At 57.9% G+C, this 134,556-nt stretch overlaps 11 protein-coding genes and 2 non-coding genes across 28 annotated transcripts; 9 read left to right on the top strand and 4 right to left on the bottom strand.

The window, feature by feature from the left end:
* Positions 1–27,643: 27,643 nt before the first annotated feature.
* Positions 27,644–51,067, bottom strand: BET1L (Bet1 golgi vesicular membrane trafficking protein like). 9 transcript variants are annotated; one of them, XR_006736567.1, is made up of 6 exons: positions 49,759–49,854; positions 48,341–48,432; positions 48,001–48,057; positions 33,414–33,676; positions 29,002–29,882; positions 27,644–28,180 (listed from the first exon to the last, which is right to left on the bottom strand). XR_006736567.1 is itself a non-coding variant. In XM_045558601.1 (4 exons), exons 1-4 carry the CDS (start codon positions 49,775–49,777, stop codon positions 47,701–47,703), a joined length of 336 nt encoding a protein of 111 aa, XP_045414557.1. In that variant the 5' UTR covers positions 49,778–49,854; the 3' UTR covers positions 47,597–47,700. The 9 variants fall into 9 exon arrangements, 5 of the variants coding, with proteins under 5 accessions (XP_045414553.1, XP_045414557.1, XP_045414554.1 ...); XR_006736566.1 differs by lacking the exon at positions 27,644–28,180 and adding an exon at positions 28,466–28,782; XR_006736568.1 differs by lacking the exons at positions 27,644–28,180; positions 29,002–29,882 and adding an exon at positions 31,606–31,780.
* On the top strand, positions 37,597–38,954 carry SCGB1C1 (secretoglobin family 1C member 1). The gene is made up of 3 exons (XM_045558602.1): positions 37,597–37,697; positions 38,098–38,297; positions 38,814–38,954. Exons 1-3 carry the CDS (start codon positions 37,649–37,651, stop codon positions 38,844–38,846), a joined length of 282 nt encoding a protein of 93 aa, XP_045414558.1. The 5' UTR covers positions 37,597–37,648; the 3' UTR covers positions 38,847–38,954.
* Positions 41,393–44,227, top strand: ODF3 (outer dense fiber of sperm tails 3). 2 transcript variants are annotated; one of them, XM_045558595.1, is made up of 6 exons: positions 41,393–41,504; positions 41,641–41,841; positions 42,293–42,394; positions 42,536–42,657; positions 43,325–43,465; positions 44,089–44,227. In XM_045558595.1, the coding sequence occupies exons 1-6, from the start codon at positions 41,396–41,398 to the stop codon at positions 44,182–44,184; spliced, it is 771 nt and encodes a 256-aa protein (XP_045414551.1). In that variant the 5' UTR covers positions 41,393–41,395; the 3' UTR covers positions 44,185–44,227. The 2 variants fall into 2 exon arrangements, with proteins under 2 accessions (XP_045414551.1, XP_045414552.1); XM_045558596.1 differs by lacking the exon at positions 43,325–43,465.
* Positions 51,068–51,141: 74 nt separating the features above from the next.
* Positions 51,142–56,963, top strand: RIC8A (RIC8 guanine nucleotide exchange factor A). 2 transcript variants are annotated; one of them, XM_045558590.1, is made up of 10 exons: positions 51,142–51,323; positions 51,547–51,594; positions 51,754–52,272; positions 52,834–52,925; positions 53,424–53,574; positions 54,620–54,715; positions 54,797–54,941; positions 55,017–55,161; positions 55,558–55,677; positions 56,078–56,963. In XM_045558590.1, the coding sequence occupies exons 1-10, from the start codon at positions 51,240–51,242 to the stop codon at positions 56,196–56,198; spliced, it is 1,521 nt and encodes a 506-aa protein (XP_045414546.1). In that variant the 5' UTR covers positions 51,142–51,239; the 3' UTR covers positions 56,199–56,963. The 2 variants fall into 2 exon arrangements, with proteins under 2 accessions (XP_045414546.1, XP_045414545.1); XM_045558589.1 differs by having other exon boundaries at positions 51,682–52,272.
* A 49-nt stretch (positions 56,964–57,012) lies between these two features.
* On the bottom strand, positions 57,013–72,833 carry SIRT3 (sirtuin 3). 3 transcript variants are annotated; one of them, XM_045558593.1, is made up of 7 exons: positions 72,492–72,831; positions 68,903–69,094; positions 68,579–68,811; positions 67,174–67,274; positions 62,618–62,779; positions 59,382–59,591; positions 57,013–58,170 (listed from the first exon to the last, which is right to left on the bottom strand). In XM_045558593.1, exons 2-7 carry the CDS (start codon positions 68,947–68,949, stop codon positions 58,150–58,152), a joined length of 774 nt encoding a protein of 257 aa, XP_045414549.1. In that variant the 5' UTR covers positions 68,950–69,094; positions 72,492–72,831; the 3' UTR covers positions 57,013–58,149. The 3 variants fall into 3 exon arrangements, with proteins under 3 accessions (XP_045414549.1, XP_045414548.1, XP_045414550.1); XM_045558592.1 differs by lacking the exon at positions 57,013–58,170 and having other exon boundaries at positions 58,501–59,591; positions 72,492–72,833; XM_045558594.1 differs by lacking the exons at positions 57,013–58,170; positions 72,492–72,831 and adding an exon at positions 71,964–72,067 and having other exon boundaries at positions 58,501–59,591.
* Positions 72,834–72,888: 55 nt separating this feature from the next.
* Positions 72,889–86,699, top strand: PSMD13 (proteasome 26S subunit, non-ATPase 13). Its single transcript, XM_045558591.1, has 13 exons — positions 72,889–73,071; positions 74,692–74,770; positions 77,950–77,984; positions 78,070–78,125; positions 79,033–79,076; positions 79,268–79,354; positions 81,663–81,834; positions 82,812–82,891; positions 82,969–83,094; positions 84,662–84,724; positions 85,372–85,452; positions 85,639–85,755; positions 86,282–86,699. Exons 1-13 carry the CDS (start codon positions 72,977–72,979, stop codon positions 86,375–86,377), a joined length of 1,131 nt encoding a protein of 376 aa, XP_045414547.1. The 5' UTR covers positions 72,889–72,976; the 3' UTR covers positions 86,378–86,699.
* A 6,040-nt stretch (positions 86,700–92,739) lies between these two features.
* Positions 92,740–96,278, bottom strand: LOC123642189 (translation initiation factor IF-2-like). The gene is made up of 4 exons (XM_045557091.1): positions 96,238–96,278; positions 95,620–95,767; positions 95,266–95,562; positions 92,740–93,947 (listed from the first exon to the last, which is right to left on the bottom strand). The coding sequence occupies exons 1-4, from the start codon at positions 96,276–96,278 to the stop codon at positions 93,408–93,410; spliced, it is 1,026 nt and encodes a 341-aa protein (XP_045413047.1). The 3' UTR covers positions 92,740–93,407.
* On the top strand, positions 95,230–101,875 carry PGGHG (protein-glucosylgalactosylhydroxylysine glucosidase). 4 transcript variants are annotated; one of them, XM_045558586.1, is made up of 15 exons: positions 95,230–95,379; positions 96,261–96,535; positions 96,931–97,141; positions 97,219–97,654; positions 98,581–98,700; positions 99,029–99,160; positions 99,281–99,392; positions 99,475–99,547; positions 99,649–99,785; positions 99,880–100,013; positions 100,110–100,205; positions 100,298–100,395; positions 100,469–100,680; positions 100,784–100,844; positions 101,231–101,875. In XM_045558586.1, the coding sequence occupies exons 2-15, from the start codon at positions 96,277–96,279 to the stop codon at positions 101,292–101,294; spliced, it is 2,145 nt and encodes a 714-aa protein (XP_045414542.1). In that variant the 5' UTR covers positions 95,230–95,379; positions 96,261–96,276; the 3' UTR covers positions 101,295–101,875. The 4 variants fall into 4 exon arrangements, with proteins under 4 accessions (XP_045414542.1, XP_045414541.1, XP_045414543.1 ...); XM_045558585.1 differs by having other exon boundaries at positions 95,230–95,399; XM_045558587.1 differs by lacking the exon at positions 95,230–95,379 and adding an exon at positions 95,671–95,783.
* Positions 101,876–103,884: 2,009 nt separating this feature from the next.
* Positions 103,885–105,094, bottom strand: IFITM5 (interferon induced transmembrane protein 5). Its single transcript, XM_045558584.1, has 2 exons — positions 104,715–105,094; positions 103,885–104,347 (listed from the first exon to the last, which is right to left on the bottom strand). Exons 1-2 carry the CDS (start codon positions 104,904–104,906, stop codon positions 104,135–104,137), a joined length of 405 nt encoding a protein of 134 aa, XP_045414540.1. The 5' UTR covers positions 104,907–105,094; the 3' UTR covers positions 103,885–104,134.
* Positions 105,095–108,680: 3,586 nt separating this feature from the next.
* LOC123642982 (interferon-induced transmembrane protein 3-like) lies at positions 108,681–132,394 on the top strand. Its single transcript, XM_045558582.1, has 3 exons — positions 108,681–108,861; positions 130,571–130,858; positions 132,078–132,394. The coding sequence occupies exons 1-3, from the start codon at positions 108,730–108,732 to the stop codon at positions 132,231–132,233; spliced, it is 576 nt and encodes a 191-aa protein (XP_045414538.1). The 5' UTR covers positions 108,681–108,729; the 3' UTR covers positions 132,234–132,394.
* Positions 108,859–109,914, top strand: LOC123642983 (interferon-induced transmembrane protein 3-like). Its single transcript, XM_045558583.1, has 2 exons — positions 108,859–109,127; positions 109,598–109,914. The coding sequence occupies exons 1-2, from the start codon at positions 108,879–108,881 to the stop codon at positions 109,751–109,753; spliced, it is 405 nt and encodes a 134-aa protein (XP_045414539.1). The 5' UTR covers positions 108,859–108,878; the 3' UTR covers positions 109,754–109,914.
* On the top strand, positions 119,459–119,647 carry LOC123643177. The gene has a single exon (XR_006736724.1). It is a non-coding gene; the product is annotated as a U2 spliceosomal RNA (small nuclear RNA).
* Positions 123,017–123,125, top strand: LOC123643056. The gene has a single exon (XR_006736632.1). It is a non-coding gene; the product is annotated as a U6 spliceosomal RNA (small nuclear RNA).
* Positions 132,395–134,556: the final 2,162 nt, after the last annotated feature.

Raw genomic sequence — 134,556 nt, 5'->3', positions numbered from 1 at the left:
AGCCCCTGTTGGTCTCCTGCACAGAGGTGCAAAGTCTCCGGGCCCCAAGCAGCCCGGGGAAGGAAATCCCTGCACCTCCTCTGCAGCCAGGCCTCTGGCCCAGGGGGTGTGGCCCTCAGTTCTCTTAGGCAAGGGACCTCCAGCCAACCTGGGGCAGGGATCAGGCCAAAGCTCTGCCCACCCCGCTCCCCGCAAGGACTTATTTGGCCTCTGTCGCCTCACCGAACGCTGCAGATGGAGCAGCCTCTGCCAACCAGGGAGGGCTGCATGTTCCCGGGAGGGGAGGGCACTGTCCCAGGCCAGTGCCTGCCTCCCCACCTGAAGGACCGCAGGGCCAGCACGGATCCCATCCCCAGGGTACAGGGGTACCAACCTGGCCCTGACTCCGGCCCTGCAACGGGCACACACGTGGGCATTTAGGGCTGCACTGGCTCTTGTCCCCAGCAGCGACAGAAGCTGTGATCGAAGCTCTCGCCAGACCCCTCCAAGGCACCCAAAGCCCGGGCTCAGTCTCAAGCTCTGGGTGGACTTGGCTGACCCTGAGCAGGCCGAGCCCCCGTCACTAGGAAATTTACCTAAAATCAGGAACTTGCTCACCACTTTGAGTCCCCTCGACGTTGGCTAAACTAATAGTAATTGCATTGAAAAACGTGTCTGCCTTTACTCTTACCTGAGACTTTGACATTCAAAGCGTCTGTCAGTTCAGTCGTCAAGAGTAGTTACTGCTGTGTCACATTTAGGTGGGTCTAAGCTGACATTCAGGCCAGACGAGGGTCTGGCGAGGGCTGGGTGAGGACTCAGGCCCAGCTCTGGCTTGTGCTGTCCAGGGTTTGAGTCCCAGGCCCGCTTTGGCCTTTTCACTGGTTTGTGTGTCTCAGTTTCCCCACGAGGACGACCAGAATAGCTAGTGCGTGTTAGCGCTGTCCCCGCGGACCACGAGCACGCTCTGCACGATCTGATTCCGCCAGCCACGTTCAGCGACTCATTACAACGACCGTCACGATGCTGCTCGCGGGGAGTGTCAGGCTTGGCCCGCCCGGGACCGCGGGGTGCCCCGGCCCCGACCCCACTCCTCTCCCCTGTCCGCCCCGGCCCCGCCCCTCCCGTCCGCGCCGCGGCCCCGCTCGTCCCCCCGCGGCCACACGGGGGCGCAGCCGGACAGCGGGCCAGGGCGGGGCGGGAGGACCGGGAGGGGGAGAGGACGGAGAGGGGCGGGGAAGGGGGCGCCGGGGAGGCGGGGGTCTGGCGTGTGGCGGCGCAGGTGGGGGATGGGAGGGGTGGGGGGTGGACGGGCAGGTGGAGGATGGGGCGGGAGGCGGGCCCAGGAGGTCGGGCCTCGGGCGAAACATGGGGAGAAGGCCTGAGGGGTCACCGGGAGCGGAGCCTTCAGCCCCGCGGCGTTTCCCGGCCAGGGCTCGGGGTGCGCTGGGCCCCACGGCCCCCGGGAAGGGGTGCGGGCTCTCGGGAGCTCCTGTCAAGGCGGCCCCGCCCCGGGCCGCGGGCAGAGGGTCCCAGAGCCGGCCGTGCAGCTGGGGGCGCCGGGCCCACCTGGGAAAGCCCAGGCAGCGCCGGAGAGTGGGAGGCGGGACCTTTCCCTCCTCCGCGTTTAAGGCTTCAGGTGGCCCTGTGGCCTGGCGGGCCGTGGAAGGCGGAGGAGGTGGCTGTGGTGGCCCCTGCCGGGCACCAGGTGCTCCTCCCAGGCCCAGCGCGCGCCAGGCCCCACCCCAGCGCCTGGCCGGGTGCAGACGGGTGCGCTGCTGTCTGCCCAGCCCCCACCCCGCTAGGTCCGTGGCTCAGGGCAGATTCCCAAACCTACTCCAGGATGAGGGCAGCTGCTGCCACACTGCACTGGCTGGTGAGAGGGCGGGGACGTAGGCTCCTTCCTGGGGACCGTCTCCAGCCTGTCTGCCCAGTGCACGCCCGGTGAGGGATGCAACCCGGTGTCTCCCCCAGTGCCCCGTAAGCAGGGTGGGCCCCGTCGGGCTGGCACGGCGTCTCCATCTGAGCCAACCCCGCAACGGCAGGAGCAGCCCCCTCCCCGCTATGACTCAGCACACACACCTGTGCGGTTCAGGCCAGCCCAACAGGTAGAATCTTCTCTTCTCTCGACAAAGGATGAAGGTTTCCCTCTGCAGAGCGAGGCTTCCCAAGTCCCTCAGCAGACCTCAGGGTCACCCACATCTCGGGCCCGCGGTCTGAGCCTTGGGGCAGGCCCTGCCCCGGGAGAGAAGGGACAGGATGGCAGGACACGCCTGTGGCTCTGGTCAGGTCCCTGCCTGGCTGGGACAGTATCTTTCCCCAGCTGCACTGACCAATCAGAACTCAGCCGCACTGACCAATGAGGACACCACCCCACGGACCAATCAGGACTCAGCTGCACTGACCAATCAGACTCAACCGCGTTGACCAATCAGGACGCAGCAGCACTGACCAATCAGAACTCAGCCACACTGACCAATCAGGACTCCCCTGCACTGACCAATCAGAACTCAGCCTCACAGACCAATCAGGACACAACTGCAGTGACCAATCACGACTTAGCTGCGCTGACCAATCAGAACTCAGCTGCACTGACCAATCAGACTCAACCGTATTGACCAATCAGGACGCAGCAGCACTGACCAATCAGAACTCAGCCTTACTGACCAATCAGGATTCACCTCCACTGACCAATCAGAACTCAGCCTCACTGACCAATCAGGACACAACTGCACTGACCAATCGGAATTCAGTCACACTGACCAATCAGGACGCAGCACCACTGACCAATCAGAACTCAGCCTTACTGACCAATCAGGACTCAGCTGCACTGACCAATCGGAACTCAGCCTCACTGACCAATCAGGACACAACGGCACTGACCAATCAGGACTCAGCTGCACTGACAAATCAGAATCCAGTCACACTGACCAATCAGGACACAACTGCACTGACCAATCAGGACTCAGCTGCACTGACCAATCAGACTCCACCGTATTGCCCAATCAGGACTCAGCAGCACTGACCAATCAGAACTCAGCCTTACTCACCAATCAGGACTCACCTGCACTGACCAATCAGAACTCAGCCTCACTGACCAATCCGGACACAACTGCACTGACCAATCAGGACTCAGCTGCACTGACCAATCAGAATTCAGTCACACTGACCAATCAGGACACAACTGCACTAACCAATCAGGACTCAGCTGCACTGACCAATCAGAACTCAGCCGCACTGACTAATCAGGACACAACTGCACTGACCAATCAGGACTCAGCTGCACTGTCCAGGTGCTCTGTCCAGCCCTCGCTCCCGTCTGCCCGGACCCCCATCATGGTGTGGAGGGCGCCCCCCTGCCCCCCGGGAGGGGAAGGGACCCGCAGTGCCGCCGGCCAGGGTGGCCTCTGCGCACCTGGCTGAGGCGTCAGCACCCAGGCGGGCCCTGGGGACGCCTCGGGAGGGTCCTCCCATACCCTGACCTTCGTTCCTATGTCACCGAGGCTGCACAGGAAAGGAGCAGACACATGACGCCAGAGGTGATCAGGCGAGTCATCCTTCCAATGTCACAGAGCACATGTTGGGGACTCCTGGGACTGCAGGACACGGTCTGCCATAAGTGTCCAGGGTGACAGGGTCTGACAATCGGGGGAAGGCATCTTATTTCCAAACTCCTTTTACTTGGGGGACCAGAGAGCAGGCGGTCAACACCCCGATACATTATTAAGAATGTGTCACCCCCACCAGGAGGCTGCCAGGGCATCCAGAAGGGGTGGCAGGTCCTTCAGGCGTGGGGAGGCGGCGTGGGTGCCCGTGCTCATGGCCCATTTGCTATTTTAAAAACTACCCGTGAGAGGAGCCCCCACAGCAGAGCTGCACCCCTCCCACCGCTCTCCTGCAGAGAGACTCGCCCAGGGCCCACGGGGCTCCGCAAGTGAGCCAGGGGCCGGGTCTGCCAGTCACCCCGCACTCTCCTTGCCGAAACTGCTGCGGGACCCTGGTCCCCCTTCCCTGGGTGAGCTCTGGGTCTGGAAACCAGCTTGGGTGAGAACTGGGCGTGAAAAAGTCATTTTCCACTTGCCCCCACCAAGGCCACCTCGGGCAGAAGAGCGGTGACGTCCTTTTGTTGTCAGATGTGGGCCCCAGGGTGCCCTCACTCTCCCCAGCTCTGCACCACCTTTTCTTCCTTGTCTACGGCGGTACCACCCTGAACGCGCCCGGTCTTGGCTGATCTCGGACGCTAAGCAGGATCAGGCCTGGTTAGTACACGGTGACCCCACCGACCCCAGCCTCCTGGAAAGGCTGCAGTTGCCCCGCCCTGTGGGCGGAAGTCCTGTGCCAACCCCACATCCACAGCCCTCGCTGCGCTCCCTCACTGCACCTGGACAGACCCAGGGCCGGTCCTGGGGCAGGACCCCAGGCACAGGCTCTCTGAATCATCTCTGGGTGTCTGGAATAGGTTCTCTGCTCCGACCTGCAGGGCATTCACACCCTGCTTCCCGAGGTCCTGGGTGCTCCTTGCCCACAGGACTGGCAAATAGTGGCAAAATACTGAAATTGTCACCTACAGGTAACATCTGTAGTCAAGTGTGGGAGGCGAGTAAGTAGCTGCTTCTAAGCGTGTTGCAGAACTTGGGGGAAAAGGGGAAAGCCCCCAGTTTAGCACCAAAGGTCCCGGGCAAACTGGGACAGTTGCCATACCAGATGGAGACACTGCTCCAAGACCAGGGAAGCAGGCTGGGAGCGCCCGAGTCCCAGCCCCTGTTGGTCTCCTGCACAGAGGTGCAAAGTCTCCGGGCCCCAAGCAGCCCGGGGAAGGAAATCCCTGCACCTCCTCTGCAGCCAGGCCTCTGGCCCAGGGGGTGTGGCCCTCAGTTCTCTTAGGCAAGGGACCTCCAGCCAGCCTGGGGCAGGGATCAGGCCAAAGCTCTGCCCACCCCGCTCCCCGCAAGGACTTCTTTGGCCTCTGTCGCCTCACCGAACGCTGCAGATGGAGCAGCCTCTGCCAACCAGGGAGGGCTGCATGTTCCCGGGAGGGGAGGGCACTGTCCCAGGCCAGTGCCTGCCTCCCCACCTGAAGGACCGCAGGGCCAGCACGGATCCCATCCCCAGGGTACAGGGGTACCAACCTGGCCCTGACTCCGGCCCTGCAATGGGCACACACGTGGGCATTTAGGGCTGCACTGGCTCTTGTCCCCAGCAGCGACAGAAGCTGTGATCGAAGCTCTCACCAGACCCCTCCAAGGCACCCAAAGCCCGGGCTCAGTCTCAAGCTCTGGGTGGACTTGGCTGACCCTGAGCAGGCCGAGCCCCCGTCACTAGGAAATTTACCTAAAATCAGGAACTTGCTCACCACTTTGAGTCCCCTCGACGTTGGCTAAACTAATAGTAATTGCATTGAAAAACGTGTCTGCCTTTACTCTTACCTGAGACTTTGACATTCAAAGCGTCTGTCAGTTCAGTCGTCAAGAGTAGTTACTGCTGTGTCACATTTAGGTGGGTCTAAGCTGACATTCAGGCCAGACGAGGGTCTGGCGAGGGCTGGGTGAGGACTCAGGCCCAGCTCTGGCTTGTGCTGTCCAGGGTTTGAGTCCCAGGCCCGCTTTGGCCTTTTCACTGGTTTGTGTGTCTCAGTTTCCCCACGAGGACGACCAGAATAGCTAGTGCGTGTTAGCGCTGTCCCCGCGGACCACGAGCACGCTCTGCACGATCTGATTCCGCCAGCCACGTTCAGCGACTCATTACAACGACCGTCACGATGCTGCTCGCGGGGAGTGTCAGGCTTGGCCCGCCCGGGACCGCGGGGTGCCCCGGCCCCGACCCCACTCCTCTCCCCTGTCCGCCCCGGCCCCGCCCCTCCCGTCCGCGCCGCGGCCCCGCTCGTCCCCCCGCGGCCACACGGGGGCGCAGCCGGACAGCGGGCCAGGGCGGGGCGGGAGGACCGGGAGGGGGAGAGGACGGAGAGGGGCGGGGAAGGGGGCGCCGGGGAGGCGGGGGTCTGGCGTGTGGCGGCGCAGGTGGGGGATGGGAGGGGTGGGGGGTGGACGGGCAGGTGGAGGATGGGGCGGGAGGCGGGCCCAGGAGGTCGGGCCTCGGGCGAAACATGGGGAGAAGGCCTGAGGGGTCACCGGGAGCGGAGCCTTCAGCCCCGCGGCGTTTCCCGGCCAGGGCTCGGGGTGCGCTGGGCCCCACGGCCCCCGGGAAGGGGTGCGGGCTCTCGGGAGCTCCTGTCAAGGCGGCCCCGCCCCGGGCCGCGGGCAGAGGGTCCCAGAGCCGGCCGTGCAGCTGGGGGCGCCGGGCCCACCTGGGAAAGCCCAGGCAGCGCCGGAGAGTGGGAGGCGGGACCTTTCCCTCCTCCGCGTTTAAGGCTTCAGGTGGCCCTGTGGCCTGGCGGGCCGTGGAAGGCGGAGGAGGTGGCTGTGGTGGCCCCTGCCGGGCACCAGGTGCTCCTCCCAGGCCCAGCGCGCGCCAGGCCCCACCCCAGCGCCTGGCCGGGTGCAGACGGGTGCGCTGCTGTCTGCCCAGCCCCCACCCCGCTAGGTCCGTGGCTCAGGGCAGATTCCCAAACCTACTCCAGGATGAGGGCAGCTGCTGCCACACTGCACTGGCTGGTGAGAGGGCGGGGACGTAGGCTCCTTCCTGGGGACCGTCTCCAGCCTGTCTGCCCAGTGCACGCCCGGTGAGGGATGCAACCCGGTGTCTCCCCCAGTGCCCCGTAAGCAGGGTGGGCCCCGTCGGGCTGGCACGGCGTCTCCATCTGAGCCAACCCCGCAACGGCAGGAGCAGCCCCCTCCCCGCTATGACTCAGCACACACACCTGTGCGGTTCAGGCCAGCCCAACAGGTAGAATCTTCTCTTCTCTCGACAAAGGATGAAGGTTTCCCTCTGCAGAGCGAGGCTTCCCAAGTCCCTCAGCAGACCTCAGGGTCACCCACATCTCGGGCCCGCGGTCTGAGCCTTGGGGCAGGCCCTGCCCCGGGAGAGAAGGGACAGGATGGCAGGACACGCCTGTGGCTCTGGTCAGGTCCCTGCCTGGCTGGGACAGTATCTTTCCCCAGCTGCACTGACCAATCAGAACTCAGCCGCACTGACCAATGAGGACACCACCCCACGGACCAATCAGGACTCAGCTGCACTGACCAATCAGACTCAACCGCGTTGACCAATCAGGACGCAGCAGCACTGACCAATCAGAACTCAGCCACACTGACCAATCAGGACTCCCCTGCACTGACCAATCAGAACTCAGCCTCACAGACCAATCAGGACACAACTGCAGTGACCAATCACGACTTAGCTGCGCTGACCAATCAGAACTCAGCTGCACTGACCAATCAGACTCAACCGTATTGACCAATCAGGACGCAGCAGCACTGACCAATCAGAACTCAGCCTTACTGACCAATCAGGATTCACCTCCACTGACCAATCAGAACTCAGCCTCACTGACCAATCAGGACACAACTGCACTGACCAATCGGAATTCAGTCACACTGACCAATCAGGACGCAGCACCACTGACCAATCAGAACTCAGCCTTACTGACCAATCAGGACTCAGCTGCACTGACCAATCGGAACTCAGCCTCACTGACCAATCAGGACACAACGGCACTGACCAATCAGGACTCAGCTGCACTGACAAATCAGAATCTAGTCACACTGACCAATCAGGACACAACTGCACTGACCAATCAGGACTCAGCTGCACTGACCAATCAGAACTCAGCCTTACTCACCAATCAGGACTCACCTGCACTGACCAATCAGAACTCAGCCTCACTGACCAATCCGGACACAACTGCACTGACCAATCAGGACTCAGCTGCACTGACCAATCAGAATTCAGTCACACTGACCAATCAGGACACAACTGCACTAACCAATCAGGACTCAGCTGCACTGACCAATCAGAACTCAGCCGCACTGACTAATCAGGACACAACTGCACTGACCAATCAGGACTCAGCTGCACTGTCCAGGTGCTCTGTCCAGCCCTCGCTCCCGTCTGCCCGGACCCCCATCATGGTGTGGAGGGCGCCCCCCTGCCCCCCGGGAGGGGAAGGGACCCGCAGTGCCGCCGGCCAGGGTGGCCTCTGCGCACCTGGCTGAGGCGTCAGCACCCAGGCGGGCCCTGGGGACGCCTCGGGAGGGTCCTCCCATACCCTGACCTTCGTTCCTATGTCACCGAGGCTGCACAGGAAAGGAGCAGACACATGACGCCAGAGGTGATCAGGCGAGTCATCCTTCCAATGTCACAGAGCACATGTTGGGGACTCCTGGGACTGCAGGACACGGTCTGCCATAAGTGTCCAGGGTGACAGGGTCTGACAATCGGGGGAAGGCATCTTATTTCCAAACTCCTTTTACTTGGGGGACCAGAGAGCAGGCGGTCAACACCCCGATACATTATTAAGAATGTGTCACCCCCACCAGGAGGCTGCCAGGGCATCCAGAAGGGGTGGCAGGTCCTTCAGGCGTGGGGAGGCGGCGTGGGTGCCCGTGCTCATGGCCCATTTGCTATTTTAAAAACTACCCGTGAGAGGAGCCCCCACAGCAGAGCTGCACCCCTCCCACCGCTCTCCTGCAGAGAGACTCGCCCAGGGCCCACGGGGCTCCGCAGGTGAGCCAGGGGCCGGGTCTGCCAGTCACCCCGCACTCTCCTTGCCGAAACCGCTGCGGGACCCTGGTCCCCCTTCCCTGGGTGAGCTCTGGGTCTGGAAACCAGCTTGGGTGAGAACTGGGCGTGAAAAAGTCATTTTCCACTTGCCCCCACCAAGGCCACCTCGGGCAGAAGAGCGGTGACGTCCTTTTGTTGTCAGATGTGGGCCCCAGGGTGCCCTCACTCTCCCCAGCTCTGCACCACCTTTTCTTCCTTGTCTACGGCGGTACCACCCTGAACGCGCCCGGTCTTGGCTGATCTCGGACGCTAAGCAGGATCAGGCCTGGTTAGTACACGGTGACCCCACCGACCCCAGCCTCCTGGAAAGGCTGCAGTTGCCCCGCCCTGTGGGCGGAAGTCCTGTGCCAACCCCACATCCACAGCCCTCGCTGCGCTCCCTCACTGCACCTGGACAGACCCAGGGCCGGTCCTGGGGCAGGACCCCAGGCACAGGCTCTCTGAATCATCTCTGGGTGTCTGGAATAGGTTCTCTGCTCCGACCTGCAGGGCATTCACACCCTGCTTCCCGAGGTCCTGGGTGCTCCTTGCCCACAGGACTGGCAAATAGTGGCAAAATACTGAAATTGTCACCTACAGGTAACATCTGTAGTCAAGTGTGGGAGGCGAGTAAGTAGCTGCTTCTAAGCGTGTTGCAGAACTTGGGGGAAAAGGGGAAAGCCCCCAGTTTAGCACCAAAGGTCCCGGGCAAACTGGGACAGTTGCCATACCAGATGGAGACACTGCTCCAAGACCAGGGAAGCAGGCTGGGAGCGCCCGAGTCCCAGCCCCTGTTGGTCTCCTGCACAGAGGTGCAAAGTCTCCGGGCCCCAAGCAGCCCGGGGAAGGAAATCCCTGCACCTCCTCTGCAGCCAGGCCTCTGGCCCAGGGGGTGTGGCCCTCAGTTCTCTTAGGCAAGGGACCTCCAGCCAGCCTGGGGCAGGGATCAGGCCAAAGCTCTGCCCACCCCGCTCCCCGCAAGGACTTCTTTGGCCTCTGTCGCCTCACCGAACGCTGCAGATGGAGCAGCCTCTGCCAACCAGGGAGGGCTGCATGTTCCCGGGAGGGGAGGGCACTGTCCCAGGCCAGTGCCTGCCTCCCCACCTGAAGGACCGCAGGGCCAGCACGGATCCCATCCCCAGGGTACAGGGGTACCAACCTGGCCCTGACTCCGGCCCTGCAACGGGCACACACGTGGGCATTTAGGGCTGCACTGGCTCTTGTCCCCAGCAGCGACAGAAGCTGTGATCGAAGCTCTCGCCAGACCCCTCCAAGGCACCCAAAGCCCGGGCTCAGTCTCAAGCTCTGGGTGGACTTGGCTGACCCTGAGCAGGCCGAGCCCCCGTCACTAGGAAATTTACCTAAAATCAGGAACTTGCTCACCACTTTGAGTCCCCTCGACGTTGGCTAAACTAATAGTAATTGCATTGAAAAACGTGTCTGCCTTTACTCTTACCTGAGACTTTGACATTCAAAGCGTCTGTCAGTTCAGTCGTCAAGAGTAGTTACTGCTGTGTCACATTTAGGTGGGTCTAAGCTGACATTCAGGCCAGACGAGGGTCTGGCGAGGGCTGGGTGAGGACTCAGGCCCAGCTCTGGCTTGTGCTGTCCAGGGTTTGAGTCCCAGGCCCGCTTTGGCCTTTTCACTGGTTTGTGTGTCTCAGTTTCCCCACGAGGACGACCAGAATAGCTAGTGCGTGTTAGCGCTGTCCCCGCGGACCACGAGCACGCTCTGCACGATCTGATTCCGCCAGCCACGTTCAGCGACTCATTACAACGACCGTCACGATGCTGCTCGCGGGGAGTGTCAGGCTTGGCCCGCCCGGGACCGCGGGGTGCCCCGGCCCCGACCCCACTCCTCTCCCCTGTCCGCCCCGGCCCCGCCCCTCCCGTCCGCGCCGCGGCCCCGCTCGTCCCCCCGCGGCCACACGGGGGCGCAGCCGGACAGCGGGCCAGGGCGGGGCGGGAGGACCGGGAGGGGGAGAGGACGGAGAGGGGCGGGGAAGGGGGCGCCGGGGAGGCGGGGGTCTGGCGTGTGGCGGCGCAGGTGGGGGATGGGAGGGGTGGGGGGTGGACGGGCAGGTGGAGGATGGGGCGGGAGGCGGGCCCAGGAGGTCGGGCCTCGGGCGAAACATGGGGAGAAGGCCTGAGGGGTCACCGGGAGCGGAGCCTTCAGCCCCGCGGCGTTTCCCGGCCAGGGCTCGGGGTGCGCTGGGCCCCACGGCCCCCGGGAAGGGGTGCGGGCTCTCGGGAGCTCCTGTCAAGGCGGCCCCGCCCCGGGCCGCGGGCAGAGGGTCCCAGAGCCGGCCGTGCAGCTGGGGGCGCCGGGCCCACCTGGGAAAGCCCAGGCAGCGCCGGAGAGTGGGAGGCGGGACCTTTCCCTCCTCCGCGTTTAAGGCTTCAGGTGGCCCTGTGGCCTGGCGGGCCGTGGAAGGCGGAGGAGGTGGCTGTGGTGGCCCCTGCCGGGCACCAGGTGCTCCTCCCAGGCCCAGCGCGCGCCAGGCCCCACCCCAGCGCCTGGCCGGGTGCAGACGGGTGCGCTGCTGTCTGCCCAGCCCCCACCCCGCTAGGTCCGTGGCTCAGGGCAGATTCCCAAACCTACTCCAGGATGAGGGCAGCTGCTGCCACACTGCACTGGCTGGTGAGAGGGCGGGGACGTAGGCTCCTTCCTGGGGACCGTCTCCAGCCTGTCTGCCCAGTGCACGCCCGGTGAGGGATGCAACCCGGTGTCTCCCCCAGTGCCCCGTAAGCAGGGTGGGCCCCGTCGGGCTGGCACGGCGTCTCCATCTGAGCCAACCCCGCAACGGCAGGAGCAGCCCCCTCCCCGCTATGACTCAGCACACACACCTGTGCGGTTCAGGCCAGCCCAACAGGTAGAATCTTCTCTTCTCTCGACAAAGGATGAAGGTTTCCCTCTGCAGAGCGAGGCTTCCCAAGTCCCTCAGCAGACCTCAGGGTCACCCACATCTCGGGCCCGCGGTCTGAGCCTTGGGGCAGGCCCTGCCCCGGGAGAGAAGGGACAGGATGGCAGGACACGCCTGTGGCTCTGGTCAGGTCCCTGCCTGGCTGGGACAGTATCTTTCCCCAGCTGCACTGACCAATCAGAACTCAGCCGCACTGACCAATGAGGACACCACCCCACGGACCAATCAGGACTCAGCTGCACTGACCAATCAGACTCAACCGCGTTGACCAATCAGGACGCAGCAGCACTGACCAATCAGAACTCAGCCACACTGACCAATCAGGACTCCCCTGCACTGACCAATCAGAACTCAGCCTCACAGACCAATCAGGACACAACTGCAGTGACCAATCACGACTTAGCTGCGCTGACCAATCAGAACTCAGCTGCACTGACCAATCAGACTCAACCGTATTGACCAATCAGGACGCAGCAGCACTGACCAATCAGAACTCAGCCTTACTGACCAATCAGGATTCACCTCCACTGACCAATCAGAACTCAGCCTCACTGACCAATCAGGACACAACTGCACTGACCAATCGGAATTCTGTCACACTGACCAATCAGGACGCAGCACCACTGACCAATCAGAACTCAGCCTTACTGACCAATCAGGACTCAGCTGCACTGACCAATCGGAACTCAGCCTCACTGACCAATCAGGACACAACGGCACTGACCAATCAGGACTCAGCTGCACTGACAAATCAGAATCCAGTCACACTGACCAATCAGGACACAACTGCACTGACCAATCAGGACTCAGCTGCACTGACCAATCAGACTCCACCGTATTGCCCAATCAGGACTCAGCAGCACTGACCAATCAGAACTCAGCCTTACTCACCAATCAGGACTCACCTGCACTGACCAATCAGAACTCAGCCTCACTGACCAATCCGGACACAACTGCACTGACCAATCAGGACTCAGCTGCACTGACCAATCAGAATTCAGTCACACTGACCAATCAGGACACAACTGCACTAACCAATCAGGACTCAGCTGCACTGACCAATCAGAACTCAGCCGCACTGACTAATCAGGACACAACTGCACTGACCAATCAGGACTCAGCTGCACTGTCCAGGTGCTCTGTCCAGCCCTCGCTCCCGTCTGCCCGGACCCCCATCATGGTGTGGAGGGCGCCCCCCTGCCCCCCGGGAGGGGAAGGGACCCGCAGTGCCGCCGGCCAGGGTGGCCTCTGCGCACCTGGCTGAGGCGTCAGCACCCAGGCGGGCCCTGGGGACGCCTCGGGAGGGTCCTCCCATACCCTGACCTTCGTTCCTATGTCACCGAGGCTGCACAGGAAAGGAGCAGACACATGACGCCAGAGGTGATCAGGCGAGTCATCCTTCCAATGTCACAGAGCACATGTTGGGGACTCCTGGGACTGCAGGACACGGTCTGCCATAAGTGTCCAGGGTGACAGGGTCTGACAATCGGGGGAAGGCATCTTATTTCCAAACTCCTTTTACTTGGGGGACCAGAGAGCAGGCGGTCAACACCCCGATACATTATTAAGAATGTGTCACCCCCACCAGGAGGCTGCCAGGGCATCCAGAAGGGGTGGCAGGTCCTTCAGGCGTGGGGAGGCGGCGTGGGTGCCCGTGCTCATGGCCCATTTGCTATTTTAAAAACTACCCGTGAGAGGAGCCCCCACAGCAGAGCTGCACCCCTCCCACCGCTCTCCTGCAGAGAGACTCGCCCAGGGCCCACGGGGCTCCGCAGGTGAGCCAGGGGCCGGGTCTGCCAGTCACCCCGCACTCTCCTTGCCGAAACTGCTGCGGGACCCTGGTCCCCCTTCCCTGGGTGAGCTCTGGGTCTGGAAACCAGCTTGGGTGAGAACTGGGCGTGAAAAAGTCATTTTCCACTTGCCCCCACCAAGGCCACCTCGGGCAGAAGAGCGGTGACGTCCTTTTGTTGTCAGATGTGGGCCCCAGGGTGCCCTCACTCTCCCCAGCTCTGCACCACCTTTTCTTCCTTGTCTACGGCGGTACCACCCTGAACGCGCCCGGTCTTGGCTGATCTCGGACGCTAAGCAGGATCAGGCCTGGTTAGTACACGGTGACCCCACCGACCCCAGCCTCCTGGAAAGGCTGCAGTTGCCCCGCCCTGTGGGCGGAAGTCCTGTGCCAACCCCACATCCACAGCCCTCGCTGCGCTCCCTCACTGCACCTGGACAGACCCAGGGCCGGTCCTGGGGCAGGACCCCAGGCACAGGCTCTCTGAATCATCTCTGGGTGTCTGGAATAGGTTCTCTGCTCCGACCTGCAGGGCATTCACACCCTGCTTCCCGAGGTCCTGGGTGCTCCTTGCCCACAGGACTGGCAAATAGTGGCAAAATACTGAAATTGTCACCTACAGGTAACATCTGTAGTCAAGTGTGGGAGGCGAGTAAGTAGCTGCTTCTAAGCGTGTTGCAGAACTTGGGGGAAAAGGGGAAAGCCCCCAGTTTAGCACCAAAGGTCCCGGGCAAACTGGGACAGTTGCCATACCAGATGGAGACACTGCTCCAAGACCAGGGAAGCAGGCTGGGAGCGCCCGAGTCCCAGCCCCTGTTGGTCTCCTGCACAGAGGTGCAAAGTCTCCGGGCCCCAAGCAGCCCGGGGAAGGAAATCCCTGCACCTCCTCTGCAGCCAGGCCTCTGGCCCAGGGGGTGTGGCCCTCAGTTCTCTTAGGCAAGGGACCTCCAGCCAGCCTGGGGCAGGGATCAGGCCAAAGCTCTGCCCACCCCGCTCCCCGCAAGGACTTCTTTGGCCTCTGTCGCCTCACCGAACGCTGCAGATGGAGCAGCCTCTGCCAACCAGGGAGGGCTGCATGTTCCCGGGAGGGGAGGGCACTGTCCCAGGCCAGTGCCTGCCTCCCCACCTGAAGGACCGCAGGGCCAGCACGGATCCCATCCCCAGGGTACAGGGGTACCAACCTGGCCCTGACTCCGGCCCTGCAACGGGCACACACGTGGGCATTTAGGGCTGCACTGGCTCTTGTCCCCAGCAGCGACAGAAGCTGTGATCGAAGCTCTCGCCAGACCCCTCCAAGGCACCCAAAGCCCGGGCTCAGTCTCAAGCTCTGGGTGGACTTGGCTGACCCTGAGCAGGCCGAGCCCCCGTCACTAGGAAATTTACCTAAAATCAGGAACTTGCTCACCACTTTGAGTCCCCTCGACGTTGGCTAAACTAATAGTAATTGCATTGAAAAACGTGTCTGCCTTTACTCTTACCTGAGACTTTGACATTCAAAGCGTCTGTCAGTTCAGTCGTCAAGAGTAGTTACTGCTGTGTCACATTTAGGTGGGTCTAAGCTGACATTCAGGCCAGACGAGGGTCTGGCGAGGGCTGGGTGAGGACTCAGGCCCAGCTCTGGCTTGTGCTGTCCAGGGTTTGAGTCCCAGGCCCGCTTTGGCCTTTTCACTGGTTTGTGTGTCTCAGTTTCCCCACGAGGACGACCAGAATAGCTAGTGCGTGTTAGCGCTGTCCCCGCGGACCACGAGCACGCTCTGCACGATCTGATTCCGCCAGCCACGTTCAGCGACTCATTACAACGACCGTCACGATGCTGCTCGCGGGGAGTGTCAGGCTTGGCCCGCCCGGGACCGCGGGGTGCCCCGGCCCCGACCCCACTCCTCTCCCCTGTCCGCCCCGGCCCCGCCCCTCCCGTCCGCGCCGCGGCCCCGCTCGTCCCCCCGCGGCCACACGGGGGCGCAGCCGGACAGCGGGCCAGGGCGGGGCGGGAGGACCGGGAGGGGGAGAGGACGGAGAGGGGCGGGGAAGGGGGCGCCGGGGAGGCGGGGGTCTGGCGTGTGGCGGCGCAGGTGGGGGATGGGAGGGGTGGGGGGTGGACGGGCAGGTGGAGGATGGGGCGGGAGGCGGGCCCAGGAGGTCGGGCCTCGGGCGAAACATGGGGAGAAGGCCTGAGGGGTCACCGGGAGCGGAGCCTTCAGCCCCGCGGCGTTTCCCGGCCAGGGCTCGGGGTGCGCTGGGCCCCACGGCCCCCGGGAAGGGGTGCGGGCTCTCGGGAGCTCCTGTCAAGGCGGCCCCGCCCCGGGCCGCGGGCAGAGGGTCCCAGAGCCGGCCGTGCAGCTGGGGGCGCCGGGCCCACCTGGGAAAGCCCAGGCAGCGCCGGAGAGTGGGAGGCGGGACCTTTCCCTCCTCCGCGTTTAAGGCTTCAGGTGGCCCTGTGGCCTGGCGGGCCGTGGAAGGCGGAGGAGGTGGCTGTGGTGGCCCCTGCCGCGCACCAGGTGCTCCTCCCAGGCCCAGCGCGCGCCAGGCCCCACCCCAGCGCCTGGCCGGGTGCAGACGGGTGCGCTGCCGTCTGCCCAGCCCCCACCCCGCTAGGTCCGTGGCTCAGGGCAGATTCCCAAACCTACTCCAGGATGAGGGCAGCTGCTGCCACACTGCACTGGCTGGTGAGAGGGCGGGGACGTAGGCTCCTTCCTGGGGACCGTCTCCAGCCTGTCTGCCCAGTGCACGCCCGGTGAGGGATGCAACCCGGTGTCTCCCCCAGTGCCCCGTAAGCAGGGTGGGCCCCGTCGGGCTGGCACGGCGTCTCCATCTGAGCCAACCCCGCAACGGCAGGAGCAGCCCCCTCCCCGCTATGACTCAGCACACACACCTGTGCGGTTCAGGCCAGCCCAACAGGTAGAATCTTCTCTTCTCTCGACAAAGGATGAAGGCTTCCCTCTGCAGAGCGAGGCTTCCCAAGTCCCTCAGCAGAACTCAGGGTCACCCACATCTCGGGCCCGCGGTCTGAGCCTTGGGGCAGGCCCTGCCCCGGGAGAGAAGGGACAGGATGGCAGGACACGCCTGTGGCCCTGGTCAGGTCCCTGCCTGGCTGGGACAGTATCTTTCCCCAGCTGCACTGACCAATCAGAACTCAGCCGCACTGACCAATGAGGACACCACCCCACGGACCAATCAGGATTCAGCTGCACTGACCAATCAGACTCAACCGCGTTGACCAATCAGGACGCAGCAGCACTGACCAATCAGAACTCAGCCACACTGACCAATCAGGACTCCCCTGCACTGACCAATCAGAACTCAGCCTCACAGACCAATCAGGACACAACTGCAGTGACCAATCACGACTTAGCTGCGCTGACCAATCAGAACTCAGCTGCACTGACCAATCAGACTCAACCGTATTGACCAATCAGGACGCAGCAGCACTGACCAATCAGAACTCAGCCTTACTGACCAATCAGGACTCACCTCCACTGACCAATCAGAACTCAGCCTCACTGACCAATCAGGACACAACTGCACTGACCAATCGGAACTCAGCCTCACTGACCAATCAGGACGCAGCAGCACTGACCAATCAGAACTCAGCCACACTGACCAATCAGGACTCCCCTGCACTGACCAATCAGAACTCAGCCTCACTGACCAATCAGGACACAACTGCACTGACCAATCAGGACTCAGCTGCACTGACCAATCAGAACTCAGCTGCACTGACCAATCAGACTCAACCGTATTGACCAATCAGGACGCAGCAGCACTGACCAATCAGAACTCAGCCACACTGACCAATCAGGACTCACCTCCACTGACCAATGAGAACTCAGCCTCACTGACCAATCAGGACACAACTGCACTGACCAATCGGAACTCAGCCTCACTGACCAATCAGGACACAACTGCACTGACCAATCAGGACTCAGCCGCACTGACCAATCAGAACTCAGCTGCACTGACCAATCAGACTCAAGCGTATTGACCAATCAGGAAGCAGCACCACTGACCAATCAGAACTCAGCCTTACTGACCAATGAGGACTCAGCTGCACTGACCAATCGGAACTCACCCTCACTGACCAATCAGGACACAATGGCACTGACCAATCAGGACTCAGCTGCACTGACCAATCAGAATCCAGTCACACTGGCCAATCCTGACACAGCTGCACTGACCAATCAGGACTCAGCTGCACTGACCAATCAGAATTCAGTCACACTGACCAATCAGGACACAACTGCAGTAACCAATCAGGACTCAGCTGCACTGACCAATCAGAACTCAGCCGCACTGACCAATGAGGACACAACCCCACGGACCAATCAGGACTCAGCTGCACTGACCACTCAGACTCAACCGTGTTGACCAATCAGGACGCAGCAGCACTGACCAATCAGAACTCAGCCACACTGACCAATCAGGACTCCCCTGCACTGACCAATCAGAACTCAGCCTCACTGACCACTCAGGACACAACTGCACTGACCAATCAGGACTCAGCTGCACTGACCAATCAGAACTGAGCTGCAATGACCAATCAGACTCTACCGTATTGACCAATCAGGACGCAGCAGCACTGTCCAATCAGAACTCAGCCTTACTGACCAATCAGGACTCACCTCCACTGACCAATGAGAACTCAGCCTCACTGACCAATCAGGACACAACTGCACTGACCAGTCGGAATTCAGTCACACTGACCAATCAGGACACAACTGCACTGACCAATCAGGACTCAGGCGCACTGACCAATCAGAACTCAGCTGCACTGACCAATCAGACTGAACCGTATTGACCAATCAGGACGCAGAACCACTGACCAATCAGAACTCAGCCTTACTGACCAATGAGGACTCAGCTGCACTGACCAATCGGAACTCAGCCTCACTGACCAATCAGGACACAACGGCACTGACCAATCAGGACTCAGCTGCACTGAACAATCAGAATCCAATCACACTGACCAATCAGGACACAACTGCACTGACCAATCAGGACTCAGCTGCACTGACCCATCAGACTCAACCGTATTGCCCAATCAGGACGCAGCAGTACTGACCAATCAGAACTCAGCCACACTGACCAATCAGGACTCACCTGCACTGACCAATCAGAACTCACCCTCACTGACCAATCAGGGCACAACTGCACGGACCAATCAGGACTCAGCTGCACTGACCAATCAGAATTCAGTCACACTGACCAATCAGGACACAACTGCACTAACCAATCAGGACTCAGCTGCACTGACCAATCAGAACTCAGCCGCACTGACTAATCAGGACACAACTGCACTGACCAATCAGGACTCAGCTGCACTGTCCAGGTGCTCTGTCCAGCCCTCGCTCCCGTCTGCCCGGACCCCCTTCATGGTGTGGAGGGCGCCCCCCTGCCCCCCGGGAGGAGAACGGACCCGCAGTGCCGCCGGCCAGGGTGGCCTCTGCGCACCTGGCTCAGGCATCAGCACCCAGGCGGGCCCTGGGGACGCCTCGGGAGGGTCCTGCCATACCCTGACCTTCGTTCCTATGTCACCGAGGCTGCACAGGAAAGGAGCAGACACATGACGCCAGAGGTGATCAGGCGAGTCATCCTTCCAATGTCACAGAGCACATGATGGGGACTCCTGGGACTGCAGGACACGGTCTGCCATAAGTGTCCAGTGTGACAGGGTCTGACAGTCGGGGGAAGGCATCTTATTTCCAAACTCCTTTTACTTGGGGGACCAGAGAGCAGGCTGTCAACACCCCGATACATTATTAAGAATGTGTCACCCCCACCAGGAGGCTGCCAGGGCATCCAGAAGGGGTGGCAGGTCCTTCAGGCGTGGGGAGGCGGCGTGGGTGCCCGTGCTCATGGCCCATTTGCTCTTTTAAAAACTACCCGTGAGAGGAGCCCCCACAGCAGAGCTGCACCCCTCCCACCGCTCTCCTGCAGAGAGACTCGCCCAGGGCCCACGGGGGTCCGCAGGTGATCCAGGGGCCGGGTCTGCCAGTCACCCCGCGCTCTCCTTGCTGAAACTGCTGCGGGACCCTGGTCCCCCTTCCCTGGGTGAGCTCCGGGTCTGGAAACCAGCTTGGGTTAGAACTGGGCGTGAAAAAGTCATTTTCCACTTGCCCCCACCAAGGCCACCTCGGGCAGAAGAGCGGTGACGTCCTTTTCTTCTCAGATGTGGGCCCCAGGGTGCCCTCACTCTCCCCAGCTCTGCACCATCTTTTCTTCCTTGTCTACGGCGGTACCACCCTGATTGCGCCCGGTCTTGGCTGATCTCGGACGCTAAGCAGGATCAGGCCTGGTTAGTACACGGTGACCCCACCGACCCCAGCCTCCTGGAAAGGCTGCAGTTGCCCCGCCCTGTGGGCGGAAGTCCTGTGCCAACCCCACATCCACAGCCCTCGCTGCGCTCCCTGACAGACCCTGGACAGACCCAGGGCCGGTCCTGGGGCAGGACCCCAGGCACAGGCTCTCTGAATCATCTCTGGGTGTCTGGAATAGGTTCTCTGCTCCGACCTGCAGGGCATTCACACCCTGCTTCCCGAGGTCCTGGGTGCTCCTTGCCCACAGGACTGGCAAATAGTGGCAAAATACTGAAATTGTCACCTACAGGGACATCTGTAGTCAAGTGTGGGAGGCGAGTAAGTAGCTGCTTCTAAGCGTGTTGCAGAACTTGGGGGAAAAGGGGAAAGCCCCCAGTTTAGCACCAAAGGTCCCGGGCAAACTGGGACAGTTGCCATACCAGATGGAGACACTGCTCCAAGACCAGGGAAGCAGGCTGGGAGCGCCCGAGTCCCAGCCCCTGTTGGTCTCCTGCACAGAGGTGCAAAGTCTCCGGGCCCCAAGCAGCCCGGGGAAGGAAATCCCTGCACCTCCTCTGCAGCCAGGCCTCTGGCCCAGGGGGTGTGGCCCTCAGTTCTCTTAGGCAAGGGACCTCCAGCCAGCCTGGGGCAGGGATCAGGCCAAAGCTCTGCCCACCCCGCTCCCCGCAAGGACTTTATTTGGCCTCTGTCGCCTCAGCGAACGCTGCAGATGGAACAGCCTCTGCCAACCAGGGAGGGCTGCATGTTCCCGGGAGGGGAGGGCACTGTCCCAGGCCAGTGCCTGCCTCCCCACCTGAAGGACCGCAGGGCCAGCACGGATCCCATCCCCAGGGTACAGGGGTACCAACCTGGCCTTGACTCCGGCCCTGCAACGGGCACACACGTGGGCATTTAGGGCTGCACTGGCTCTTGTCCCCAGCAGCGACAGAAGCTGTGATCGAAGCTCTCGCCAGACCCCTCCAAGGCACCCAAAGCCCGGGCTCAGTCTCAAGCTCTGGGTGGACTTGGCTGACCCTGAGCAGGCCGAGCCCCCGTCACTAGGAAATTTACCTAAAATCAGGAACTTGCTCACCACTTTGAGTCCCCTCGACGTTGGCTGAACTACTAGTAATTGCATTTAAAAACGTGTCTGCCTTTACTCTTACCTGAGACTTTGACATTCAAAGCGTCTGTCAGCTCAGTCGTCAAGAGTAGTTACTGCTGTGTCACATTTAGGTGGGTCTAAGCTGACATTCAGGCCAGACAGGGGTCTGGCGAGGGCTGGGTGAGGGCTCAGGCCCAGCTCTGGTTTGTGCTGTCCAGGGTTTGAGTCCCAGGCCCGCTTTGGCCTTTTCACTGGTTTGTGTGTCTCAGTTTCCCCACGAGGACGCCCAGAATAGCTAGTGCGTGTTAGCGCTGTCCCCGCGGACCACGAGCACGCGCTGCACGATCTGTTTCCGCCAGCCACGTTCAGCGACTCATTACAACGACCGTCACGATGCTGTTCGCGGGGAGTGTCAGGCTTGGCCCGCCCGGGACCGCGGGGTGCCCCGGCCCCGACCCCACTCCTCTCCCCTGTCCGCCCCGGCCCCGCCCCTCCCATCCGCGCCCACCCCCCAGTCCCGCGCCGCGGCTCCGCTCGTCCCCCCGCGGCCACACGGGGGCGCAGCCGGACAGCGGGCGAGGGCGGGGCGGGGCGGGAGGACCGGGATGGGGAGAGGACGGAGAGGGGCGGGGAAGGGGGCGCCGGGGAGGCGGGGGTCTGGCGTGTGGCGGCGCAGGTGGGGGATGGGAGGGGTTGGGGGTGGACGGGCAGGTGGAGGATGGGGCGGGAGGCGGGCCCAGGAGGTCGGGCCTCGGGCGAAACATGGGGAGAAGGCCTGAGGGGTCACCGGGAGCGGAGCCTTCAGCCCCGCGGCGTTTCCCTGCCAGGGCTGGGGGTGCGCTGGGCCCCACGGCCCCCTGGAAGGGGTGCGGGCTCTCGCGAGCTCCTGCCAAGGCTGCCCCGCCCCGGGCCGCGGGCAGAGGGTCCCAGAGCCGGGCGTGCAGCTGGGGGCGCCGGGCCCACCTGGGAAAGCCCAGGCAGCGCCGGAAAGTGGGAGGCGGGGCCTTTCCCTCCTCCGCGTTTAAGGCTTCAGGTGGCCCTGTGGCCTGGCGGGCCGTGCAAGGCGGAGGAGGTGGCTGTGGTGGCCCCTGCCGGGCACCAGGTGCTCCTCCCAGGCCCAGCGCGCGCCAGGCCCCACCCCAGCGCCTGGCCGGGTGCAGACGGGTGCGCTGCTGTCTGCCCAGCCCCCACCCCGCTAGGTCCGTGGCTCAGGGCAGATTCCCAAACCTACCCCAGGATGAGGGCAGCTGCTGCCACACTGCACTGGCTGGTGAGAGGGCGGGGACGTGGGCTCCTTCCTGGGGACCGTCTCCAGCCTGTCTGCCCAGCGCACGCCCGGTCAGGGATGCAACCCGGTGTCTCCCCCAGTGCCCCGTAAGCAGGGTGGGCCCCGTCGGGCTGGCACGGCGTCTCCATCTGAGCCAACCCCGCAACGGCAGGAGCAGCCCCCTCCCCGCTATGACTTAGCACACACACCTGTGCGGTTCAGGCCAGCCCAACAGGTAGAATCTTCTCTTCTCTCGACAAAGGATGAAGGTTTCCCTCTGCAGAGCGAGGCTTCCCAAGTCCCTCAGCAGAACTCAGGGTCACCCACATCTCGGGCCCGCGGTCTGAGCCTTGGGGCAGGCCCTGCCCCGGGAGAGAAGGGACAGGATGGCAGGACACGGCTGTGGCTCTGGTCAGGTCCCTGCCTGGCTGGGACAGTATCTTTCCCCAGCTGCACTGACCAATCAGAACTCAGCCGCACTGACCAATGAGGACACAACCCCACGGACCAATCAGGACTCAGCTGCACTGACCAATCAGACTCAACCGTGTTTACCAATCAGGACGCAGCAGCACTGACCAATCAGAACTCAGCCACACTGACCAATCAGGACTCCCCTGCACTGACCAATCAGAACTCAGCCTCACTGACCAATCAGGACACAACTGCACTGACCAATCAGACTCAGGTGCACTGACCAATCAGGACTCACCCCCACTGACCAATCAGACTCAGTCACAGTGACCAATCAGGACTCAACTGCACTGACCAATGAGACACAGCTGAATTGACCAATCAGACTCACCTTCATTGACCAATCAGGACTCAGCTGCACTGACCAATCAGAACTCAGTGGCACTGACCAGTCAGGACAGAACTGCACTGACCAATCAGACGCAGCTGCACTGACCAATCAGAACTCAGCCGCACTGACCATTCAGGACGCAACTCCACTGACCAATCAGGACTCAGCTGCACTTACCAATCAGAACTCAGCCCCACTGACCAATCAGGACACAACACCATTGACCAATCAGCACTCAGCTGCACTGACCAATCAGGACTCAGCCATATTGACCAATCAGGACTCAGCTGCACTGATCAGTCAGACTCAGCCGTATAGACCAATTAGAACTCAGCCACACTCACCAATCAGTACACAACTGCACTAACCACTCAGGACTCAGCTGCACTGACCAATCAGACTCAGCCGTATTGACCAATACTGATCCGTATTGACCAATCAGGACTCAGCTGCCCTTACCAATCTGAACTCTTCCTTATTGACCAGTCATGACTCAGCTGCACTAACCAATCAGACTCAGCCGTATTGACCTGTGAGGTCTCTGCCTCACTAACCATCAGAACTCAGCCGCACTTACCAATCAGAACTCAGCCACACTGACCAATCAGAACTCAGATGCACTGACCAATCAGAACTCAGCCGCACTGACCAATCAGGACACAACTGCACTGACCAATCAGGACTCAGCTGCACTGACAAATCAGGAGTCAGCCACACCAATCAAACTCAGCTTCACTGACCAATCAGGATTCAGCTGTACTGTCCTATCAGACTCAGCTGCACTTGCCTATCGGGACTCAGCCTCACTATCCAATCAGACTCAGTTCCATTGACCAATCAGACTCAGCCAACTGACCAATCAGGACTCAGTCTCGCTGACCAATCAGACTCAGCCACACTGACCTATCAGGACTCAGCTGCACTGACCAATCAGGAAGAGCCACGTGGGAGCCTGGGCACAATCCAACACTGACAATTACCCTCAGGTTGTGAAGATGACAGTTGTGTACACTCCTGAGGACGCGATTCACCCCAGGAGTCGACCCCAGTGAAGGAGCGAGATGGGGAAGGTTTCTGCCATCCTCCGTTGGACGAGGTTCTGCTTGGGATGACCGTGTGGTCAGAAACCTTTCCCATGCCGTGAACAGAGCTGCCGAAGCCACCGGGGCGCAGCGGCCGTCCCCAGATGCCCTCACAGGTCGTCGCAGCCCAGCCTCTGCGTGCGTCAGACCAGCCCCGCCCCGCCCCGCCGGTGGCGTCGCTGCCGCTGCCCGCACTCCCACCGCACCTGGGTCGCGTGAGAAACCTAAGATCTTGCAGCGGTGACGCTCTGACAGATGCGTCTTCAGAAAGCCTCCCAGCCCGGCCCGACGTACTGGACTCAATTTCCCGTTCTCAGCTGTTTCCAGGTCCTATCCGCGCCCCACCCCTCGGGCCCTAATGAGCCTCCTCACATCCGAGCTGGGTTCGGCGTCCTCCCCATCTTGCCTCAGCTGTTCTCACAGGCGTCTGCGGGAGGCCCCGGACCGCGCCGGCCGACTCTCCGCAGCCAGACCCGCAGCCGACGCGACCCAGAACCGATCCGTATTTCACAGGCGCTTGGGCACTTCCCAGGCACACGGCTCGTGGTGCTGCCCGGCCCCTGCGCTGCCACTGGGGTCCCGCGTGGACTAGGGGCACCAGGTCGGCTGCAGCCAGTGCCCCAGACGGGTCCGGCTCAGAGGCAGAATGCAGACAAATGTGTACCTGAAAGCCCATCCTTCAAGACAGATCCCGAGCAGTCGCCGGGTCTGAATTTATCATGAAGCCCGAGGCCATTTGATGACCAGAGGCTGAGCCACACCGCACTGGGAGTTTCCCAGAAACCTGAGCCTCGGATCAGCTTTAGGAGGTCTGTATCTCAGCTGCATTAACTAATCAGACTCAACTGCATTGACCAAACAGGACTCAGTCACACTGACCAATCAGATTCAGCTGCATTGACCAATCAGGACTCAGCTGCATTGACCAATCAAACTCAGCTTTATTGACCAATCAGAACTCAGCTGCACTGAGAAATCAGGACTCAGCCACACCAATCAAACTCAACTGCACTAACCAATCAGGATTCAGCTGCACTGACCAATCAGACTCAGCTGCATTGACCAATCAGACTCAGCCACACTGACCAATCAGGACTCAGCTTCTCTGACCAATCACATTCAGCCATTGACCAATCAGGACTCAGTCGCACTGACCAATCAGATTCAGCCAAATTGACAAATCAGGACTCAGCTGCACTAACCAATCAGACTCAGCTGCAGTTACCAATCAGGACTCAGCCACACTGACCAATCAGGAGTTAGCTGCACTGACCAATCAGGATTCAGCCACACTGACCAATCCGATTCAGCCACACTGAGCAATCAGGAGTGAGCTGCACTGACCAATCAGGCTCAGCTGCACTGACCAATCCGGACTCAGCAACACTGACCAATCACATTCAGCCAAATTGACCAATCAGACTCAGCCTCACTGACCAATGAGGACTCAGCCTCACTGTCCAATCCGACTCAGCTGCATTGACCAATCAGACTCAGCTTCATTGACCCATCAGACTCAGCTGCATTGACCAATCAGGACTCAGGCACGCTAACCAATCAGAGTCATCTGTATTGATCAATCAGACTCAGCTGTTTTGGGCAATTAGAAGTAAGCCACAGTGACTAATCTGACTCAACTTCATTGACCAATCAGACTCATATGTATTGATCAATCAGGACTCAGCCTCACTGACCAATCAGACTCAGCTGCATTGACCTTCAGGACTAAGCCGCACTGACCAATCAGACTCCGAGGCATTGACCAATCAAGACTCAGCCACACTCCAATCAGACTCAGCCGCATTGACCAATCAGGCCTCACTCCCACTGACCAATCAGACTCAGCCATACTGACCAATCAAGACTCAGCCTCACTGTCCAATCAGACTCAGCTGCATTGACGAATCAGGACTCAGCCACACTAACCAATCAGACTCAGCTGCATTGAGCAATTAGACCTAAGCCACAGTGACCAATCAGACTCATCTGTATTGACCAATCAAGACTCAGCCACACTGACCAATCAGACCAAGCCAGTGAATCCCTCATTTGTATAATGAACGTGACCGGAGCCTGGGCGAGAACTTCCGCTGTGTGACCTGAGCCTTCCCTGTGCTCTCTGGAACGGCCACCCTATCACACGGAAGGTGGGGTCTCTGGAACGAGTCTCTTTCCTTCAGACTCCTTTTTAGAGAACTTCTGTTCCTGGCATGCACGCGTCCAGCAGACCTTCCCCCAGCTGTCCATACCCGCGGGCCCGCACAGCCCCACCCTGCACCCTCCCCAGACCTCCCGCTCAGGCTGCAGCTCATCCCTGCCCGGGCTGCACGGGAGCTACTGGAGGCCCCGAGGGCACGGACCTCGCTTGCTCGGCAGTGGGCTGCGTGGTCGTGGTGCCCGGCAGAGGCTGCCCGGCTCCCGCGCATCAAAGGGCCCATCCTCCGGCCGCCTGGGACACCGGGGAGCCACCGCTGAGAATCCTTGCTCAAGGCCAGGGACCCTGACTCCCCACTGGGACCGCTGCTGGTGGCCTTTTGCGATGCAGCTTGAAAGCTGCCAGCTGTGCCAGCTTCCTCTGCCACGTGGCACCTCTGCCTGCAACCCGCACAGCTCCCCACTGCCTCCTGCCGGTGTCCTTGGCTGGACTTTGGAACGTCCCAGTGGCCACTTCCCCTTGCTCCCCAACACCTCTGCTGCTTCCCGCCAGGACCCTGCTTGGCCAGGCCGGCGCCCTAGCATAGGTACCTTCCTCTCCAGGGGCCTGGGCATCTTGAGGCTGGCAGGGGTCAGGCCAGCTCGCAGGCCAGGCACGTGGGGGACTGTTGGCCTGCTGTGAGCCCGCTGCTTGTACTCAGCGCCTTCTGATGTCGAGGGTCAGCTGTCTGCCCTGCGGCCAGCCAATTCCCACGAAGTCCCCGTCTGCCAGGGTCAGAGGCCCCCACGTGTGTCTCAAGTGCCTCCTGAGTTTGGCTTTTGTGTCCCTGGTGGATTTTGAGGTGCTTCGCAAGGTGCTCACAAGCAGGAGCTGTTGATCGCTGCCATATTGCCTCAGCCCCCCGACCCCCAGCAGCTGCCCACTCCAAACAAAATGATGGGGCACGTTGGGGAGGCCCAGGAACACACACAGGGCTGGGACCAGGCAGGTGAGGCGCTGAGCTGGGTGGTTCTGTGCCCAAAATAGGAACCAGGTCAAGAGGCCCCTGTTCTGGCATCCGGCTGCTCGATCCCCACGTGGCTCCAGTGAGAGGGCCCCGGCACTGCCGCTTGAGGACAGAGCCTGCCCTGGGCCAGGTCCTGGGAGGGGCCCAGCAGGCCCGAGGCTGCGGGCAGCCAAACCCCAGGGCCAGGGGCCAGGTGTGCTGTGGGCTGGGTGGCGTCTGACGGGGCTGGTCCTGTCTTGGCTCTGCGGAGGGGGAGGGTGTGAACGGTGCTGCCTCTCCAGGGAGACGCTGAACAGACATCCAGGAGTTGCTGTGGCCGAGCATGACCGACCGCCCACTGCCAGCAGCCCCAGGCCACCTTGAATGAAACGCCAAGCCCCGGAGCCCCCCGGTGGGCGAGGGAGGTGAACGCTGAGGGAGGAGTCAGACCATGCAGGAGGGACAGAGAGGGGCCTGCAAGACCCGGGGGTGGGCAGAAGCCCCTTAGCCCCTGCACAGTCCCTACCTGTGGATTGGGCACAGGGAGCTGCCCAGGAGCCCTGTGTCCCCGAGACTTCCGCACCCCACAGCCACACCCCACCCCGCTGCCAAGTCAGCGTCCTGACACCCTCCTGGCCCAAAGCAGTAGCCCAGGGCCTGGTCAGCCAGAGAGGCTTCCAGGAGGGAGAGCTGCCCCCCTCCCCACCCCACTGCTGCAGAGGACAGAGGGGTAGGACAGGTGTGGACACAGGTCCCCCAGCTCCCCTCTCTGGGCTTCCCTGGGAGGCTTGGTCCCACCAGGGCCTGCCCCACACCTGGCTGTGTAGATCCCGCTGGTTCAGGAAGGCCCTGGGACTTTCTACCAGGTTCACATGGTTGGGGAGGACAGTGGGGCTCCGTGACCATCCTTTGGTAAAACTGAGTCAGTTCCATCCACAGAGCTCCAGGGCAGGTGGCACTCCCAAGATGTTACGTGGTGTCGCTGTGCCGCCCAGGTGGCCACACCTCCTACTTGCCCCCTCCCTCCTCTGCATGTGTGTCCATCTCCGCCTCTTTGTCTCCCCTGCTCTCTGTCTCTGTCTCCCTCACTCTCTTGTCTCTCTCTCTCAGGAGGTGCAAGGCCAGCCGCAGAGTCCAGAACCTGACAGGCAGGGAGGGGGCACGGCCCAGCCAGCTCAGGCGTGAGCAGAGGGCAGGGGAATGGGCACCCTCGAGAGCTGGCCTCCTGCGGGGACCTCTGAGCTCCCAGCTGTGCACAGGATCCCTGGGCAGGGTCTGAGCAGGTCCACTGGGGACCTGGCCCTCCGGTGAACACCCCTGGCAACTGCTCGTGCCGGTGGTAGAGCTGCTGTGATAGCGCCCCCCAAATTCGCGTCTACCAGGAACCTCAGAATAGGAACTTATTTTAAAATAGGGTCTTTGTAAAAGTAATTAAGTTAAGGATCTTGAGATGGGGGCCCCTAAATCCAGTGACAAGTGTCCTTACAACAGACACCCCAGGAGGAGGCCCCATGAGGACAGAGCAGAGGAGGAGCTGGCGGCCACAAGCCCAGGGTGCAGGGAGCCACCAGACGCTGGAGACAAGGAAGGGTCCTTCCCTGGAGCCTCCAGGGGGCACACGGCCCTGGACGTCTGGCCTGCTGGCCGGAAGACAGGAAGCTCCTGTTGTTTAAGCCGCCCGGTTTTCCAAACACAACTTCTGTGAAGAAGTTCGTTCACTGATGGTGAATCGGTCCTTAAAAACTGGAAGGTAAATCCGTGGAAGTTGTCCAGGTCTTGTCAATGGACCAAGAGCCCAGAGCAGGGTCAAAGGGCACACTGGTCAGGTGGCCATGGCTGGTGAAGGGCCACTAATTCCCAAACCAGGATCTAATTTTCCTAGCTGAGCAAGACCCTATGCCACTATTTTCAGTGATTTTCTAAGTGCAGACTGAGCTGACTGCCTGCTAGGAAATGACTCACCTGCCATCTAAAATCAACTCCATTCACAGACAGTCAGGAATGGTCTTCATGAGCTGGCTGGCTCCTGGTGTGGCACTGGGGCCCTGTCCGGGAGCGGGGCCAGGCTTCCCGGTGGTGCTGCACAGCAGGCCTGGTGCTCCTCTGGGCAGGGGACTCGCTTAGCTCCCTGGACGGCGACTGCCTGCCTGCCTGTCCTGGAATAATTCTGCTCCCGAAGCCGAGGCCACCTCTAGCTGTGACTCTATTGATAAAATCACTGAATTTATGTCAAGAGCATTTGTACTCGTTTTGAAAAATGGACTAGTCGACCTTTTGACTAAAATGGTAAGAGGAACACAACCAGGGTGATCTTTCCACTACCTAGTTTACCAGAAGGCAAGTGCCCAGGGCTCCGTGGGCCACAAAGAAAGCGCAGCCAGCCACAACAGACGTAAAAAGAAACTGAGTCACAGGACTGGCCCGGTGTGACCCCACCCGCGTGCTCCCCTGCTCTGTGCCTTGCCTGCGCTCTGGAGGGGACTTCTCAGAACAGCAAGAGTTAGAGTCAGTCTGGGCGGCTGCTGCAGAAGCGACCCCGGAGGGGCTGAGAGGAAGCCGAGGCCCGGCCTCTGTGGGGGCCCCGCTGCCCCCGGGTTCCCGAGGCGTCAGTGCTGGTCCTCACAGGCGGCAGGACCTGTTGGGCGCCAGCACCTCACCCCTTCTCCGGTTCAGCATCCGATGTCCCCTGCTGCCTTTGTGGGGCTCTGAGCGCGGGGCCTGGGGCCGCGGTGCCACCTGCCGACAGGTCTTCGCGCTCTCTCGCTGCTCGGTCCCGTCTCTGTGGCCGCCTGGTGATGTTAACTGGTGCTCCTGGGCGTCCCGGGTGCCCGGGCATCTGTGGGCTGGATAACAGGCCAGTGAGGACAACCTTGGCGGGTGACTCGAGTGCTGGAATGTTCCAGCTTCCCATCCTGATGCTCCCATGCAGGGACAGGGCATTGCCATGTGACCTGGCAGGGTCTCCTCTCGGCCCCCACAACCTGAGAAGGAGCGGCTGTCCTTGCTTTCTCACCTTAGGTCTGGGCGCAGGTGGCTCCAGCGGTCACCCCTGACGTGAGCCTGTTCTCAGCCCCAAGTGCGGTCCGTGGAGACTGAGAGCGCCAGGCGACTGGGTGCCGGGAGGCCTCTGTGGGCCAGGGAAGCCCTGCGCATCCATATCTCCTTCCCAGGGGCTGGGGGTGGAAGATGCCCACCAGCTGCCCCTGCCGCAGGCCCTGCCTTCCTGCCTTTCTCAGTTTCCCTTACTGGAAGGCTCCTTGCCCGGACTCCCCTCTCCCGCCTGTCCTGTCCCGTCCACTGCCCACCCCTGGTCTCCAAGCGGATCCGAAGCCACACCCGGTTCTGGCGAGCAGTGGGGTCGCGGGGTGTGCTCCCTGGCGAGGGCTGTCATTGGGTGTGTGCAGATGTCCTGGGGACACCTGCTCCGGACACCAGCTCCGCCCTTTTCCTCTCACTTCCTCGGGAACAGTGAAGGAGACCTGCGGGGCTTCGTCCTTTCCAGCCTCCAGGTTGCCCGAAGGAAGGGCAGGCACACCCGGCACCCTCGCAGGGCTGGGGCCTCACTGGGGTCAGAGACCTCGTCCCAGTGACCTTCTGGGCCAGCGAGCAGCCTGAGGCCGGGCCCCTGGGCTGGGCTAGAGCTCAGCAGCCCGGCCGTGCCTGGCCCCTGGGTGGCCTCTGCCCACAGGGTGCGGGGACAGCGCTGTGGCTCACAGCGGCTCGAGCTTCCGTGGCTCCTGCTGGGTGTGCGGGGGAGGCACAGACAGCCAGTGCCGCTCTGTGCCGCCCCGGGAAGCTCTCCCTGTCTGGGGCAGCGGCCGCAGCCACTAGTGGCCACTCACATGGAGTGTCCCGAAGAGAGGCAGAGGATTGCCCTGCTGTGACTGGAAACACGGACAACCGCCCCAGGGCCCCTGCGCTTGACTGGACTCTGACAGAAGAGCTGAGAACGCCCAGTGTGGGAGCTTGGTGCCACCCGGGGCGTCCACAGCCTCTGAACGGCCTTTGTCCCCCTGGGCCTGTTCACTCGGGCCCTGGGGACCCGGGAAGCGCTGGGCTCAGGGACGCAGCATGGGGAGGTGAGTTCTTCAGGGGTGCCGGCCACTTGGGAGCCTCCCTCCCCCGACTCCAGACTGCTGTGGTCTTTCCATTTCACTGTCCCCAGGCCTCACTGTGACCACCAGGGTCTCGAGAGCCCCGGGTAGCCGTGGCCCAAGCGTGGCAGGCAGGCGCCTCGGTGAGCAGAAGGCCCTCCCCTTGCCCCAGGGCCCGGCCTCCCTCTTGGGAGCTGCAGCTGGCTTTGGATGTAGCTGGGGGCTGTTCCCCTCCTGTCCCCATCTCCTGTCCCCTGCCCCCTGTCAGCTTCCAGGGACCAGGCCATCATGGAGCCCAGGGAATGTTCTGGAGAGGCTGTCTGGGGCCCTGGCAGGACTTGCCTCCGTGGAGACCCAGAGGAGCCGGAGCTCCTTCCCTTTCCTCCTTTTCCTTCTGCCCACTCTGGGCTGGGCAGGCTGCCTCTGAGGGTCCAGTCGCGTCCTCCTGCCAGGCGCAGGGCCTCCACAGGCATGTCCTTCACTCGGCTCTGAGTCCGAGGGCGATGGCTGGAGGGGCCCTGTCCCCAGGGCCTGGCCGAACCCACGGTCTGTGCAGACCCAGGCCTCGTCCGATCCTCGGGACGCCTCCGTCTCCAGGACGCACGAGCCGTCCCTGCCTGCAGCGGCGGCAAGACGCCCGGTGTTGCCTGCCCAGGAGTGGGGTCTGTCTCAGCAGGTGCTCCCTCCGTCTGCAGCCACACCTGGTCATGGTGAGCAGCACGGGCTCAAGGTGTGCTCCGAGGTGAGGACACGATGTGAGGTGGCCCAGGAAGGGTCCAGGGACTCCGGGAGGGCCGCAGGCCGCTGCCCCTCCGGGTGGAGGGCACTACCCTGGACAAGGCTTGGGGTAGAGATTGGAAGGGTCCCGGCGGCACCACAGCCCCCAAGCCAGCCCTGCGGAGGCTGGAGCATTGCACGGAGAACCACGGATGGGCGCAGGAGCCGGCAACCCCCGGGGGCCCCCAGCAGTGGCTCAGGAAGACCCGCTTTAGGAAGCCCTGCCCACCTGCAGGGCCTGGGGCTGTCACCAGCCGAGAGACACAGCTCCTGCCAAGCACAGCAGCCGCCCAGCCGTTTCTCAATGGTCTGGCAACACAGCTCGGCCCGCACAGCTCCCTGGGCTACGGTGCACGTGAGGTGCTTGACGCTTTGCCCGTAGACGGAAGAGGTCGGTGAGAGGGGCCCAGGCCAGGGCACCCACACACAGGGTGCTGGTTGCTGCCAGGCAGAGACACGCAGGGCGAGCCGAGAACCTGAGTTATGAAGATTTAGGGGTAAAGGTCATGACGCCAAGGTCACAGAGTGTCTTCATCCGCAGGGATGGGTTATCCCCATGGGACAACCTTGTCCTAGTGACAGGCCCCTGGTCATAGTGACAAGACTTTGTCCTGGTGACAGGAACCTGGTCCTAGGGACAGGAACACAGCCCTAGGGACAGAAACATGGTCCTAGTGACAGGGACCTGGTCCTAGTGACAAGACTTTGTCCTAGTGACAGGAACCCGGACCTAATGACAGGAACCTGGTCCTAGTGACAGGTCCCTCAACCTAGTGAAAGGCCCCTGGTCATGGTGACAGACCCTGGTCCTCGTGACAGGCCCCTGGACGTGTCCTAGGGACAGGGACCTGGTCCTAGGGACAGGGACGTGATCCTAGTGACAGAGACCTGGTCCTAGTGACAAGACTTTGTCCTAGTGACAGGAACTCAGATCTAATGACAGGAACCTGGTCCTAGTGACAGGTCCCCGGTCCTAGTGAAAGGTCCCTCGTCATAGTGACAGGCCCTTCGTGCTGGTGACAGGAATGTGCTCCTAGGGACAGGAACCTGGTCCTAGGGACAGGAACGTGGTCCTAGTGACAGGGACGTGGTCCTAGTGACAGGCCCCTGGTCCTAGTGACAGGGACCTGGTCCAAGTGACAGGACCTGACCCTGCTCACAGGCTCCTTGCCCAGGTTGCTGTCACCTCACTGGCACCCCAATTTCCAGTCCTTCTGTTGGTGTCTCTGCTCTGATGCTGCCGTGGCAGCTGTCCCTCTGCCTGTGACGTCTTGGATCACATTTCTACAGGTTTTGTTTCAGGCAGGTGAGTGCCCAGGAAGGTCCAGGGAGATTCATTTTGGGAAGTGGGTTCCATGGGGCCTCTTCTGAGCAGGGAAGGCCCGTGAGCTGGTGGGCAAGGCCGGTTCAGGTGTCTGAGCCCAGTGGGGACGAGGGCAGCAGTGTCCAGGCCTGTGGCACTGCGGGAGGGCACTTGCTCCCCCAGGGCGTGACATCGCTTACCTGTGTGTTCGCACCTGTGCTCCCGCCAGAAGGCCATCCTCACGAGGGCAGGACTTGCACCTGCGCTGGGTCCTCACGCCTCACTTTGCCCCGAAGGCCAATCTCCACGCGGGCTCAGGCATCCTGGGTGAATGCCCAGGGCCGGCTCGAGAGGTTGCTGCAGACCCCCGGCCCCCTTCTCCATTCCCTCCCGGGTTCTGCTGTGGTGTCCGGGTGTCAGTGCGCGATGGGTTCTGACCTCCACCACGGCCCTCGGAGGACATCTGTGATATGGAGGAATGCTCTGGAGAAATGGCGCCATCCCAGCAGCAGGGACGGCGCATCTCAAATCCCTCACGGACATTTTCTTCCAGCCCATTTTCTCCTGATAGGGTGTTTCTTGGACCATAGAACTCGCACCAACTCTGCAGCATCGTAAAAGGTTTCTTTCTCTTTGACCAAGTGTCACACACCCACAAGAAGGCATCCATACGTGAAAGAGAAGTAAATCTATTCACAGATTCCAAATCACATCACCTTAAATATAGAAAATCCCAAAGAATTCAAAAAATTTACTTGAACCAGCAAACAAAAAGGGATAAGTAACAGAACATTTTAAGTACACAGAAATCCACTTTATTTCTGTACTCTGGTAATCAAGAACATGGAAATAAAATTAAGACAAAAATTCCATTTGAATTATATCAACAAAAATAACCCACTCGGGAAAAAAATTAACAAAGGTGCAAAAGACCTGCATGTGGAAAATTACAAAACATTACTGAAAAAAGCTAAAGAAAATCTAAACAAATGTCAAGACACTCCACGTTCATCGACTGGAGACTTAATAGGTTTCAAGATGGCCACACTACACAGGTGATCTCAAACCGAATGCAATCCCTACAAAAATCCTAAAAGGCCTCTCGGCAGAAATGGGCAAACTGATCCTAACATTCAAATGGAATTTTAAGGGAACACAAATAACCAAAACCTTCTTGAAAAAGAAAGACAAACTTGGAGGTTCACACTTCCCAATTTTAAATCTTAAGTTTTACTGCAAAGCAACAACAATCAAAACAGGATGATACTGGCATGAAGGTGCGCATATAGATCAATGAGATTGAACTGAGGGTCCAGATATAAATTCATACCTCTACGGTCAATTGATTGTGCACAAGCCCTGAGGTCCCTAAATTCCACAAGTGATGTCAGACAACTATCCACGTGCTTCAGGTTGCTAAGACCAAAAACCGTACGCAATCACTGGCACATTTGTGGAAGATTGTGGCAAAGCCCCGAAGCATCAAAATCACTGCTTGAAAATGCTGGGTAAATCGGTGGTACAGAAAGTAGCTCAGGCACCACCTTCCAAAGACACCACAGCTCAATGTATCAAGACACTGGCTAACGAAACAGAAGACCAACCTACAAAACAAATAGAAGTAGCAAAACATTTTCCACTGCAACTTGATGAATGTGCAGTTGCTGATAACATGGCAATTCTCTCGGCAGGCATGTGGTTTGAAATGGCGGTGATGCAAGGGAAGTTTGTTTGGGGCTTCGTTGCCAGTGAAGCTACTGGCTCTGAACCCAACGAAGCTCTGCAGGTTTACACGTCTACGCGTGCACAAGATCCACACAAAGAAAGTTAACGGATCCAAAATCCATTTGTCCCTCCCTCTGATGTCCTGCTGCTACTCCCCATTCGCCAAGCTCAGCCTGCAGACAGACGGCCCCAGGGCTCCTGGGCCACAGACCAAGACGGGAAGGTGGGCATGGAAGACCCAGAGGAGATGGCAGCACCTGTGTCGAGGGAGGGGCTTCGGTTTTGCTTGAGGTGGGTGATGCTGTAGCACTAAGGGCATGCTGGTCAGAAAGATCCAGTACAGATGGAAAAGTTGGTATTGCAGAAGGATGAGCGAAGAACTCATTCTGGGAGAAGTGATAAAATGTACTGACAAGAGAATTGGCCGTTGACGTGCATGGAGACAGTTCATCTCTTATAGCACGAGGAAACAGGCAGCAGATGCCCAACAAGGAAGGCAGGTTGGCAGGCTTCGTGACGGGTGTGTAGTCTTTCCTCTGGTTACTTCGGTTTCTCAGTGACATCAGAGCAGAGGCACAGAGAGTGAGATGGGAGGGACAGCGTGAGAAGGAGCCACCTGCGCAGATGTGGGCACATACCACGGGGGTCTGGCAGAAGTCATGGCATCCATGACTTCACCTAAGGACCCGCGCAAGGCAGTGGTCTTGAAGGGAGGTCTGCCCCGTGGCTCCCCAGCTGCACTCTGCCCCGCAGGGCAGAGGTGGATTTATCCAGTGCTGGGGTTTTGTCAGGGGAAGTGGAGGTCAGGGCAGGAGGTCGGGGCTGAGAGTGCCAGCTAGGGTGTGACTGTGAGGATGGCCCTAGAAATGCAAGCTGGCCTGGCGTGAATGTGTCAGGAACAACGCGGGCTGCTCAGAGCTGGTCTCCCTGAATAACTGCCGGACTCTGGCACCGCGATGGCCAGAGGGAGGGGTACTTGAAATGGAACTTAGAAGAGAGGGCACTCGTTGGTACTGCCAGTGACTAGAGAACAAGCTCGAGGGGGCTGGCGGAGCAGGTGGAGGCAGGATCACAGGAGGTGCGGGGCAGGGAGTGGAGACTTGGGGCGTGGGGACCGGCTGTGTGAGCAGCAAAGTCGCCAAGAGCGAAGCCGTGGGGGGCAGAGGAAGACAGAGTCCCCCGCGTTGTGGGAGGTTGGCGGAGACCGCGCCGGCAGTGCCCAGGAGGGGCTGCAGGGGCAGCATCAGAGGGGCTGGGTGGGGAAGAAGAGGCCCCCGGTTTACCTCGGCCTCAGAGGAGGAAACAGGGAGGAAGGGGAATGGACCCTGGGCAAGATCATCTCCGTTAGAGCCAGCTCAACACCTCGGAATCCTCTGGAAGTTTCTGAACCGCAGCTGCCCAGGCCCCACCCCCAGGGCCCCTGCCTCGGTGGGTCTAGGACAGGGCAAAGCCCAGGGCCTGCACTTAGAAACCCCCCGGCAGGGGAGGAGGCTGCGGAAACCGGAGCTGCTGGGCCGTGAGCGGAGTCTGCCCTGGGCGCCGCACGCTGACCGCCCACTACACGCTGCTGCTCCGGCACTTGCAGCTGTGTCTGTGGGCAGGTAATGCCACCTGTGGGCCTAATTTCACGTTACCAAAGGGGGTCACAGAAGATCCAAGTGCGCGAGAACTACTGGCGTTGGCGGCCACGGAGCCAGAGTCTGGGGTCTGCATCGGCACAGCAGGGGACGCTCGGGGCGCGGGGCCCAGGGGCCCGTGGCAACCAGCCCGGACGAGGACGCGGCGGGATGCGGTTCGATCTGCCCGCCTGTGCGGGGTGGAAGTCGGTTCCCTCTGAGGGAACCAGGGCCTCGGAGACACGCAGGTGAGCGGCCCGGGGGCCGCAGGACCATCCGCCACCAGGTGGCAGCAGGGGACAGGCAGAGCCGGCCAGGCCGCCCGGGGAGCGGGATTCCAACACCCTCAGGAAGGCTCTTTTGGGACGCTTTGGTTTGGGGGCCTCTGGCCTCCCCGCCTACCTGGCACTGTCCCCCCCAGGGTCGTGGGCCTTGCCTGGTGGGCCTGGACACAGAGACTGCGGCCCCTCCCTCACTTCCTGCTGTGACCAGGCCCCCGTGGCAGCCCAGCTCCACCCCCAGACCCTCTAAGGCCATCTCCCACCCCTGCCCCTGCCTCTGACTTCAGGCCTCCTGTGGCTCTCAGCCTCCCTCTCAATGCCCGGATTCACAGCCCCCAGGAAGACCCCCACTGCTCTGCCACTTCCCGGCCCCCGCCCCACGGGAGACCCCCAGACACAGAGCCACGCCATGCAGCACATTGAGCAGAGGGGGTCCCAGCCCAAAAGACAGTCCTGGGCACAACCCCAGAGCCCACCACCCTCAGCCGCAAGGCCAGGAACAGCCGGAGCCCTGGGCAGCCGGCCCCCTGCCCCCTTCACCGGCCAGCTTGCGCGGCCTCCCCTGTGTCCACTCACCCCACACTGTCCTCACTCCCATGCACCCCAGAGCCGCTTGCCAACACCCCACACGCAGCCACCCCCAGCTGCTGCTGCTTGGCACCCACTGGGCGGTCCAGGGGCGAGGACACGCCTCCCCTGAGCTTGCGCCAGGTCCAGGCAGGCAGTTCCGGCCCGCCCACCCGGGCAGGTGCCGCCTGCGGAGGCATAAAACCCCGGGATCCCAGCCAGAGGCAGCTCCTGCACCTGCTGGCCATGAAGGGAAGCAGCTCCCTCCTGCTGGCTGCCCTCGCCATGCTCTGCGGTGAGTCTGTGCCGCTGGGCGGGCGGCAGACGCTGTGCTTCTAGCGCGTTCTGTGGTGGGGGCTAAAATCCCAGCATCGGGCCCCTGCAGTGGACGCTCTGCCTGCCCCCACCACAGAGGGGGGCAAGGACCCTGCTGGCCCCGGCCCCACCCAACCCCGCCTCAGCCCCGCGCAGCCAGCCCTCCAAGCCCCAGGTCAGACCAGCCTCGCACCAGGGGCCCAACCCTCCTTCCGCGGGGGCCCCAGGGAGCCTGACCAGAGACGGGGCAGCTGAGATCAAGGGTGACGGGGGGGTCTGCAGGCAGGTAGGGTTGGGGTGTGGTGGAGGAGAGACGGGCATTGATGGGGAGACCGTGGCGGCTGGAGCCCTGGCCTGGCGTCATCTCGCCTGTGACACAGGGCTGGCTACGGCGGGGGACAGTGATGAGTTTTTCATGGAGTTCCTGCAAACGCTGCTGGTGGGGACCCCAGATGAGCTCTACGAGGGGCCCCTGGGCAAGTACGACGTCAACGAGGATGCCAGAGCAGCGCTGACAGAGCTCAAGTCCTGCATCGACGGCCTGCAGCCCGTGCACAAAGAGGAGCTGGTCAAGCTGCTGGTACGGGGGACAGGGGGGCCCATTCCCTGGAGACCCCTGGCCCTACCGAGACTCACCCAACGCGAGGCCCCCCACACCCTGCCACCCCACAGACACCCCAACCTGCCTCAGCCGGACCTTCCCACCCACAGAGCAGCCCCCAGACTCCACAGACCTGCTCCCCCTCCAGCCCGGGGGCTCCCCCTGCACGTGTGTGCACACACACATACACACACAGGTGCAGACATGCAGTGCACACTGCAGACACGCACACACATACACATTCACACGCATGCTTACATCGCAACATGCACGTGCATACACAAACACACGCATTCACATGCAACCTGTGCGCACATATGCAACACGCATGCACACAGTCATGCATGCACATGCAACACCTCCCAGCTGCTGGGAGGGGACGGGCCACCTTGTGCCCGAGCCCACCCTCCCCCCGAGGCTGGCCCAGGCTGTCTGCCTGACGCTCTCAGGGTATCAATCACCAGCTGTCTCGGCCCACACCTGTCTGCCTTCCAGGTGCAAGTGCTGGGCAATTCGGATGATGCCTAAGTGGACCCCAGACGTGGTTCCAAGCAGCCACAGGACCCTCCACACAAGCGTCCCTGGACACGCTGCCCCACGACTGCTTCTCCACGTGTAAATTTACCCTCAAACTGTTCAATCAATAAAGCTTTCTGCAGCTCAGGCCCTGGCTGCTGTCTCTTGCCCACTGACACACAGAGGGTCACGTCAAGAACACACCCAAGGACACGACCACACCTGCAGAGGTTCATGCACAGTCTCACACACACGTGAGCGTCCGCCCACACAGGAGCGGGCACACAGTGGACGGGACTCGGCACGGAACATCCGGCAGATGCCACGAAGCCGGGCACAGACACAGGCACCAGGAGCACATGGGCGGGAGAGGGTCTGCAGAGGCAGCGGAGGCGGCAGGGGGGCACAGAGCCCCGGAAGGAGGAAGTGTCTGGGAGGGGCAGGGACACGGGGCACCAGCCCCCTCACTGCCAGGGCCGGCTGGGGTGCCTGGCGCCCGTCCGGACGCTGCTGTTCCAAGGCAACGGCTGTGCACACAGCTGTACCCCGTGACACAGGCCACCGATGCCCAGGCCCAGGGGCAGATGCCAGAGCCTCTCTTCCCAAAGTCACTCAAGGAAACAGTCTGCCCAGAAGAGCCTGAGCACCGATGAGGCGGAGAAGAAAGTGCACCTACCCAGGACACCCAGGGCCCTAGTGGTGGGACAGCAGGCGAGCAGGGGGGGCACCTGCCCACGGACACTCACCCCAACCCTGCATCCCAGGATCCCCCACAGCCAGAAACTTCCTGTGCCTCAGTTTCCCTAGCCCCATGGTCTCTACTGGGGGCAGAGCTGAGTGGGGTCACCACCTTCACTCCTTGGCCACGCCCGCTCTAGGCCCTGTGACCTCACTGCCCTGTTGCTCCCTTCCCCACTCCTGGTGGGGGGTCCCAGTGGGGGGACTGGTGGGGGGACTGGTGGGGGTCCTGGTGGGGGGTCACGGTGAGGGGTCCTGGTGGGGGGACTGGTGGGGGGACTGGTGGGGGGTCCCGGTGAGGGGTCCTGGTGGGGGTCCTGGTGGGGGCACTGGTGGGGGCCTGGGCAGAGGCCATTGTCTGCATCACACAGACAGTCATCTAGAACCCATCGTCTCACAGAGCCACATTCTAGAGCTCAGGGGTGGGGACCCCTCCCCAATTCTTGAAGCCCCTAGGGAGAGACGGGGGCCCTTTCTCTCCATGCTCCTTTTGTGGCAACTCCCTGGCGCGGAAGCCCAGGGCACAGACCGTGCCAGGGGAGGCTGGGTGCGCAGGCTGCTCTGAGTGCGGCTCCGGCACGGAAGAGGTAAAGGCCCCCCCTCTCCAGAGCACAGCCACGACCGAGACGCCCCCCACCGTCGCCTGCCCACTCCTTGCTACGGTCCTCTTGCTAGGCCCCCTCAGAGTCAGGGGGGGTGGCCAGTCGGGGGCCGGAATGGACAGCCCCTCTGGGCGTGCGCTGCAGGGTCTGCACCCCTCCCCGGCTCCCAGCCAGAGATGCCCACGGAGGACACTGAGGCAGGCCTGCCCCGTCAGCGTCGGCAGCAGCAGGGGGGGACACTGAGGCAGGCCTGCCCCGTCTGTGTCGGCAGCAGCAGGGGGAGGACACTGAGGCAGGCCTGCCCCGTCTGTGTCGGCAGCAGCAAGGGGGGGACACTGAGGCAGGCCTGCCCCGTCAGCATCGGCAGCAGCAGGGGGGGACACTGAGGCAGGCCTGCCCCGTCTGCGTCGGCAGCAGCAAGGGGGGGACACTGAGGCAGGCCTGCCCCGTCCATGTCGGCAGCAGCAGGGGGGGACACTGAGGCAGGCCTGCCCCGTCAGCGTCGGCAGCAGCAGGGGGGGACACTGAGACAGGCCTGCCCCGTCTGTGTCGGCAGCAGCAGGGGGGGGGGGGACACTGAGGCAGGCCTGCCCCGTCTGTGTCAGCAGCAGCAGGGGGGGGACACTGAGGCAGGCCTGCCCCGTCCGTGTCGGCAGCAGCAGGGGGGGACACTGAGGCAGGCCTGCCCCGTCCGTGTCGGCAGCAGCAGGCGGGGACACTGAGGCAGGCCTGCCCCGTCTGTGTCGGCAGCAGCAGGGGGGGGACACTGAGGCAGGCCTGCCCCGTCCGTGTCGGCAGCAGCAGGGGGGGGACACTGAGGCAGGCCTGCCCCGTCCGTGTCGGCAGCAGCAGGGGGGGGACACTGAGGCAGGCCTGCCCCGTCCGTGTCGGCAGCAGCAGGGAGAGGACACTGATGCAGGCCTGCCCCGTCCATGTCGGCAGCAGCAGGGAGGGGACACTGATGCAGGCCTGCCCCGTCCGTGTCGGCAGCAGCAGGGGGAGGACACTGAGGCAGGCCTGCCCCGTCAGTGTCGGCAGCAGCAGGGGGGGACACTGAGGCAGGCCTGCCCTATCAGCGTCAGTAGCAGCACGGGGGGACACTGAGGCAGGCCTTCCCTATCAGCGTCAGTAGCAGCAGGGTGGGGGCAGTGGGGCCGGCAGGGGACAGGGCAGGGGCTTCCCGGCACCTGGTCACAGTCTCACCCACGGACAGAGCTGGCCATGGCGGAGGAGGTGTGGGTGGGTGCCTGGAGGCCCCATCGCCCCCGGGGCCCCATCATGGCCCTCTACAGCAGCCCCGGACCCAAGTACCTGATTCCACCCACCACGGGTAAGAGCTGGGCCCTGAGGGGATCGGGGGGCTGGGGGGGCTGCACAGGGTCCAGGGGGCCTGGGGCACATTCCCTGACACCCACCCGGAGGGGGCAGGTCAGGCTTCAGCTGCTCAGAGCCCACCGGGCCCACAGGCTTCGTGAAGCACACGCCCACCAAGCTGCGTGCACCGGCCTACAGCTTCCGAGGGGCCCCCATGCTCCTGGCAGAGAACTGCTCCCCGGGGCCCCGCTACAACGTGAACCCGAAGATACTGAGGACCGGCAAGGACCTCGGCCCTGCCTTCTCCATCCTGGGGCGTTACCACACCAAGACCAAGCTGACCCCTGGCCCGGGTGAGTGACCTGCCTCAGGTTCCTTACTTTGGACAGAGGGGCCTGCCCCTGCCTCAGCCCTGCCCCTCTCTGGGGCGGCGGCTGCGCGTCCCGAGTCTCCTGCGGGTGAGGCAGGCCAGGCGTGAGAGCCCGGCCCCCCGGTCCCCCGGCCCCGTCTGCTCTTGGGGGACACCATCAGGCCTGGGCAGAGAAGCTCCAACCTGGGCCTTTCTCCGCCTGATCCAGGGGCCAGACGCACATCAGGCCCCCCCATCCCTGCACAGAAACAAGCTTTGTCCCCCCAGCTCCACAGTCAGCGTGTCCACCCTGGACACCCCCAGCCAGACCCGGCCAACATCTGTGTGGGGGCCCAGAGGCTCCATGCCGGGAATGTCGAGGAGTCCTCCTTGAGCCCCCAAACCCAGCCAGGTACCCTCGCTGTCCCAGCACCCTCCCCCCGCTCCTCCCCCAGGTGACTACTTTCCAGAGAAATCCGCCAAGCACGTGTTCGACTCCGCGCCCAGCCACTCCATCTCTGCCCGGACCAAGACCTTCCGAGTGGACAGCACCCCAGGTCTGTGCCAGCCCAGACAGTCCCCGGCAACCGGACGGGAGGTCCGGGATGGGGCGGGTGGGCCGGGCAGCACGATGGAGAGAACCCCGGGGAAGGAACCTGTGGGCCGCTCTGGCCTGAGGCTCTGCGTCCACCCCGCAGGGCCGGCCGCGTACATGCTGCCTGTCGTGACAGGGCCCCACACCGTGGGCAAGGCCTCCCAGCCCTCCTTCTCCATCAAGGGCCGCAGCAAGCTAGGCAGCTTCAGCGATGACCTGCACAAGGCAAGGCTCACACCCGCCAAGGGCGCAGCACTGCCCCCCGCGAGACCCCTCCTCAGAACCCAGGACCACTGGCTTGAGCCTGCCCTGCTGAAAGCCCTCGGCCCCCCAGCCCTGCCCCTGGGTCCCTGCCAGGTGCTGGATGACAGTGCCGTGGTGGGACGGGTGGACAAAAGACCGGAGGGGCGAGGCCGGGCCCCGTGGCAGGCGAAGTGCCGAGGACATGCAGAGAAGGGATTTATGCGGCGCCGTCCGGAGGGCGAGAGGGGATCTTAGGGCAGCGTGGGAGGAAGCAAAAAGAGGAGAAAATAAGCCATGAGCCATTCGAGGGAAGAGTTTCAGCTTCGGAAACTGCCAGTGCAAAGGCCCTGGGCTGGGCCCGTGCCTGGGGGCACTGAGGGGCCTGAAACCCACCGTTGACCCCCAGCCTGGGCCACTGGCCGGGGGCCACACACACACTCAGGCTCACGGGAGGGACCGCACTGCCCGAGTGAGGCCAGGATCTCACACGGGAAGGTGTCTCACAAGCAGTGGGGCGTGGTCCCCACAGTGTGACAGAAGACAGGAGGGGACACTGGTACCCCCAGGCACTGTCCCAGGCTGCTCCCCCGCCGCCTGGCGCCGCGAGCTCTGGCAGGCTGGGCCTGTCTGAGCCCCCTCTGCCCCACAGACCCCAGGTCCCGCGGCCTACCGTCAGACCGACGTGCAGGTGACCAAGTTCAAGGCTCCGCAGTACACCATGGCTGCCCGGGTGGAGCCCCCAGGGGACAAGACCCTCAAGCCAGGACCAGGAGCCCACAGCCCCGAGAAGGTCTGGGAAGAGCACAGGCCCAGGGGGCGGGGGCACAGCCTGGGTGGGGGACATGGCCTACAGTTGTGGTCCCCAACCTTTTGGGTACCAGGGACCAATTTCACGGAAGACAATTTTTCCACACATGGTGGGGAAGGGGGGTGGTGGGGGGTGTGGAGCTCTGTGGCCCAGTGGGTGGCCTGGAGTTGGGGAGTGCAGGTCCAGAGAAGGTGGGGTCAGGAGCAGGGGACACAGCCCAGTATAGGGGGACACAGCCTGGGGGGATGGGGTGGGAGCACAGCCTGGGGGGGACACAGCCTGGGGGGGATACCGGCTGGGGGGGTGAGGTGGGGACACAGTTGGGGGGCACACAGCCCGAGGCAGGGGCACAGCTGGGAGAGGGGGAGGGGGAGGGGAGGTGGGGGCCTGAGCCCTGGGGACCCTGTCCGGCGTCAGCACTAGCCCCAGTGACAACCCTTCAAAGGACACGGGGCCGGAACCCAGCCCTGCTGCTCCGTGTCCACATCTGGCAACAGCCCTGGTGCTTGGCGGCCTCAGGCCTGGGCTTAGCAGGCCCAGCCAGGGCAGATGGCCTGCGGGGAGGGGACGGGTGCCAGCTGCCCTCACCACATCTCCTCCCCCAGGTGACCATGACCAAGCCCTGCGCCCCCATCGTCACCTTCGGCATCAAACACTCGGACTACATGATGCCACTGGTGGTGGATGTGGACGTGGACTAGCCGGGCCCCGGGCACGGCGTTCCCACGGCAGATTCCGGAGGCATCTCCGCCCGCTGGGCTGCAGCCAGCCTGGCCCTGCAGGGCAGAGCACGCTCGCTTGGACAAATTGTGACCAGTTATTTTTTCTATGCTACTTTCCCATTTGCTAATCTTGTTTCCTGCTATGCCCAGGTTATTTAATAAATCATGGATTCCATTAGCAAGGCTTTGTCTTGGAAAGATCAAGCTTTCCCAGAAACGTCCCCCCTTGTCATCACTGGCCCACGAGGGTCCCATCCGGGCTTCCAGGGCCGGGGAGCCTCAGACACCCTGCCCCTCACCTGAGGTTCTGCCTCGAACCTCGAAGAGGCCGGCCTGTGCTCAGCGCCGCCCCCTGGGACGTGGGGTCCGTGTCTCCCTGTGAACCTGGACTGGAGCCTGTGACGTGTGTGGCAAGAGCGACGCCAGCTGACTTCTCAGTCCAGGCACGCAGCAAGGAAGCAGCTTCTGCCTAAACACCCCTGGCCCCCGCATCCACGTTCACATCCGGCACCAGCCACCGTCGTAACGAAGCTTGGTGCCTGGTGAGGCCACAGGCAGTGTCCCGGGCAGTCGGCCCGGCCAGGCCCTCCTCTCGCCAGCGCTGACCTGAGGGGGCCTTCAGGCACGGGCAGCCCCAGCCCCACACCGCGCAGCAGGGCAGACGGCCACCCCTCTGGGCTGGCTCCCGTTCCGACCACAGTCACCAGACAACGAGGCACTACTGCTGTTTTAGCAAAGCAGTTTTAGGGTGACCTGCTGCACACCCACAGGTAACACACGGAGAACGAAGACAGCAAAGGGGGCCCTGTCAGCTGGGCCTGAGGAGGGGGTTCCAGAGGCTGCCCAGGAGCCCAATGCCCAGGGAGTGGACTGGACTTCACCTCAGCCTTGAGGGAGGGCACTTCAGGACGGGTGGCCCTGCCAGACGTGCCGTGGGACCATCGCCAACACTTGCACACAGTGCAGCTGCCCCCGCCGGGCTGTGACCGTGCCAAGCTGCGTATTCTGAGCACATCACATCCACTTACTTACCCCCAGGAGGTGACGCTACCCACACCCCATCTGCCCTCAGGCACCTGGGCAGAGAAGGGCCAGGCAGCAGGTAGCGGTGACTGTCGCTGCCCTGCCCAAGGCAGCCCTGCCGGGTGGACGAGGGGCACACGGGGATCCCCCAAGGCTAAGGACAGGAACGGGGAGGGTTTATAGTACCGGAACTCATAGCCAGCAAGGTCAGCTCCAGACAAAACTCCCTCAAATCCCAAGGAATGAAGACGACAGAGACCACAGGATCACTTCTCCATGAGGCGCATTTATTCCACTTTTCACTGTTAGCGTGTCTTGCCCTTGAATTATGAGATAGAGCTGGCAGTTTGTCCTCACCTGGCAGAGTGGGCAACCCCGACCCTTACAGGGCCCCCAAGGTCTCTTTGCGCTTTACTGGTGTCAGAAGTCAAGTCAGCAAACCCCACTTGCCCAGAGAGTGAGGGGTGCAGGGGTCAGCCCTGACACAGTGAGGGAAAGAGAAGCCAACTAGAAGGAAGCACGACTCACACCCCAAAGCAGCTGGGTGGGCGAGGGAACCGCTCAGACGGCAAATCACTTCCCGACAGGCAGCCTCGTGCCTGGTTCCCAGTGCGAGGAGAGCGGCCTCCTCTGGCTCCCACAGCTCAGCTTCTCAGCACGTGGCGGGCAGCCCCGCGTGGTCCAGGAAAAGACGGGCACACGGAGCTGGGGTGTGGACGTGCCACCTGCAGTGACTACATGCGGACAAGACAGAGACAGCTACCACCATGCTGGGTGACCAGGGGACAAGCCATGACGAGCAGAGGACTATGCCGAGCCATGGCACACAAAGACGCTGGGGTGTCAGGAATGACGGGCCTGCAGAGGGACATCCAAGGAGAACGCAAGCTGGAAGCTGGACCGGCCCAGCCGGGAGGGCTTCAGGGCAACAGCAAAGCCCCAGGGACCCAGAGGCAGGTGAGCCAACCTCAAGGGGGAGACGCGCGCTGGCACCAGGTGGGGGAGGAAGCAGGCGGACCCCCCCCAGGAGGGCAACGCGATGGAAAGGCAGGTGACGAGCAGAGGGGCCGTGGTGGGCGAGCAGAGGGGCCGTGGTGGGCGCGTGTGGAGAAGGGGGGGCCTGCCGTAAGGAAGAGGAGGGAGGCGAGGGGGGCTCAGAGCTGCAGGTCAGACCAGGGTGGAGCCGTGGCTCACCTGTGGTCAGCCTGGCGCTCAGAGCATTCTGCACAGGCAAGACATGCTGTGGCCACACCAGTGGGTGGACAGTGAGAGGGAACCACCAGGAGACAGAAGATGGGAACAAGGACGGAGAGGGGACACAGCCACTTGGCTCCTTCCTTAAAGGTGTTTTTATGCCAAGGCAAGGGAGCTGGGGCCTCACCTTGAGGTGGGAAAAACTGCTGCCCTGCAGCCCAGTGGTCTGGTTCGCGGCGATGTCAGCCAGGACCAGTGGGCAGTGAGGGCCCAGGGGGAGGGGGTGGGCAGGCAGTCTGCAGAAGCTGGGGACAAGGAGGGTGGCACAGGGCTCCATGACAGCCAGGGAGACTGGCCGTGCCTGGTGGCGGGTGAAAGGTACCACTAAACCGCGTGGCAACACATCTCAGCAGGTGGCCTAGGGGACCCACGAAGACGGCCCTCACAGGGAAGCCCCCACCCCGTACTCCGCCAGACTGGCCCATTTCTAGGGCTGCTCTCCCGGAAACCCATCTGTGGTGCCCGGTGGGTCACGAAACCTGAGAATTCAAGTTTCTGCTCCTGGAGACACAGCCACGTGACCCAGGAGGAACCTGGCCCAGTAGCCAGAGCCAAGGCAGCATCCACTCCTTCCTCCACAAGCCCTGTCCTTCCCAGGGCTCTGGCTTCACCCACGGGGCTGGAAGGCATGCACAGACGACGCCCGCGGGAAGTCCTGCTGGTGCGCCTGTGCTCAGCAACCCCGGCCAGGAGTAACTGCCACCTCCAGGCCGAGGACCCTCAGTCGGAGTACATGGCATTCACTTGGGGTTCACAGCTACAGACCCTTCCTGTGTCAGCTCCAGACACTTCGGATCAGAGACGTGGCCTCGCTCAGACAGGACACGCCAGAGGGGCCTTAAAACGCCAGAGCTCAGAGAGGTAGGAGAAGAGCTGCCGGGCACAGGTGACCACACCCAGGATTCCATAGCTGTTCAATCCTGGCTCCTCCTGACACACTGTGGCCCCAGCTCTGCTGGTGTCTCCAGCACCTAGGGATGGGGGTAGAGGCCGGGCCTTGGTTTCCCCAAAGGAAAGGGTCCTTTCGACACATGGGACCAGCCCCCATGAGCTCACCAGGTCAGAGGCAGCCACAGCCTCCTACCACACAGGAAGATTCCTAACCCACGGTTGCAATTTCAAAGGAATATCTTGTACCCAAGTCCTTGGGAGCCCAGGACACCAGGTGGGGAAGACCTGGGCTACCCTTGGCAATCACAGAAGCCAGCTCCCACTGGCTCACGTCCTTGTCCTTGACAAGAAGTAGGAGAGAATGAAGAAGACCACGATTAGGCCCACGGCCACACCACACAGAAGCTTCCGGTTGTCTCGCCCAGACCGTGCCATCGTGGAAAAGCGCTTCACGCTCCCTGTAAGCAGGCTGGTCATGCTCGAGAAATCCGAGTCCTGAAGGAGGAATCCCAGCAGGATCACACAGGAGCGGGGCCTCGACCACCCACCCACACCAGTGCTGGAGGAGGAGCCACGGCAGGCGGTGTGGGCAGAGCTGGCCGACTCACGCGCACGGCGGACCCTTACCATCCCATCCAGGTACCGGCTCTGGTCCTCTGCATCCCTGTCGATGTCTAGGGCCAGCTGGTCAGGACAGAGAAAGCAGGGTCAGGCCAGGGCAGACGTGATGCAGCACTCACCCACCCCAGCCAGACCCTGTCAACAGCTCTGCCAGACACGGTGTCACCAACAGAGCCCAGAAAGGTCCAGGTATCACCTGGGGCCTCATGAAAGTGACCATAACCAGGAATTAGACAACGAGCACAAAAAACTGCCTGAAACCCCCGCCCCCAGGCCCTCTGGCCTCCCCCCAGCCCCACTCCCCAAGAGCACCAGGAAGAGGTGGAAGAAGACGGCCACGACTGACCGATTTGAGTCTGGTGACCTTGGAGGCCAGGCTGTCAGCCATCCGCTTGTTCTCCCGGTCTAGAATGTCTTCCACAGCACCAGGGCTCTGACCTGCAAGAAAAGAAAGCAGATGAGGGGTTGCATCCACCCAAGCACAGCCCCTGACCCCTCTCATTCCAACGGCATCTGGCCAAGTCAGACATCTATGGGCACAGGGCCCACCTGTGTCTGCTGAGCAGGTCCAGCCCTAACCCAAATGCCAGTGGGCAGACCTTGCACACGTGACACAAGCTGCATAGAAGACATGCGTGAGCACCTGTTTTGTGAACACACATCCTGCATACACCTCCGAGTGGGCATGGGCAGCCACCCGAGTCGGGTTCAGTCCAATCAGCACTTTCGGAAAACGACTGTACCAGAACCTGGACCAAACCCCAGGCTGCTGCTGCGATGCAGCACTGGCCTGTGCAGATGTCCCATCTGCATATGCGGAACCCAACCTCAGAGAGGTGACTCCCTTAAGGATCTGGGAAAGACTTAAGGAGCACACCCAGGACGGCCTGCAAGGACAACCTTTCTACTGGATCCTGCAGAGATAACAAGTAACCAAAACGAGACATAAAGAAGGCCCTTCACCACACAGAAAATAACTGAGCAAAGCTCCCCAACCCCCCCAAATGGAAGCTCAGGTGGAACCGGAAGGCAGATCCTTGGTCTACATCCCACACAAGGCTTCCTGCAACACCCTGAGCACAACGCTTGCAGAGACCTGGCCTGTGACAGACTGGGCCAGGTGACAAGGAGTGCCCGGCACAGCAGGTGGGTGAGAACTGCCACCCCTCCCACCCCCCACCCCCCGGCGCGGGGTGCAAAGTCCCCACTGACCCAAAGCATGGAAAAAGCAGCCTCAATGCGACCCATCTAAGGGGAGTGGCGCGGTCCCAGGAATCACTGACGTGTACAGATGCCAAAGCAAGGAGAACTAGCGTCCTGCCAACCATTTCCTGTTCGTTAATTCCTTCAATCGTCACTACGGCCCAGCGTAAAAAGCATCAACATCCCACTCTGCAGACGAGAACACGGGCTTCGAAAGGGGAAATGGGGCGCTCAGGGTCCAAGTCAGCAGAGGCCTGCCGGACCCTCCCACCGCACACAGCCTCCACCGGGGGCGGCCCAGCCCACCCCGACCGCACGCAGAATGACCTCGCGGAGAGCGGCGGGGACAGGGACCCCAGAGAACCCCGGCCCAGAGCGGCTGCGCCGCCCCCCCAGTTCCCGTCCGCGGGGCGGCGCCGGCCGAAACCTGGCCCCCCCAGCAGCGTCCTCGGCCCCGCGGTCACCCCAGCGGGGCAGGGGCGGGCACACACGACTCCCGCGGGCAACAGTGTCGCTTCGAGCACGGCCTCGTCCCCAAAGGCCCCGCTCTCCCGCGCTCACCCCGGGCCCAGTCCGCCATCGCGCCCCGCACCAGGCCCCGCTCGCCGCCGCCTCACAACCACTGCGTCTAACGCGGCGCGGTCACGGGACAGCGGCTTCCGGTCCCGCCCACGCAGACCACGCCCCCAGCTGCCCCGCCCCTTCCCTCTCAGGCTCGTTCAACTTCGGGGCGCGGGGGCGGGGCCGGCAACTAGGCGGGAACGGAAATGACGTCGCTTCTACGCCCGGAAACGGGGCGGGGCGGGGCCCTTTAACTTGGGGCGGCTGGGTTGGCCGGTATCTTAGTGCCGAGAAGCTCCCCTTTCGGGCTCTCCCAGTTCGGAGAACTTGGCGGGGCCGAGGGAGAGGAGCGGGCTCCTCCGGCAGGAGACAGTGGGGAGCCCGGGTGTAGTGGGCTAAGGCCTGGCCCGGTGGGGCAAGGTCCGCGCCTCTGGAAGGTGGAGCTCAGGTCCTCGGACAGCGCCTGGAGCGACTGAGCGCGGCGTGAAGCAGCGGAGAACAACGGGAAAATGAAAGATGGGGATGGTGGTGGGCGCCGGGGGAGGACCGGGCCCCTGGGGAGGCGCTCAGCAGATGCCTGCTAGGAGAGGGCGTGGGACATGCTTACACGTTACCCATCCCCGGAGGGGCGTTTCCCGCGTGTCCTCTAATCCCCGCGACAACCACTGAGACGGACTTTTGCGTCTGACTTCGCCTCCATCCTGACCTCCCCGCCCCGCTCCCCCCTTCCTCGGCCCACCACGATCGTTCCCACCGTTGCACTTGCTGCTGCTTCTGCCTGGAGGGACCTTCCTCCAGATCTTTTCCTGGCTCGTTTCCTGTCGCTGGTCTCACCGAAAATGGCATTTCCTCAGAGCCCTTTGTACTGTGACCGCTTGGAGTCGTCTGGTTTGTTCTTCCTCGTCTGTCTTCCCCTCTGGAATATAAGCTCCACGAAGGCAGGGACCTGTGGGTCCTGCTCGCCCGCATCCCCAGTGCCTTGCACGCAGTAGGCGCGCGACACCCGCCTAGCAAACCATGTGGCTCAGGACTTGGGCTTCCGCTCTGCCTCCCAGTCGTCCTGTGTGACCCACAGAGGGGCGTCAGTGCGTGTGTAGCAGGGAAGGCCGGGGGGCTGAGCTCCTCTCCGGTTAGAAATCCCGGCCCGAGAAGTGAGGGGGTCACTGTTCGGCTCGGGGCGCTTCGGCTCTGAGGGCGGCGGGTCACCCAGTGGGGTCTTCAATCCGCCCGCGCTGCTCCGGGCCGCGCCACCTTAGGGCGCTCCACCTGAAGGCGCGCACGCCCCTGCTGGCCGCCACCGCGCGGCGTCCCCCGCGTCCCGGCCTCCTCTGCGCGCGCCGCACGCCCCTTCCCGGCTTCCCCCGCGCGCCGACGCGGGGCTTCCTGGGCCAGGGCGGGGCCGGCGAGCTGCGGCCCGGAACCGCGCGGCTGGACCTCCGCCTTGCCGGCCGCAGCTTCCCGACGCCGGTCCCGGGGGCGCCATGGAGCCTCGGGCGGTTGCGGAAGCCGTGGCGACAGGGGAGGAAGACGTGATCGTGGAGGCTCTGCGGAGGTACAACCAGGAGGTGAGCGGCAGCCCGAGGCCGTGGGACGGGCTCGGAGGGGGCGAGTGGTGCGCGCGCGTGTCCGGCAGGCGCTGTGGGAGTGACCGGGGAGCGCGGGGTGCGCCCGCCGGGCGGCAGGAGCGCAGGGGTGGGGCGCGTGCACACTCGGCCATCGCTCCTGAGCGGGGACTGGCAGCCGCGCCCTGCTCGCGTGTGGACTCGAGCCCCCTGGGTCTCTCTCCAGCACTCCCAGAGCTTCACGTTCGACGATGCCCAACAGGAGGACCGGAAGGTGGGTGCCGGCCCAAGGGGTAAACGGGCAGGGACGGGCGGCCCAGGAAGAGGGGCGTGGTGCAGCCGTCCGTCTCTCTGCCTACAGAGACTGGCGGAGCTGCTGGCCTCGGTCCTGGAGCAGGGCTTACCAGCCTCCCACCGTGTCACCTGGCTTCAGAGTGTCCGAATCTTGTCCCGGGACCGCAGCTGCCTGGATGCCTTCACCAGCCGCCAGAGCCTTCGGGCACTGGCCTGCTATGCTGGCATCTCTGCCTCCGAAGAGTCCGTCACGGAGCCCCCGGACATGGATGTTGTGCTTGAGTCCCTCAAGTGCCTGTGCAACCTGGTGCTCAGCAGCCCTCTGGCACAGATGCTGGCGGCCGAGGCCCGCCTGGTGGCAAAGCTGGCGGAGCGTGTGAGCCTGTACCGCGAGAGGAGCTTCCCCCACGACGTTCAGTTCTTTGACTTGCGGCTCCTCTTCCTGCTGACGGCGTTGCGCACTGACGTGCGGCAGCAGCTGTTTCAGGAGCTGAATGGAGTTCGCTTGCTGACGGACACCCTGGAGCTGACGCTGGGGGGGACTCCTGGAGAGAGCCCCCCCAAGCTCCTTCCTCCCCAAGAGACGGAGCGAGCCATGGAGATCCTCAAAGTGCTCTTCAACATTACGTTCGACTCTGTCAAGAGGGAGGTGGAAGAGGTGAGAGCTGACCTGAGCCCACGGGTGGGGCCCAACTCGGCCCAGATGTTCCCTGGACGTGCCTCTCACCGGGTACCTTCACGGTTCTGGGTGTCAGACATGGCGTGGACGGGACCTCCCAGCCTGCTGGGAGGAGGCCCAGCGGATGCCTGTTCCGGGCAGGGGCCTCAAGGAAGGTTTCTGAGGGAGGTGGGGCCGCTTCTGGCACTTGAGGCCTGACAGGAGGGCTGCGTGTGTGGTGGGGGGAGACCGTGGGAGACCCTCCACCATGAGGCCGTGGGTGTGGGGCCCGGGCACAGAGCGTGACTTCATTCCGAGGAGATATATTAACATTCTTGATCAGGGAAGTGCTCCGAGAAGAAAACTGGTGGAGTTTTAGGGAAACAGCAGTGGTCGCCTTTAGCTCTAGCACTGGCCAGGGTCGGCTAGGGGCCGGGTGTGCAGTAGAAGAGACGCATAGTCAGCGCACGCAGGCCTGGGGTGCAGAGATGGTAGAACCTCAGCCGACAGCAGTGGGGAGGAGTGGGGGTTGCCCTCACGGGAACCCCTTTCTTTGATCAGGAAGACGCTGCCCTTTACCGGTACCTGGGCACCCTCCTCCGGCACTGCGTGATGGTTGCTGCTGCTGGAGACCGCACGGAAGAGTTCCATGGGTGAGGGCGTGGCCCGTCCTGGGAGGGGGGTGTGCTCAGATAGCCAGACGGTGGCCTTGGCCTTGGTCCTGGCCGTCCCCCGGGCCCCACCCTGGAGGGGGCGTGTGGGTGGGACTGGACATCAGTGTGTTTCCAAAGAGCCCCTGGTGCTACTAGCATGATGCTAGACAAGAGCCATGAATTTGGTGGCAGGAACATGCTACCTGGACCTTGACCAGTGGTGACAGGTGGCGTGGTACTTACAAGGCACCTTGGTCCCTTGCCCGTATTCTTGGGTGACCTGCTTCTGGGCTGCTCTGGGTTCTAGAGATCTGGTGCTTCAGCCCAGACAGGGTGGGGCAGGCGGGGGATCCACAGAGAGTGCTGTCCCCTCCTGGTGGGGGGAGGGGCCTTGAGATCAGTCCCTGCCCTTAGGGCTGCTCCTTGGGCGCCCAGGTGCTGTCTCATGTCATGTGTAGCCCCAGCGGGGCCTATTAAGACCCCCTCATTTGTCCTCAGCCACACAGTGAACCTTCTGGGCAACTTACCCCTGAATTGTCTGGACATCCTCCTCACCCTGGAGTCACACAAAGGCTCCGTGGAGTTCATGGGAGTGAACATGGATGTGATTCGTGCCCTCCTCAGCTTCCTGGAGAAGCGTTTGCACCAGGTAGGCCGGGGACGGCTGTGCAGGCTCCCCCGGGGGCTCTGCCTGGCCTTTCTGCACAGCGTTGGTCGCTGCCTCTGCACCGTCCACACTGGTAAGTGGGGATCGTCTTGGTGTGATTCGAGCAGTTCCTCCAGCTGCCAGGCTGCGTCCAGGTCCTCCCTGAGGAGCACGTGGATACCCCAGACACACTTGAAGGTTTCACTTTTGCTGATTACTACAAGGAAACAAGTTTGTCACAGTCTAGCAAAGTGCTTGTTCTTCCTTAGATCTTTTTGTGGATCCTTTTTGAGTGGACCTGAGAAGCCCCCGATCCCTGCTTTTGACCCTTGGGCTCCTGCTGTGGCCGTGCAGGCAGCCCTTGATACCAGCCTCAGCTGTCCCTTAGCGTCCTGAGGAGACCCACAGAAGCCTCCAAACAGAGGTTCCTTCTGATTTCTGTGGCTGCACCGTGGACCATGCGGACAGCTGGGCCTCGAACCAGCTTCCGGGGGCTTGTGGACGTTAGGCGGGCTGTAGTGCAGCCGAGCGAGACTTCGTGGACCTCTGGGAGTCCACGCTGCCCGAGAAGGGGATGCTCATGGCATGTGTGAGCCAGTCAGGGCATGTGGGCTGCGGTCATCTGGGCCTGTCGCTGCCACTGCTGCTGTTGGGGTCCAGGGAGGCACCGTGGGAGGCTGGGGAGGGTAAGAAACTCCCTGCTCTCTGTGCACAGAGTAGAGATTCTGTTCTTTCTTCTTTGTGCCACCATTTCCTGAGAGCACTGTGTGTGCCAGTGGTGCACTGTCAGCTTTAAGTGTTGAGGAAGTTAGACTGACAGTGGTTATTTGCCCCAAGTTCCAAAGCTTACAAGTAACTTCCTGAGTTAGTTCCTGGTCGTGTCCCTTTCAAAGCTGAAAAAGGCCCTGGGCTGGCTGGCTGCCGTGGGGTCCCTTCCCAAGCCCCTGCCCCCCGGACCGGCTGGGGTACGCATGCAAATACGTGCACAGCACCCCCCCAGCCTCGCGTCTGGTGGGAGCACAGCCCCGTGACACAGGCCCCTCTGCAGACACACAGGCTGAAGGAGAGTGTGGCTCCCGTGCTGAGTGTGCTGACGGAGTGCGCCCGCAGGCACCGCCCGCCCAGGAAGTTCCTGAAGGCCCAGGTACTCCCTGGGGATGCGGGCTGGGCCTGGTCACAGACCCCGCTGCTCCCAGCCAAGGCTGAGGGACGGCTGCCTCCCCAGGTGCTGCCCCCACTGCGGGACGTGAAGACCCGGCCTGAGGTCGGGGAGCTGCTGCGAAACAAGCTCGTCCGCCTCATGACACACCTGGACACGGATGTGAAGAGGGTGGCTGCCGAGTTCCTGTTTGTCCTGTGCTCTGAGAGCGGTGAGTCGGGGAGCCCGGGCCCACCCCGCCCCACCTTGGCCACAAGCACACACTGACCCCTGCCTTGCCCCCCAGTGCCGCGGTTCATCAAGTACACAGGTTACGGGAACGCTGCGGGCCTCCTGGCTGCCAGGGGCCTCATGTCGGGGGGCCGGCCCGAGGGCCAGTACTCAGAGGACGAGGACACGGACACGGACGAGTACAAGGAAGCCAAGGCCAGGTGTGTACCTCCAGCATTCAGGGCTCCTCCCGCGGCCCCCTGGTCCCGGCTCCTACACCCATCTGGACTCCTGTGGGGTGGGCGGGACAGGATGACAGACGGGCAGGATCTTCCAGTGTCAGCCGCCTGTTCCCAAGTGATGTCTGGCCTGATGTCAAGATGTGTCATTCTGAGAACAGAGACCGAGGATGGTCAGGTGTCAGGAGCTGGCTATCTGTGCTGCTCCTGGAGGGAGGTCCTTCCTGCAGTCGCCTTGGCCCCCTCACCCCACGGGGGAAATGGGTTACTTGCCAGTCCAGGCCTGAGCGGGAAAAGGTGGGACTTCACCAACCCCTCACGGCCACTCCTGTCCTGGAGTCACTAACACACTCCCCACGCTCCCTCCCCGGGGAACAGCATAAACCCAGTGACCGGGAGGGTGGAGGAGAAGCTGCCCAACCCCATGGAGGGCATGACGGAGGAGCAGAAAGAGCACGAGGCCATGAAGCTGGTGAACATGTTTGACAAACTCTCCAGGTGTGTGGCGTGGGGAAGGCCTGCAGCCAGACGGGGGAGCAGAGGCACGTCCTGTCTCGGGAGCCCCGGGACATGGGATCGGGGGAGGGCTCGGTGTCCAGCAAGGCTGCGTTAGGGAAGCTGGGCATCACTTGCCCTGGAGGAAATCCCCCAGGGGAGGGTTAGGTAGAGATCAGTATTGTGCCCATTTTACAGACATTAATCGAGGCCTAGAGAAATTTAAAAACTGCCTCATGTTCTAAAGCCATGAGGTAGCAGTTGAGATTTGGACCTGATTAACACAAAGTCCCACCCAGGCTTCCCCACCTGGTAGAGAGGAAGGTAGCAGCCAGGGGTGAGCAAGGACCCCTGCCCGGCCCCCTGGGCCCTGTCCCCAGACCCACTGCACCTTTCCCTGCAGGCACAGAGTCATCCAGCCCATGGGGATGAGTCCCCGGGGCCACCTCACATCCCTGCAGGATGCCATGTGCGAGACCATGGAGGGGCAGCTCTCCTCGGACCCTGACTCAGACCCTGACTGAGGATGTCGGCTGTTCTGCTCCCCCATCAGAACTGGTGCTGCTTCCAGAGACTTCCTTGGGGCTATGACCCGGGAAGCCACATCCCGCAAGCCACATGGCTCCACGCCTCTCTCTCCAAGCTGGAGACCTTTTCTCTTTACTTCCAAGGTTCTGTTCGTGATGTGCCTCTGGTCCGGTTTCTTATCTCTAGGACCATGATGGCCTTTCTCTGCTCTAACTCTGGGCAGTCTGCCTTGATTTCCACAGATGAAGTACTTTCACGCGTGCCAAGAGGAATGTGTGCAGAAGCTGCTACCTGAGGGCAGGGCCTACCTGGACACGCAGTCGAGTACACGTAGGAGGGTATGGGCCAAGTGTGGGCACACGCAGGCGCAGGATGCCTGAGGTTGGAGCGCGGGCCCAGAGCCAGTATGTTGGGGCATGTGCTGCATTTTACAGGGAAAAGGAATCTGCTAGAATTTTATATACAAGTATGTCAAACACCCATTCCAAGGTATGCTCTGTTGTTTCTGTCCCACTGAGCGCAGAGCTGGTGGCCTCCTCTACGTTCCTGTTGGTCTTGGCTTAGCCACCACTGTTGTATCCACAGCACCCGGTTCTTGCTGGTTGTGGCAATTAAATCTCAGTCCTTCCCACTGGCTTAGACTGTAAATACTTACGTGAGGGAAAATGCCTCTTGTGCTACCATAATAAATTGAGGTTTGTATCGTGCACCACAAGTAGCCGCAGAAACATCATCCTGGAATAAAGACTTTGGGACACGAATGTGTATGTGTGAATATATGTGTAAAATAGCAAGTAAAGAAACACAAAGTAGAATAGAAACTAATTTTGTTCTTTGTAGAATTCAATCTGTTGATCACGACTCACTGAAGGCCAAGGTCATGGGATCCCTTTCCACGGACTCTAACGGTTAAATCTCTTCCTGTCAGCTCCAGCCCAGCCCAGGCCAGGTTCAGGGACAGGAGGTGCCATTGCCCGGGACACAACGAAGCCGACCTGACGTGCCCACATGGGCCGGTGTCGGAGCTGGGCCGTGGTCCCACCCCAGGAAGGAGGGAAGGTTCTGTCCCGGCATCACAGTGTGGCCTGAACTTGGGTCAAGGGAGCCCGACAGGCTGCTGGGAGCAGGCTAGGTCTTAGGTGAGTGACGCTTCTGCGTCTGAGAGATTCATTCTAGCAGCATCACTGCAGGAAGCCCTGGTTGGTGAGTGACAGTGTGAGGACAGGAGACAGGCTAGGAAGTCCTGGAATATTCTGGAACATACTGGTTTCCCAAGGAGAGACTGAATAGGGTAGAGTCAAGGGTGTGATACCCTTCAGAGAGGGCAGCTGGGACGGAAGAGAAGGTGCTGCCACCTCCAAGGTAAACCCAGGGACAAATGTCCTCAGTCCTCAGACTCTTCCAATAGTGGGGGACACCCATGTACCCCAAGGTCCCCTTTCCACATTCATGCCAGGAATATCTACTAAAAGATAACCACACCGAAAGAGACCAGCATGCCGGGAGACCCCGGGGCATCACTAGGGCGCAGAGGTACGAGCCCAGGTCTAACCACAGGGAAGGCCGAGCCCGCCCTTCACACAGCGCCCCGGGCACGGCGAAGGCAGAGGCCACTCGGTCTGTTTCAGCCCAAGAGGGGTCGCTGCGAGAAGAAAGCTTCTTGCACCAGGAGCTACAGCAGAGTGAGGAACTGAACACGGCAGACAGGCAGCTCCACTGTAGCCGTGTGGCAGTGAGTGCCAACACCCTCCCCGCCAGCACAGAGCTTGCAGGGCGGGGACATATCCTGGCAGCAGCCCCAGACGTCCACTCCACCTCAGTCCGCGTGTCCTGGTTTGGCAGCCAAAATCTGTACACCTGCCCGAGCTGTCGTCAGGCATGAGTTATCAGAAATGGGGTGGGGACGTCTGTGTCACCATCTCTCGTGTGGGTGCAGCCATCGCCCTCCTATTTGTCCCGTCTGTGGAGCTGGAACACGGGAGAGAGGGTGTCAGTACTCTGCACACACCCAGGTGGGCCAGCAGGTTGCAGGGCCTGGTCAAACATCTACCTGCAGACAAGCAGAACGAGCTTTTCTCTCTTTGGGTCCAAGCTAAGGCAGGCCCAGCAGGCCTGGCAGAACAGGGTAGGTCAGTGCAGAGCCTCATTCTAAGGGACATTAGCTCCCCCGTCAAGATGTGCTGACTGATGCTCAAGGGAAACACTGACTATCTGGAAAAATCACCCCTTGGATAACAATTCTTTTTTTTTTTTTTAAAGCCAAAAAACCCTAAAATCACAACCCATTTTACATAAATGTTTTCGACATTTGATGGTCTTTATTTTCCTCTACTGAGTGAGATGAGAAATAGCACCATCCTATACCTTAGCCCTAAGAGCCAAACTCTGAAATGAAAGACTAAAAATAATAGTGGTGATGATGCCTAATAGGTGTATATTCTCTGTCTGGTTCAGTCTTGGCAAAAAAAATCAGGATTCAACCAGAGGCTGGGGGCGTGGGGAGGTGTTTACCAGCGTCGGTGAGAGGAGAGTACCAACCCCATGACCCCAAGCTGCAAGGCAGGCACAGACGTGGACAGGAAAAGGATCAGAATTTCCTAAGACACCTCCCTTGGGGACAGCAGGAAGAGCCAGTGTGATGTATTCTGGTGAAACTCCCTGTGGACAGCGTTAGACCTGCCTGTCAGCATTTGAAATCTAAACGGCATCGAGGGTCTCTGGCGTCCTCCGCTCAGCAGACTGTCATAGACCCACAGCTTTCACACTGATTTCCTCCTAAGAGCTTCACCCCACACAGGTGCAGGGGAATTCAGCTCCTCAAAGCTCTGTAACTTGTATCTCAGAATCCCACACCAGGCCTCAGAGGGGAGCTGCTGGCTGCTTTATTCCGGGCAGCACAGGCAGCAGCCGGCGGTGTGTGGAGACTTAACCGCCCTGACTGCCTGACCGTGTCCCTGCTTGGCCGCTGTGAGTTGTGTGCCTAGTGTCAGTTTCTTCACCTCCAAATGGAGGTCGTAAAAATAACACCTGGGTCAGGTCCAGGGCAGTGCCTGGTACAAGAGTCACAACTACACCATCAGCTGTTACTGTTTTAGCTAACAGGGGTCCACACCGGCTGGACCAGACCCCGCGCAGTGAAGGCGGCTGCCCCTCTGAGTGCCCTGCTCGGCAGTCTGTACCTTCCCGGTCTCCCGCTGCATAAGATCCCGCAACTCTTCCGTCCAGCCTAGAAGCTCCACCAGCCTTTCCACGCCGTGAACCACGTCCCCCAGCTGAGCCACATCCCTGCTGCGTGGACGCCAGGCCAAGGGCCCCACCAAGTCTCGGTTGATGAGCAGTCGCGGCACTGAGCTCCTCACGGCCTCAGACAAGCTGGCAAAAGGCTCCACCTGAAAAACGGCCCAAATGTGAGGGGCACAGTGTGGACCCCACCAGCCCTCAAGACACTTCATGCCACAGCCACTGAGGCCTCAGGGGGGGGCACACTGGTCAGGTCTCACGATCCAGGGAAAACCCCCCACCCGTCTCGTTTCTTCAGTCGAGCTCCTGCAGCTTGGCCCGTGGGACCTTGTTTCCTCCTCCCCGGCCTTCCTCTCTTAACTGCCTCCAGCGGCTTCCCACACGTCCTGGCTTCTCCCTGTCTTCCTGCCTCCTCTGCCCGTTCTCCCTGCCACGCTGTCTCCAGCACACCACAGGGGGACAACAACACACACTCACTGTGACACCACCACCCGCGTCTGGCACCCAGAAAAGCCGGTGCCCCCGAGGGTCCCGACACGCCCAAGGCTGAGCTCCTGTCCCATCTCTCCACCGTCCTCACCACCCAGACTCCACTGAGGCCTCCCTCACTCCCTCTAGGCCTCTTAGTCCAGCTCTCAGAGGAGAGTTTCTTTTACAAGTAACAAGGTAAAAAGATGTAGATTAATAAATGGTATTGAGACTGGCTCCTTAGCTGGGAAAAAAAATGCTCAATTCTTACCTTTCATTGAAAAACTTTCAAATAGATTAAAGGTTTAATAGTAAACAAAACAGTTCTTGAAGAAAAGAATTTATAAGTCAAAGCAGGGAAGAACTTTTTAGGCATGTCAGATAAGACAATGCAAAATGATACCTTTGACTATGTAAATACTATCACACTGGTATCTACATGAAACTATGTAAATACTATCACACTGGTATCTATATGAAACTGCTATGCAGAAACTTTAAAAATGTTACAAACCTCTCATCACCATAAACAAAAATATACACATTTGTGGCAAAAAGTTTATATTGCTAATTGATAAACTAATTTAATATAATTTAATTTATATTGCTAATTTATAACCTAATGAAAAATGAGCAACAGATACAAATATACACCCCAAAAAGAAGAAACACAAGTGGCCAATAAACATATGAAAAGATGAATTTCATTCTTTATTACAGAAGTGCAAAAACTCTCACATGCACCATTTATTTTTAACCAATCAGACTGGCAAAAACTCAAAAAGATACATACTTTGGTATTGGTGAGGATGTGGAAAAATGGCCACTCATACACACTTCGTGGCAATATAATTGGTGTATCTTTCTGGAAAGCAAGTTCTCAGTATTTATCAACATTTATCCTTCAGAAGTACTTGCATGAGTTTGTAAAAATATATACACATGGAGACTTACTGCATTTTTAATATAAAAATTGTATACTATTTATTTTTATTGTCTACCAATAAGAAATTGCTTAAATAAATTGTTTTATAAATCCACAAACCCTTATCGTAAAACTCTCGTGGCTTCATGTGCTTCAGAATTCAGAATTTTTGATATGTTAGAAAAGAGCATATAGGTTATAGACCATGTATGATATCACATCTAAAAGAGATCCGAACCTAGTACTCCATAATCAAACACATTAATATTTCTTCCACAAAGCGTACAAAAGAAACTCTGTGTGTGACATCAGATTATTCAGTTTATACATTATTCAGTTATAGAAAAGGACCTCTCAGCTGGGACCTCGTATCCGGATAAGGCAGGCTGTTGGTGTTAACAAGGCAGCTGAAGGCTGGGCACGGTGGCTCACACCTGTAATCCCAGCACCTGGCGGGGCTGAGGTGGGAGGATCGCTGAGCCCAGAAGTTTTAGACCAGCTGGGCAGCATCACAAGACCTTGTCTCTACAACAATGCCGTGGCGTCAACCTAGCTCACAGCAACCTCAAATTTCTGGGCTCAAGCAATCCTACTGCCTCAGCCTCCTGAGTAGCTGGGACTACAGGCATGTGCCATTGTGCCTGGCTAATTTTTATATTTTTTGTAGAGACAGGGTCTTGCTCTTGCTCAGGTTGGTCTCGAATTCCTGACCTCAAGCAATCCTTCTGCCTTGGCCTCCCAGAGGTCAGGATTACAGGCATGAGCCACCGCGCCCGGCCCATCACCACCGACTACCTGTGTCATGTCTCCTGCCAGACACCCCTCACCTCCGTCAACCCTTAGCTCCAGTGATACCTTCCTGACAAGGCACAAACAGAACAACCAGGTTGATACTGCGGCCCATTCCGAACCCCTCCCCTCTCCATCCTACTGGCTAATTTCCCTATAACACAGATCATCTCCTAACAAGCTACACAGCGTCCTGCATGGCCGTCTCCCTGGGTCTGCCCAAGGCGCGGCACAGGAGGCAGCAGAAGCGACTGAACAAACGCACAGCCCTCGGCCCCCAGCCCTCAGACCCTCTGAGCAACGGTCTCTCTGGCCCTTCTGGCCCTGGGTGCCAACATCTAGGCAGGCACCAGCTCAGCTCATGGCCTGATTTCCTGCTCTCATCACATCTTTTACAGCTTTCCCAAGCCTCACACCCAGATGTAGAACAACCACTCGAATATGGCCGGTGGGTATCTCCCAGGACCCTCAGACGTGTGGGCGGGGCCAAACTCAGCCCGCCTTGCCCCGAGTCGCCCCTTACCAGGAAGTGCCCTGACCCTGCTGCCCAGGCCAGACCCCTCCTTCTCCCTCCACGGTGTCCCCAGGCTGCTAGTCCAGCCCACTCCATGCTGTCCCTACAATGGCCCACAGCTCTGCTTTCAGGACTGGCCTCCTGGCACCTGCTTGCTCCAATCCCCAGTCCCCAAAGGTCTCTCTGCCCCCCCCACCCGTGCAGCTCCATCCCTGGGCCAATCTCTTCTGGCGTGTAGGTCTTCCTGGTCTGACCAGGGAGGCCCCTGCACCCCCACCTTCCCCTCACACAGGGCCCCACCCACATGCACGGCACCTGCAGCCAGTGGCTTCCCGCTGTCCCCTGTCCAGGCTGCACCTTCCTGTGCCTGGAGGCCCAGCTGAGTCCACTCCTCTTCCAAGGGTGGCACCAACGCCCTGGCCCCCAGCGGTGGCTCCCGTGCACCCTGCCTCCTCCCCCACGCAGGCCCGGCGACACACCTCCAGGGAGGTCCCAAGGATGAGCAGCAGATCCGCCATGGGGAAATCAGCCACGTGCAGCAGGAACCTCGGGGGCAGCGGCTCCCCGAAGAAAACGATGTCGGGCTTCACGACGCCAGCACAGTCCGGGCAGCGGGCGACCCTGTCTGCCATCACCTCTGCCTGGGGAAAGAGAGGAAACGGGCCCAAGGAAGATGCTGCGGCACATTTGAAAAGGGAAAGGCAAAACAATTTCTTTTTCTTTTCTTTACGAGACCACTAGGAACTCATAACTTCTTAAGAAAGTTTCAACCATTCACAAAAGCTGAGAGTAGTGTAATGAAGCCCCCATGTACGAGCCTCAGCGATCACCAACATGTTTCACAGCCGATTGTTTCATGCAGCCCTGCAGAATTCGGGAGGGGGCTTGAGAGTCTTTAAAGGCAAATCCTGGACATCAGGTAAGTTCACTCATAAACACTTCGCCAGATATGTAGGGTCTCTAGCACTGTGCCCGGTACGTGGGGTGGCTCTCAGATACTCAGGTGCTGTAGAAATACCCGGTAGACCACATGGTCCTCCTTCAGCACTCTGTAGGCATGTGGCCGACAACAGGCATTATGCAGTGAGAAAGAGGATATAAAACCTGTCCCTGGTTTGAGCTGGAGTGACCATGGCATTGTCTCAGCCCCAGGAGGCTGGCACGGTTAGGAATAGCAGCATACTGCCAAAAACTGCTCCCTGTAGGCCAAGGTAAAGTATATGCAAATTATTAATGTATCGTGCAGTACCTGGATTAATGCCTGGGGCCACTTGGAAAAGGAAGAAACTTGGGAGAAAGACAGGACTTTCTAAGATAAATCTTTACTGCTAATGGGATTTGGTTTAGCAGGCTGAATCCAGCAAGAAGCAGCAGGAAAAAATGGACCAAAGATTTCAGATTATTACCAGATAAAGATAATAAAACTGAATTGTTTAAATTAAAAGAAAAAAAAAAAAAACAAGGCCGGGTGCAGTGGCTCACGCCTGTAATCCCAGCACTCTGAGAGGCCGAGGCAGGAGGATCATTTGAGCTCAGGAATTCGAAATCAGCCTGAGCAAGAGCGAGACCCCATCTCTACTAAAAAAATAGAAAGAAATTAGCTGGACAACTAAAAATATGTAGAAAAAATTAGCTGGGCATGGTGGCGCATGCCTGTAGTCCCAGCTACTCGGGAGGCTGAGGCAGGAGGATTACTCGAGCCCAGGAGTTTGAGGTTGCTGTGAGCTAGGCTGACACCACGGCACTCTAGCCAGGGTGACAGAGCAGGACTCTACCTCAAAAAAAAATAAATAAATAAAAATAAAAAAATTTAAAAAAAAAGGAAAAAAAACAAGACGAGCTTGAAATATTTATTAAAGATAGAAAACTATTAACAAAACTAATCTAATGGACTTGAAAAATAATCAAATAGAACTTCTAAAAATCAAAAGTAGAGTAACCAAAGTTAAAACTTAAAGGATTTTAGTCTCTACAACAGAATAGGATATTGATAAACTGAAAAACAGATCAGAAGAAATTATCCATAGTGCAGCACAAGGAGGAGCAAGATGGGAGACACAGAGGGGCAATCAGGAACCGCAGAAGAGGGAGAAGAGCTAACGTATGTTTAATCAGAGTCCATAAAATGAGGGCCCAGGGAGTGGGGCAGGGTCAGTCAACATCTGGAGAGATAATGGCTGAGCATTATCCAGAAATTCTGAAAGATACCAATCCACAGATTCAGGAAGTCCTACAAATTTTAAGCAGACTAAATAAGAGGAAATCCATATAGAAAAACCCAGCACAGAGAAATTACAAAACTCCAAAGACAAAGAGAAAAGTCTAAAAATATAAAAAGAACAGATTCTAAAGTGTTTATGAAAAGGCAAAAAACTCAGAATAGCCAACACAATATTGAAGAAGAACAAAGTCAGAGAGCTGACACTACTTGACATCCAGACTTACTGTACCGCTACAGGAATCAAGACTGCTCTGTTAGTCAAAGAACAGACAAGTAGATCAACAGAACAGAGCAGAGAGCTCAAAATTGATACACACATACATGCATTGTCAACTGACCTTTGACAAAGGAGCAAAGGCAATTCAACGGAAAAGGACAGTCTTTTCAACAAATGATGCGGGAACTGAACACACACATGCTAAAAACTGAGCCTAGACACGGACCTCACATACTTCACTAATGTTAACTCGAAACAGATCAAAGACCTAAATGTGAAACAATAAAGCTCCTAGAAGACAACATGGGAGAAAACCCAGATGACTTTGGGTATGGTGAAGACTTTTTAGATATAATACCAAAGGCATGACGCACAAAAGAAAAGATTGCTAAGTTGGACTTAACTAAAATTCAAAGCTTCTGCTCTGTGAAAGACACTGTCAAGAGAATAAGACAAGCTACTGGAACAGAATACAGGCAAAAAATGTTTGCAAAAGACATCTCTGATAAGAGACTTATCTAAAATATACAAAGAACTCTTAAAACTCAACAGTAAGAAAATAACCCAATTTAAAAATGGGGAAAAGAGCTGAACAGACATCTCACCAAATAAGACATACAGATGGCAAATAAGCACATGAAATGATGCTCCACACCCTATGCCATCAGGAAACTGCAAATTAAAGCAACAAGATGCCTCTACACACTTATTAGAAAAGCCAAAAGCCAAAATACTGAAAACACCACATGCTGGTGAGGATGTGGAGCAACAGCAACTCCCTCCCATTGCTGGTGGGAATGCAAAATGGTGCACTGACTTTGGAAGACAGTTGGCCATTTCTTACAAAACTAAACATATCTTACCGTATGATCCTGCAATCACAGTCCTTGGTATTTACCCAAACGAGCTGAAAACTTATGTCCATACAAAAACCTGCACATTAATATTTACAGCAGTTTTATTCATTTGTCAAAATTTGAAAGCAACCTACAAGTCCTTCAGTAAGTGAATGGATAAACTGTGGTATCAGACAATGGAATATTCTTTTTTTGTTGTTTGTTTGTTTGTTTGAGACAGAGTCTCACGCTGTTGCCCCGGCTAGAGTGCCGTGACGTCAGCCTAGCTCACAGCAACCTCAAATTCCTGGGCTCAAGCGATCCTCCTGCCTCAGCCTCCCGAGTAGCTGGGACTACAAGCATGTGCCACCATGCCTGGCTAACTTTATATATATATTTTTTTAGTTGTCCAGCTAATTTTTTTCTATTTTTTAGTAGAGATGGGGTCTCACTCTTGCTCAGGCTGATCTCGAACTCCTGAGCTCGAGCTATCTACCCGCCTCAGCCTCCCAGAGTGCTAGGATTACAGGCATGAGCCACCGTGCCTGGCCTGGAATATTCTTCAGAGCTAAAAAGAAATGAGCTGTCAAGCCATGAAAAGACGTAGGAGGAGAAACCTAAATGCATTTCACTAAGTGAAAGAAGCCAGTCTGAAAAGGCTGCATTCTGTATGACTCCAACTCTATGACATTTGGGAAATGGCAAAACTATGGAGACAGTAAAAAGATCAGCGGTTGTCAGGGGTTGGTGGGGAGGGAGCCATGAATAGGCAGAGCACAGAGGACTCTGAGGACAGTGACAGTGCATACATGTCATACATTTGTCCAAACCCACAGAATGTCCAACACCAAGAGTGAACCTTCACGTAAGATACAGGCTCTAGATGACGATAATATGTCAGTGTAGGTTCATCAGTTGTGACAAATGGGCCACTCTGGAGGGGGATGTGGCCAGTGGGGGAGGCAACGCATATGTGGGGACAGAGAGATCAGGGAACTGTCTATACTTTCTTTTTTTTTTTTGAGACAGAGTCTCACCCTGTTGGCCAGGCTAGAGTGCCGTGGCGTCAGCCTAGCTCACAGCAACCTCAAACTCCTGAGCTCAAGCAATTCTCCTGCCTCAGCCTCCCGAGTAGCTGGGACTACAGGCATGTGCCACCATGCCCAGCTAATTTTTTTTTTAATATATATATTTTTAACTGTCCAAATCATTTCTTTCTATTTTTAGTAGAGACGGGGTCTTGCTCTTGCTCAGGCTGGTCTCGAACTCCTGAGCTTGAGCGATCCTCCTGCCTCAGCCTCCCAGAGTGCTGGGATTACAAGTGTGAGCCACCACGCCCGGCCAGAACCATCTGTACTTTGTACTCAATTTTGCTGTGAACCTAAAACTCCTCTAAAAAATAAAGTCTGTTTTATAAAAAAGTACAAAAAAAAAATACCCATCCTAAAATCTATATCGAATCTCAAGGGACCACAGATAGACAAAACAATCTTGAAAAAGAAAAACAAAGTTGAAGCACTCACACTGCCTGATTTCAAAACTTACTACAGTTCGAGACCAGCCTGAGCAAGAGCGAGACCCTGTCTCTAGCAAACCTCCCTAAAATGTAAACCCTTCACATCATTTTTAAAATAAAAAAAAATGTTCACACTATTATTGTACTATTGTCCTTGCAACTTGACACTTACAAATACACTTTACCAGGTCGCCCCCACCGCCCCTGTGAACAGCAGAAGGGAGACCACCAGGGGGGCAACTCACCCAGAAGTCCTCCCCGGGGAAGGGCCTTCGACAGATGGTGCAGGTGGCAGAGGCAAAGGTTCCATGAGCTTCAACCAGCTTTGAGGCGGGGATGCCAGATGCTGAAATTCAAACCAAAGCCAAGTGTTGCTGCCTCTGGGCGAGTGCACAAGTCCAAAAGTGCAACTTGTGGGCCTGACAGGCCTCCTGGGAGGCAAAGCCTGACATCCCTGCCTTTGTCACCTCTAGATGACGCTCCACCAACCGGAATAAGGCACAGGGGCCAAGGGGCTCCTAGCTGGAGCCAAATCACAGTTAAAACAAAGCCTGTCAAAACAACCATTTGATGTTACTATAAGTTCAAATAAAATTATATCTAATACCTAGGAACACATTTTCTATTCTTTAGATACCAAGTAAAAATGAGGCTATAAATATCATAGATTTAAAAAAACAAAAACAACTGCTTGGTGGGAAAAGACAAAAAACGACTTGTTATGAAAGTTGCCTGGTTCCACAAGACTGCAGGGGACATGGACAGGGTCCCCACAATGGTCCCAACACAGAGATGCCGAAGCCCACAGCCAGGCACGCCTGGGTTCCCAAAGGCCTGCCCTGCTGCTGCTCTGGCTCCGAGCTATGGAACCTTCCAGCAAGGAAACATGTTCCTGAAGTTGAGGTGACTCTTCTCCTCAAATGACAGAGTGTCTCCAGACCGGCTGAGCTGCCGCTGGCTCCCTGAGAGCTGACCGTCCCTGCACCTGTCTGTGTCACTGCACGCAGGGCAAAGGCCCACTGAGGACTTCTCTAAGGAGCGTGGCCGAGGTCGGCACAGTCTGTGAACTGCTGGTTTGGGCCACCACGTGGACATAGTCAAGAAATCATCACAGACTGAGTGTGACAATATTACAGAATGATTAGTGATTCTTTAGTGTGACAATGGTATCAGAGCTATGTTTTTAAAAGTCTTTACCTTCTAGAGATACTCACTGACGTATTTCAATATATTATTTCTAGATTAAGTTTGTGATGTGAGGGGTTTGCTTCGAAACAACCTGGGGGTTTGGGAGGACACAGAGGAAACAAGGACTGGCTGTGCGTTCATGACGCAGACAGTGAGGAGGACATGAGGGTTCATTACGTTTTTCTCTTTATTTTTGCGTTCGAAAAGTTCCATGATAAAATTTTTAAAAAACGGACCATCATACCAGATTAGCAAAACAACGTCAACTTCAGTCCTGTCCAAAGTGCACAGCCCAGCAGGTATGCCGGGAGAACAGGTGGTGGCCCTTGGACACACAGAGGACATTTTTGGGGGGGACACAGGCGTAACGAGTTGGCGCAAAAATAGTCCCAAAGATGAAGCACAAGCACCAGGCTCCAGCCCTCCCTGACGGGAAGAGAATGTGGGAGGCAGACAGCTCACCTCTCTCAAGGCCGTCAATGTTCTGTGTGTAGAGTCGCAGAAGCAGCCCCTTGTCGTGCAGCAGCCGGAGGAAGTAGTGAGTGAGGTTGGGCCTGCAGTGCCCAGGGCACAGCTCCTTAGCCAAGGCGAAAAATGGCTTGGGGTTGTGAAAGAAAAACGTCAGTTCAAAAATGGCCTCAGGGTAAGGGATGTCATACTGCTGGAGGTTGCTGTAGAGGCCGCTCCCTGGAGATCTGCAGAGAGAAAAGAAGACTGAGCCCTTCGGAAGAGCCAGGAAGTGGAGTAAACGGGCAGCCCAGAAGGCAGGGGGGCTGCAGACAGCACCTGAAGTCCGGGATGCCGCTGGGGGTGCTGATGCCGGCCCCCACCATGACAACCACTCTCTGGCAGGCTCTGGCCCGAAGCAGCTCGGCTATGTCCAGCAGGGAAGGCTTCCCCTTCTCACTGTTTCCTCCACCTCCAAAGACGCTTGAAGCCGTCACAGAAAAGGATATGGGCCTTCTTCCACCTGGAATTCTGACAGAAAAAGCAGAGTGGCAAAGGTAACAGATGACGACCAATCTCGTGCTACCAAGAACGGGCACAGCTGCCCCTCCGCACCACCCCACCATCTAGAATGACCACGCACTTCTCCCCAGCCCTTTAAAACAACCAGCTTCCTCGTGACCGCTGAGCAATGGACAGCAGTCCCAAGTGAGAACTCAGGTTCATAGGAACCGCACTCACTTCATAATTCCATTATCAAAAGCAGGTGCTGAGGGAACAGGTTCACGCTGAAGGCTCAAGCCAGAGCCAAGAGCATCCTTTTGTGGGGGCTCTGGGCATACTTTCAACAGAGCTGCACACGCTAACAAACCTGAGATGTGACGAATATACAGTTACATTTAAAGAAAATTAAAAGGAGACCTTATGCCGGATATTATTATAGCAGGATGAAAAGTGGGCTCTGGAGACCATTCCAGAAAGAAACTTTCACCCCCTGATAGCCAGGGGTTCAAACTGCTGCAGACAGTTCATCTTCAAGGTCTGCAGCCATTCAGCAGCCAAAATTAAACAATCAGGCGAGACAGCGGGTGGGCCGTAGCTCTAGAGGGCTTCTCAGGTCACCTCCAGAAGCCAAGACACTAACAGGGTTAACTGTTAGGAGTATGAGATGGGCTTTCATAGGAAAACAGCACAAAACACACAATAAACAAGTCACAGGCTTCAATAAGGCCCTAGGACTGTGTAAATGACTCAACACCTAGGAGAACAACAGGAAGGAAAAAAGCAACACAATAACACAAAGCCTGGGCAGTACCTGAAAACATCCCACCAAAGTCTGCAGCTGCAGGCACGAGACACTAAAGCCCCACGTGGCCCTGAAAGGCCTCCTAGGTTTATTGACTCTGAGGGCCCTCGGCTGGCATCTAGCCAAGCTCACCATCCTCATCTCCAGGTATCGCCCTGGCGACCTGCCCTGAGCTCGTGACCCTCAGCCCCAGTGCACGGCCCCTCCCTCACACCCCAAGGACCGGGGCCACCATGTTCATTCTTCCAGCTGGCCCCATGACACTCCTCCAGGACGTCTCTGTCTGTAGCAGGGAGACCGCCACTGGCCGGAAAAGAGATTCCACAGATCAATCTGACAACACTCCCCAGATAAACGATGAATCTAAAGCAAACACAGATGTAAAAACAGACAACTGAGAACATTTCTTTCACTCACTTGTCACACAAACAAGAAATAAGCACCCGAAAAACACATCTTCAGATACATGTCAGTACAATTCAGAATTTATCTTCTAGGAAAACGATCCTAACTCACTTTTCTGTTTGCTCTTTGGCGTTTTGTGTTTCCCTTTTGCTCCCTACAAAACCAACACGGCAAAATTTTCCTTACACATTGCTGCCACGGTCTCCCCAAAGCTCTCTTTTCCCCACGGGATCCCAATGTCTTAGTACAACACATCCCACCCCAGTGACAGTTTTAACGCCCCATTACTCCTTACCCCTGGTTTCAGCCAAACAAAAGGTCTCCCTGAAGGCTGGTGTTCCTAAGCCCTTTTCCCGCCCAGCTCCCTTGAGGGGTGCATCGTGATACCTTGCGCTTAGTGGGCACTCAGCTCCGGAATGCTAAACCTCCAACGGGGTTTTCTAATGAAAACCGGCCAGGCAGACGGGAAGAAAGGGAAAGCCATGGCTCCAAAACCATCCCACCATCTATTAAAGGCCCCACCTCACACAGCACTTAGGACATCTATCCACCCGAGGTCTTTACCCAAACCAGTTCCTGGCTCCTCCTGAATGTAAACTGCTATGAGAGACACGAAAGGTGTGAGAGGAAAATTATTACCGCTGCCAAGTGTGTACCGAGTGCGAGGGATTACGCAGGCACCTGAAGCCCGCCCTCAACTATGCCAGTGAATGTCTGCAAGGGCTGCAAGACACAGGGACAGAGCTGTACCAACCGTCCCGAACATGCTTCCGCTGCGTGATTTAACACATGCTACGTGGCATGAGATTTGCTGGGAGTAGGGCTACCCCGAAAAGCAGGCATGGGTGCTGCCTGGGAGAGAGTGGAAGGGCACAGAGGATGGATTACACACGAGCCTCAACTCTACAGTCCAGGGGCAGCAGATCCAAACCACAGAAAGCCCATGCACACGGACGGCCCCTCACGGGCAACCCCACGCTTCCTGTCTCAGGACAAGTGGTGGCAAGGCCTTGTCTAACGACAGTCAGTCTTGCAGACTATTGCCAGTATCAGAATTAGCCCCACGCAAGCCAGTGTGTGCTTGCCCTGGGCCCGCTCTGTCCCCAGCACCTAGAACCGAGGCTGGCCCAGAATGAAGGTTTCTTAGATGAACCAATGACCCCTGGGGATCTCGCTGTCACACTCGTCACCAGCATTTGCAGCAGCTGTGTCAGACGGCACCAAGTGAATGCACCATCATCAGATCTTTACCCATCACGGGGCATTCGTTTCCCGACAACTACGGGCCTCAGGACCTTCCCACACGCGGGCTGTTTTCAGGAAAGGGTTCCGCAACGTGCAGTGACGGCCGTGACCACGCCGCCGGGAGTGTGACCGCACGACCTTCACAGAGGACGGTGACAAGGTTAAACGTAGACGCCTTTAGGTGCAGCAGCCCCAATAAATACTAGAAGTCTATCCCAAAAGTGAGGTGCAAACAAGGCTAGCCTCCACAGCATTTTCTGTAATAAGGAAAAACCGTAAACTATTTCCATAAGGGAATGGCGAGGTAAATCACGAAACACCACGTGGGCGGCTCCTACAGACGAGCGGAGACGGAACAGACTCCAGGACGTGGTCCGGCAAAACGGCAGGCGACGGCGCGGAGGCCGCCCGGGGAGGGGCGAGGGGTCGAGGACCACCGCGTACCTGCGCGGGAGAACGGGCCCCGCGAGCCCGGCGTGGGCCCCACGAAGGCCGCGCGCTGCCGCCCCGGCGCCCGCGGAACCCCACAGCCCGAGCACGAGCGGCGCGCGCCGGCCCCACAGCGCCATCTTCCCGCGGCCGCCGTCCTCGGGCGCGCAGGCCCCGCCCCCGCGCAGGCCCCGCCCCCGCTCAGACCACGCCCAGAGCCCCTGCCCCGCCCCGCGCCAGGCCACAGCGCCATGTTCCACGGCCGGCGTCCTCGGGCCCGCCCCGGCCCCGCCCCCGCCCCCTCAGGCCCCGCCCCCACGGCGGCATGTTCCACGGCCGGCGTCCTCGGGCCCGCCCCGGCCCCGCCCCCGCTCAGGCCCCGCCCCGAGCGCCCCCGCCCCGCCCCCACGGCGCCATGTTCCACGGCCGGCGTCCTCAGGCCCCGCCCAGAGTGTCCCAGCCCCGCCCCGCGCCGGCCCCACGGCGCCTTGTTCCCGCTCCCGGCGCCCCCAGTGGGGGCAGTTCCCGGGTCTAGTCTCTGACCTTTCACCCGAGAGACCAAATCAGGAGCCTGCTCTTCTCTGCCCTGCGCTCGACCGTCTTTCCACCGGGATAGTGATGATAGCTAATACTCCCGGAGCGCTTCCTGGAGTCAAGCATTACATTTACACTTGCGACACCACCGGGAAGGCACTATTGCCATCCCCGTGTGAGGGGGAGAAACTGCGGCTCTCGAAGGCTCACGCCACAAGGCCAGGGGACGGCCGACAAGACCGCAGGTCCCACACTCTTCAATGCCTTCCTGGCACGGCCTGGTGCGCGGGAGGGCCGCAGCACACGCGGCAGAGGATTCCCCCCCGGGGCGCGGCGCACGCCGTTCCCCTGACAACCAGAGGGCCGCCGCCTGCCTCGGTGCTCCCGGCATGCACCGCGCCGCGCGGCGCCGGAAGTGAGTGAGCATTTCCGGCCGCCATCCCCGCAGCGTTGACGTTTAAGCAGTGCCTGTGTCCCGGGGTCTTCCCGCAGACATGAAGGACGTACCGGGCTTCTTACAGCAGAGCCAGAGCTCCGGGCCCGGGCAGCCTGCTGTGTGGCATCGTCTGGAGGAGCTCTACACGAAAAAGTGAGCACCGGGGCGCGGGGCCCCAGGTCCCGGGGACAGAGCGAGGCCGAGGGGCCGGACATTGATGGGCTGAGGGCGCTCGGACCAGAGTGGGGAGGCGGCGTGTGGGAAGCGTGGGGCCGGGCGAGGCCGGGAGGCGGGCCGAGGAGCAAAAGGGGTGACCGCCCACGAGGACTAAGGAGCAAACCTGTAGCCAGGATGTTTGGGTCTAGGATTCACTGCTTTCCTAACCGAGGTTCTGTGACGAGACTTCTGAACTCCCTTCTGGTCCCACTAAAGGGGTTCAGGGACGGCCTGTGATTTTAGCTCTTAATTCCAAACAAGCAAACACACTTCCAGGCCTAGGTTGACACCCCCTTTTGGGAAACAGATCCTGGTGACTTGTGCTTAGCCTTGTCACAGTGTGACTGTATATACGGTTATCTGTCTCACGGTCTGGAGCGGACAAACCAGAGGACAGTGCAGTTTTGTTTTCTTTTGGTTCTGCAACTGATTGGACAGGGTACAGCCACTTCCCCCTCTCCCGTTGTCTCTACTTTCCACTGTATTTCACGCTGGGCTTTGTGCCCCTAAAGAGATCTTAGAGTTTGGGTTTGTTTAGAAACAGGATGACTTTCAGAACAATTAAATTGTTGCTACTAAACACCAACCTCTTTTCAAATGAGTAGAATAAATTGCTAGAACTGTTCCATGGGAAAATAACGCCTCCTGTAGGTACTTCCCTGTTAACAACTCTAGCATTTAACATACTACCTTTCACATAGATACTCAATACATGTTTTGACGATGTTCAGCATTCAGCAGCCTTCTGGTGTTAGCAGGTTTTGAGAGCAAATTATTAGTGTTTGGCAAATAATTGCTTGTGTTGAGTTGTACTTTGTGTTTTTCAAAGCATTTTATCTGCGTTGTTAAATATTAGCCTTTGGTTTCTGGATTAAGTGCTATGTCACTGCCCTAGTGGTTTTATATATATTAGCTCATTTAATCCTTTGTTTATCCCATTCACAGATGAGGAAACTGAAGCTCAGTTTAATCACCTTCCCTGAGATACTCAGCTAGTAAGTAGAAGAGCTGGGGTTTCAACTTAGACCTGTATGATTTCAAAGTTCTGGTTTCCAGTCGAACCTCACAGTAGCCCTTTGAGATCATCTAGAAAGGTGTCCTCCATTTCATAGGTGGGAAAACTGAGTCTTAGAGAAGGGAGGTGATCTGAAGGTGACATAACCAATGAGTAGCAAGGCCAGGAAAAGAATTGAGGTGTATTAGCTTCTGTGTTAGCATTCTTTCTGCTACTCAGTAGAGACTATTAATAGTTAGTACAGGTTTAATATACCTTATCTGAAATGCTGGAGGGCAGAAGTATTTTGGATTTTGGAATGTTTGCATTATATATTTACGGGTTCAGCATCCCTGATCCAAAATTCCAAAATCTGAAATGCTCCAATGAGTATTTCTTGTGAACCTCATGTGCTCAAAAGTTTTGAATTTTGGAGCATCTGATTTTGGAGTTTTGGATTAGAGATGCTCAACCTGTATTTGTTACATGGTTGGACTGGCAAGGCTGATAGTGTCTGTGACTGGATATTAGTTTTTAAGTCTCAAGGACCTTATGTTTTTCAGGTTGTGGCATCAGCTGACACTTCAGGTGCTTGATTTTGTGCAGGATCCGTGCTTTGCTCAAGGAGATGGTCTCATTAAGGTAAGTAATTTACCTTGTTAGGTGAGGCTATATGAACGTGCTCAAGGACTTTATAAAGTAATAGATGGGCTTTATGATAATAAACTATACCCGTTATTCAGCAATCTTTTTGAGTCAGGTACTGTTCTAAATGCTTTATATATTTACTCTTTTATTGTTCATAAGAATATTAGGAGATAACTACTATTTTTATCCTTTTTTTTAATGTAGAAGCAGATTAAGTAACTTACCATAGGTCGTAGGTAATAAGTGACACAAGAGGATTTAAATGCAAACATTCTAGCTGCTTCTAAAATTCTAGCATGCTCTGTTATAGCATGCCCTGGTATCTTATTATTCATAGACTGTTTTGTTTTTTTGTTTGTTTGTTGTTGTTGCTTTTTAGTACCCTACTTTGGGGAAACTGTTATGCAAAAATTAAAAGTTCAAAACCAATTAGAGGGCGGGTAGGACGTAGAGGAGGATCACCACAGGAATCTTTCAGATAACCACCGTCTCTCCGCTCTCCCACGCTGACTCTGCCTGCTTGCCGGAACACTTTCTGTCCTGGGTAGTGTGGAAGACAGAGCACCTTTTGTGCTTTGGTGGAGGGTGGGAGGGATCAGAGGGGGAGTCCTGCATAATATCATGCCGCCCGTGTGATAGAGCACTTTTAGAATTTTCCCAATAAAAACAATGCATACTCTTTCCTAGCCTCCCCCAGATCCCCTGACAGGCTCACAGATTTGCTCGTTGGTAGCCTGCTCTTTGAAGTCTTTTGCGACATCTTACTCTCTGATGCCTTTCTTTGATTCTGAATGAATCAGAGATTTATACCAGCATTGTAACTGATAGCTAGCTCATAATTATAGCTTGAGTTATTTCTCCTGAGTACATTATATTTACTCACAGTGAAGCTGACCACCTGACTACCCCACCACCTGAGCTCATAAGGTTTTCTTGTGGTTTATACCTATCAATTTGACATTTTAGTACTCAAAGGAACTTATAATTATCTATAAGCTTAGAGATTTTGCTGGGCATTCTATCTTCTAGATTATGTGAAAAACTGATAAATGAGAACTGTCTTAATACTTGTTCCCTAAGATTCTATACCATTGTAATAGATAATTCATAATAACTTTTTTTTTTTTTTTTTTTTTTTTTTGAGACAGAGTCTCTCTCTGTTGCCCGGGCTAGAGTGCCGTGGTGTCAGCCTAGCTCACAGCAACCTGAAACTCCTGAGCTGAAGCAATCCTTCTGCCTCAGCCTCCCGAGTAGCTGGGACTACAGGCATGCGCCACCATTCCCGGCTAATTTTTTTCTATATATATTTTTAGCTGTTCATATAATTTCTTTCTATTTTAGTAGAGACGGGGTCTTGCTCTTGCTCAGGCTGGTCTCAAACTCCTGACCTCGAGCGATCCTCCCACCTCGGCCTCTCAGAGTGGTAGGATTACAAACGTAAGCCACCGTGCCTGGCCAAATTCACAATATCTTTAAATCACTTTCCACACATGGCAAAATATTTTCTCAACCTCATGGTAATATGACGCTTATTCAGGTTGGCAGATCTATGATTACTTTTTTCATGGACAAAATAAACCTTTAAAAATTATTGAGATCCAGTCCACATAAGTATAAAATATTAATAGATAGTATTCATGAATTTACAGTCACCAAAAGTAATTTTGAGTTTCTGTACTTAGTGGGCTTTTTTCTCTAATTCCATAAATTAAAGTAGATACTAAAAAAGTTAAAGCATTCCCTCTTAATGAGGAAAGTATCCTTGGAATAGACTCTTCTAATGAAAACACCATTTTATTTAGATGGCCATTTGCTGTGTGCCAGATTTAAATATCTTAACTGCCATAGGGATCTTTCCATCTTTCTGCCTTCATAGCCCAGAGGAGCTTCAGGCTCTCCTAATCCAAAGTTGAGGTCACTTGGAGGTTCCCTCTCCCTGCTGTGCCCACACCGGGCACTCCGTTTGCCCAGTTACCTAGCCATAAGCTCAGGGGTCATTGTCAGGTCCCCTTCTCTGTGACCCGCTCACCTCTGACCCAGTCGTTCAACTTACCAGCACATCTTTCTCAGATTCTCCATCCATCCTCACACCGTTGCTCTCTCACGCTCCTGTCTTGGCCACTGGCAGTCTCTCTTAGTCTTTCCCGTGCCGTCCTCTCAGCCCCAGCCGTGTTTCTAAAATAGGAGTGTGATCATGTGTCTCCACTGCTTCAGCCGTGCGTTTTGAAGAGAGACCAGTCTTCAGTGCCTCCTATTCGATGTCCTTCAGAAATACTCCTGAAACATAATGCAGTTTTTTGTTTCGTTTTGTTATTTGTTTCAGCATATTATGGGGGTACATAAGTTTAGGTTATGTATATTGCCCTTGCCCCCCTCCCCCCTGAGTCAGAGCTTCAAGCGTGTCCATCCCCAATAATGCAGTTTTTTCTTTAGTGCTTTTGCACATGTCTGTTCCTGTCTGGAATGTTCTTCTCTCAACTGCCGCCCTCCCACAGCCGATGTCCATCCTTCTAACTGCTCCTCATTCCTTGAAACTCAGTATTACCACTTCTGGAATAACCTTCTTTGAAGCCTGTCCCTTAGGCTGTGCTTCTTTTTTTTTGTCTTGCTCTTGAACTCACAGTATTGTCATTTATTTAGACTGTTTTCTCCACTAGGCCAGGAGCTACTCAAAGACACATCATTTATGTATAGTACTTAGCATAGAGTCTGAGGAAGTGCTCAAGTGTGTGCTGAATGCCTAAGAAATTGGATAATGCTACATAATTAGCCTTAACCTTCTGAAATCTGAAGGCACTCCATTCTGTTTGGTTAGCGAACATTTCAAACTGGTGATCTATTTTACTTAGAGTACCTTGGAGAAAGAACATAGGGATAAGTCTTCAGGAGATTCTTGTAGGTTGTGCTCTAATTCCCAAAGCTAGACAGAAATCCTAATTGTCTTTAATAATCCATTGGTGGTCATTTATGTGAACTTAAACAAGCCTTAATATGGGTCTCCTGTCACTAAGCAAACATTTATGCATTGCTTACTACGTAATGAGCATTTTGGTTTGCAAAATCATAACTTGATAACATTGATTATTGTTTAACTAAAAACAATGTTCGGCAGGTCTTGATTTTTGCAGACTGAAAGACATCCTATAATTTCTCTCCATATTTTGGTTTCACAGCTTTATGAAAACTTCATCAGTGAATTTGAACACAGGTAAAACCCTCTTGTCAGTTTTTTACTTTGAAAACGAGTATATCCATATTCAGCGGCACTCAAAGCCTGGTGGTTTTTATTTCAGGGTGAATCCTTTGTCTCTGGTAGAAATCATTCTTCATGTCGTTAGACAGATGACTGGTAAGTCCCATCCACGAGCAGATCCAAATGGTAGTTAAAATGCTCATGAAATGTAAGGTAATTGAACTTTTGTATTTTAATAGACAACAGAAGGTTTTTAGCTTATATCTTTTTTTTTGTTTGAGACAGAGTCTCGCTCTGTTGCCCAGGCTAGAGTGAGTGCCATGGCGTCAGCCTGGCTCACAGCAACCTCAGATTCCTGGGCTTAAGCAATCCTGCCTCAGCCTCCCGAGTAGCTGGGACTACAGGCATGTGCCACCATGCCTGGCTAATTTTTTTTCTGTATATATTTTTAGTTAGCCAGATAATTTCTTTCTTTTTTTTTTTTTTTTCAGTAGAGACGGAGTCTCGCTCTTGCTCAGGCTGGTCTCAAACTCCAGAGATCCACCCGACTCGGCCTCCCACAGTGGTAGGATTACAGGCGTGAGCTACTGCGCCCGGCCGGTTTTTAGCTTATAAAAACAAAATGGCAGCCAGGCATGGCTCACACCTGTAATCCCAGCACTCTGGGAGGCCAAGGCTGGAGGATCGCTTGAGTTCAGGAGTTTGAGACCAGCCTGAGCAAGAGCGAGACCCCATTTCTACTAACAATAGAAAAATTAACTGGGCATCATGGTGCACACATGTAGTCCCAGCTACTCGGGAGGCTGAGGCAGGAGGATCGCATGAGCACAGGAGTTTGAGGTTGCTGTGAGCGAGGCTGAGCCATGGCACTCTACTCAGGGCAACAGAGTGAGACTGTCTCAAAAAAAAAAAATTGTATATATATGATTTTAAGTTATGTTTTTATTATACTTTATGGTCTAAACCTAAAGATTATCCTACCTGAAGGTGTCTTGGTTGGTAAAACTAGCCTATAAAGGTACTCCATTCGTGGTTCTTCTGACTTTATTCCTTTCTTTTCTAGATCCTAATGTGGCTCTTACTTTTCTGGAAAAGACTCGTGAGAAGGTAAATGTGAAGTTTAAGCAATACCTTTTAGAATATATGTGGCCTACAGTTTGTGGCAGTGCTCACTGTCCACACCTTTAGAGACCACAGCGTCTCTGGTCGTGAAAGTTAAGTTAACGTACAGGTAGCTGGCTGACTTTGTTAGTCCGCTGCCCACATTTCTGAGAGTCCCTGTTTTTTGATGTCTTTAGGTCAAGAGCAGTGACGAGGCAGTGATTCTTTGTAAAACAGCAATTGGAGCTCTGAAATTAAACATCGGGGACCTGCAGGTCACAAAGGTGAGATCACCACAATATGGATTTATCTTTAGTTTAAAAAGTTGTTTATCACAGTAAAAACTGTTTATTTAAAGATATTTTTAAATATAACAAGAAAGTTGCAAAAGTAACACAAAGAACCCCTAGGCCGGGCACGGTGGCTCACACTTGTAATCCTAGCACTCTGGGAGGCTGAGGCGGGAGGATCACTCGAGGTCAGGAGTTCGAGACCAGCCTGAGCAATAGTGAGACCCCGTCTCTACTAAAAAATAGAAATTATCTGGCCAACTAAAAATATATATAGGAAAAAATTAGCCAAGCATGGTGGCACATGCCTGTAGTCCCAGCTACTCGGGAGGCTGAGGCAGGAGGATCGCTTAAGCCCAGGAGTTTGAGGTTGCTGTGAGCTAGGCTGATGCCATGGCACTCACTCTAGCCAGGGCAACAAAGTGAGACTCGGTCTCAAAAAAAAAAAAAGAACCCCTAGATTTCCCGCTGTTAACTTTTTACCACTTTTGCTTTATTCTGTGTGTATATATGTATAGTTTTTTTTTCAAAACCATTTAAGAGTAAGTTGGTGAGATGTGATGCCCGTTACCCTTGAACGAACCCCCCCCCCGCCCCCCGCACGGTTACAGCCCCTCCTCCCCCCTCCCCCCATCACTCCTGTGGCCTCGCTGGTGCGAAGCCGGGATGTCCTCGCCCGTAGTCAGCCTGTTCCCCACTGACAGGTCGTGGGCTGCGCCTCCGTCGTCCTTCTGCCTCCTCAGTGCTGAAGTTTCCTGCCTGGATTCTTATTTTCATTTTAGTGCAGTTTGGGACATAGGTGTGGGTTTGGGTGGCGGTGAGACCAGCCTGTGTGGTCAGTTTAACCAGGCTCTGTGTGTGTTTGTGTTTGTTCTGGTAATCGTAATATTAAAGACAGTTTTGGGATTAAAAGTATTCATGTTCTCACTGCCCTAAAAAATACTTGTTGTTCGTTGCCTCTCAGTCTTAGCCCCACATGCAAAGCTATTGCATTTTGTTTTGAAATGTTTAATACACACCAGAAGCTTTACGTCACCACAGAGAGAGCTGTGATGGGTGTCCACGGGTCCCCAGCAGCTCAGGGACGCAGCGGCTCCGCACAGCTCCCACGGCCTTCGGGTCACTCCGCCAGCAAGGCTCCCTCCTGCCTGTGTGTGTGTGTCCTTGTGCGTTGCTCAGTAGGGCTGTCCTGTGCTAAGTATGTTCTAGCATACTGGCTCCACACTAGGTGTCAGAGCCACCGTGTAGAGATGTGTCACCAGTGCGTTTTTACTTGTGTGTGGCATTCCACTGTGTAAGTGTGTCACAACATACGTGCCCAGTCTCCTGTGGAGGGCAACTTGCTTGGTTTTTCTATTCAGGTATTGCTGTTATTAGTATATCTGTGCCTGGTCCCTGTGTGCACGGGCAGAATCTCACCAGGGTACGTTCCTGGAGACTACAGGTGTGAGGCATACACACCTGCACCTTTGTCAGATGTTGCCAGGTGTTTCTCCAAGGTGGCTTGTGCCCCCACTTCACTGTATGACACTCCCAAAGCTCTGTATTCTCAACACTTCATACTTTGAGACTGTTTGACTCTTGCTGGTCTAAGGGAAAGGAAGTAACGTCTCACTGGGGGTTTAATTTGCATTTCTCAATTACTAGTGGTTCATTGCCTGTTCTGGTCCTATCTCCAGTTCCGTCAATTGCCTGCTAATGGCTTTTGCCCGTTTTTCTGCAGTGCCACTTGCCTCCTGGATGCTTGTGGGAGTCCCTTACGTTTCCTTGGTCAGGATTCCTGGTTGGTTACATGTGCTGTTAATGTCGCTTCCTAATCTGTGCCTTAGCTCTGTACTTTTTTCTGTATTTTGAATGAATTGAAGTTTTCCATTTTAATGTGGTCACATCGATCAATCTTTGCCTTTGTGATTTATACTTTTTTTTTGAGACAGGTTCTTGCTCTGTTGCCCAGGTTAGAGTGCAGTGGCGTCAGCCTAGCTCACTGCAACCTCAAACTCCTGGGCTCAAGGGGTCCTCCTGCCTCAGCCTCCCAAGTAGCTGGAACTACAGGTGTGCACCACGACACCCGGATAATTTTTTTTTTTTTTTTTTTTTTTGTAATGATGGGGTCTCAATATTGCCCAGGCTGGTCTCGAACTCCTGGCCTCAACTAATCCTCCTGCCTTAGCCTCCCAAAGTGCTGGGATTACAGGCATGAGCCACTGCACCACGCCTGTGGTTTATATTTTCTATCTTGTGATGTATTACTTTAAAAACCTTTTAAGCTAAAAAGAAAGACGATTTCGCTTCCTTTGTGTAGGAAACGATTGAAGATGTTGAAGAAATGCTCAACAGCCTCCCCGGTGTGACCTCAGTTCACAGCCGTTTCTACGATCTCTCCAGTAAATACTATCAAACCATCGGGAACCACGCATCCTACTACAAAGACGCTCTGCGCTTTCTGGGCTGTGTTGACATCAAGGACCTGCCAGGTAACGTGGGCCATGGAAGTCCGTGTGACCCAGGGGCGCGTTCCCCAGACATAGCGCTGTGAGGTGACAGGTCTCAGAGATCACTCAGATGGCTTCATCCTGTTTTGAAGCAAAGGCGGGAAGATTGTTTAAGCTCTAGATTCTGCCTTGTATTTGTCTCTAGCATTTAATTCAGCTGAAAATGAGGTTAATTCCTCCCAGCCCCTCTCCCGTTCCTTCTCTAGGGTCTCACTGCCCAGGTCAGAGGTTTTTGTAGGAAGTGCAGGATGTAAGTCCCTTCCAACCACCTGCACCCCTGCAACTGAGACCCTTGTTCTGAAAACTGAAATTTCAGAATTCTGGGAATGAATTACAAAACCTTCGAAGGATTCAAGGGTGGAAAGAAAAGTGACCAGTGGGTTTGGGGGAAAGTATAAGAAATGTGTTTTTAGAAAAGAGATTTTTAGCATGTTTTAGATGTTTCTCAACAATATACTATTGAGGCTTACAAGACCAGCAACGCTTAAAAGTGTTGATTCAGTCCTGGTTACTGTATCTCGAGAAAAATATATTAAGAAGAGCAACTAATGTGGTCAAGAGAATAAAGGACTTGCTCTATAAGAACAGACAGTACATTAATTCTAGACTAAAAAGAGGCTAAATTCGGTAATGTGAAGATAAATAAAATAAGAGGTAGCACTACTTCCCATAGCCAGTAAGGGATTTAAGGAACTCATTACTCTAGGAAGTAGTACAGGCTGAAAATATGAAAAGATTCACATAAATTTAGGACAAAAGTAATAAATGATTGTGCTTCCCACAAAACTCACATGGTTCCTGGTATAATCTAAGTCGATCCCGTACTGGAGAAGAGGTGGCTGATGTTAGGCTTTGTAATTTAACCGTTTCAAAGAATGGTTTCTTTACCTTTTTGTTACGTGAGATTTTTAAAGCCAAACGGGACTGATTGTCGTAACCGGGCCTGTGTTGCCACTCAGTGTCTGAGCAGCAGGAGAGAGCGTTCACGCTGGGACTGGCGGGACTTCTTGGCGAGGGAGTTTTCAACTTCGGAGAGCTCGTAAGTTGTTCCTGGGCTTGGCCTCTTTAACACGGGGGAGACTGGCTTTTCTCCCCGCTGACCGCCTGTGCTCACAGCTCATGCACCCTGTGCTGGAGTCGCTGAGGAGCACCGACCGCCAGTGGCTGATCGACACCCTCTACGCCTTCAACAGTGGCAACGTGGAGAGATTCCAGACTCTGAAGACGGCCTGGGGCCAGCAGGTGGGTCTCCAGATGCCAGCTGTTCATTCACTGATTCAACAGATGTTGGTTAAGCTGCACGCCAGGCCCACGGGGAGACGCTGGGCATCCCTGCTCTCTCAGAGCAGGAGCTGAGTGGTTAGGTGGCTGCAAGATCGGGCCCAGTGCTGCGCAGGAAGCGTAGGTGTTCTGAGAGGGTGGACTAGAGCAAGGGCCCTTCGTCCATGCGGGGTTGGGGGTCTCACAGAAGGTGTCCCAGAAGTAAGGACGCTCTGCGTGCCGTGGGGGTGGGTGAAAAGCAAACTTGGCAGAGCAGAAGGAAACTTTGCAGCTGTATGCACTGCACGGGGAGATGGGGAGGCTGCTGAGGGCAGGGACGGGAGAGCCTGCAGGGTGGGGGAGGGACGGGAGAGCCTGCAGGGTGGGGGAGGGACGGGAGCCTGCAGTGTGGGGGAGGCAGGGCAGGGGTCAGGTCAGGTCAGGAGTCGGGTGGGGAGGGCAGGCGGTGGGGAGGGCAGGCGCTGGGTTTCCAAGCCTGTGTGGAGGTGGCAGTTGGTGAGAGGTGCTTAACAAGGACTTGAGCTTTAACAGTAAATTTAGTCTTTTTTAAATAAAATTATTAGAAGCAAATATTACTAAAATATTAATTGTGGTAGGAGTTAGTGTGTTATTTTTGTACTTTTCTGAAACTTTCCATTTTCTCAAATTTTAAAGTAAACGTGTACAATTCACACACAGTGGAGCAGGGTAGATGCGCTGTGAGGAGGCAGGAGGCAGCTGCCAGGCCAGCTGTGCTCTGAGCATGTACTGGTGCCCCAGAGAAAACACGTGCCACTCAGGTGGCCAGCCAGAGCACTTAAACAAAAACAGGACATGAGAGGTGCTTTCGAGCACTACCTGTCCAGGGGAGGCGCGAGCCCTTTCTGAAGAGCTTGACCTGCCAAGTGTCTGCGGCAGAAATGTGCCTGCCGGGGCTGCCTGCGTCAGGCCTGAGTTGCTGAACATTTCAGTCAGAAATCAGGTCTCCTTGGTTTGGTTCTCTGCTCACCAAGTAACCCTCTGGTGCACCCACAAGGAGAGAGTGCACTGGCCTTGCAGAGGTGGCTTCTAGTTCTCATGACGACGATACTTTTCATGGTAAATTAATAACTTGCTCTTTTGATTCACAACAAGTGTCTAGAACCCGGAGAGTCTGTCCTTCCCAGGGATGCCACTTACCGTGCCAACCACGCAGGCGGCACCTCCTGAAAGCCTTCCAGGACGTGGGGGGCCTTCCTGACGTGCCTTGTGCCAGCAGAGCCTCCGTGGCCCTGCCTAATGGTGTTTGTGACATTCATGTAAATCTTGTCAGCTCCCGTCTTAGGAAACAGCCTTTCAGTTAGGGACTCTTCTTTGATCTCCTAAGGAAAGTGAAGTTCAGGGCAAGTAAAGCTGTAATGAGCTTCCGCCATCTACAGCGTAAGCTCTTTGGGCCTGCCCAGTTGCCTTCTGTTCAACGTGCTGTTGTGGAAAGAATTCCAAAGCCCAGGTTAGGAAACTAATAAGCACAAATGTGGAGGACATTGTTCTGTCTTTCTGCACTTTACAGCCTGACTTGGCGGCGAACGAAGCCCAGCTTCTGCGGAAGATCCAGTTGCTGTGCCTCATGGAGGTAAGCGCACACTGGAGCTGCTCTGTCTGCGGGCCCGGCCAGGCGAGGTCCTGCAGGCGGCAGGCCTCTCCCGAGTGCAGGTTAAAACCTCAGTGACACTTCCGCCCCACGCCACCCTCTACCACCCTCCGCTTCCCTTCACCAGCACTTGAGTTTGAAGTTTGTAACAGGGCTGAGCTCAGACGACCCCTCCTCAGAGAGGCCTCCCGGCCGGCTGAGGCGGCATGCGATGGCTGCTCCCCCCACCCTGGCATGGCACGTCCTCGTGGCACAGCCACGCCTGTCCGTGTGCCCACCCGTCTGTCCACACTGGGGTTCAGCTTCGTGAGGACATGGGCCTTGTGTTTTTGGTTCACATAGTGGCCCACATGGGGCCTCAAGTGCTCATTCAGGGACTGAATGATGGTTATTGTTAAAAAGCCCAATAAAGCTTATTTTCACCATTAATTTTCTTATCTAAGTATTGAAAGATTGTTCTTAGCAAGATACATGACCACTATTAGGAAACTTGTAATGTTGGGGGTACTAATAAGAGGATTTCTATTTTCAGAGCAAGAATTGACAAATGTATCCTAATCAGTTAGTTCTCTGACAATTTTTATTTGGAGAAATAGTTTTAAATAGTTAATGAAAAAAATTTTTTTCAGATGACTTTTACACGACCTGCCAATCACAGACAACTCACCTTTGAAGAAATTGCCAAAAGTGCCAAAATCACAGTGAATGAGGTACGGTCACCGGACTCAGGATGTCATGGCGGCAAAGCTGCCACCAAGAGGAGGCAGGGACTCTGGTGTGAGCGCTCTGCTCCCCAGACTGTCAGGGACGACAGGGGAAAGGGCACCTGTGTCTCAGAGCCTCCCGAGTCCCTGGTGTGTGTCCGGGCGTCTTACGCGGCCCCTCCCTCCGCACAGGTGGAGCTGCTGGTGATGAAGGCGCTCTCGGTGGGGCTGGTGAGAGGCAGCATAGACGAGGTGGACAGGCGCGTCCACATGACCTGGGTGCAGCCCCGAGTGTTGGATTTGCAGCAGGTGATGTGATTGAAACCCACACTTTGCTTGGTGGGTTTTCTGAGTTGTGTCTTAGTTTCACTTGGAGGGAAGCCATTAGGGAAGGAACTGCTGTTAGACAAGAGGTCTTGGAGAATGTATTACTGTTGTCGGGTTTTTCTAAGAACCTGATAGAACGTAAGTCTGGGATTTGAACCCTGCATTTAAAAGCTTATGACGACAACAGTGCTGGTTGTGCTGAGAGGCCCGTTAATCCTAAGATCGGGGCACCCCTCAATCACGCTCCTGGCCTGTGATCTGAGCCCCATCTGTCCTGTTCACGTTTGCTGGAAATCCGACACTGGGTTTCCTCTGCTCTTGCCCACTTTCTTTCCTACAAGTTTTTATAAAAATGTCCTTTGATAAGAATTGACCGGGCAGTCCTCTCAGCCCACCCCCCCAGCTCAGATGTCCTGGTCAGAGCTGCGAGCAGGTGCTGCGGCGTTGGCCGCCTGGCCTGTGACTCAGGCGAGTCTCAATGCCCGTGTGGCCCTGCTTTGCACTGCAGATCAAGGGAATGAAGGACCGCCTGGAGTTCTGGTGCACCGACGTGAAGAGCATGGAGATGCTGGTGGAGCACCAGGCCCACGACATCCTCACCTAGGCCCCGGCATCCCTGCCTGCCTGCCTGGAGGTGGTGTTTCTGCGGCGGGTGACACTGGCAGCTGAGAAGATTGGAATTGAGTTCGGGTGGGGGTTGGGTCCCGTGTGGAGTGGAGACTGTTGCAGTGGAAACAGGGAGACGGCGCCTTTGGGGGTCTCCTGCAGGGAGAGGGGTCCCCAGGTCTCAGTTTGACGAGGGAAGAAGTGGCCTTCCAGTCGGAGGACACGCACCCAAGGTTGATCTCCGTCTGCATCTACCTTTGGGAACATCTTTTGCAATGTGGCTGGAGAACGTTCCTACAATAAACACCTTTGCTTTGTTCTTTTTGTGGTTCTGCTTCCTTGGGCTCAGCTCCCAGGTCAAGCCTGTACCTGATGAGAAAGCATGAGCTGGAACCCAGGGAGGTCGTGGGGGCTTTGGCCTCGGCCCCTGCTCTGCCGGCACGTCCCTGAGTGGGGCAGAGCCTGACCCCGAGGACCGAGGAAGCCGGTCCCGTCTGCCCTCAGAGCTGGGCGTCTGCCCTGTTCTCCAGCCCACAGATCCCCGCTGACAGGCGTCCACACCCTGGCCACCACACGGCACGCAGAGCCTGCGGCTGCTGTGACCCACGAGCTGGCCCTGGGATAGCACGGGGCGAGGTGCGAGGGAACCACCGTGAGGGGCCCCGTCTAAGAGTGGGAGGGCGCACAAAGAAGAGTCAGTGAACACGGGTGGAAGGAGGGCTTTAATGCGGCCTCAGCCCTGAGCCCGGGCGTCCGCGGAGGCTTCACGCTGTGGACCCCTTCTTGTAGCTGTCCAGGTGGCTTAGCACCCAGCCCGCAGGAACCAGGAAGCTGAGGAACATCATGGAGAGCCCCACGGCCTGCTCCTAGGGGGGAAGCACACGAGTCCACCCAGCCGGGTCACTGAGGGAGGCCGTCCACCTGCCCTCTGTCCCCGGAGTCCCACCATGTGGGACTCAGACTGCCCCTCCCTCCCCAGCTGTGTGGTCTGTCTGCCTGCAGACCTCTCCCGTGGTGGGGTCACATGCAGTGAGTCACCACTGTCATCGCCAAGGCTGGCAGCCTCCAGCCCTCAGCAGCAGCAGCCCTGGGCTTCTGTTCACAGCCCCTCCTCTGCCAGGAGCCTGCCTGGCTGTCTGTGCCGCCTCTCAGGGCTGCAGTTCACACCGGACAGGCATCAGAGTCCCGCGTGCGCACTGCGCTCTGGTTCCCTGGGGCCGTGCGTGTCGGGTGCCGCACGGAGGGCAGAAACCGGCAGGATTTTAAGTTGAGGGTGGACAAGCACAGGGCTCCTCTCCACGTGGCAGCCCTGCCCAGAGGCCGGGTGGTGCTGCATCTGCACGTGCCACCCCGAGCCCAGGTTCTCAGTGGCTGGACTCACAGAGCCGGGTACTAAAGCAGCAGCCGGATGTCACCCTGACTCAGTTTCCCCCTGAAGCCGGGCCTGGCCCAGCCCCCCAGCCCCGTTTCCCAGAGCTGAGTCAGATGCCAGGTTGCAGATGGGTCCTTTTGACTTTAGCCCCCAGAGGTTCAAAAGCAAATCTGGGCCAGGTGAGGTGGCTCACACCTGTAATACTAGCAATCTGGGAGGCCGAGGCAGGAGGATCGCTCAAGGTCAGGAGTTCTAGACCAGCCTGAGCAAGAGCAATACCCTGTCTCTACTAAAAATAGAAAGAAATGATTTGGACAGCTAAAAAGATACATATTAAAAAAAAGATTAGCTGGGTGTGGTGGCGCATGCCTATAGTCCCAGCTGCTCGGGAGGCTGAGGCAGGAGGATCGCTTGAGCCCGGGAGTCAGAGGTTGCTGTGAGCTGGGCTGACGCCACGGCACTCTAGCCTGGGGAACAGAGTGAGACTCTGTCTCAAAAAAAAAAAAAGAAGCAAATCTGGCCTAGGACAGGGACCTTAGTCTGGGCACAGGGCTTAGTCACATGACCTTGGGCAAATGACCTGCACGACCTTGGCTTATTTCTGCTTGAAATGGAGACACCCGTAATCTGCAGCGGAGAAGGTTGACTTGGGTTTTAGTTTTCCCCTGTTCTCTCCCCTGACCCCTTTGCCGGAGGGCGAGTGGGCCCCTCCCCCCGACGGGCCGTCCTGCAGATGAGGACTGCAGGGACCCGGTTCCTGGCATTCACACTCCAGGGCCGCCTCTGCCCTCTACCAGCCGGACCTCTGTGTCACCCGAAACCCAGGAAATGGGCCGAGTTCTCGGGGCTGCCCACTGCTGCCTTGGGGGTCACTCACCGCCGGGGAGGTGGGTGTCCTGGCCGGCTTGGCAGAGACGTGCACCTTGGGAACCACCCAACACCGCAGGGGGGCCTGGAGCAGCCGGAGGGCGGGCGGCAGCCGGGGCATGGCTCTGCGCTGGGCTCCCGAGTGTCCTCTGCTCACTTGGGTGTTGGGGCTTTTTATAGCCGGAGCGGGAGCTACAGCTGTGCCCTCCTGTCACAGGGCTTGGCAGAAAGGACGCCTGCTTGGAACGGGGTGACGGCAGGCCTCAGTCCAGCAGTCCCTGTCCTGCTCTTGCTGATGTGACCAAAGGCAGGGCCGAGGAAGTCAGGCTTGAGAGTGCAAGAGGGGACAGTGACATAATTTTAAAATAAACCATAAATGCCAGGTGTATCCGCCATGCTAGGTAGAGCTACTTTAAAATTCTGCCTTAGGGATTCCTGACTGAGCTCTGCTCATTCCCAACCGACTGGTCACCGCCGGAGTGACCCCGAGTAGCCCCAGAGCAGCCCGGCATGCCGAGCCTGGCTCCGCACATGTGGCCTGACCAGGCAGGCTCTGCTCCCTGCGTGGTGGGCTGCCCTGGGGGGAAGAAGTTCAGCACTTTCTGAGGGCCCACTGTGGGCAGGGGGCCCTGTCTGACCCCAAGTTCCTGCCCTCGGGGCACGCGGGCGGGTAGAGGTGCCCAGGGCCAGACATGCTGGGTTGGTTGGGCTCCAGCCCAAACCTCTTCTGTTCTGCAGATGATGAGAGTTCTTCTCTTCTGTTCATTCTTTCCCCCGGCAAACACCTATTAATAAATTTGTTTACCTGCTCTCTGGGAGACTGTTTCACTCACACCTTCTCTCAGAGCGAAACCCCCCGGCTGCCTGTGCCCCTGACCGTCCACCAAATGCAAAGGTCAATTTTCCGACCTTTTTCTCCGTGGCTGCTGCCTGATCAAGCTGGCTTTCCACCCACTTCACCCAGACCCTGCCCGGCCTTGGTGGCTCCAGGCGGGCAGCCCACCCTCTCCAGACCTCCCCTGGCGCCCGACCTCAGTGCCCAGGCTTCTCCTGGCGCTCACAGTCGCTGGGGTCTGTGACCACTGGCCTTTATCCCCAGCTCGTGGCCAGGTTCCCAAGGCCCCGGGTGCCCCCAGCCTTCTGCAGTCCCTTCTCAGCTGCTCACGCGAGTGTCCGCACATCTGCCTCAGTTTCCCTGCGGTGCTCGCGCTGTGCCTCAGTGTGCCGACCCCCCACCTCCCCACAGCAGCCCAGACAGTCCTGGAACAGCCAAGCCTCTTCACCGCCTTGCTGGATACCCGGCAGCAGGCCCTGCTCCCGCCAAGGCCAGCGTGGCCCGACCTCCGCCGGCCTTACCAGTCCCTGCCCCTCCCCACCTCTCCCTGCACCCCGCACCGGCTCCTGCCTTGTCCCAGATGGGGGCTGATCACAACCCCAAAAGACACAGTCCTGAATGCCATAATCTCAAAAGATCAAAATTCTGAAATATGATTCTGGAAAAATAATATAAAAATTATTTAAAAGATACTTATTTATATTTTTAAAAGAGGGTTTATTTGAGAAACAAGAACACCACAGAATGCCTCATAGGCCACTTTACATAATAAAATAGGCAATAATAACATACTTTTCTTTTTTTTTTTTGAGACAGAGTCTCACTCTGTCACCCGGGCTAGAGTGCTGTAGCGTCGGACTAGTTCACAGCAACCTCAAACTCCCAGGCTCCAGCGATCCTCCTGCCTCAGCCTCCTGGGTAGCTGGGACTACAGGCGCGTACCACGATGCCTGGCTGGGATTGGCACTGTCTGCACCCCCAGATTTGGCCAGGTTGCCACCCTCACTAGGGACAATTGTGCCTCTATAAGTCTGCCTAGAAATGGTAAATCGATGATGTGGATAAATTCCCCTGGGAACACAATTTTGCTTTTGTTCTTCCCGGGAAGGCACGTTTGCCCTAAATGTAGGACTACTTTCCGGGCCATCCACCCCCCTTCCCGGGTCCTGGGCCAGACAGTCTTCCTCTGTCTTGGTTTCTCAGGAAGGAGCCTCGTCCTGTGCGGCCGGAGGAGGGAGGCTGTCCTGAACGTTACCGCCAGCAGTGCTGGGCTCCCGATGGCAGCCGCGGGCGCGGGGGCTCTGCCCTCCTCTGTGGTAATCCCTTCCGCCTGAACCTTTAATTATAGCTTTGGGGTCCCGTCTGGGATAAGCCTGTGGGTCTGAGTGCTTGTTCCGAGGATCAAAGCCAGTAGTGGTGTCTCTCCTTTCCCAGGTAGGTCCCGGCCCGCCTCTGGGGGAGGCCCGTGGGGGCCAGGGTGAGGGGAGGAGGGAGGTGCCCTCCGGGAGAGCACGACCTCCCAGGCCACGTCCCGCCCGACGGCCTCACCGTCCGCAGCTTCAGCTCCTCCACCGCCCGCCACGGGCCTCTGCCCGTCCTGACCTTTCCACACTCCTCACTCCCCACTCACCCGGCTGCTGGGGCCCCCACCCACAGCCGTGGGATTTGGTCCTCATCCTAACCCAGCTTTTAGTCCCCAGTTTGAACCACTTGTTCACACCAAGCCTCTGCACACCCCTGCCGGCCCCACCCACACCGTGGCAGCCGAAGCTGGGGAGTGTGGCACAGCCCCCCTTGTCCCCAAGGCCCAGACTCCTCCTCCACCGGGTCTGCCCTTTGCTAGAAGGAAAATGATGTGGCCTGGGAGAAAGGGAACGTGGCCAAGTGGGGGTAAGGGTGGAGATGAAGGCCCCATGGAGCAGCTGGGGAAACTGAGGCTTGGGGAGGGCTCAGGGTCCACCAGACACACCCTGGTCCATCCCAGCTCGTGCTGGAGAGGGGCGGCACCAGGAGGTGCTCCACGGTCTCTGGGAGATGCAAGTGGCCCTGTTGCCCACACTGTCACCCTCTCCAACCACTCAGCACACACCTCATGTCCCTGGTCAGGAGCGGGACCCGCCACACACGTGCACCCCTCACAACGCTGACGGCCACGCAGCCTGCAGGACCACCTGTGGGCACATGGCACCACCCTGTGTCCAGACTCGGAACCACGGAAGCTGCTGGAGGAGTAGAGAGGCTTGGGCCGAGCGCTCTTGGCATCCGAGGCCAAGAAAGAACGCACACGCCTGCAAACGTTTCATGTTCCTCCTTCTTTATTGCATCGGAAATCTGTTTCCATCCCATGAAACAGTGATTCTCAGAGTGCGGTCCCTGGACTGGCAGTGACAGCATCAGCTGGGAGCTTGTCAGACGTGAATCAGAAACTCTGGGCGGGCCCGGCGGTCTGTTTCCACAAGCACCCCCCCTCCCCGCCCCCGTGACTCTGACACGGCCAAGTGTGAGAACCGGCATCGGTCACACAGACACTTCACACTGGTTCATTCAAAACGTTTCATTCTGGCCACGCCCAGAAAAATCAAGCCAGGTTCCAACGCTTGGCCCCTTCACTTTATCTGTAAAAACACACTTCCACGAAGTATTTCTCACATTTAGTAGAATTTACTAAAACTTGGGCTCACGGGAAGAGATCTATGGGGTGCAGCCTTCTGGCCCCTTCACCCTGGCCCTCTGCATCCCCCTCCTGGGAGGCTCAGCCTTGACCTAAGCCCTCCTCACGCGGAACATGCCCATCGTCACAGCCCTGCACAGCCCTGACCATTCTGCTGGTGTGACGTGGCAGTGTGGCCTGGCCATGGGACCCAGGTACTTGGTCAGACGTTATTGTGGATGTTTCTGCAAAGGTGCTTTTTGGGCTGGGCGCGGTGGATCACACCTGTAATCCCCACACTCTGGGAGGCTGAGGCGGGAGGATCACTTGAGGTCAGGAGTTCAAGACCAGCCTGAGCAAGAGCGAGACCCCGTCTCTACTAAAAAAAATAGAAAGAAATTATCTGGCCAACTAAAAATATATATAGAAAAAATTAGCCGGGCATGGTGGCGCATGCCTGTAGTCCCAGCTACTCGGGAGGCTGAGGCAGGGGGATCGCTTAAGCCCAGGAGTTTGAGGTTGCTGTGAGCTAGGCTGACGCCAGGACATTCACTCTAGCCCAGGCAACAGAGCGAGACTCTGTCTCAAAAAAATAAATAAATAAATAAATAAAATAAAAATACATTATTGTCACAACTTCAATCCTTCCCAAACTGAACTATGATTCAGTGCAATTCCACCCAAAATCCCAACAGGTTTTTTGGCTAGTGGGTTAGTGCATTCCCACAACGACGTCTGGGGGCTCCCATCACTTGGTTTTCCATTTTTGGTTGTGGTTTTTAATAACAGCCATCCCAGTGGATACAGAATGGTATTTCATCGTGGTTTTCATTAGCATTTCCCCTAACAACTAATGATGTGGAACATCTTTTCATGCGCTTATTGATCACTTATACATCTTTTTTGGAGAAATGTCTATTCAAGTTCTCTGCCCACTTTTAAATTGCATGGTTTGTTTTTTGTTGTTGATTTGTAGGAGCTCTTTACGTATTCTGGATATGAATCCTTTTCAGATATATGACTTGCAAATATTTTCTCTTTCTCTGTGGGTTGTCTTTTCAGTCTCCTGATAGTGGCCATTGATGCACAAAAGGTTTTAATTTTGAGGCAATTTATCTTTTTTTGTTGTTGCTCATATTTGGTGTCACATCTAAGAGTCCATTGCCAAAGCCGAGATCATGAAGATTTTCTCCTCTCTTTTTTCTAAGAATCGTGTGGTTTTAGCTGTTAAATGTAGGTCTTTGGTCCATTTCAAAGTGATTTGAGTGGTAGCAGGAGGAGTCCCTGCTTTAAGTGCTTCAATGTCACCTCTGTGAACTCACAGTCACCTTAGAAAGCAGGAACTGTCCACTCATGGTTGGGGAAACCCAGGCCCAGGGAGGCCCAGAGCTCATCCAGGGGCCCAGCGTGGCCCGTGAGTGGCACAGCCAGGGGCCGGACCAGGCCGCCCACTCAGCGGGGCCCATGGGACCCCTGGGTCCCCAGCTTCCCCGCCCCGGAAACACGTGCACGAGAGGATGCACATGGGGGTGTCCAGGCAGGAGGCCAGAAGCCACACCCACGCAGCACACAGCCGGCCCGTCCACCCACTGCAGGGGGACCGCGCCTTTCCCGCAAGCCCACCCGGCAGGCCCCGCTCTCCTCTCGCTGCCGAGACTGTGTCCACGGCCCCCTTGCGTGAAATCAGGTTTTATAGGGACAACGAACTTCACTGAGCCACACAAACTGAAGTCGTGTCCGTGAGGACGAGGGGACACTGGGCCTGGGTCAGCAGCCAGCAGGTCCTGCCACGTGTGGTTCCGTGCGGGACCCCCGAAGGCTCTGGGAGGCGAACTGTGCTGAGGCTGTGGGGGTTATCGAGTAGGGGGCGTTGGTGCCGCCCTCAAGGGGGGGCGGAGGGTTGGAGGCGCGGAGGGCCGTGGGCGGAGGGGTTGGAGGGGCGGAGGGGCGGAGGGGTTGGAGGGGCGGAGGGTTGGAGGGGTTGGAGGGGCGGAGGGGCGGAGGGTTGGAGGGTTGGAGGGGCGGAGGGTTGGAGGGGGCGGAGGGGCGGAGGGGCGGAGGGTTGGAGGGGCGGAGGGTTGGAGGGGTTGGAGGGGCGGAGGGGCGGAGGGGCGGAGGGGTTGGAGGGGCGGAGGGGTTGGAGGGTTGGAGGGTTGGAGGGGCGGAGGGTTGGAGGGGCGGAGGGGCGGAGGGGTTGGAGGGGCGGAGGGGCGGAGGGGCGTGGGCGGAGGGTTGGAGGGGTTGGAGGGGCGGAGGGGCGGAGGGTTGGAGGGGTTGGAGGGGCGGAGGGGCGGAGGGGCGGAGGGTTGGAGGGGCGGAGGGTTGGAGGGGTTGGAGGGGCGGAGGGTTGGAGGGGCGGAGGGGCGGAGGGTTGGAGGGTTGGAGGGGCGGAGGGTTGGAGGGGCGGAGGGGCGGAGGGGTTGGAGGGGCGGAGGGTCGGAGGGTCGGAGGGGCGGAGGGGCGGAGGGTCGGAGGGGCGGAGGGGCGGAGGGTCGGAGGGTCGGAGGGTTGGAGGGGTTGGAGGGTCGGAGGGTTGGAGGGTTGGAGGCACAGAGGGTTGGAGGGGCGGAGGGGCGGAGCGGTCGGAGGGGCGGAGGGGCGGAGGGGTCGGAGGGGCGGAGGGGGCGGAGGGTTGGAGGGTTGGAGGGGCGGAGGGGTTGGAGGGGTCGGAGGGGTGGAGGGGTGGAGGGGTCGGAGGGGCGGAGGGGCGGAGGGGTTGGAGGGGCGGAGGGTTGGAGGGTTGGAGGGGCGGAGGGTTGGAGGGTTGGAGGGTTGGAGGGGCGGAGGGGCGGAGGGGTGGAGGGTTGGAGGGTTGGAGGGGCGGAGGGTTGGAGGGGCGGAGGGGCGGAGGGGCGGAGGGGCGGAGGGGCGGAGGGGCGGAGGGTTGGAGGGGCGGAGGGGTCGGAGGGGTCGGAGGGGTCGGAGGGTTGGAGGGGCGGAGGGTTGGAGGGTTGGAGGGTTGGAGGGGCGGAGGGTTGGAGGGGTGGAGGGTTGGAGGGTTGGAGGGGCGGAGGGTTGGAGGGGTGGAGGGGTGGAGGGTTGGAGGGGCGGAGGGGCGGAGGGGCGGAGGGGCGGAGGGGTCGGAGGGCCGTGGGCGGCGGGGCGGGGCGGGGTAAGCCGAGGCCTTGGGCCGAGCCCCAGGGCGGGCGGAGTTGAGGTCACCTGGGACGGAGGAGCCGCGGGAGGAGCGGGTTCTGGCGCACCTGGCGCACCGAGTCGGCGTCTCCGCGGCCCGCAGGGAGAGCAGGGCCGGGCCCGGGGTGCCCAGGCTGGCAGGTGGGCCGAGGACGTCTGAGGTGGGCGCACGGCTGGGAGAACCGACGGGAGGGGTCCCCGGGCAAAGAGAAGGGTGCGCTCCGGGAGAAGTGCAGGACCCCGCTCCTGCACGGGGGGCACGGGGGAGGCAGGAATTGGAGAGGGAAACCGCCAGAAGCCCCGCTGGCCCCCCTCAGGCTCCCCCTCGGAGACAGCTTTGGGTCAAAGGTTGCGCTTCCCACTCCGGTGCCAGCAGGGAACCCGGCCCACGCGGACGCCGCAGCCTCGGCCTGGGTGGGCGGCGGCCTCCAGCCGGCCGCCCCGCGCCTGGCAGGCCCCGGGGGCGGGACCGCCGAGCCTTCCTGCTGACGCGGCCACCGGGCCCTGGAGCAGCAGCGCCGGCCTCGTCCTGGGGCGGAGCGGAGGTGCCCAGCTGCCCACGGGGGCCGTCCGGTGGCCAAGCAGTCCCCGAGACCACCCGCCTGCCCTCCCCAGCCCCTGCCTGCACTCGGGGCCTGGAGGAGGGAGGAGGGCGGGGGCACGACTTCCTCAGCGGCCGCCGGGCACATCCGCCCGCGGACGCAAGTCCCGGCCACAGGAAGGGGCTCCGGGCCTGGTGCGGGGGGGCTACAGCTTGGAGAGCAGGCCAGGGAGTCCCGCCAAGGGCTAGGATCGGGGTTCTCGGGTGGGAGTTGGAGGACAGGTCTGGGGACTCAGGTGGGTCCCTGGAAATCGCTCCTGGGGGACTGGGCTCTTCTGAGAGCTGAGGGTGGCTCTAGGTGGGGGCTGTGGAGTGTCAGGGCTGCCCGCCAGTCGCACACCTGCCGCCATCTGGCGAGGGGGGTGAGGAGGCCCAAAGAGGGAGGCTCAGCCCCTCACAGGGCCCCGGGCCCCCTCTCCAGGCCCCTGCAGCTGACCATGGAGGACGCCGGCGAGGACCCCACCATATTCACTGCCCACTCTCTGCCCAGTGACCCCCGGCTCTGGGCCACCGTGACCAACGCGTACCTGGGCACACGTGTGTATCATGATACGCTGCATGTGAGCGGCGTGTACAACGGGCTCAGGGCGGACACACACCGGGCAGCTCTGCCCAGCCCCCTCAACGTGCGGATGGAGGCTCCCGCGGGGGCTGGAGAGCAGCTGACGGAGACTTTTGCTCTGGACACCAGTACAGGTAGTGCCACCTGCCCCCAGGCCGCTGTTCCCGCTGAGCGGGAGAACCACACCAGCAAACCCCACCCAGCATCTCCTGACCTCACACGGGACTCTCACAAGGCAGAGAAAGCCCAGGAGGTCACGGCGCACTTAGGGGTCCCCCTTCCCTGCAGCTGGGTGGGCTCGTGCCTAGCAGGTCCCTGAGGTCCCTGGTGCAGCTGCAGCTTCCCAGACAGAGGAACTGAGGGTCGGAGGGCGGGCCCACCTCCTTGTGGAGAGGTGCGGCCAGAGGTCGGAGGGACTTGACCCCCGCCAGGGCGGCCACCACCGCGCGGCGTGGCCTTGTGGCTTTGGGAGGCCGGCAGCTTTGCGACCTTCCACGGATGGTCCTGCCATCCCTCCCACCCTGCCCAGGTTCCTTTCTGCACACCCTCGAGGGCCTCAGCTTCCGGGCCTCCCAGTGCATCTACGCCCACCGCACTCTGCCCCACGTGCTGGCCTTCAGCGTGTCCGTCGCCCGCCGGACCCCGGGGCGCGAGCCCATCACGGTGCTGCTGCGGTCGGCCTTCTCCCCAGAAAGCCCAGACCTGGACCTGCGTCGGGGTCCTGACTTCCAGGGAGCCCGGTGAGGAGGGGGCTGGGGTCCCAGCTGGGGAGCCCAGGTGGGGAGCCCCTCCCTGAGGCACGGCCACACTCTCGCAGGTACCTCTATGGCCGCACCCTCACCCCTGAGCAGCCCGGAGGGCCGCAGCAGGAGGTGCACATGCTGTGGACTCCAGTGCCCCCGGCCCTGACCCTGGGGCAAGGCGAGGAGGGCGGCACCTGGGACTTCCTGACGGTGGTGGGCGGCAGCCAGGCCGAGGCCCGGGCCTGCCTCGCGGAGGCCGCGCAGCTGCAGGCCGGGGGTGCCCTGTACAGCAGCCACACACGGGCCTGGGCCCAGCTGTGGGCAGGCTGTGGCCTGGACGTGGCAGGGCCCCTGCCCCTGCGCCAGGCCCTGCGTGGCTCCCTCTACTACCTGCTCAGTGCCCTGCCCCAGCCCAAGGCCACGGGGTACATCTGCCACGGCCTCAGCCCTGGTGGCCTCTCCAATGGGAGCCGTGGGGAATGCTACTGGGGCCACGTCTTCTGGGACCAGGTGAGCAGGGAGCAGGGTCCACCCAGCACTAGGTGGCACATGGACGTGGAGGGACTCTGCCTCTGCCTTGCCTGGGGTCGGAGCTGTGGTTGGGGAAGCACAGGGGCTGTGGTAGAAGGGAAGGCTTCCTGGAGGAGGTGGCATCTCAGAAGGATGTGTACACGGTGCATAGAGAAGAGTCACCAGGTGAGGGACCAGAGGTGCAAAGGCCCAGAGCTGCAGGGTGCAAGGCACCTGGCAGGCAGGGGTGACCCTCAGGCAGGAAGGGCAGCAAGCCTAGGTCACCAGGACTTTGTAGAGAGCACAGTGTAGCACTTGGAGTTGGCAGAGGAGGCCAGGGAGGCTTTAATCAGGAGAGTGACACGTTCTGGAAAGACCCGTGGGGCTGCCCAGCGGAGCCGAGGGAGGACACTGAGGAGAGGCAGGAAAGCTGAGGGCATGGGGTGGGGGACACGGTGGCCGATGGGCGTGGAGGCATCGAGGGTGACTGCTCGGGGCTGCGCCCTCGTCATCTGACGTCCCCGAGTTGGGCGCTGTGGCCACCGCACCGTGGACCACAGTGGGGCTGAGTCCCCTCGAGGTCGGCTCCTACCGTGGGCTGTCCGTGCGGGATCCCGGCCTGAGCCCCTGGGCACGACCAGAAGCTGCGGGAGGTGCCAGAACTCCAGGGGTGTTGGCCGGAGATGGACCCTGGGGCGGGCAGGCGCGGGGAGCCGGAGTGGGCAGCGGAGGAAGAGCGGAAGGAGGCCGAGCGCCTGCCCGAGGCAGGATGCGCTCCGCCTGGCGAGCCTTAGCGGGCAGTGAGGCCCTGGGCGGGGCGTGGACGTGGGGCGGGGCCTGGGCGGGGCGTGGATATGGGGCGGGGCCCCGGGCGGGGCAGAGGTGTCAGCCTCGCTCAGCTTGGGAATGAGGGGTTGTGCCCTCAGGAGCTCTGGATGTTCCCGCTGGTCCTGATGCTCCACCCCGAAGCGGCCAGGGCCATCCTGGAGTACCGAGTCCGGACGCTGGGCGGGGCCCTGGAGAACGCCCGCAACCTGGGCTACCAGGTGAGGCGCCGGGCACCTGCCCCCCCCAGGGCCCTCTCCGGGGAGCCGGCAGGTCCTGGATGCTCCACCCAAGGGTTGTGGGGCCTCCGCAGACCCCCAGCCCGCACCTGAGAGAGGAGGGGGGAACAGCAGCAGGGCGCCCGTGACCCCCTGGGTCCCCTCACTGCCCTGGCCCAAGGTGGGGACGGGCACCGCGGCAGCAGCACCCACAGGGCGCCGTGCCCCACCTCCCCCGGCCCCTTGGGGTGCAGGCTGAGGGCATGGGGCAGTTGGGGCCACCCCTGCCCCCCAGCACAGGGGCAAGTCTGCTCCGCGTCCTCCGCCTCAGGGAGCCAAGTTTGCCTGGGAGAGCGCAGGCTCCGGCCTGGAGGTCTGCCCCGAGGACGTCTATGGGACCCAGGAGATCCACGTCAACGGGGCGGTGGTGCTGGCCTTCGAGCTGTACTACCATTCCACCCAGGTGAGGGTCACCGCGCCCACTCCTCCGTGGCTTCCTGTTCGGGCCAGTTCTGGGAAGCTGGCGGCTCGGAGCAGCCGTCCTTTCTGGGCGGCGTGACTGGTGTCCTGGCCTCTGTCGCAGGACCTGCAGCTCTTCCGAGAGGCTGGCGGCTGGGATGTGGTCAGTGCGGTGGCGGAGTTTTGGTGCAGCCGCGTGGAATGGAGCCCCAGGGAGGAGAAGTATCACCTACGGGGTGCGCACCTGGTGGGGCGGTGGCGTTGGGGGCAGGTCCCTGAGAGTCTGCACTAAGCAGCGTCTCGGACTTGTGTGCCCAGGAGTCATGCCCCCCGACGAGTACCACGCCGGCGTCAACAACTCCGTGTACACCAACGTCCTGGCCCAGAACAGGTCAGACCCGAGACCACCCTAGCCTGGAGGCCTGCCCTGCCTTGCCCCGGCGGGGCCTCTGCCAGGGCTGGGGCTGCAGCGTCCCCTTCCTCCATCCCTAGCCTGCGCTTTGCTGCTGCCCTGGCCTGGGACCTGGGGCTGCCCGTCCCCAACCGGTGGCTGGAGGTGGCTGACAAGATCAAGGTGCCCTTTGACCCGGCACGGAACTTCCACCCTGAGTTTGATGGGTACGAGCTCGGTGAGTGGACGCTGAGCTCCCTGCAGACTTGCTCTCCGCCCCGGACCCTCTGTCCACCCGAGGGCCCCGCCCCATCAGCAGCCCCTCCCCCCAGGAGAGCAGGTGAAGCAGGCGGACGTTGTGCTCCTGGGGTACCCGGTCCCCTTTCCCCTGAGTCCCGATGTGCGAGGAAGAAACCTGGAGGTTTATGAGGCCGTGACGTCCCCCCGGGGCCCCGCCATGACCTGGGTGAGCAGCTGCGGGGGGAGCCTGCCCACCAGCTCCGGTCTCTCCTCTGCACGCGGTGGGCCTCACCTCAGCCTGTCCTCTGCCCTCTGCCCCCAGAGCATGTTTGCAGTGGGCTGGATGGAGCTGAAGGACCCTGTGCGGGCCCGGAACCTTCTGGACAGGAGCTTCGCCAATGCGGCTGAGCCCTTCAAGGTGGGAGAGGAGCCCAGCCTCAGCTCCCGCGGGTACGGCCCTCGCGGCAGGGTGCGTCCTGGGGTCTGGCATCCACCCGCTTGCCCCCCCAGGTGTGGACAGAGAACGCCGATGGGTCTGGCGCCGTGAACTTCCTGACAGGCATGGGGGGCTTCCTGCAGGCCGTGCTCTTCGGGTGCACAGGCTTCAGGTGAGCACAGGGGCTGGCAGAGGGCGGGCCCCCCACCCGCCCCTCACCCGCCCCTCACCCGCCTCTTCTGCAGGATCACCAGGACAGCTATGACCTTTGACCCCATGTGCCTGGCAGGGGTCCCCAGAGTGTGTGTCTCTGGCATCTCCTACCAGGGGAACAAGCTCAACTTCTCCTTCGCTGAGGACTCCGTGACAGTAGAAGTTGTGGCTCAGCCAGGGCCCCGGGCCGCCCCACTGGAGGCCGAGCTTTGGCCGTCACAGGCCCGGCTCCCTCTGCGGCCAGGTGGGAGATTACCCCCAGAGCCTCCCCCCCCAGAGGCCGGGGATATGCGACGTCAGGGTGCCTGCTGTGCACCCTCACCCCCAGGCTGCCCCTCTACCTGCAGGAAACAAGGTCTCCTTTCCCCGCTCTGCTGGCCGGATACAAAAGTCAGCCTGTAGCTGCCTGTGAGTCCCTCTCTGGGAGTGAGAGACGCCCGCCCCAGCACCCAGAGGACCCCAGTTCACCCTCGGTCCCCCCAGCGCTGCCAAGTGCCTCACCCGGAGCCCTGCCCCCGCGTAGCCAGGGCTGCTGGCTCCACAGTCGTCCCTGGGGCCTCCCCCGGCCACCCCTTCCGTGCCCACTGCTCCCGGCCTGCTGCTCCCACCCCCCTCCGCCTGCAGATGGGCTCACAGGAAAGCCCAGGTTGCGTGGCCTAAAGTTCAAGGCCGTCTGCCTCCAGCCTGAGCCCCCTGACCCCCTGTGGACTGACGGGACCCCACCTCGTCTCGGCACCCTTCTCGTGGCCTCCCCAGGACGCCTTCCTGAGCCTGCGCCTCTCCTCCCGTCCCAGAGTCCCGTCTCCTGGGCACCGCAGGCCACAGGGCCGCATGGGGACTGGCCAGCAGCTCGACTGAGAGAAGGCAGAGAGGCAGGTGCCGGCCTGCGTGGGGACAGCAGGGGAAAGGGCCTGCTGGAAGGGGCCTTGGTCACCTACAGAATTACTCAGGACTCTCAGCTGCAGCTTTGCCAAAGAGGAACTTTCCGGGTCATGCCATTGAGGATCAGGCAGGGCTGGTCCCCAAGCTCACAGGGTATTGTAGGACTGAATCTCCTCCATCCCGGGCTCCACCGCCTCTGGCACGGGGAGGGTGGGGTGGCAGCCTTTGGGAAGGGGAGCGGGGAAGTGGGGCCCGTCACTGGGAAATAGGACAGGTGTGTGTGAGAGCAGGACCCGAAATCTCTCCACTGACCACCTGGAGGGGCCAGAGCCCACCATGCGTGGATTCGGGGCCGTGGCCCTGGCCCTTTTGTCCTGGGTGGGCTCCCCACGGCCAGAGGCTCTGCGCAGCCTCTGCTCCTGGACCTCGGTGCCTGGGTGGCCATCAGTGGTTTCCCACAGAGGAGAGGAGAGGGCATCCACCGCGAGTCCTCACGGAACCGCCCCCCGCTGCTGATCAGCCTGAGGAATTAAAGTTCGGTGCTGGGAAAAGCTTGAGGAGCCGACATGCTTCCTTCCTTCCCTTTTCCCGGACGGGAAGTGCAGTAACCCCGACGCTCACGCTGAGCAGGGAGGGGGGTCTCCTGATGGGGCACCTGCCACCTCTGTCCTGGCATCGCCCTGTTTACTCCCTGTTCTCCGTGGAGACTCTGTCCATGTTCTCTAGGAAGCAGCCACCAGCCCTGAGCCTCATTCGGATGCAGGTCTGGGCGACTTGTGAGGGAGGAGGGAGGACGTGTGTGGAGACGTCTGTGGGTGGCTCTGGGGTCAGAGTGCCGGCGCCAGGCCTGTCTCCTTGTCTCTGCCATGCTCACTGCTGGGAGCAGCGTGTGGGGTGTGGGTGTGGCCCCAGAGCACAGCTGGCCCGGGGACGTCCTCATGGCTGCCCTGATGGGAACCTGTGGACATGCGTCCTGTGGCCGCAGTGGCCAGGGGCCTGCCTGCCCGGGCTCATGGCCACAGTGGGGACCGGCTGAGCCAAGGGTGCGTGGCCTTGAGGACTCGAGCCCTGGCCTCCGTGGGCCTCACCCGGGTCCCTCAGCTGCAGAGCTGTGCCCATCGAACGCTGCCACTGGGCAGCAAGGGGCCGGGGTGGGGGCTGTGCTGGCAGGGGCAGATGTTTGCCTTTGCAGCCCAGAGCTGGGGTGACGTGGGCACAGGCATCAGGACAGGGAGGCAGGAGGCCCTGCACTGGCAGGACAGATGCAGCCTGGCACTTGCTGTGTATGCGTGTGTGTGTGTGTGTGTGTGTGTGTGTGTGTGTGTGTGGTCACCTCTGTGCACACAGTGGGGTGACTCTTTGGGGAGGCAGTGGTGGCTCAGCGCCTGCCTGTGGGCCATGGCTGGCCGGGGCCCATCACCCTGCCCGGGAGACCCGGCCTGGGACGGGGAGGCTGCTGGGGACACTTCCCCCAGGGTGGCTCAGCCGAGCCCTGCCCTCACTCGGTGTGGGCACAGTCTGCATCCTGGTGCGAGCACAGGCTGGCACCCTGCTGTGTCCTTGGTCCCTCGTGGGATCAGCCCTGTCTGGCTCCAGTGCCCGGCCCGGCCTGCAGACACCGTCCGCAGCGTGGGGCTCCGTGGAGACGGACGGGCCAGCTGCTGGCCACAGGCGTGTCACAGACGAGGGCTCCCTGGGGAGGGAAGGGACCCTGGGCGGGGTGCTCAAAGCCTGAGCTGCCTTGCAGTTAAGGACCCTGCAATTAGCCCCCCCCCGTCACTGGCTGGCCTCACCCCAGCCACACAGGGCGCTAGTGGCCCCCCATTTTCCAGGCTCTGCTGTCGCGGCGGGTGCGCGGGGCACTGTGTGGGGCACAGCGAGGGGGAATGAAGATGTGCACCAAGCACCAGAGGGCTCAGAAGTATTACCCGGCCCCCCGTTTCTCCCTGCCTGCCTCTCTGTGCCGTTGTGGGCTGGGGGAGGCAGGGAGGGACAGAGGGAGGCTGAGGCCCTGTCTGTGTGCATGGATGGCGTGTGTCCCCACCCAGGGGACAGTCCCTGCCCTGTCTTCCCAGCTCCCCTCACCGACCCAGGAGGGAGGGAAACCACTGGGGTCTGGGATCTGTCAGGCCAACGGGGGGACCAGGGACACAGAGAGCTGGAAGGAGGGCGGCCCACGCCCAACCCCAGACAGGAGTGCGACGCTCACACAAGCCGTGCGTGTGCACACACACATGTACATGGATGGCACAGGCACGCGTGTGGAACTGGGACACACCCACACATGTCCTGGAACACAGGCCACTAAACCACAGGGCAGCAGGGATCAAAGGCCTGGGCTCCCGAACTTCCTTCTAAAATACTCAGGCGTCTCCACCCCAGAAGCCACAGGCTGCCAGTGGCCGGGCCGAGGGGACAGCTGGTCACCGAGCAGACAGAACAGGGCTGCTGAGCCGAGGGGGGGAGGGTCGGTCCAGGGCAACGTGGCCGCAGTGTCCCTGGGTGATTCTCTCCCCAGCCCCAGCCAGGAGGGAGGCCCGGGAAGCACCTTCTGGAAACAGGCACTTTAATTGTGAAACTGGGCCTGAGCCTGGGGAGTAGGGAGGGAGTCGGGCTGGGGACAGAGTTAGGGGCTGGGACCCTCCAGGGTAGGGGGAGGCCCCGGGGTTTGAATGGGGCCGGTGCCCATGCTGGGGCTGCAGGACCCCAGGGTCAGGGTGGGGTCAGGCTCCAGAGAGCCAGCGCCGCTCCTGGACAGCACCCTGGGTCAGTCCTGGGATCGGGCCCAGGTCAGGACAGGGTCAGGACCCAGCCTGTCAGTCGTAGTCCCCGTCGTCAAACTTGGTGCTGAAGAAGGCTGCAGAGTCCTTGGCCAGACGGGCCAGGTGCAGGGCGCCGGTCACCACCAGCCCCAGGAGCAGCAGCGGGGGCACCAGTGTCCACATGGCGGCCAGGATGTTGTAGCACTTGGCTTTGGAGCCGAAACGCCGGGCGGCCTCCAGGTCCCCAGCCACCTTCTGGTCTCGGGCCTGCAGAGCAGCCACGCCCCGATCTCCACGCATCCTCGGGGCTGGGGGCCCGGCCTCCCCCCCCACCCCGCACCTGGAGGGCCCCCTCTGGACCCAAAGTCTGTATGGAGGGGGGTGGCCCGACATGCCTGGGGCCGCAACCAGGCCAGGGGTAGCCGGCAGGGGCCGTTTGTGGGCGAGGGGTCCTCTGGGGTGCACCGGCCCCCAGCCCACCCCTCCCAGGCCGAGGCCACACGGGGCTGTGTCAGGAGCCGCCTGTGACAGCCCCATCTGAACACGGGGACTCTGTGCGTAGCCCCCCCCCCAGCCTCTGCGCTCTTGTGGACCGGCCAGCCCCCACCCGGGTGGGGAAGCCCCGGCCACCCACCTTGACGGAGTAGGCCAGCGCCAGCAAGCCCAGGCAGCACAGGTTCAGGTAGAGGGTGCTGAAGACCGACCAGACCAAGTGGTCTCGAGGCGGGGGTCGCGGCGCCCCCAGCGTGAGCGCCGTGGGGGCCGCGCCGTCGGCCTTGCGGGGCGTGGGAGGCTGGGGGTCCTCGCGGGGGAACGACGTGTCCATGGGTTCCAGCGCCGTCGCTTCCTGCTCCACTCGCGCGTGCAGGGTGGGCTCCCGCGGCCGCTTATAGCCCCGCGGCTCTCCCGCCCGCCGCCGCCAAATATATCGCAAATTACAGCCTGGAGCCGAGGCCCTGTCCCCGCCCAGGCCGCTGCGGGACGGCGGCCGCCACGCCCTCCAGAGCCCCCTGTCCCGGCGTCCTGCCCTAGGACCCCCAGGGACGGCTGCGGGGGGCAGTGGCCGAGACCCCCCCTGCACAGCCCATCCCCCACCCCGCCGAAGGCTGCTGGCCCGGCCGGGGGGCCCACCCGCCACAGCCCCGACCTCCAGGCGGGTGGCACGTGCTGCAGGGGACGGAGCCCCCGCCCCTCAGGACCGGAGCTGCCGGAAGCGCAGCCCCTCCCTCCCCAGAGCCCGGAGTTCAGGCTCTGCCCAGGTCACCTGGTCGCCAGCGTGGGGGCCTTGGGGACACAGAGTCCCCTGTGGGCAGCTCACGGGAGAGAGACCACAGCAGGTGGCGGAAAGGCAGGGGACAACCACGGGGGAGACAGCATGACAGGGGATGGGGGGGAAGCCCCCTGGACCACGGGGGCTGCAGCGAGCCCCCCAGGGTGTGCGGTGGGGCCTGGGGCGGATCTGCCCTGGCCCCCTCCGCCCTCCCGGCAGGCAGCTGCCCGCCCCAATCCTGAAATGTGGGGGTGAGGGGTCCTGTTTGGGGCTCAGGGGTCCCTCGGGAGGACCCAGCATTGGGCCAGAGATGCATCTTGTGCCAACAGCCCCCCTTTCCCTCCCCGCTCCAGACACAAACCCCCGAGCCTGCACTGGGGAGGGGGCGCCCTGGCCTCTCCCACGGGAGACCTCTGCGTCCTCCCTGCACCCCCCGCCCACAGCTTCCCAAAGCAGGCAGGGCCCAGGGCGCACGGCCAGAGTCTCGGCTCCTGCCCCTGTGTGGCCCACGCCAAGTCCCGCTGGCTCCGCCTTGCAGGGCAAGCTGCCCTCCCCTCGCCTCCTGGGGGGCTCCTTGCTGCTCAGCGCTGCGGGCACAGTGACCGTGTGGAAGCAGCCCTGCGTCCCACGGCACTGCAGGGAGGGAAGCCCAGGCACTGGGTGACCCGCAAGGCCCTGTGAGGCTGCTCCCGTCCACATTCCCCAGAAAGCAGACTCCTAAAGGGAAATTTGTGTAGGGCAGGGAGGGCAGGAGGAGAAGCTGGGCCACACAGTACGGCCGCACAGACCTGAGCCGACCCACAGGACCACTGGAGCTGGGCTGGCCCTTTGGACACATGCAGGATGGGGCAAGATGGTCAGGTCTGGCCCCCTGTGTTGACCAGACACGGGAGCAGCATGTGCCCTGCGTGACCAGCAGCGGAGGGCAGGGCGGGCGGGCGTGGACGGCACCGCAGGGGCCAGAGCGCTGCCCACCCCCACTCCAGGCCGCCTCTGTCTACATCGGGCCCCCAGCTCCACCCGGGCTCCCACTTGGTGGGTCGGCACCAATCGCTGTCACCCACCAGGGTCCCCCTGTCCTGCTGGCCAGAGGAAGGGAGGGGAGGGTGCTCAGGGACCGGCACCCCACTCCCGCGGGGCTCCGCGGTGGCCTCTATTTCCGTTCTCCTCGCCAGGTGTTCTGGGTGGGCAGGGGGAGGGGCAGTTCCAGAGCCTCCGCCTGGCCGACCCCACTGCTTGGCTCCCACCCAGCAGGCCCTGACCCCACAGGGGTCCCACACACCACCGCTTGTCTCCACGCTGCCCACCACACTCGGGGGGTGGAAATGCCCGAGAGAGGGTCCGTGGACCAGGCCGCCACGTGCCCACTGCACTCAGGATCCCGACCTGGCCCAGTGCCCCTGTCGCCCGAGAGGTCAGGGTTCATTCCTCTGTCCTCATCACCCATGTGGGTGGCCACCCGCTGGGGGGATGGACTGGGGGACGTGACCCGGCCACAGCCTTCCTGTCTCTGTGAACATCCCTGGAGACACTTGCTGTCCACCTGGGCGCTTTGTCCCCGTGATTGTTAGTGGGCGTCTCCCCATCTGCTGGCGTCGGTCCTGGAGGGCGGAGGGTCCTCCGAGGACTGACCGTCCCGAGGCCGGCGGCCCCCACACTCCACCGTGGTGCGTGGGGTGGTCCCCGAGAGGGTTTCCCGCTGCTCGTCCTGCCTCCTGCGGTTCAGGCTGGACCCCCGCGCGGTGGGAGGTGGTGCGATGTCACCAGCCCCATGAGCACTTTTCACTGTTCTTTCTGCAGTTCCCTAAGTTTCGAGTTCCCGGGCCAGCGGGTCGTGCTGACCAGAGCGGCGTGACTTTCTGCTGCAGACGCACTCCCGTCTGGGTTTCTTTCCCAGAAACGGTGCAGCCTCCTCGCAACCACGCGGTAACCACGGAGCCTCACGCTCACACCACCTGTTTGCCCAGAGGCTCCACCTGCCCCCCGCAGCCCACCTGCCCACAAGGCTGAAGGAAGGACCAGTATTGACCCCGAGCTCATTATGCTGCTCAAATCCCCGCCCTGGAGGGACTTATCCTCCGTTTCCTGCCCGTGGGACGTCTGTGCTAGCGTGACTGCGTGCCCTGCCCTCCGCCCCAACACGCAATGATGTCACTCCCCGCGTGCGTCGTCCACTCCCCCTCTAGACACCGCGGCCCCGCTGGGGGAGGCAGACGAAGGCAGCCCCCTGCTCCCCGCCCGGCTGACGCGTCTCCTGCCTGAGTCCTTTCTTCCTGGGCGGTGCTCTTGTCCCAGCGACCGCCATGCGGCCAGCAGCAGAGCCCCCTTGCGGTGTCAACACCAGCGTGGGAGTCACTTTCCTGTCTCCCTCTGACAACCCGAATGATAGGGGACTGAGAGCAGAGGCACAGTTAGCGGAGGTTTATTGAGCCACGTTTGGGGACACGCCCGCGCAAAGCAGACTGACACCACAAAACGAGTCCCAGCTCTTGAAGCCTCTTAAGGTCCAGGGGTCCCTGGCTCCACACCAGACAGGATTCGGGACGACAGCGTGAAGCGAAAGCAGCGTTTATTCAGAAACTGCTGACGTCTACTCCGCAGACAGGCCTCCCTGCAGAGCGGACCGGCCCCCTGCTCCCTGTCACCCTTCCGTTTAAGCGAGGGCTTAATTGTAGGCTAAGCACAGGGAGGAATATTCATGGGGGGTGGTGTTTTCCTGGAACCCAGGGACACCCTCTTTCTCCACTATCTTGACTCTAACCAGCTGGAACTTGCCCTGCCTCCAACCTGTTTTGATCACAGTACTTTGAAACTTTATTTTGAAACTTCCTGACTCAGGTAATGCTGCAGCGCCCAAGTAGCAATGGTGCCCAAAGCAGCACCTGCCAGCTCCCTGCCTCAAATCCGGAGTGGAGGCCGGCACGGTGGCTCACGCCTGTGATCCCAGCACTCTGGGAGGCTGAGGCAGGAGGATCACTTGAGCTCAGGAGTTCGAGACCAGCCTGAGCAAGAGTGAGACCCCGTCTCTACTAAAAATAGAAAAATTAGCTGGGTGTGGTGGTGCGCATCTGTAGTCCCAGCTACTCCGGAGGCTGAGGCAGGAGGATCGCTTGAGCCCAGGAGTTTGAGGTTGCTGTGAGCTAGGCTGATGACAAGGCACCTACTCCAGGCAACAGAGTGAGGCTCTGCCTCAAAAAAAAAAACCCAAAAAGCATGGGTGGGTGTGGTCTGGAGTTCAGCTGAGACACGCCTGCCCTGGGTCCCAGCACAGGAAGCCCCCCTTAGCCCTCAGGCTTCCTCCCCCACTTCCCTAAAGTAATTTGATCCTCAGGAATGTGTTCCCGCCTTCTCAATCCCCAGCCAATTTCCAGTTTGCTAAATGCCAGGAAAGGAAAGCTCTGAGAAATCGAAACTGCATGGGGAGGGAGGACCTGCTGAGCAGCCTCGGAGCATCCAGACCCACTGCCAGTCTCCTCCAGACCCACCGCTGATCTCCTCCGGACCCACCGCTGGTCTCCTCCCGGCACCATGAACCACGCTTCCCAGCCCTTCTTCACCCGAGCCCAGACCGGCCTCCCCCCAAACTATGAGGTGCTCAAGGAGGAGCACGAGGTGGCCGTGCTGGGGACGCCCCACGGCCCCGCGCCCTCCACATCCACCGTGATCCACGTCCACAGCGAGACCTCCGTGCCCGACCACGTCGTCTGGTCCCTGTTCAACACGCTCTTCATGAATTGCTGCTGCCTGGGCTTCATAGCGTTCGCCTACTCCGTGAAGGTGCGTGTGGGCGCTCGGGGCCCCTCCAGAGCAATGCGTGTGCGCCTGCCCCGCCACCTGCCCGGGTGCCACCTGGGAGGGGTCTTGTGTGTTTGTGTGTGTGTGTGTGTGTGTGTGTGTGTGTGTGTGGCCTGGGGAGTCGTCCCAGCGCAGGGCGAGCAGGAGTCTGCAGGGGGCTGGGGCTCTGACCCCCCACCCGCAGCCAGAGGAATCCTCCCCACGGCCCAAGGCGGAATCCCAGACTGGGCAGCCCAGGCTCTCAGAACGTGCGGGGGGCGCTCCCAGGGGACCTCACCCCAGGGGGGGTGGGCAGTCTGCCCTGGGGCCAGAGCAGGGAGGATGAGCCCTGAGGGCCCTGGAGGGGCTGTGAGGAAGGCAGCGGGGGTCGTGGACGTGGGCAACGGGGGCAGGGAGGAGGCGGGGGACGCGCCTCCTGGCTCCCGGGCCCCTCACCATCTCGCCCCCCCCAGGCTAGGGACAGGAAGATGGTGGGCGACGTGACCGGGGCCCAGGCCTACGCCTCCACCGCCAAGTGCCTGAACGTCTGGGCCCTGGTCCTCAGCATCCTGGGGACCATTCTGGTCGTCGTCATCACGGTGGTGGTCAGCATCCAGAGCTTTTCCTAGGACCGGAGGCGACATCAAGGCTGCTGGTGGCTGCCCAGGCCTGCGACCCCCGTCCTCCACCTTCCGTGCCTGGCCCTGCCCCCGGCCCCCACCGCTTTGTGCCGCGGTTCCTGCTCACACGCCTGTCCCCATGGGGGTCAATAAAGCGCACGTGTTCCTGAGCCTGCCGTGACTTCGCCTGGGGGTGGGGCACTGGCCACAGGCCTCCGCCTGGGTCTGAGACGGAGCCCAGGGGTCAGCCCTGCAGGACTCCACCCTGCTGGGCAGCTCTGCGGGGAGCAGGGCACGTCCTTGGATTGGCTGGTTTCCGGACCAGGCCCTGGGTGGGATCTCTCCCATCCGGAGCCCCGACCCCCGGCCCAGGGGCTCCCTGTGTCCAGAACACCTGCAGGCCCAGGACCGCCCTGCCTGACTCTGGGCTGTCTGGAGCAGGCTTTCCGGGGGCGCGGGTAGCTCCGGCCGGGTGCCAGGGACCCAGGCATTGGGCTTTGCGCCCGGGGAGCCACTGAAGGAGCCCAGGCCCTCACAGCCCTCCTGGGCGATCCAGCCACGCTCCTGACTGCTGCGTCCTGCAATCCACCGGGCAGTGTCCCCGCCCTGACTGCTACCTGGAAAGAGACCTCCCACCTGGACAGCTCCGCTCCAGTGCCATGGCATCTGGGATGCCCCATGGGCTGACCATGCCCTCATCAGCTGGGCAGCTGGGGCAGGAGCTGGGGTGGCCGTGTGTCTCCCTGGCCCCGGTCCATCCAGGGCCACAGGGCTGATTAATTCTTCCTTCCTGCCTCCCTACCCCTGATGCCAGAGCGGCAGGCTCTATCCCCTGGGAACCCCTGCGAGGCCTGGGCTGCGGTGGGCGGTGCGGGGTGCCCCTCTCCTGGGGATCTCCGTGGTGGGCCTGGGGTGGAGGGGGGGCAGCCAGACCAGGGAGGGAGGACGGGAGGCAGGGAGGATGGAGGCAGGGGTTAGGCCCCGGAGGAGGTGCCTCCACGTATGCAGGACCCAGAGACCCGCCCTGGTCAATGAAGCCAGGGGTCCTGGGGGGCCACCTCACTCACTCCCCTGGCACCACGCACCCACTCCCAGTCTTCCGCATCTCCTGGAGCCCCCTGGGGGCATCTGCCCCACCCCCGCTGTCCCCTGTGCAGGAGGGCACTTCCGTGCGGTGCCTGGCATATGGAGTCACCCTCAGAATTCTGCCTCCCTCACCGTCCTGTAGCTCCTCCCCCAGTGTTTAAAACTATCCTAAATTCCTTCCACACAAAATCAACCCCACCCCGTAGTGACAGTCTGTGGCCTTTGACCCAGGTCAGGAGGGGCTGTGGGAATGTGTTTCGCAGCATGGCGGCCGCAGAGGGCTCCGTCCGTCTCCAGCCCTGGCTTGGTGCCCCCAGCCCTGGTTTGGCCAGCTGGCCAGAGAGGGTCTGGGGGCCGGACGCTGGTAGGGGAGGGGGAGGCCCCTCAGTGTCTTGGAGCGAGGGTGGGGGCCGGCTCCTAACTGGACAAGTGGGCACTTGTGCAGGCTCAGGGGTTGGGGTGTCTGGGTTAGGCCTCTGGGTTATCAGTCCAGACCCCGCTCCAGTGTCAGCACCCAACCTTTGACACCAGCCCCGACTCGGGCAGAGCAGTTCTGCCTGGGTTGGGATTTTAGGCTTCCTTGGAACACAGCTATCTTTTTGTGTGCGTGTGTGTTATGGCAAAAAGAATAAATGGAGACCAATGAAGTCAGCCCCTCTCTGCCCATTACCTGTGTCGACGCAAAGAGCCCGAACCCTGCACAGTAATCCAAAGAGGTTGATTCTGAGCTGAATAAACGTGACTGTGGCCCAGAGAGCCACATCCAAGAAGCCTTGGGCAGGTGGCCTCACCGTGCCGGGGTTATAGCTTCATTTTATACCTTTCAGGGAGGTGGGAATTACACGTAAAGTCCTAAGTCAACACACGGAAGGCGTGATTGGTTTGGCCTGCAAAGTTGGGACATCTCGACGTGGGGCATCTCAGGTTATAGGTGGGTTTAAGGATTCTTTGGCTTGCAATTGGTTAAAGACAGGAAGCTCTGTCTAAAGGCTTGGAATGTTTTAAGTTAAGCTAAGGAAGCCAGTTGACCAGAGAGAAGCCGCTGGTCACGGACTCACGCGAGCTGTCGGGTGGGTTGATGGCCACAGGTGTGGGCTACGCTCTGGCCCAGCCTTGGGCCTGTTGAGTCACAGAGGACGTCCCCAAGGAGGGGGGGAGGGCGAGGTGTGTCTGACCCATGGCTCAGTCGCAGGGTACTTCCGGGGTCCCCTCGGCCAAGAGGGGTCCATTCAGTCAGCTGGGGGCTTAAGATTTTGTTTCAGTTCACAGCCAGCTTCCACAGCGAGCACATTCTGCCAGTTTATCTCTGTGCCTCCCTCTGAGCTTAGACGGTACCCATTTTCTTCTCAGACTGTCAGAGGTAGGAAGCACCACCAGTGGGACAGAAAAAGCAGCCACACTTGGGGTCCCAGGCATTTCCCCCAGGTCTGAGGCTCGGGAGATGCCCCCACCTCCGAGTGCCCCAGCCCGAGGCCCCCAGCCTGCCTGCTCCGGGAAGGTGGGGGGAGACACGGCCCTCGCCCCCACTGTGTTCCAGTCTGTCCTTTTAAGGATGTTCTCCTCGGGGACAGCCTTAGAGATGGGGACAGTTCCTCCCTCTGGAGCAGGCGGCAGCTTGGGTTGCTGTCAGTGTAGTGACCAGCCGGTCTCAGGGCAAAGGTCCAGCCCAGGGCTCCGGTCCTCTCACAACCCCCGGGTGGGCGGGGGTCGCCGGGCCCTCACCCAGACCCCTGTGGGAACTGGAGCTCCGGAAGCTGCAGGAGAAATGACACCCTCGGCTACAGCTGTTGCTGGACAAGTTAACTGTCCTTGGCCTCCGACCCGGGGTCTGGTCTTTCCTGACCCTGGCAGGTCCACTCTGAGCCTGCAGGTGGGGAGATACCAGAACGGCACAGGCCACAGGAAGACCCCGCCCGGCTTCCTCCCCGGGCCTGTTCCCGCCCAGGGCCTGTTCTCCAGGCAGAGCTCTGGCTGGGCCCAGCAGGCTGGGGCGGGGGCGCTCGCCAGCTTCCTCCCACACAAACCACAGCCCCGTCACACCTAATCAAATGGAAGCTGTTAAAAAGGCCCAAATTTGAGTATAAACCCTTTCCCAATATCCAGTATCTCAGGAGAAATTATAGTACAAGAATTATTCCTTTCTCCCAGTAAACTAAGTCTCAAAGAAATTGAACTAAAATTCTTAAGTTCAAGTCCAAAAAATACTGGGAAGGAAAAAAACCCGAAACGTGGGGAAAAAAACAGAATCTAGTCAGGAAACACACAGCGAAGCGTTCTGTTGCTCTGTTTCTGATCAACAGTTCAGAGCAGCCGCTCTGGGCCCCGGGGTGAGGCTGATTCACCGGCTTCCGGCTTCCGGGAACTGGGTCAGTGTTTCTGGGAAAGAACATGCCCGGGGCGGGCGGCCTTTGGTTAGTCTGGGATGAAACGTGGTTACTGCTCACAGTGTGACACTACGGCTTAACCACACAAACAAAGTGGGTTTTGTTTGTTTAAGAAAGACCTTCCTCCCCGTCCTACAGGGCCGCATCAGCCCGGGGGGAGGGGGCGGCCGGTCTCCCCTCCCTGCCTGGGGGACCTTCAGCCCCTCCGGAGTTCAAGCAACATGCCCAGAGTCTCTGTCCCTTACAAAAGCCAAAGGGTTTCTGGGATGAGCGTGATGTCCATGTCACCAGGCAGGGCTGGAGCCACACAGTTTAGGAAACAGGCCCTCACACTTCTCGGAGCTACTCGCAGGGAAAAACCCGGGGCTCCCCGGGGACGGAGCCTTGGCAGTGTCCGGCGTCCGAGGAGGGGTGCGGAGACAGGCAAGAGAGCGCTCTGTTGGTCCGGGTGGTGAAACAGCACGGACTGCTCCTCCCTCCCCCAAATCCACAGTGCGCTCCATGGTCTGGCTTTGGTGTGGAAAGAGGCCCTGGGTGCAGCGGCTGGTGGAGGAAATGGCTCTGTTGTGTCCCACAGGCCTTGGGACCGTGGCCGCTGCCAACGAACCCTCCTGGGAGGAAGGCAGCGGCAGCCCAGCTCTGCCTGCAGCCCGGCCAGCGCGGGGCTCTGTCTGGGCCACCCGGCAGCAGTAGCTCCCAGGCACCGGGAGAGGACGGAGACCCTAAAGAAAGACAACCAGTCCACCGGCACACAGCGTCTGAAGCCGAGTCGTCACACCAGATGGACCCACACACCAAAAAGCATGATTCACACCACGAAAGGAACAAACACCGGGCAGGGGCAGCGGATCACAGAAGAACCGTTTCGGTATCGGGCATGCGCTCTGGAACCCAGACAGGCGGGACTGCACGAGGACAAACACAGACCAGAGGAATGGAGCAGGAAGTCCGGAATTAAGTCCAAATACAGAAGGAACTTAGTACACAGGACAAAGATGGACTTTTAAATAAATAGTGCTGGGACAACTGGGTGGCGTTTGGGAAGAGAAAATGTGAGATCCGTATCTCACACCTGCGTGAGACAAAGCGACAACAGATGAGGGACCTGAATATAAACACAGAGACCATCCGAGAACCAGAGAGAAACAGGGTAAAATTTTTCCTTGACCTCCATGTAAGGAAAAGCTTTCTAATCAAGATTCGAAACCCAGATGCAACAAGAGAAAAGATGACTATATTTGATTGCATAAATTTTAAAATTCTTGTGACAGGCCGGGTGCAGTGGCTCATGCCTGTAACCCTAGCACTCTGGGAGGCCGAGGCGGAAGGATCGTTTGAGCTCAGGAGTTCAAGACCAGCCTCAGCAAGAGCGAGACCCTGTCTCTACTAAAAATAGAAAGAAATGATTTGGACAGCTAAAAATATATATAGAAAAAATCAGCCGGGCATGGTGGCACATGCCTGTAGTCCCAGCGACCCGGGAGGCTGAGGCAGGAGGATCACTTGAGCCCAGGAGTGTGAGGTTGCTGTGAGTGAGGCTGACGCCACGGCACTCTAGCCCGGGCAACAGAGTGAGACTCTGTCTCAAAAAAAAAAAAAAAAAAGAGAAACTGGACTGGGCCCGGTAGGAGGCTTCAGGTAGGTAAGGATTCAGGAAGAATAATGGGGTCATCAGAAGCCAAGGAATCTGGGATTCCTCCATCTCATATAAAGGAAAATAAAAATCTCGGGACACCTCCCCTCCTTGTACAAACCACGCAGGGCCCCCTTCCACACGGTGGCTGTCACCAGCACTGTATCAGCCGATCTCCACGAAAGGTGAGGGCCCAGGGACTTACAGGGACGGCCTCGGGGTCCTTCATGCGGAAGTTCTTTGCTGGCATAACTGAGTCTTCCTCTGTTCCCTTTTTCTCTTCAGACATTCCCCTCATCGATGTAAAATGCAGATGTCCGGGGCCCGCAGGAGTGTAGCCATTTCCCGCAGCACCTCCCCTCCTCCACTCCTCTCTGTAGGTCTCACCCCTCAAAAACTAGAGCTCCCTCATCCCTCTTCAAAAGACAGTCACAGATGCGTCTGTGGCGTGTGTTTTTCCTGGGCACGTCCTCAACCTTTGGCTTAATAAACCTGCATGGATTGAGGTCTTTGCCTGAGTCATGCGTCTGCATCACCACAGTGCTGGCCACGGAGGGACCGGGCAGTACAGCCCCTGTGACTGGCGGTGACTCTCCCCTTGCTGCCGAGGGTCTGGCCAGAGCTTTGCCCGCACCACGTACGGGCTTGGCCAAGGCTAAGCGGTGCTCTCCCGAGGTTCCTAGATCTCCCAAAAGTTCTGGTTTGAGTTCCAAGATGTATCTTGCCAGGAGCTCCCCTAGAGGAGGGACGGAGGGTTCCAACAAGGAAGACCCTTCCTGCTCTCCTGGCCGCAGTGGGCGGCCCTCGGCCCGGGACCCGTCTCCAGGCGGGGAGCTGGTTTGGGGTTCTGTTTTGGAACTTGGTACCTGAAGATAAAGGTTTACCCTCTTCTTTTTCTGCTTAGAGAGTTCAGCAATATATAAATTCCACGATCGTTTTCTCCGTTTTGGGTTTTGGTTCGTCTTACGTTAGATTTGACTGACTCTTCGGTCAAAGCTGAAGAAGCTCTCAGTTGTGGGAAACAAGCCTCTAACAATCCGCAAATTCTCCCACAGCTGCCGTAAGTCAAGTTCCTCCTCGTTTCACACCAGATGGGTTGGGCCGGGCGTGGTGGCTCACACCTGTAATCCCGGCACTCTGGGAGGCCGAGGCGGGAGGATCACTCGAGGTCCGGAGTTCGAGACCAGCCTGAGCAGAAATAGAAAGAAATGATTTGGACAACTAAAACTATGTATAGAAAAAAATTAGCCAGGCACGGTGGCGTACGCCTGTAGTCCCAGCTACTCGGAGGCTGAGGCAGGAGGATCGCTTGAGCCCAGGAGTTTGAGGTTGCTGTGAGCTAGGCTGACGCCACCGGACTCTAGCCCGGGTGACAGAGTGAGACTCTGTCTCAAAAAAAAAAAAAAAAAAAAAAGAGGCATCTTTAAAACAGCCTGGGATCCCTTGAGGAAAACAGAAACATCCCACAAGCTCCTTTCTTTTGGGAGGAACTTCTGTTTTTCCTCATGGAAGCCCAAGAGTTGTACGTAGAGAGGTTCCTCTCAGGACTAAAATTCTGTTATCTTTTGCATTGTGTTCCTTGATTTCTTTGGCTTTTGAGGGTGTCAGAAATTACTTTGTATGGTAAGAAGAATTTGACTTTGGTGTGTCTAGTGGCCCGGCAAGGATGATGATGTTAGAGGCGCCGACTATACCACAGGGGACTCTCATTTCGTTGCATGTTAGGTAAGAAAGGGTGTGATTTAGACACTTACAAAAATGTCTGTGTCACAAAATGCACTGTGTAGACGATGCCCGGCTCCTCCTCGTGGCATCACTCTCTTCTGGGGACCTAAGACTCAGTGTGGGCTCTGCCCTGCGCTAGGTGGGCCAGCTAAAAAAATTAGACTAAATTAAAAGCCCCCTACCTAGCTAGATTAGTCTCTGAGGTGTGACAATCCAACATTCTGTTGGTTATTTTAGTAGGATTTCTAAATTTTCTCTAAGTCCATCTGCATGTCTCCTTATAATATCTTAGGATAAATTCCTAACATGTGTGTTACTATGGTGTCCATTTTTAATTTTCCTGTAACTGACCCACCCAAATCTCTTCTTTTAAAAAGCTCAGATTCTTTCTCTCTCTGTGCTTTGAGATGTAAGTTGCTACCCCCGTTTTCTCTAAAACCCAATGAGGGCTTCAGGCCAGTGAGACAGATAAAAACTTTAACATTTTCCATTCACAAAGACATAATTTCAATTTTTTTTTCTTTTTTCTTTTTGAGACAGAGTCTCACTCTTTTGCCCGGGCTACAGTGCCGTGGCGTCAGCCTAGCTCACAGCAACCTCAAACTCGTGGGCTCAAGTGGTCCTCCTGCCTCAGCCTCCCAAGTAGCTGGGACTACAGGTATGTGCCACCACACCCCAATAATTTTTTCTATTTTTAGTAGAGATGGGGTCTCACTCTTGCTCAGGCTGTTCTCGAACTCCCGAGCTCAAGCGATCCTCCTGCCTCGGCCTCGGCCTCCCAAGTAGCTGGGACTACAGGCATGCGCCACCATGCCCGGGTAATTTTTTCTATATGTGTATTTTTAGTTGGCCAGATAATTTATTTCAATTTTTAGTAGAGACGAGGGGTCTTGCTCAGGCTGGTCTCGAACTCCTGACCTCGAGCGATCCGCCCACCTCAGCCTCCCAGAGGGCTAGGATTACCCTAGAGGGCTAGGAGCCACCACGCCTGGCTAAAACCGCCCTGTTCTTGAACCCCACAAGCTTGAGCTGGACAACCTGATATGACCTTCAGAGGGCAGCCCTGATGCCTGCTGCCGTGGGGGCCCTCGGAGTTTACCAAGATGCCTGATGCCGCGGCCAGGGTCAAACCAAGAAAACACGCTTTGAACGTAAATCCAGAAATCTTCTCAGACAGCTGCTCTCTGCGCTCAGAGGCACAGTTTGCAGTTTGTTCTCACCATTAACCTTTTTGCTTTTCCTTTGTTTATGCTGGTTGGTTTGGCTCGTGGGGCTGGGAGCTAAGGAGCATCCTCCAGCCTCTCCCCGTCACGCCCCACGGTTGTCCTGGCAACGCCCCTGGGGCGCTGTGTTCTGGCAAGTGTCTGGATTCCTGTTCAGGCCGCCAGTGGTTCGCCAGATGGTCTCAAGTGATTAGAACAGACAGAGAAGGAAAGTCTCTTTGGTGAGCCTGACCTGGTGACCCGTGAGCTCCACGCTGAGGCAGAAGCAAACCAGCCGTGATGCCAACAGGCAGCGGTGCCAGGCTGCCCTGTGGGGGTTGTTACAAGAAGTGACGGGGGGGGGGGGCTGCCGGACTGTGAGGCCCTATTGCAGACTGGAACCCCCGAGCACGAGGGGTCCCACCCTGGGAAAACACAGCCCGAGCTTTCTCAGCCAGAGCTGGGAACTGCCCTCCGACTAGGGGCTTTGAGGACGCTGCTCCAAGCCAACTGACAAAGTGTTCTCCTCGCTTTGCTTCCGCTGCGCCTGGCAGCAGTTCCCCTCGGGCCCTTTGGGTGCAGCCCTGAGCCGCTCTGCTCCGGTGCTGCCCGACTCAGGCATTGCTGCCTGCTCAAATAAACTTTTTATTTTTGTTTATTTATTTACTTTTGAGACAGGGTCTTGCTCCGTCCCCCTGGCTGGAGTGCAGAGGTGTGATTGTAGCTCACGATACCCTGGAACTCCTGGGCTCAAGCGACCCTCCCACCTCAGCCTCCCAAAGTGGTAGGATTACAAGTGTGAGCCAGTGTACCCGTCCTCAAATAAACTTTTTAAAATTTCGGCGTGCCTGAGTTTATCTTTGAACGCATCTAAGAAGGCTGTGGGGTGACACAGAATTGAAAGGAAAAAATCTAGACTTTTATATGCAGCCAAATTGTCGTTGAAACGTAAGAGTATAATAAAGATGTTTCCAGAAAGCCTCAGAATGTGTCTCTCCCGAACACCTACATTGAAAACATTTGTGGAGAAGGAACTCAAAAAGAAGAAAAACAAATCCGGGAAATGCCGCCAGCCACACAGCACAGGGGCCAAACGCCCCCCCAAAGTCTATCTGACCGTCCCAGGAACAAACCGCCAGGGCCAGGAAGGGAGGGGCAGAGGGCCAGGTGAGGGCAGGTGTGGCCACAGACCAGGCCAACGCCAAGGGGGAGGTGGCAGGGACGTGGGGAGGCCCCGACCACCACAAGGACACAGCTAGATGGCACCGCGTGTCCACCACGGTGGGGAGGAAATGGGACTGTTTTCTCTCCCTCCCAGGTTCTTCCTTGAGACGCTGTCCCAGAAAAAGATCCCATCACCATGGAATTAACGAGAGAAGAATCATCGGGAGCTTTGTTGTTATGTCCAGCATGCAGGGGTGGCCTCAGTTTGAAAGAGTCTCTCTCTGCGGTGGCCTGGGGGCCTTGCTCAGCACTGTGAAAAGGAAACTGACATCCCGGGGCCACCGTCCCCGACTCCTCATGCAGAAAGGAAGGTTGAGGTCTCAGGCACCCCGGGGGGGGGGGGAGGCTGGCCCTGCGGGCCATCATGCGACCCCCTGCCGACCTGTCGAGAGCGAGGACGTGGGGACCTGTGTCCAGACCTACGACGAAGCCTCCCGATTCCACACCAGCAACGAGTCGTGTCGCTTCTCGGCCTTCGGCTAAGATCACGTGGGGTGTCCGTTCTTACCGGTTTAGTACCCGGCATGTGCTGCCTCTGAGGGCAGCATATAAGTGGAGTTTTGGAGCAGGGAGAGGGAAGAGGAGCTGGCCCCGTCCGCTCCACGCGCCGACCTGGCATTGCAGGGGCTGCAGGCACGGTGCACCCCCTCGGGGGTTAGAAAAGTGAATTACAAGTTTGTCTCCGGGTGCCAGAACCGGAGACGACACAGAATCAGACTTTCCTCCACCTGCCCGGGGACCTCTCGGCGATCGACGCTCCGTCACCCCCTTGTTTCATGTGAAACGCCGATTCCTGGGCCTCACGAGAACGTCACCGCCACCTCGTCACCCCACCCCAGCCCCCGTTGACTTTGTCCTTCTTTCTGCTGCCTTTAAAATGCTGAAGATCCCATCCGCCCCTTCAGGAAAACAGCCGAAGCTCCTCTGCGGTTCCTGTTTTTCCTGGACACATCCTCGAAATCTTGGTTTAATAAACCCCCACTAATCGGGCCTTTTGTCCCAGTCGTGGCCTTGGGCCGACAGTGTTTCCACATGGAGCCACGAGTCCTGCAGTGACGAGACAAACAAGAGCATCTTCAGGCTTCCAACAGGCGGAGCATCCGGGAAGGAGCGACGTCGGCTCGCGGACCCTGGGCACGGCCGCCCCCAGCTGGAAGGCAGGCCTTGCCCAGGCGGTCTTTGGGCAGGAAGACCCTCGCGTCACTGTCCTGCTGTCAGGCCAGCAGAGGAGGGCACCGTGTCCGTCCTAACCGCCTTCAGCTCAGCAGCCCTGACGTGGCTTGGGCCTTGGGCCCTGCCGAACCTCACGTTGAAATGTGACCCGCAGTGTCGGAGGTGGGCCCCGTGGGAGGTGTCCGGGCCTGTGCCCTCCCCACGATAAGGAGCCAGCTGACTACCCCCGTGGCAGCCGGTTGCTTAAAGGAGCCTGGCACCCCCTCCTCCCTCTCCTGCTCCTGCTCTCGCCACGTGACATGCCTGCCACCCTAACCCGGTGCCTTCCTTCCGCTGGACTGGAAGCACCGCCTGGCTCCCCGTACAGCCTGCGAACTGCGAGCCAGGTGAACCTCTTTCTCTGTGAATCGCCCGGCCTCCAGCACCCTTCACAGCAGCGCAAAAGGACTGACACAAATGCCCGGCGTTTGGGGGCGGAACACGGTGGTTCCCTTCACCACTCACGACAGTTCTTGGCCCTGTGGGGGCAGACAAGCGTGAGACCTTCTGTCCCCCATCCTAAGGGCCACACTGACACTCCTATGACAAAGACAGCTCGCCAGAGAAAAACATAGCAAGCTTACTGAATCAAAGTTTTACATGACATAGGAGCCCTCAGAAATGAAAGCCCAAAGACCGGGGGGGGGGGGGTGGGGAACGGTCTCTGTGCTTCGATGTGATGAAGAATGGGTGGCCGTGTGTCCGGCGGTGACAGAGCAGGGGGACCCGGCAAGGCCTGGCTGCTCAGGTTCTTCTCGGCCTCTCTGTGCGGCATTCCTTCCTCCAGCAACGGGGCAAGACATTTCTGGAAGGAGGGTCTTCCAGGGAGGAGGGAAAGAGTGACCGCCGTAGCCTTTATGGCTTGTGTTGGGGAAGAGGAATTCTGGTTTCTACGACTGGCTCTGGGGCGCAGGGTCGGGAGACAGGAGGGCAGGACAAGGCAGCGAGACCTCCCATGCCTTCCGATGTCCTTCACTTCAGAGTACGTGGCGTGCCAAAGTGCCGTACTTGGGACATCGTGTTCTGAGCTCCAACAGCACAAAGTAGGCACTCATTAAGTATTTGTTGAATAAATGAAAAGTTTTTATTAAAAATCATAAAAGAAGTTGGGCAAGGTTATTCATGCCTGTAATCCCAGCATTTTGGGAGGCCAAGACGGGAGAATTGCTTGAGCCCAGGAGTTCAAGACCAGCCTGGGCAACATAGCAAGACCCTGTCTCTACAAAAAATTTAAAAGTTAGCCGGGCATGGTGGCACACGCCTGTAGTCCCAGCTACTTGGGAGGCTGATGCAAGAGGATCGCTTGAGCTCAGGAATTTAAGGTCACAGTGAGCTATGATGTCACTGCACTTCTGCCTGGGTGACAGGACCAGACCTTGTCTTGAAAAAAAGGAAAGGAAGAAAGGAAGAAAGAGAGAAAGGAAAGGAAGAAAGAATCCATCTCATGAAAATCAGCAAATGAGGAAAAAAAAAAAACCCAGAAGTACAGCAAATAGTAAATATAAAAACTTTTGCAGAAATAAGACCTTGTAGAGGAATTATTACAGTAAATACGAAGTAAAAGACAAAGACCCAACAAGAAATACACTTTAAGAGAAGATCTAGAAATATGGGAGAATCCAAGTGTCTGAAATTGGCTTTAGGAGCTTCCAGGTGCTTGGCGGAGTCAGCACTGCTGCCCGGGGCAGACAGCGCCCCTGCAGTTAGCCGTGTCCCCCAGCAGGAGACAAGGCCAGGGACAGGCAGGCAGGCAGGGCGGGAGCAGCGGGGAAACAGCAGCGGAACCTCTGGCCACGGAGATTTCCAGACAATGAGCCAGCTGTGCTCAGGAAGCCTTGGAGACAAAAGGCACACCTGCACGTTTTTCGAGGAACGGGAACTGATGTTGTGATATGTCAGGAAGGGCACGTTTGGTCTTTGCTCCTGGGTCCCGGCCAGAGCTCCTACAACCCCTGTGATTTCCCCAGTGACGAGAATAGAGTAAACACGTCCTTGTCCACCACGCCTGGTTCTGCGGAGTGGCTTTTGGAAGGGGGCTGGTTCTCAGGGACATCACCTTGCAACAAAAGGCGGGAACTGTCCCTCTGCCAACCTGCGGGCGGGGGAGGGGGCTGGAGTTTGGGTGAGTCACTGATGGGACGACGGAATGGATCTCGCAGTGGCGCCTGCGTGACGAAGCTGCCACAAACCCCCTAAACAATGGGGTTCTGAGAACTCCGAGGTTGGAAGCTCTAAACTGCAGTGTTGAGGTTTAACCCACACTCGATTAGGTTTGGTTTCATCCGTACTTGGTTATTAAAACTCAGATGGAGGCCGGGCGCGGTGGCTCACGCCTGTAATCCCAGCACTCTGGGAGGCCGAGGTGGGCGGATCGCTCGAGCTCAGGAGTTCGAGACCAGCCTGAGCGAGACCCCATCTCTAAGATAGAAATTACCTGGACAACTAAAAATATATAGAAAAAAATTAGCCGGGCATGGTGGCGCATGCCTGTAGTCCCAGCTACCTGGGAGGCTGAGGCAGGAGGATGGCTTGAGCCCAGGAGTCTGAGGTTGCTGTGAGCTAGGCTGACGCCACGGCACTCACTCTAGCCCGGGCAACAGGGCGAGACTCTGTCTCAAAAAAAAAATAAAAACCTCATAAAGACAGCACAGGGATTATCTGATAAGGCATAAAATCTCTGCTTCTTTTAGGACAAATTACCAAAATTAAAGAAAAACCTTCTGTAGTGCGATATTATTTAACTAAAAAGAAAACATGTTATAGAATCGAAATGAGTACATCATGTCATTTCATTAAGAGTAAATTAGTGCTTGCTTCGGCAGCACATATACTAAAATTGGAACGATACAGAGAAGATTAGCATGGCCCCTGCGCAAGGATGACACAAAAATCAATTTTAAAAAAAAAGAGTAAATTAATATCTATAGAAATGTTTGTTTTAGCCAAAAAAAGTTTATTTTAATTATAACCAACTGGACCACACACAAAATTCCTTAATAAAATCCTTTTTATAAACTTTATCCCAACCTACACATAGTATCTAGAAAACATGCCTAAAAACTTTCCCTGTTGTCCTAACATTCCCTTTTTCTAAATAACCAGTCATTTTAGGACAAAAAGTTCCATGCAAGATCCTTTCTTTACATTATTCTTGCTGTTTAATCTTTCTTACCAAAAAATATATTTCTATATTCATTGCCTTTTTACATCTTTCTCTTACTCAAAAGTGGAATTTTGGTTTTATTTTCTTTCTAAATTTATTTTGATTCAATCTTTAAATTACTTCTGAATTAGACAAACTTATACAGATGAACACATTCTGTTTTATAGTTTTTCTTATTAAAAACATATCTTTTTTTTTTTCCTTTTTTTTGAGACAGAATCTCGCTTTGTTGCCCGGGCTAGAGTGAGTGCTGTGGCGTCAGCCTAGCTCACAGCAACCTCAGACTCCTGGGTTTAAGCCATCCTACTGCCTCAGCCTCCCGAGTAGCTGGGACTACAGGCATGCGCCACCATGCCTGGCTAATTTTTTCTATATATATTTTAGTTGGCCAGATAATTTCTTTCTATTTTTAGTAGAGACGGGGTCTCACTCTTGCTCAGGCTGGTCTCGAACTCCTGACCTCGAGTGATCCACCCACCTCGGCCTCTCAGAGTGCTAGGATTACAGGCGTGAGCCACCGCGCCCAGCCTAAAAACATATCTTATTCATTAGTACCCCTTGTATATACAATTAGATGTATTGAGTAGAATTCTTATTTTTAGTAACTGTAAATTTTAGTGAAATCTTAAAGAGCAGGAAGTCATGAATTTTTCATCATAAGACACTTGTCATGAAGCAAGATTGCAGGTTACTATAAAATTATAGCCAAACTGATAATTCAAATGTTTTTCTAAAACGCAAAAATCTTATTCTTTGAGAGAGAAGAATCAGTTTCTCAAACAAGTATAAGACCTAATAGACAGACTGAAGTACAAGTTAATAAGGAGGCTGAATCTGTGTTTTTTTTCCTTTCCCTTCTTTTTTGCAGTTTATTAAAAGGTGAATAAAAAATCTTGTTATTCCTATTAATATTATGAAAATTTAGTTCAAAAGAGAAAATCATATTTCATTGTATTAGTGTATTAATGATAAAGCTAATTTTAATAAAATCTTATAAACAAATACTTCTAACTTTAACCAATTTGACTGTAAGTTAAGATTCTATGAATCTTTTATAACCTTTAACTTTTATATCCACTTAATTTTTAATGATCATTTACATATTGAATTTTAAAGTTTCTAAAACCAATACATTAGACAAAATTATCTTTTAACAAAACTAATACTTATGTCTCATAACATTTTTATTAAAAATTTTTATATAGAATTTTTTCCTTTCCATCTAGAAGTTTCAATGACATATATTAATTATAATGTCAACTGTTAGAAAAACCTAGGAAGTTAAAGTGACTTTGAACTGTTAGTCACCAATTTTATTAGCATCCCATTTTTTTTTTTTTTTTTTTTTTAGACAGTGTCTCACTCTGTTGCCTGGACTAGAGTGCCGTAGCGTCAGCCTTGCTCACAAAAACCTCCAAATCCTGGGTTCAAGCAATCCTCCTGCCTCGGCCTCCTGAGTACCTGGGACTACAGGTATGTGCCACCATGCCTGGCTAATGTTTTTCTATATATATTTTTAGCTGTCCAGATCATTTCTTTCTATTGTTAGTAGAGACAGGGTCTCGCTCTTGCTCAGGCTGGTCTTGAACTCCTGACCTCGAGCCATCCGCCTGCCTCGGCCTCCCAGAGTGCTAGGATTACAGGCATGAGCCACCACGCCCGGCCTATTAGCATTCCTAAATACAAAAATAAGATACTTGCTGAAATAAAAAAAAAAAAAAGATACCAAGGTATAAGCTTAAACTTATGTTTAAGAACTAATGTTCTAGTATTTCACCTTATAAATGATCCAGATATTTTATGATAATCTTTTTTTTAACATCATAATGACTTTAAGATTTTAAATTATATGAAAATTTCATTTGTATTTATTTCATGTATATTTACCTGATTTATCTATCTTAGCAATTCACTTAGATTCCAGCTATTAGTTTAAGTTATTTTTCTGTTAACCATTTTTATACCCTGTAAATTAGATATATAACACAGAACAGACATCAAAATGCAGTTTTAATTACTTCTTTTTTAAATTCATAAATCTTACCGAGAAAAACACGTAAGTATTTCAATAAGAGTGGTTAAACAAATATAACATCACTTCTAAATTTTATAAACATAGTAGACATTTTAGAATATCCTTTTTAAAGGTATTAGTTAATTGGATCCTTCCAAAACATCACATCCCAAAACAAAATCTATCGACATCATAGGGATCAAAGTGTCCCTGGCCCCCAAAGTTTGGGAGCAAAGGCCCCTGTTCCCATAAAGACCTGCTGAAAATTTACTGACATGAAGATTACTAGGAGAAGGAATTAAAACTTATACATGGACGCCTTCAGAGTGGACACTCAAAGATGTAGGGGAAATTGACCATTTTTTATGTTTAAAGTACGGACAGCTGTGCAGAAATATGATTGGACAAAAAGGGTGTGAGCTAATTCTAACAGGCTGAGTGGCAGAATCCCACATGGCTTTTATGTTAGATTCTGCTTGGCCTCTCTGAGTGTGTTTTCCTCCCTTCTGGGTGCAGGGCAAGGCCCTTTTTCTGGCACGGGGTTTTACAGTAAAACAAAGTAGGTCAGATAATTACTTCATGGCCATTTGACATAGACTAATTTTAGGTTTTAAGGCTAGCTTTCAGGAAAAAGGGGGTTCTGGGCTGTACGACCTGCCCTGGGTAGAGGGATTCTGGTTTTTATGGCCAGCCTCAGGGAAGATTGGTACAAGAGGCAGGCAGACAAGTCAAAGTCAGAAAATTTTTGCTTCTGAAGCCTTCATTTTAAGTTAGTTTTCTGAATCCCATCAGCATAAGATCACCTGACTGTAGACTGAGGAAAAAAAATAAAAAAACCTTCAGCACCAATCCTTAGCACCTCCAACAATGACACAAAGTAGTAACATGCTTTTTACGTGAGGATCAAGATTAAGCTGTTTTAAAAACAATCTAAATAGTCTCAAAACAATTTTTTCTTTGAGTGTAAACTTGAGTACATGCACTATTTATACAAGAGTAAGACTGTTTTGAGATTCTCTTTGGATTTTAACCATCGTTCACTTTTTATCTTAAAATAAATTATTATACAAAAATTAGTAATTTAGAAATTTTTTTCCCTAGGCGCAAACTTTGTTACAGCAACATAATGTACACATAACCGGCTAGCTTGTAAAGAGTGGGACAAAAATGGACAAGACCAAGGGAAAACTGAAGCTTCCGATTTAAGCTCTTCTGACTACAACTTCTAAGAAAACTTTGAATCCCTAACAGTACTGTTAATATCAGATGATAGTGAGTTAGAAACACCTTCTGTGTACCTCTCTACAGACATTGAATCGGTGGAAGTAAACTATATCTGCAGTTAGGGTTAAAAGACCAAAACCAAAATATTTTCATAAACCTTTGACCCTAAGTTTGGTTATTGTGCTCTACTTAATGTTTTATTTATTCTAATTTGCTGACACTTAGGTACATTTGCCTTTTTACCTTAAAGTTAAGCACATAGGTATTTTTTGTCGGTAACCCAGATTTAGTGATTATCATTAGACCAAACATTGAATTTACTTATCAAAAATTGCACAGTATTTTGTCTTTGACTGAGTTTATATTTTCATAACCTTTATGTCAAATCTTGACACCTCAAGAATATAAAAACATCCAGTAAAACCCAGGCAAAAACAAATGTATGCTGACAACTGGAAAACATTTTTACTATTACTTTACTAATAACACCTTTTTATTTTTTAATGATAACCCAGCTTATTTACCAAAGACCACTAAATTCTTGTAAACCATTTGGGTTTAATTTATGAGCGCTCCCTTATTTTTAAACCAGTCTGGAACCATGTAAACATAAACATGTAATACATGGACAGACACAAAACATACCTAAACATATACATTCTCACACACGCACGCACACAAAGTTCTAATAGATTTTACCCTAGAACTCTACCCACGAGATGGTAACACAAACTCACCAGTCTATAAAAGACAGCTGGATCCAAATTTCTTTTGACAAAAAGGGAACTTGTTAGGGCCGGGCACGGTGGCTCACGCCTGTAATCCTAGCACTCTGGGAGGCCGAGGCGGGTGGATCGCTCGAGGTCAGGAGTTCGAGACCAGCCTGAGCAAGAGCAAGACCTCGTCTCTACTAAAAATAGAAAGAAATTATCTGGCCAACTAAAATATATATAGAAAAAATTAGCCGGGCATGGTGGCGCATGCCTGTAGTCCCAGCTACTCGGGAGCCTGAGGCAGTAGGATCACTTAAGCCCAGGAGTCTGAGGTTGCTGTGAGCTAGGCTGACGCCACGGCACTCACCCTAGCCCGGGCAACAGAGCCAGACTCTGTCTCAAAAAAAAAAAAAAAAAAAGGGAACTTGTTCACATGGCAAAGTTTAGTTGCCATGATAGGTAACCTAATTAGGCCTGTGGATCAAAGTTTTGGGTAAAGCAGTTTCTATGGCAGTTTGATTTTTTAAAAAAAAAAACTTTATCCCTTTTTTTTCCTTCAGTTCAAAATGAGTTTTCAATGTTTGCATTTAGGCTAGAACTGGCTGCAGGATCTCCCGGTAGCCTTTCAATTGTAAATACCATAAACAATGAGTTATCTTAACATCAATAGAAAAAGTTAAAGGGTTTTAGAGTAGCCAGAAAAGAGAGAGAAATAGCTTGAGACATTTTAACTCTACAGTGGTAGGTTGACCATTTGAGCTCCGAATTTTCCTTGATGTAATTTGCCCTTTCGTAAAAACTTGTGCACAAGAATCCGCTATAATCAGCTGGAGCCCTAGAAAAACCTGGCATGCCTTTGAATCTTTTCATTTACAAAAATACTTGCAAGTAGAGGTGCCACAAACCAACTGGGGTGCCCAACGGGGGTCATTCTCCTTGTGTTTCCTCATTGTTAAAGGATGTCCCATTTTTCTTTAAAAGATAAGCAACCAACTGTAATACAGGGTTTGGTGTCGTGGATCAGAGTGTGCTGCTTGTGGGTGGGGCTCCTCAAGGTCTCACCACTGAGTCGCTCCCACCCTCTTAGGTACCACTGAGTTGTTCTGACCCTTCTATGTGTCTCAGTTTCTCTCTTGGAGGTCTAGTACCTCCGAGAGGGCTCCAAACGCCGAGTGATCAGCTCTTATATGCGTTTCCTGGAGGAGCCTTCTTTTAATTAACGTGTGTGGGGGTTCCCTATGGGGCCACTTGCGCCTCGGGGAATCGCCCCAGGCAACTCCCACCCGGGACCCCGGTCGCCCGGGGCTCCCAAGGCTGGGAGGAGTGAGGTTGCCCCTTCTCTTCGGAGCTGAGGAACTCAGTCTCTCATTTATCTACCAACAAGACAGTTCAGTTTCCTCTTTCAAAAATGCACAGCAAAGCCAATTGAGATTAATTTTAGGATGAAAAGACAATGGAGAAGACCCTTTAGGATGCACCTACAAATCTAAGTTAGGATCCCAAACAACAGGTCCTAGGAAAAGAACCAGCTCAGAGTAAACCAAGATCATCAACCAAAAACGGAGCTCAGGAGGACTCACCAGTTCCGCCAAAGGAGAAGCTCGGAGTTGGGAGGCCCAAAAGGGCCACGTTGGTACCTCGAAAAAGAGTGGACTATCTCGAAACCGGGGACTTGCTGGTTATAGGTGGGTTTAAAGATTCTTTGAGCCAGGCACGGTGGCTCACACCTGTAATCCCAGCACTCTGGGAGGCTGAGGTGGGCAGATCGTTTGAGCTCAGGAGTTCGAGACCAGCCTGAGCAAGAGCGAGACCCCCGTCTCTACTAAAAATAGAAAGAAATTATATAGACAGCTAAAAATATACATAGGAAAAAGTAGCCAGGCATGGTGGCACATGCATGTAGTCCCAGCTACTCGGGAGGCTGAGGCAGGAGGCTTGAGCCCAGGAGTTTGAGGTTGCTGTGAGCTAGGCTGACCCACGGCACTGTAGCCCGGGCAACAGGGCAAGACTCTCTCAAAAAAAAAAAAAAAAAAGATTCTTTGACTTGTAATTGGCTAAAGAGTTGAAGCTTTGTCTAAAGGCTTGCAATGTTTTAACCTAAGGAGCTGTCAATCAGAGACAAGCCACCGGACATAGATTTGTTGTGTATATTGAAGGCCTGCAGCTGTGTCCTGTATACCCTTAGGCCTGCTAATGGGTTACAAAGGATGACTCCCAGAAGGGAGGGAGGCATCATGAGGCACGGTTACTCTCCCTCCTCCTGGCAGGCCATTTAGTTTTGGGACATCCCTTTGGCCACGAAGGGTCCACTCAGTGAGCCGGTGGGGCGTGAGCCTTAAAACTTCATTTCAGTTCACACTTCTCAGCACAAAGACCACAAGAACAGAGCTGCCCCCCTGTCCTTTCAGGAAGGCCTTGGCCAGGGGCCTGTGCAGCCTCCCCAGGTCCCACTGGGTGTGGTGCTGAGTCCAGGGACCTTCCCCTCATCCCCTCAGCCTCCAGGGCCTTTTACGAAACCCAGGAGGCCCAGAAGGAAGGAAGAAAGGTGGAACTGCAGGAATACCTCGGTCCTGTGTCCAAAGCTGCTGCCACAGGCGCTAGAGCCATTCTTCCCCACCCCCCCCCCAGGGCCTCCTCTGCCAGGCAGCACCAGCGGCCCCAGGGCTGGGCCTGGAAGGCTCCTTTGGGGCAGGCGATGGGCCGCTGGGCTGTGACCTGCACCAGGACACAGAGGGAGGGTTAGGCTCCCCCACCCAGCTGGAGCAGGGACCTCAGCCCCAGGAGAGAGTAATGCACTTCAGCAGAGGAGGCCTGGGACAGGGCAGGTGCCAGCTTTGGGGGCTCCCTCTAAGGACTGGAGTGTGGGGGTCCTTGTGGGGGTCTGGCAGAGCTCTGTACTGGGACAGTGAGGCCTGAAGCTGTTGGATTGGGGTGGGGACATCCCAGGGCCTCGAAAGTCGCCAGGGCTCCCCAACACTAAGGGGCCTGGAGTTCAGCTGAGACACGCCTGCCCTGGGTCCCAGCACAGGAAGCCCCCCTTAGCCCTCAGGCTTCCTCCCCCACTTCTCTAAAGTAATTTGATCCTCAGGAATGTGTTCCCGCCCTCTCAGCCCCCAGCCAATTTCTAATTTGCTAAATGCCAGGAAAGGAAAGCTCTGAGAAATCGAAACTGCATGGGGAGGGAGGACCTGCTGAGCAGCCTCGGAGCATCCAGACCCACCGCCGGTCTCCTCCAGACCCACCGCCGGTCTCCTCCGGACCCACTGCTGGTCTCCTCCCGGCACCATGAACCACGCTTCCCAGCCCTTCTTCCCTGGTGCCCAGACCGGCCTCCCCTCAAACCACGAGGTGGTCAAGGAGGAGCACGAGGTGGCCGTGCTGGGGACGCCCCACGGCCCCGCGCCCTCCACATCCACCGTGATCCACGTCCACAGCGAGACCTCCGTGCCCGACCACGTCGTCTGGTCCCTGTTCAACACGCTCTTCATGAACTGCTGCTGCCTGGGCTTCATAGCGTTCGCCTACTCCGTGAAGGTGCGTGTGGGTGCTCGGGGCCCCTCCAGAGCAGTGCGTGTGCGCCTGCCCCGCCACCTGCCCTGCCACCTGCCTAGGTGCCACCTGGGAGCGTCTTGTGTGTGTGTGTGTGTGTGACCTGCGTGTGCATCTGTCCCTGAGTGTGCCCTGGCCCATGTGCCGTGTGTGTGACCTGCGTGTGCATCTGTCCCTGAGTGTGCCCTGGCCCGTGTGCCGTGTGTGAGACCTGCGTGTGCATCTGTCCCTGAGTGTGCCCTGGCCCGTGTGCCGTGTGTGTGACCTGCGTGTGCATCTGTCCCTGAGTGTGCCCTGGCCCGTGTGTCGTGTGTGTGACCTGCGTGTGCATCTGTCCCTGAGTGTGCCCTGGCCCTGTGTCATGTGTGTGACCTGCGTGTGCATCTGTCCCTGAGTGTGCCCTGGCCCATGTGCCGTGTGTGTGACCTGCGTGTGCATCTGTCCCTGAGTGTGCCCTGGCCCGTGTGCCGTGTGTGTGACCTGCGTGTGCATCTGTCCCTGAGTGTGCCCTGGCCCGTGTGCCGTGTGTGTGACCTGCGTGTGCATCTGTCCCTGAGTGTGCCCTGGCCCGTGTGCCGTGTGTGTGACCTGCGTGTGCATCTGTCCCTGAGTGTGCCCTGGCCCGTGTGTCGTGTGTGTGACCTGCGTGTGCATCTGTCCCTGAGTGTGCCCTGGCCCTGTGTCATGTGTGTGACCTGCGTGTGCATCTGTCCCTGAGTGTGCCCTGGCCCGTGTGTCGTGTGTGTGTGTGAGACCTGCGTGTGCATCTGTTCCTGAGTGTGCCCTGGCCCGTGTGCTGTGTGTCTGTGTGTGTGTGTGTGTGTGTGTCTGTGTGTCTGTGTGTGGCCTGGGGAGTCGTCCCAGCGCAGGGCGAGCAGGAGTCTGCAGGGGGCTGGGGCTCTGACCCCCCACCTGCAGCCAGAGGAATCCTCCCCACGGCCCAAGCTGGAATCCCAGACTGGGCAGCCCAGGCTCTCAGAACGTGCGGGTGGTGGGGGGGGTGGCGCTCCCAGGGGACCTCACCCCAGGGGGGGTGGGCAGTCTGCCCTGGGGCCAGAGCAGGGAGGATGAGCCCTGAGGGCCCTGGAGGGGCTGTGAGGAAGGCAGCGGGGGTCGTAGACGTGGACGTGGGGAACCCGGGCAGGGAGGAGCCGGGGGACGCGCCTCCTGGCTCCCGGGCCCCTCACCATCTCGCCCCCCCCAGGCTAGGGACAGGAAGATGGTGGGCGACGTGACCGGGGCCCAGGCCTATGCCTCCACCGCCAAGTGCCTGAACGTCTGGGCCCTGGTCCTCAGCATCCTGGGGACCATTCTGGTCGTCGTCATCACGGTGGTGGTCAGCATCCAGAGCTTTTCCTAGGACTGGAGGCGACATCAAGGCTGCTGGTGGCTGCCCAGGCCTGCGACCCCCGTCCTCCACCTTCCGTGCCTGGCCCTGCCCCCGGCCCCCACCGCTTTGTGCCGCGGTTCCTGCTCACACGCCTGTCCCCATGGGGGTCAATAAAGCGCACGTGTTCCTGAGCCTGCCGTGACTTCGCCTGGGGGTGGGGCACTGGCCACAGGCCTCCGCCTGGGTCTGAGACGGAGCCCAGGGGTCAGCCCTGCAGGACTCCACCCTGCCGGGCAGCTCTGCGGGGAGCAGGGCACGTCCTTGGATTGGCTGGTTTCCGGCCTCCCATAGAAGTAGCAGCCGGACCAGGCCCTGGGTGGGGTCTCTCCCATCCGGAGCCCTGACACCCGACCCAGGGGCTCCCTGTGTCCAGAACACCTGCAGGCCCAGGACCGCCCTGCCTGACTCTGGGCTGTCTGGAGCAGGCTTCCCGGGGGCATGGGTAGCTCCGGCCAGGTGTCAGGGACCCAGGCTTTGGGCTTTGCGCCCGGGGAGCCGCTGAAGGAGCCCAGGCCCTCACAGCCCTCCTGGGCGATCCAGCCACGCTCCTTAATGCTGCCTCCTGCAGTCCACTGGGCAGCGTCCCTGCCCCCCTGGGGTGGGGACAGCCCCTGGCTGAGGGCTGTCTGCAGAAGCCAGTCAGGCCTGGTGACCTCTCATCCCAGTTGGACGGAACATCTGGCCTCTGAAGAACCAAGGCCTTGAGTCCAAACTGCGCTGGATGCTGCCTCCTGTGTGGAGGAGCCTCCCCGTGCCCAGGAACGGGCCTCCTGCCACAGGTGCCTTGGCGTTCAGGGGGTCCCGGCTCCCAGGGTCCGTCAGGGGCTGCAGTCCGCCTCTCCCCTTAAGCCAGGAGCCCTGCAGTTCCCCCCCCCCACTGACCCTGCAGTGCCGTAACTCTGGGGGTCTGCAGTGGACTTGGGGTCCCTGGGTGGACGTGGACGCATACACTGGGGCGCATTCTCCCGGGGGGTCCCACGTGTGTGAGCCAGACCCAGAAGGGAGGCGGGAGCCAGGGGGCTCAGGGGTGATAGGGCCCAGAGGAGGAGGGTCTTACGGGGGATAGGGCCTAGAGGTGGGGAGGTGGGCGGTCTCGCAGGGTGGGCAGGGCCGCGGATCGCCAGCGAACTGTGGGGGTGGCAGCGGTGAGTGGGCGGACGTGGCCGGCAGGGTTAGGGTTAGGGCTCAGGACCCTGCCCAGCCTGGATTTACTGCGGGCGGGGGCGGGGCAGGCCCCGTGTGCGCCTGCGCTGAGCGCCGTCCGGTCGCTCCTGGCCACCGACTCCCTGGGTCCGCAGGAAGAGCGACCGGGGCCAGGCCTGCAGTGAGCAGTGCCGGGCGGACGGCGGCCCTGCGCCCCTGTGTCCCCGCCAGCAAGCGACAGTACACTCCAAAGGGTAGGAGCAGGCGCTCGTCCCAGCGGACGGCGGCCCTGGGCCCCGGTGTCATCCGGTTTCCTCCCGTCCGTCCTCCTTCCCGATGTCGCTGCTTCTCCCCGCCGACTCGACCAGCGGGGGCGGCCGGGCCGGATGCGCTGTGGCCCCCACGGGGCGGGGGCGCAGTGTGCCCCGCGTCGTTTCCGCTGTTCCTGCGACAGCTGTGGTTGTTTGGCGACAGCGTGTTCTCCCTCTCCGCGTCCCAGGTCCACGCCTGCCCTCTGCTCGCTCTCACGTTCCGGGACCCCCTGGCCGCCCGCCGGGCGCAGACCCCGATCCCGGGCAGGGCCCCACCGCACGCCCAGGCGAGAGGAGCGAGCGGGCCTGCGACGCTACCTGGTGGCCGTCGGGGCAAAGTGCGGCCGCAGGGGAGGGGCAACCCCCCCCCCCGGAGCTATTGCCGCCTTGTCCGCGGGTCCCCTTAGGCCCGGGGCGACCCGGCCCGGGACGCGCACGTGACCCCGTGAACGCGGTGAGCACAGCGCTCAGAGCGAAATCCATAGCACTGAAGGCATGTAGCGAAAGAGAAGACAGACCTAAAATCGATACTCTGAACTTCCACCTTAGAAAACTAGAGAAAGTAGAGCAATATAAGCCTAAAGCAAGCACAAGAAATCGTAAAAATTACAGAAGAAATCAAATGAAAACAGGAAATCAATGAGAAAAAATAAAGCCAAAATCTTGCTCTTTGAAAAAAAATTCAATAAAATTGATAAACCTCTAGCCAGGCTAACCAGAAATAAAGAGAACACAGAAATTACGATCAGAAATAAAAGCGAGCTCATCATTACCGATCCCATGCACATTAAAAGAATACTAAAAGAATATCGTGAAAAATTCTATGCCCACAAATTTGA

This window comes from Lemur catta, chromosome 7 (genome assembly GCF_020740605.2).
Source record: "Lemur catta isolate mLemCat1 chromosome 7, mLemCat1.pri, whole genome shotgun sequence".
NCBI classification, from domain to species: domain Eukaryota; kingdom Metazoa; phylum Chordata; class Mammalia; order Primates; family Lemuridae; genus Lemur; species Lemur catta.
The sequence above is the reverse complement of the archived record's forward strand: the minus strand, read 5'-3'. Positions and strand labels throughout refer to the sequence as shown.

Bases quoted from the DNA above. Each gene is read 5' to 3' on its own strand.
- LOC123642982 (XM_045558582.1), top strand. From the start codon at position 108,730: ATGCCAGGAAAGGAAAGCTCTGAGAAATCGAAACTGCATGGGGAGGGA. The intron at 108,862-130,570 runs GGTCTCCTCCCG...AGACCCACCGCC, and splicing joins TCTCCTCCGGACCCACCGCT to GGTCTCCTCCGGACCCACTG. The intron at 130,859-132,077 runs GTGCGTGTGGGT...CGCCCCCCCCAG, and splicing joins CGTTCGCCTACTCCGTGAAG to GCTAGGGACAGGAAGATGGT.
- IFITM5 (XM_045558584.1), bottom strand. From the start codon at position 104,906: ATGGACACGTCGTTCCCCCGCGAGGACCCCCAGCCTCCCACGCCCCGC. The intron at 104,348-104,714 runs GTGGGTGGCCGG...GCTGCTCTGCAG, and splicing joins CGCTGGCCTACTCCGTCAAG to GCCCGAGACCAGAAGGTGGC.
- SCGB1C1 (XM_045558602.1), top strand. From the start codon at position 37,649: ATGAAGGGAAGCAGCTCCCTCCTGCTGGCTGCCCTCGCCATGCTCTGC. The intron at 37,698-38,097 runs GTGAGTCTGTGC...CCTGTGACACAG, and splicing joins TGCCCTCGCCATGCTCTGCG to GGCTGGCTACGGCGGGGGAC. The intron at 38,298-38,813 runs GTACGGGGGACA...TCTGCCTTCCAG, and splicing joins AGGAGCTGGTCAAGCTGCTG to GTGCAAGTGCTGGGCAATTC.
- PSMD13 (XM_045558591.1), top strand. From the start codon at position 72,977: ATGAAGGACGTACCGGGCTTCTTACAGCAGAGCCAGAGCTCCGGGCCC. The intron at 81,835-82,811 runs GTAACGTGGGCC...GTTGCCACTCAG, and splicing joins TGACATCAAGGACCTGCCAG to TGTCTGAGCAGCAGGAGAGA. The intron at 84,725-85,371 runs GTAAGCGCACAC...AATTTTTTTCAG, and splicing joins AGTTGCTGTGCCTCATGGAG to ATGACTTTTACACGACCTGC.
- RIC8A (XM_045558589.1), top strand. From the start codon at position 51,240: ATGGAGCCTCGGGCGGTTGCGGAAGCCGTGGCGACAGGGGAGGAAGAC. The intron at 52,926-53,423 runs GTGAGGGCGTGG...ATTTGTCCTCAG, and splicing joins CGCACGGAAGAGTTCCATGG to CCACACAGTGAACCTTCTGG. The intron at 55,678-56,077 runs GTGTGTGGCGTG...CTTTCCCTGCAG, and splicing joins ATGTTTGACAAACTCTCCAG to GCACAGAGTCATCCAGCCCA.
- BET1L (XM_045558597.1), bottom strand. From the start codon at position 33,450: ATGGCCTTCTGGCGGGAGCACAGGTGCGAACACACAG. The intron at 32,387-33,413 runs GTAAGCGATGTC...TTCATAACTCAG, and splicing joins GCACAGGTGCGAACACACAG to GTTCTCGGCTCGCCCTGCGT.
- PGGHG (XM_045558586.1), top strand. From the start codon at position 96,277: ATGGAGGACGCCGGCGAGGACCCCACCATATTCACTGCCCACTCTCTG. The intron at 98,701-99,028 runs GTGAGGCGCCGG...CCTCCGCCTCAG, and splicing joins CCCGCAACCTGGGCTACCAG to GGAGCCAAGTTTGCCTGGGA. The intron at 100,845-101,230 runs GTGAGTCCCTCT...CTCCCGTCCCAG, and splicing joins AAGTCAGCCTGTAGCTGCCT to AGTCCCGTCTCCTGGGCACC.
- LOC123642189 (XM_045557091.1), bottom strand. From the start codon at position 96,278: ATGGTCAGCTGCAGGGGCCTGGAGAGGGGGCCCGGGGCCCT. The intron at 95,768-96,237 runs GTGAGGGGCTGA...GCTCCGCCCCAG, and splicing joins GAGAGGGGGCCCGGGGCCCT to GACGAGGCCGGCGCTGCTGC. The intron at 93,948-95,265 runs GTGACCTCAACT...TAACCCCCACAG, and splicing joins CCGCGGCTCCTCCGTCCCAG to CCTCAGCACAGTTCGCCTCC.
- SIRT3 (XM_045558592.1), bottom strand. From the start codon at position 68,949: ATGGTGGGGGCCGGCATCAGCACCCCCAGCGGCATCCCGGACTTCAG. The intron at 67,275-68,578 runs GTGAGCTGTCTG...TTTGAATTTCAG, and splicing joins CATTGACGGCCTTGAGAGAG to CATCTGGCATCCCCGCCTCA. The intron at 59,592-62,617 runs GTGTGTCGCCGG...GCCGTTTTTCAG, and splicing joins TCCTTGGGACCTCCCTGGAG to GTGGAGCCTTTTGCCAGCTT.
- ODF3 (XM_045558595.1), top strand. From the start codon at position 41,396: ATGGCGGAGGAGGTGTGGGTGGGTGCCTGGAGGCCCCATCGCCCCCGG. The intron at 41,505-41,640 runs GTAAGAGCTGGG...CCGGGCCCACAG, and splicing joins CCTGATTCCACCCACCACGG to GCTTCGTGAAGCACACGCCC. The intron at 41,842-42,292 runs GTGAGTGACCTG...CTCCTCCCCCAG, and splicing joins CAAGCTGACCCCTGGCCCGG to GTGACTACTTTCCAGAGAAA.
- LOC123642983 (XM_045558583.1), top strand. From the start codon at position 108,879: ATGAACCACGCTTCCCAGCCCTTCTTCACCCGAGCCCAGACCGGCCTC. The intron at 109,128-109,597 runs GTGCGTGTGGGC...CGCCCCCCCCAG, and splicing joins CGTTCGCCTACTCCGTGAAG to GCTAGGGACAGGAAGATGGT.